The 137,233-nt window shown below is 49.6% G+C and overlaps 10 protein-coding genes across 11 annotated transcripts in view; 6 read left to right on the top strand and 4 right to left on the bottom strand.

Moving 5' to 3' along the window:
- The window catches only part of KLHDC10 (kelch domain containing 10), a 20,119-nt gene extending 6,864 nt beyond the window's left edge, over positions 1–13,255 (top strand). The window contains exons 2-9 of the mRNA XM_009900223.2: positions 5,079–5,300; positions 5,950–6,104; positions 7,068–7,216; positions 8,103–8,187; positions 9,617–9,683; positions 10,774–10,821; positions 11,360–11,499; positions 12,840–13,255. Coding sequence (XP_009898525.1) covers positions 5,079–5,300; positions 5,950–6,104; positions 7,068–7,216; positions 8,103–8,187; positions 9,617–9,683; positions 10,774–10,821; positions 11,360–11,499; positions 12,840–13,049 — 1,076 coding nt within the window. The 3' untranslated portion in view covers positions 13,050–13,255. The remainder of the gene's footprint in view (positions 1–5,078; positions 5,301–5,949; positions 6,105–7,067; positions 7,217–8,102; positions 8,188–9,616; positions 9,684–10,773; positions 10,822–11,359; positions 11,500–12,839) is intronic.
- A 3,798-nt stretch (positions 13,256–17,053) lies between these two features.
- On the bottom strand, positions 17,054–23,250 carry LOC104300054 (uncharacterized). Its single transcript, XM_054178207.1, has 20 exons — positions 23,170–23,250; positions 22,449–22,595; positions 22,245–22,366; positions 22,026–22,134; positions 21,821–21,937; positions 21,593–21,660; positions 21,382–21,504; positions 21,053–21,238; positions 20,829–20,931; positions 20,598–20,739; positions 20,333–20,516; positions 20,062–20,161; positions 19,861–19,979; positions 19,682–19,719; positions 19,353–19,465; positions 19,116–19,264; positions 18,831–18,925; positions 18,470–18,548; positions 18,078–18,186; positions 17,054–17,720 (listed from the first exon to the last, which is right to left on the bottom strand). The coding sequence occupies exons 1-20, from the start codon at positions 23,228–23,230 to the stop codon at positions 17,647–17,649; spliced, it is 2,238 nt and encodes a 745-aa protein (XP_054034182.1). The 5' UTR covers positions 23,231–23,250; the 3' UTR covers positions 17,054–17,646.
- A 2,626-nt stretch (positions 23,251–25,876) lies between these two features.
- On the bottom strand, positions 25,877–42,019 carry TMEM209 (transmembrane protein 209). 2 transcript variants are annotated; one of them, XM_054178510.1, is made up of 16 exons: positions 41,894–42,019; positions 38,995–39,134; positions 38,821–38,879; positions 37,723–37,854; positions 36,266–36,501; positions 35,871–36,075; positions 34,008–34,183; positions 33,746–33,817; positions 31,528–31,624; positions 30,760–30,885; positions 30,221–30,318; positions 28,370–28,484; positions 28,190–28,287; positions 26,789–26,862; positions 26,588–26,662; positions 25,877–26,425 (listed from the first exon to the last, which is right to left on the bottom strand). In XM_054178510.1, exons 2-15 carry the CDS (start codon positions 39,129–39,131, stop codon positions 26,608–26,610), a joined length of 1,680 nt encoding a protein of 559 aa, XP_054034485.1. In that variant the 5' UTR covers positions 39,132–39,134; positions 41,894–42,019; the 3' UTR covers positions 25,877–26,425; positions 26,588–26,607. The 2 variants fall into 2 exon arrangements, with proteins under 2 accessions (XP_054034485.1, XP_054034484.1); XM_054178509.1 differs by having other exon boundaries at positions 25,877–26,662.
- Positions 42,020–47,353: 5,334 nt separating this feature from the next.
- Positions 47,354–56,458, top strand: LOC104300055 (carboxypeptidase A2). Its single transcript, XM_054178078.1, has 11 exons — positions 47,354–47,433; positions 49,473–49,554; positions 49,934–50,068; positions 50,545–50,643; positions 51,222–51,323; positions 51,837–51,938; positions 53,364–53,474; positions 54,116–54,206; positions 54,935–55,134; positions 55,468–55,552; positions 56,235–56,458. Exons 1-11 carry the CDS (start codon positions 47,369–47,371, stop codon positions 56,420–56,422), a joined length of 1,260 nt encoding a protein of 419 aa, XP_054034053.1. The 5' UTR covers positions 47,354–47,368; the 3' UTR covers positions 56,423–56,458.
- Positions 56,459–60,982: 4,524 nt separating this feature from the next.
- LOC104299999 (carboxypeptidase A1) lies at positions 60,983–66,918 on the top strand. Its single transcript, XM_009900225.2, has 11 exons — positions 60,983–61,077; positions 61,762–61,843; positions 63,800–63,934; positions 64,090–64,188; positions 65,039–65,140; positions 65,216–65,317; positions 65,452–65,562; positions 65,743–65,833; positions 65,983–66,182; positions 66,503–66,587; positions 66,674–66,918. Exons 1-11 carry the CDS (start codon positions 60,983–60,985, stop codon positions 66,859–66,861), a joined length of 1,290 nt encoding a protein of 429 aa, XP_009898527.2. The 3' UTR covers positions 66,862–66,918.
- Positions 66,919–67,236: 318 nt separating this feature from the next.
- Positions 67,237–71,439, top strand: LOC104300056 (carboxypeptidase A1). The gene is made up of 11 exons (XM_009900294.2): positions 67,237–67,442; positions 67,617–67,698; positions 68,082–68,216; positions 68,297–68,398; positions 68,494–68,595; positions 68,708–68,809; positions 68,937–69,047; positions 69,287–69,377; positions 69,763–69,962; positions 70,246–70,330; positions 71,238–71,439. The coding sequence occupies exons 1-11, from the start codon at positions 67,315–67,317 to the stop codon at positions 71,423–71,425; spliced, it is 1,326 nt and encodes a 441-aa protein (XP_009898596.2). The 5' UTR covers positions 67,237–67,314; the 3' UTR covers positions 71,426–71,439.
- Positions 71,440–76,973: 5,534 nt separating this feature from the next.
- On the top strand, positions 76,974–81,585 carry LOC104300000 (carboxypeptidase A1). Its single transcript, XM_054178487.1, has 11 exons — positions 76,974–77,126; positions 77,301–77,382; positions 77,683–77,817; positions 77,898–77,999; positions 78,095–78,196; positions 78,309–78,410; positions 78,553–78,663; positions 78,883–78,973; positions 79,345–79,544; positions 79,781–79,865; positions 81,398–81,585. Exons 1-11 carry the CDS (start codon positions 76,999–77,001, stop codon positions 81,583–81,585), a joined length of 1,326 nt encoding a protein of 441 aa, XP_054034462.1. The 5' UTR covers positions 76,974–76,998.
- Positions 81,586–82,758: 1,173 nt separating this feature from the next.
- On the bottom strand, positions 82,759–99,413 carry CEP41 (centrosomal protein 41). The gene is made up of 11 exons (XM_054178900.1): positions 99,331–99,413; positions 98,705–98,768; positions 96,504–96,551; positions 90,748–90,809; positions 89,326–89,395; positions 88,722–88,857; positions 87,250–87,404; positions 86,374–86,441; positions 84,875–84,989; positions 84,482–84,697; positions 82,759–83,180 (listed from the first exon to the last, which is right to left on the bottom strand). Exons 1-11 carry the CDS (start codon positions 99,361–99,363, stop codon positions 83,041–83,043), a joined length of 1,107 nt encoding a protein of 368 aa, XP_054034875.1. The 5' UTR covers positions 99,364–99,413; the 3' UTR covers positions 82,759–83,040.
- A 233-nt stretch (positions 99,414–99,646) lies between these two features.
- Positions 99,647–107,115, top strand: MEST (mesoderm specific transcript). The gene is made up of 12 exons (XM_009900228.2): positions 99,647–99,698; positions 100,474–100,628; positions 100,957–101,036; positions 101,431–101,508; positions 101,791–101,927; positions 102,784–102,842; positions 103,098–103,138; positions 103,487–103,557; positions 104,744–104,845; positions 105,599–105,675; positions 106,225–106,288; positions 106,837–107,115. Exons 2-12 carry the CDS (start codon positions 100,475–100,477, stop codon positions 106,952–106,954), a joined length of 981 nt encoding a protein of 326 aa, XP_009898530.1. The 5' UTR covers positions 99,647–99,698; position 100,474; the 3' UTR covers positions 106,955–107,115.
- Positions 107,116–108,504: 1,389 nt separating this feature from the next.
- COPG2 (COPI coat complex subunit gamma 2) lies at positions 108,505–135,278 on the bottom strand. The gene is made up of 24 exons (XM_054177938.1): positions 135,172–135,278; positions 133,676–133,728; positions 132,326–132,406; positions 130,939–131,010; positions 128,015–128,094; positions 126,849–126,924; positions 125,543–125,635; positions 124,767–124,853; positions 124,021–124,178; positions 122,279–122,412; positions 121,608–121,675; positions 120,715–120,903; positions 119,216–119,311; positions 117,852–118,095; positions 116,790–116,865; positions 115,976–116,079; positions 115,145–115,270; positions 114,399–114,461; positions 113,621–113,760; positions 112,768–112,939; positions 112,322–112,419; positions 111,480–111,618; positions 109,553–109,651; positions 108,505–108,964 (listed from the first exon to the last, which is right to left on the bottom strand). Exons 1-24 carry the CDS (start codon positions 135,206–135,208, stop codon positions 108,834–108,836), a joined length of 2,616 nt encoding a protein of 871 aa, XP_054033913.1. The 5' UTR covers positions 135,209–135,278; the 3' UTR covers positions 108,505–108,833.
- Positions 135,279–137,233: the final 1,955 nt, after the last annotated feature.

Below are 137,233 nucleotides of genomic sequence, written 5' to 3'. Positions count from 1 at the left end.
TGGGCAGGGACATCATCCACGCCTTCCACTTAGACCAGAATGCTCAAAGCCTCATCCAAGCTGGCCTTGAACACTTCAAAGGAGGGGGCATGCACAGCCTCTCTGGACATCCTGTTCCAGTGTCTCAGCACCCTCACTGTAAAGGATCTCTTGCTAATTTAATGTCTTCTGGCAGCATGTTCATGGCAAGAAAAGGAATGGTTTCAGGTGGGCTCTCAAACCAGCTTCATATTCAACTCCTGAATTGCTCTTCTGTGGAATTAATTCATCTAATTTGACCATTTTTCCTCCTGTTTAACAAAAAGAAAGGCCATCTGGGCTGGCTTACCAACTCCCTAGCAGGTGCTCCCCTCTTGATGAAGCTCACCAGTAAGATCATGACTGGTTTTATTTTTTCCCTTGCAATCATGAAAGGCTGGGGAAAAGGAAGCAAAGAACCCACCTCTGTTCTTCAGAACTTGTCTTTGAAGCACCTCTCACCTTACCTTTGTGCTGCCTGTCATTCACTGCAAACAGCTGATGCTTGGTAGTTGAATTTTCTTCTTCTGTGTCTTCATCACAGAGCTGTTGAAGAAGAGCAGAGAAGTCTGAGAGACTTGAGTGGAGCTGTTGATCTATGCTGTGGGTCTGGGCATGCTGGTACCATTTTATCTGCTCTATAACTTCAAGTATCCTCTGATTCTGAGGGACTTGTGTGTTGTTTTTTGTTCTTCAGGCCCTCAGTAATCTTCTGTAGCTATCAAAGGACCAGAGGAAGAATTTAATAAACTTTTAAGCTTATGTCAGTCAGAAAAGGAACAGCCTTTGTGGACCAGCAGGTGCAGTTCAGCTCTGTCCTTCCCATAAGATGGACGTTTTGAATGGTAGTTTTGATGGGCACCCTTCGAGATGCTTTCTCCTCCAAAATAAAGAGATTTGTCTCCTTTTTCTTTTTTTTTGCACAAACATCTCTGAGGCAGCAATGTGCCCTTGTGGCCAAGAAGGCAAATGGTCTCCTGGGCTGTGAGAAGAAGAGGGAGGCTAGCAGGTTGAGAGAGGCTCTCCTCCCCCTCTACTTTCCCTTAATGAGGCCAGACCTGGAGGAGCTCGGTTCAATTCTGAGTTCCCCGGTTAAAGAGAGACAGGAAACTACTGGAGAGAGTCCAGTGGAGGCTATGAAGAAGCTGAAGAAACTGGAACTGAGGAAAGGCTGAGAGCCCTGGGGCTGTTGAGCCTGGAGAAGAGCAGCCTGAGAGGGGATCTGATCAATGCTCAGCAAGAGCTAAAGGAGGGGGGCAAGAGGATAGAGCCAGACTTGTCACTGGTGCCCAGTGACAGAAGAGGCAATGGACACAAACTGGAACCCAGGAAGTTCCCTCTGAACATGAGGAGAAAATTCTTTGGATTCTTTGGTGTGAGGGTGGTGGAGTGCTGGAGCAGACTGCTCAGAGAGAGCTTCCAACCCCACCTGGCCATTGTGGTCCTGGGCAAGCTTCTGTGGGTGACCCTCCTTTAGCAGAGGGGTTGTTCTGGGTGATCTCCAAAGGTCCCTTCCAACCCCCACCATGCTGGGATTCTGTTTTCTTCTTCTTGCCCCAGCCCTGTTTTCTATTCAGTTTTTGGTGAGGTAGAATACAAATGTCTTGTACATTGGTTGCTGTGCTGGGTCACATGAGGAGAATCAGCAGCAGATATTCATGCCACCTCTTTGGTTACTCTGCAGTTCTAGTAACACCTCTTGCAGGAGATGTGTTCTATGAGGTATCCACCTTAACAAAGTCAGTCTGGGCCAACTGAGCAGCTCCCTCTGAAGTGACTCAGTCACCAGGGAAGGATGAATTTAACAGGGTGCTAGCAGGTCAGTGCAGAGTCAGCAGGGGAGATTCTATCAGGTAGCCCAGTCCTAAAGTAGGACTTAATTATGGCCCTTTCACAATGTTCCAACTTCATTTTCTTTGTGGAGCAGGTGCAGGGAGGAGATTCTGCCCCTCTGCTCTGCTGAGACCCCACCTGCAGTGCTCTGGAGTGCTCAGCACAGCAGAGACATGGATCTGTTGGAGCAGGGCCTGAGGAGGCCACAGTAATAATGGGAGGGCTGGAAGCCCTCTGCTGTGAGGCCCGGCTGAGAGAGTTGGGGTTGTTCATGCGGGAGAAGAGAAGGCTCCAGGGAGACCTTCTGGGGGCATTGCAGGACTTCAAGGAGCCAAGAGGAAAGCTGGGGACAGACATTGTAGCAGGGCCTGTTGTGACAGGACAGGAGGTGATGGTTTGAAACAGAAAGGGGGAAATTTAGACTGGAGAGAAGGAAGGTGGTGAGACCTTGACCCAGGTTGCCCAGAGAGGTGGTAGATGCCCCCATCCCTGGAACCATTGCAGGTCAGGTTGTCTGGGGCTCTGAGCGACCTGCTCCGATTGCAGATGTTTCTGCTGACTGCAGAGGGGTTGGACCAGATGACCTTGAAAGATCCCTTCCAACCCAATTGGTTCTGTGATTCAATGACCTCTCTCCCACCAGTCTGCCTTGGCTCCCTACAGCGTGCTGCTATTTTCCGTGCCCAGCATCACCGAGTTCATAGTGGAGCATGGAGATGGTACCTTGCTGTGCCTCACTTGCTGTTGGGTGCTTCTTTAGTAGTCTGGGATAGGTCCACCTCTTGGGCAGGTGGGCTTTGCTAATGAGTGGAAGAAGTTAGCAAACCCATGGGTGTTTCCATCTTCCTGCACCTTCTGAAGCTTGCAATAGGCTTGCTGTGGGTCACTGGCAACTGGAACAAAACCAGATCCAAAGCTTGCCTGAAGAATGTCAGGAGGAGATGTGAATCATCTCCTAACACATAATGAAATGGAAATGCAGCTTTTTATTGGAGGTGCAACTCCTAGAGTTTGTCTGCTGAAGGAACTCATCTGAATGAACTCTTCAACAGGTTCAGCTTTTACAGGTCTCTTCTTCAGAAGGATAGACCTTGGGGAATCTTTCTCTAAGGCTTTCTTCTGAAATGACTGAACATCACTTCAAGTCTGAATAGAAGAGTTTGGTGACAACTGAGTTTGACATGGTCCAGTCCATTAGTACATGGTCATAGGTGACTCGGAAGGTGCAGTAGATCATTTTCTTTCCCTCTTCTGTGGGTAGATATCACAGAATCATAGAATGGTTTGGGTTGGAAGGGACCTTTAAAGGTCATTTAGTTGAACCACCAAGATAGCACAGAATCATCATGGTTGTAAAAGACCTCCAAGTTCATCAGGTCCAACCATTATCTAATTATACCAGGTCCACCATTCCACCATATCACTGAGCACCATGTCTAGATGGCTTTTAACTGCATCCAGGGGTGGGGATTCAACCACTTCCCTGGGCAGCCTGCTCCAGTTTTTAAGAGCCCTCTTCTCTGAGCCTCTGTGGGCATGATACAGTCCATTGAAATGAAGGTGTTAGTGAAGAGCAGAGATTAAAATCAGCAGGCTGGAAGTGTGGAGCTCTTCAGGAATCCTCTGCTGATGGTTTCTTGGGTTAGCTCTTTAGTTCCAACTGGCTTGTCTTGAGGCAGGAATGGTTACAAATTGAAATGACACGTCACAGTCTCCTAAACTGGATCCTGCTTCTGAAGATGAAGCTTAGAGGTACTCTCACCAAAACAATGTTCTGCTACATAGACAAAATTATTTTTGGACCCTTCCAGGTGTAGTCAGCTTGAAATGTTCTAAAGGCATCCACAATCAGCTCCTTTTTGCATGGACCTCAGCAAATCATCTCTTCCTTTCATGTTTCTCGTCAATTACATGGTCCTGTGTCTCACTGGAGAACATCCACCTCTGGCACTGCACTTGGCTCTTGCTCTGCATCAAATCTGAGCAAGCTCAGAATCACTTCTTGGGCACCTCTGACCAACAAGAGCATTGCTGTTTAGAAGATCAGTCTTGTCTGTTCCATTTGAGGTTTGAGCTTGGATTGTCCTCCTTGCTTCTAGGGAAGAGGGTGGGTAGGCAGAGAGCTTACTCTTGGGAAGGGCTGCTTCTGCCAGTTGTCAAGCTGAAGCTGTTGCATCTCAGATGGGTTCCATGCTGTGCTCCCTCCCAGTGCAAATGCCTCTATCTATGATGAGTTCTTCCTTGCTGTACCAGACCTGCCTGGGTGCATGTTTAGGAAGGCATGGGATGTCCAAGGTGGAAAGAGTCTTCTTGAGATACAAGGTGCCAGGAGGAAAACAGAATCATAAAACCACAGAACCATTTTGGTTGGAAAAGAGCTTTTAAGATCACTGAGTCCAACCATTAACTCAGCACTGTCAGGTCACTGCTAAACCGTGCCCTCACCACTGCATCTGCAAGGCTTTGAGAGCCCTCCAGAGCCAAGGACTCCACCACAATCCTTTGCAGCCTGTTCCAGGCCTTGGCAAACCTTTGGGTTAAAAAACTGTTCCTAATGTCCAACCTAATCCTCCCCTGGTGCAACTTGAGGCCATTTCTCCTTGTCCTGTCACTTGTTCCTTGGGAGAAGAGACCAAGCCCCACCTGATTCAAGCCTCCTTTCAGGGAGTTGGAGAGAGCCAGAAGGTCTCCCTTCAGCCTCCTCTTCTCCAGACTAAGCAACCCCACTTCCCTCAGCTGTTCTTCACCAGACCTGTTCTCCAGACCCTTCACCAGCTTCATTGCCCTTCTCTGCATATGCTCCAGCCCCTCAATGTCCTTTCTTGGAGTGAGGGGCCCAAAACTGACCCCAGTACTCAAGGTGTGACCTCACCAGTGCACAGTACAGGGGAATAATCCCTGCCCTGGTCCTGCTGGCCACACTCCTGCTGATGCAAGCCAAGATGCTGGTGGTCTTCTTGGCTGCCTGGGCACACTCAATGGCTCATATTCAGCCACTGTTGACCAGCTCTCCCAGGCCCTTTTCCACCAGGCAGTTTTCCTCCACTTTCCCCAGCCTGAGGCCTTCTTGGGGTTGTTGTGAGCCAAGCGCAGACATGCTTCCCTAGGGCTAAACACCAGCAGCTCTCACTGGAGGAGCACCACAGCACATGTAGTCCCAACCCTTTGACACAAGCTCCTCAGCTGCCACTTAACTGAGGTACTTTTACCTTCTCCTTTTGCTGTAGGCCACAGATCTCCACCAGCAAGAAGTGGCCATCGTTGTGTGGCAGATAATGCCAACCTGTATGTGTTTGGAGGCTACAATCCTGACTACGATGAGTCTGGTGGGCCAGAGAATGAAGACTACCCGCTTTTCAGAGAACTCTGGAGGTACAACTTTGCTACAGGCACCTGGCATCAAATGGGCACTGAAGGCTACATGCCCAGGGAGCTAGCCTCCATGTCACGTACGTATGGAAATTCCCTCCCCATGTGCCTCCTCCTGCAGCAGTGTGCCTGGTGGAATCCAAAACTGGGCAAGAACTGGGAAATCTGCATCCTCTTCCCAGCTCTTCTGCAAGCAGCCTTGAGTTTGGGTTGGGTTTGTGTTTTTCTTTCCCTTTTTTGCTTAGGTTGAGGCAGAGGGGAAAGAAAAATGTCAAGTGCAAGAGACGGTCTTCAGGTCTTTAGCTTGATGGCTGTAGGGCACCTGCTCTTAGAGCAGCTCAGTGCAATCAGACAGCTCAAAGCATCCCAAAATAGCGCTCTCTGTTCAGGAGCCATTTTTCAAAGCAGGCCTGTGGTTGCCATGGTTTTTAGCTTGAATTCTTGTAGTGTGCGTCAGAGAATAGATTCATGGAATGGTTTGGGTTGGAAGGGACCTTAAAGATCATCTAGTTCCATGCCCCTCTGCCCTGGGCAGGAACACCTTCCACTAGCCCACATTGCTCAAGGCCTCATCCAGCCTGGCCTTGAACACTGGAGGTGCGATTCCCAAGCCATAAACACGTGGTGTGAGCTGTAGGGTGTTTGAATAACACTGAGTTCTCTCTGCCTGTTGGCTTCTTCTGCACCTCTCAGCAGCAAGCTGTCTGTGCTCTGTCTCTTCCCTCCTAGTTGTGTTGCATGGGAACAACCTCCTAGTCTTCGGGGGCACCGGGATCCCTTTTGGGGAGAGCAATGGCAATGACGTCCACGTCTGCAACGTCAAGTACAAGAGGTGGGCTCTGCTCAGCTGCAGGGGGAAGAAACCCAACCGCATCTACGGCCAGGTATGGAACACAGGCACTTGGCCCTTCTCCAGGCGCTTGAGGCACGTGCCGGGTGGCAGAGAGAAGAGGACAGACCATGGAGGATCACAGAATCGTTAGGCTTGGAAGAGACCTCAAGGATCATTCAGTTCTAACCCTGCTGCCATGGGCAGGGACTCCTCACACTAGATCAGGTTGCTCAGAGCCACATCCAGCCTGGCCTTACAAACCTCCAGGGATGAGGCTTCCCCCACCTCCCTGCCAACCTGTGCCAGTGTCTCACCACCCTCATGGGGAAGAATTTCTTCCTAACATCCAATCTGAATCTACACATTTCTCTTTTTTTTTTTTGTTCCATTCCCCCTAGTCCTATCACTCCCTGACACCCTAAACAGTCCCTCCCCAGCTTTCTTGTAGGCCTCCTTCAAATACTGGAAGGCCACAATAAGGTCTTCTCAGAGCCTTCTCTTCTCCAGACTGAACAGCCCCAACTCTCTCAGTCTGTCTCCATAGAAGAGATCTGGAGAAGGGAGGGCTCCTGGGAGACCTTATAGCAGCCTCCCTGTCCAAGAAGGAGACCTACAAGACCCCAGTGGTGAGACACTGGAACAGGCTGACCAGGGAGGTTGTGGATGCCTCCCTCCTGGAGGTGTTGAAGGCCACGTTGGATGAGGCTTTGAGCAACCTGGTCTGTTGGAAGATTTCTCTGTCTATGGCAGGGAGGCTAGAACTAGATGATCTTTAGGATCCCTTCCAACCCAAACCATTGTATGATTCTATGACTTGATGATGTTAAAGGTCTTTTCCAACCCAAACGATTCTATGATCCTTTCTGTCTTCATACCTCTTCCTGACACATCATCTTCCAAGTTGTAAGCAGAACCTTGCAAGCAGTGTCTTGGTTTGGGAGGGCAGGAACTTTCTCTCTTGCAGACACTGATGCCACACATCCTTTCCAGCTGGTTTCTCTCTGTTACCTCCTAGGCCATGGCCATCATCAATGGTTGTCTCTACGTCTTTGGAGGAACAACTGGTTACATTTACAGCACCGACCTACACAAGCTGGACCTCAACACCAGAGAGTGGATCCAGCTGAAACCCAACAACATGTCCTGTGACATGCCAGAGGAGAGGTGAGAAGCTGGGCAGTCCCAGAGAGCTTTTGCACTGGCGAGTCACCACCTTTCCTAGGATTGAGAAGCTGAGAGAACACACATAGGACACTGTTAGAGCAGTGGTTTTGGCTGTGAAGCATACCCAGCTGGTGCTCCACCAGTCTGGCACACAAGGGGATGTAGGAGTGGGATGTGAGGCCTTTGCCAGGACATTCATCTGGACTGCATTGTGCCAGAACAGCTGGCGGCTTGCTCTGGTCAGTGTTGAGGTGAGGTCCTGATTGATGGCAAGGTGTGGAGAAAGGAAGGCTGGTAGATCACCCAGGGATCATCTTAGTGAGAGGAAGGGTTTGAAGGCCATCATCATGCTCCACTGTATGTATCTCACTGGGGCCTCCCAACAGGACAAGAAGAAACAACCTCAAGTTGCCCCAGGGGAAGTTTAGGTTGGACATGAGGAACAATTTCATCCCCTTGAGGGTTGTCAAGGCCTGGGCTAGGTTGCCTAGGGCAGTGGTGGTGTCTGCATCCCTGGAGGTTTTCAGAGCTGTGCAGATGTGCTGACGGACATGGTTTAGTGGTGACCTGGGAGTGCTGGGTTAATGGTTGGACTTGATGATATTAAAGGTCTCTTCCAACCAAAACAATTCTGTGATTCTACTGAAGTTGTGTGGTGCTCTGCTCTCAGAAAATGCCTTGCAAGGTTCCAGAGTGCTGCTTAGGTTGCTCATGAAAGCCTCCACATCTTCTGAGAGCTCCCGGCCTGGGGGACTGATGCCACACAGCCAGGCTTGGGCTGTCATTGTAAGCCATGGGAATTGGATAGTGTTTTCCAAAAGAGTTGTGTTGATGCTCCCTTGAACCAATTTCTTGTGCTGCTAAATGTCCTTCTTGGCACTTTCAGGTACAGACATGAAATTGCTCATGATGGTCAACGGATTTATATCTTGGGAGGTGGAACTTCCTGGACAGCTTATTCCTTAGATAAGGTGAAGTGATCTGAAACCTTGAGTGCTTGCTTGGGCAGGGGGTTTTCTGCAGTGAGGCATAACCAGCATGGTCTCTTCATCTGGCCTGGAGAGCTTAGTAGAGAAATAGACAACTAGAAGCAAAGTGTTCTCCTCTTTCTGTGAAACCTGGGGTTGCCACAAACACATCCTGTTGACTTAAAGATGATGATGAATCTGCTACACAGTGACCAGTGATCTGTTGGAGAGGACTTTGGATCTGTTGGAGAGGGTCCAGAGGAGGCCACAAAGATGGTCAGAGGGCTGGAGGACCACTCCTTCGAGGACAGGCTGAGGAACTTGGGTCTGTTCAGCCTGGAGAAGAGAAGGCTCTGTGTGTTGCATTTGTGCCAAACCAGGAAAGTCCCAAAGATGCATCAAGTCCCTTGATGCTAAATTCAGATGTCCATATGGTTACCCTATTCTTCTCCCTTAACCCTGCACTTCAATTTCTTGTGAGGAGAGAAAAGTGGATTCATTTCAAACACCAAAATGATAAATGAGGAGACTTTAAATAGAGCTCTGCTTCCAAAGAAAGTTGAAACTGCAGCAGTTACCATGATTTTTTAGCACCATGAGTTGGGTGTTTCTCAGTACTTTGGAGAACTGGAGGGTGTGTCAGTGATTGTTAAAAGCAATATTGGCTTCTTCTTCAGCTGTGCAGCTGAAAGGGCAAAACCTGAGGTGAAAGTTTAGTAATCTCCAGGGAAGCGATTGCCTTGAGCACTGAGTTCAATTTGAGCCCCTCACTCTGAGAAGGACATTGAGGGGCTGGAACTTGTCCAGAGGAGGGCAGCAAAGCTGGTGAAGGGTCTGGAGAATAGGTCTGGTAAGGAACAGCTGAGGGAAGTGGGGTTGCTTAGTCTGGAGAAGAGGAGGCTGATTGGAGAGCTTCTGGCTCTTTCCATCTCCCTGAAAGGAGGTTGGAGCCAGGTGGGGAGTTGGTCTAATCTCCCAAGGAACAATTGACAGGATATGAGGAAATGGCCTCAAGTTACCCCAGGGGAGGTTTAGGTTGGACATTAGAAGAAACTTCTTCCCTAAAAGGGTTCTGAAACACTGGGACAAGGTCCCCAGGGCTGTGGTTGAATCTCTGTCTCTGGAGTGGTTTAAAAATGGCAGAGTTGTTGTGCTGAAGGACATAGCTTAGGACCAGACTTGGTAGATAGCGTTGGAGTGGATGATCTTAAAGATCTTTTCCAGCATAAATGATTCTGTGATTGTAAGCTCATACACTCTGAAGGTGGTGTCATACTTGCTTAGTCACTGGCTGAGAGGAGCTATTTTTGTTTTCAGACTCCATGGATAAAGGTTGTTTTTTCTCTTGGCTCCCTTGGTCAGAGCCTGTAACTGTGTCATGGTGGTAATGGCAGAAGCAGGAGGAATTAATGGCTCCTCTTTCTCCCTTCAGATCCATGCCTACAACCTGGAAACCAACACCTGGGAGGAAATTGCTACAAAACCTCATGAAAAAGTTGGTGAGTCTGGAATTCCCTCTCTCTTCCCTTCTCAACCAGAGGGTGGCCAAATGCTTGAAGATGGCACTTTCCTGCCAAGCTGAGTCATAACCAGCAGAAGGCTCTGTGGAAACCTTACAGTGGCCTTCCAGTATCTGAAGGGGGCTATACAGGAGAGCTGGGAAGGGACTTTTCACAAGTGCTTCAAATGTTAGGACAAGATGGGATGGATTGAAGCTTGAGAATTGTAGATGTAGACTGGAGATTAGGAAGAAATTCTTTACAGGAAGATGGTGAGACACTGGCACAGGTTGCCCAGGGAGGCTGTGGATGCCCCCTCCCTGGAGGTATTCAGAGCCAGGCTGGATGAGGCCTTGAGCAGCCTGGTCTAGTGAAAAGTGTGTTTGCTCATGGCAGTGGGGTTGGAACTAGATGATCTTTAAGGTCCCTTCCAACCCAAACCACTCTATGAACCTATGAGCCTTGTTGTACCATGCATGACTTGATACTGGCATCTGGGTCTGCTCGTTCAGAGCCTTCACAGCAAGGTCTAACCCATCTGAAACATGTTTAGCAGTCTGGCTTCTCACACTCCTTAGGTGGGAAAGGCAAGAGTGGCTGCTTCTCCTCCCAGGAGAAGATAGATTGCATCTTGGTGAGGCTCTGGAACAGGTTGCCCAGAGAGGTGGATGCTCCCTCCTTGGAAGTGTTCAGGGCCAGTTTAGATGAGGTCTTGAGCAACCAAGCCTAGCTGAGAGGCTTCCCTGCCCATGGCAGGGAGGTTGGAGTAGATGTTAAGCCACTCTCTGACTCTATGATCTCTGCTCCCTCTGAAGGATCTGGTTAGCAGCAGGGGTTTTCCTGAAACCTTGTAGGTCCTTGGCTGCTGGTTTTCACTAAAGGTGAGAGGTGGAGTCTGTGGGGAATGAGGTTCCAGCACGTTTCTTCCTTTCGTGGAGTCAAACCTGAGGCTGGATGGTTGCTAAGTCAGAAGCCTCTTAGAAGTGAAACGAGTGACTCCTGTCCTTGATGATACGTTGAGATACAACCACCAATTGCCCAAGCACTTCAAAGCAACTCCAGTTGATAACTTGTTGTTCCTTCTCCTCAGGCTTCCCAGCAGCCAGAAGATGCCACAGCTGCGTCCAGATCAAAAATGGTAAGATCTGCCTCCTGAAAACAGGTGTGGCCCACACAACCTAGCAGTGCCAAGCCCATCCTTCTAGCCTGAGACCAGCTGGCCTTCCACACCTCTGAGAGAACTGCAGGGCACACGTGTCTTCTGGAGAAGGATTTTGTTCCCTTTAGCAGGCCTTAAGCTGCCCAGTTGGCACCACTCTGGGGGGGGGGCCGGGATTCTGCTGTGGGCAAATGAAGAAGGGAGTGCACAGGACTGTTCCTTGCTGGAATTCTGCAGGATTTAGGTCACACACAAACCTCCTTTGCAATTGTGGCCACTTCAGTGTTAGATACCATGAGTTCTAACCATAACTGTCCATGACAGACTGCAACTTCTGTGAGTCTCTGAGTGTCCTCCACAAGTATGACCCCTGTGCTGTGACCAATTTGGGAGGTGCTGAGAGCTTGTGTTGAGGTGCATTGAGGTGCCTGTGTTGATCCTGAAGCTGTCCTGCAGAGGTGATTGTTGACTCCAGTCACTGCTGGTCCCATAAGCACTGTTGTTTCTTCTCTTGCAGATGTCTTTGTTTGTGGAGGCTATAACGGAGAAGTGATTCTGGGAGACATTTGGAAGCTAAGCCTCCAAACCTTCCAGTGGGTCAAGCTCCCAGCTCTCATGCCAGAACCAGCCTATTTCCACTGTGCTGCTGTCACACCAGTAAGTGACTCATTTCTTTCCTATCTAGCTGAAGCTCAAACCCTTTGTCCAAGCACTCTGACATTTGTGTGGGCTGTAAATAGAACTGAACCTACCTTACCAAGCAGGTCCTCCTACTGGAGGCAGCATCTTTAGAGGGGAGACTAAGGGCTAGCATGAGGTCACTGCATTGTCTCCTTTTATTCTTGCTGCTGTGGAGAGTGGCGACACTCAGGATGTTCTGCTCTCTGAAAGCAACAAAGCTAAGTTTAGCTTTTAAACTGCATCATCTCTCCAAGGAGTGACTCCATGAGTGATGAGCAGTTCCTCTTTGGAAAGCACTTCTCATGGGAAGGTTGCTAGTGCTGGAGCTTCTTACCATAGCTGGAAGCTGTGGTTGATGAGCAGCAAGCATCAAGAAAAGCATTTCTCTGTGGCTTCAACCTCCTTCACCTGATGGTGGCCTTAGGGCAGCATGTGAGGGCTCAGATGATGTGGTTTGAAGAGCAGGTGTCACCAGGTAATCATCAGACCAGGCTGGATGAGGCTTTGAGCAACCTGTTCTAGTGGAAGCTGTCCCTGCTCATGGCAGGGGGTTGGAACCAGATGACCTTTAAGGTCCCTTCCAACCCAAACCATTCTAGGATTTTAGAGGTTGTTATGAATTCAGCTCTTTCTGGGAAACCTTAGACTTGATAAAGGTGTTTCCCAAGCAGCTCAGGGCTTGCTGGCAGTGCCTGGACAGCAGAAATGCCACCCCCCTTTTTTTCCTCAATCCTGTATATAAAAAAAAATAAATAAATGACAAACGAAGCCAGCAGCTGAGCTTGTCATAGAATCCTAGAATTGTTTTGGTTGGAAAAGATCTCTGAGCTCATTGAGCCCCAGCCGTTGTCTCACCTCTCTTCCTTCGTGTCATTCCTGGAGCTGGGCTTGCTGAGCCAGCAGAGCAGATGTTTTTGTATGGTGTGGGGGGTTACTGTTAAAAAAAGACCTTATTGGAGCTGAAGCCTAAGTGTGGTTATAGATTAGCTTAGCAACACATTGCCCCCTCCTGGAATTGATTTTTTTGGGGTAGAATTCACCTAAAATACAAAGCAAAGCACTCTGAGCTGTGGCTGTGAGCTTTAGGGTGTCTTTCCCCTGGCTACGAGAGGAGCTGAGGGTGACCGACTTTGTAACACATGTAGCAGGACCTAAAGGTGTGTGAGATGGATCTCACTGTGACGAACCAGCTGGGAAGCTGCAGAGTCCAATGCAGCTTTTCCTGCGGAGCTGTAGTTGCTCCTCAGCAGTGCCTGCTGGGGCAGTTTGGGCTGTACTCCCTCCTAGCTCCCCTCTCCCACTTTGTCCCCACCTAGGCTGGCTGCATGTATGTTCACGGAGGGGTGGTCAACATCCACGAAAACAAACGGACTGGCTCGCTCTTCAAAATGTGGCTGGTGGTCCCCAGCCTACTGGAACTGTCGTGGGAGAAGCTTCTGGAGTATTTCCCTCACCTAGCAACCCTCTCCAGATCTCAGCTTTTGCACCTTGGACTGACGCAGGGACTGGTGGAGCGACTAAAATGAGCCCGTCTTCAGCTCGCCGCTTCTGTCCGAGACGTGCTGCATTCACGAAGCCCCCTTCCTGCCCCCCTGCCCTTATTTATGGATACCAGAGCTGGTCCTGCTAAGGAAGATCACAGGAGATGGAGGAGCCTGCTCCACGCCTTACTCAGCAAATACATCGATGCCTTTCTAGGAGTTTTTGATTTCAGTTGTTCGGGAGAAGTTCCACGTTGCACTCTCGGCTCTGGAAACGCCCCCGTCACTCAGCACCACGCCGGGGGGCCTCACCCAGCGAAGTGTCGGCAGCACCCTGCTCGTGCCCCGACGGGGGGTGGTGGGGAGCTTCCCGAATGGCCAAGCCCGTGCTTCCACGCCATCTTCGACTCCGTGTCTTCGCGAGCTGTACCTAACAGAGGGCGGTGCAGACCAACAACCAACCTCTCCTGCTCCTCTTAAATGACACCCAGCCTGCTAACTCCCAGCTGAGCTCTCCCTCTCTAAAAATCCAGCACCTCCTTTTGCTTTGAAGGCTTTGCATGTGTTCCATGGGCATGTTCCCACCTCTTTGAGCTTCACAAGACAGCTGGAACATCGTTGGGGGGGAGGGGAGGGGGTGGGCAAGGAGCCAAGCTTTGCCTGCTCAGCTTCTCCTGGTGCCCAGTGTTCAGAGGTTTGAAACATCCCCTTGTCTGTGCTCCTTCACCTTTTCATATTGAAAGGTTTGCTTGGAAGACTGGTTAGAAGTTGCCCACTTTAATGGACTACTGTGTAGTTTACTGAGGGTGGCTGTGGGGAGGGAAGAAGTTTTGCTGACTCTTTTCTTAACCCTTTCTGCTCATCTGAGCTAACAGAAAAAAAAGCAAAAAAATAACCACACAAAAAACCAACCCTCAGCCTGTAGCTTTCAGAGCTGTCTCTTAACCTGCAGCTTCTCCTGCCCAGCTCAAGTCCTGCTTGCCACCAGCTGACTTCTAGCATGACCCTGGAAAGCTTTTTGGGTTGTTTGTGCATTTCCTGCCTTGTTTGTTTCTTTGTTTCTTCATTTCCCCCCCCACTTTGTTTCTTGTATGTTTCCATCCTCCCTTCCTTGGTTGGTTGGTTCCTTCCTTGCCTGTTTCCTTCTACCCCTTGGCCTTTTTTCCCTTACCTTTCCTCCTGGGCATTAAAGGATGTTACTGGTGCCTGTGGTTTTCACCTGGATCCTTGGAAGCCTCATGGAGCACTCAACCCAGGAAGCACAGAAAAAAGGGGAGAGGGAGCAGTGAGGGAGAAGAGGAAGGGATCTCTGATCTTCCTGTGCTTCAGATACTGTGAAATCTCCTCTAGAGACCATGGCTAAGTGGCCACCAAACTCTGAGCAGCTGCTCTGGGCTGGCATCAGGTTCATGCAAAACCCTTTTTAGTTGAAGACCATTTTTAAAGTGCCTTTTGTTTGGTTGGTGGTTTGGTGGTGTTTTTCGTTTGTTTGGTTTTGCTTTTAAATCAGCTTTTCCTAGAACCTTCCAGCAGCAAAGGTGAGGCTTAGACACCAGGGTTTTAATTATTTTTAAATGATTGCATTTCTGTTGAAATAAAATAGAGCATTGTCCTTGTGTCCTTCAGCTGAACAGTACTGGCTGGTCACAGAGAATGGGGGGGGAGGTGGGAAGGGACCCCTGCAGATCATCCAATCCAACCCCTGCTGCTAAAAGCAGGGGCACCCACAGCAGGCTGCACAGGATCACAAGGGCCAGGCAGGTTTGGAATCTCCAGAGGAGGAGACTGCACAACCTCTCTAGGCAGCCTGCTCCAGGGTTCCACCACCCCCAGAGCCAAGTTTCTCCTCAAATTCAACTGAAACCTCATGGATGCCTCTTCGTACCCATTTCCCCTTTGTCCTATCACTGACCACCACTGAGAAGAGCTCATCCCCATCCTCATGGCCTCCACCATATTCATCAGCATTGAGATCCCCTCTCAGGCTGCTCAGCTCCAGGCTCAACAGCCCCAGGGTTCTCAGCCTTTCCTCTTCACAGATATGTTACAGGCCCCTCAGCATCTCTGGAGCCTCTCCTGGACTCTCTCCAGTAGTTCCCCGTCTCTCCTGAACTGCAGAGCCCAGGACTGGACACAGGTCTTGAGCTATGGTCTCACTAGGGCAGATGAGAGGTGGAGGACCACCTCCCTAGACCTGCTGGCCACACTCTTCTCAATTTAGATTGGAAGACACCTTTCAGATGGAGTCCAACCATTAACCCATCACCTCCAGGTCACCACTAAACCATGGCACCACATCTCCACTGCTCTGAAACCCCTCCAGGGATGAGGACTCCACCACTTCCCTAGGCAGCCTGGGCCAGGCCTTGACAGCCCTTCTGGGGAAAAAATTGTTCCTCATGTCCAACCTAAACCTCTCTTAGTACAACTTGAGCCTATTTGCTCTTGCCCTGTCACTTGTTCATGAGAGAAGAGACCAACCCCCCACCCATCTCCAAGCTCCTTTCAGGGAGTTGTAGAGAGCCAGAAGGTTTTCCTTCAGCCTCCTTTTCTCCAGGCTGAACAACCCTGGGTTCCTCATCCCCACCAGACTCATGGGGCTTTTACTGCCTCTCTGGGCAACCCAGGACAGAGTCTCACCACCCTCAGTATCAAAAATTTCTCCCTTTAGATCAAGTCTATCTGAGTTTCAAACCATCACCCCTTGTCCTATCCCTGCTAAGCTTTCTCCTAGACTCCCTTTAGACACTGAAAGGCCACCAGAATGTCTCCCTGGAGTCATGTCCAGCTTTTCACCCACCTAAACCAAGGTTGAATCAGGCTCCAGAGACCCCAAGCATCCCTCACCCTAGGGTAGATGTTTTCTGTGTAGCTTCAGGTGAATTACAGAACCTGCTTGGTGCCATCATCTGCTCTTCCTTCCCTTCTGTCTCTTACTACCTCATGCTGTTGAGCCCCATCTGCTGCCACCACCTCTGGATACTTGCCCAGGGATCTTCTCAAACACCTCTAACATCAGGATATCATCTACACTAGGAAAACAAACCAGCCTGATGAAGCAGCATCAAAAGTTGCCAAGGAGGAGCTGCCCTCCTTTGGGAAGGGGATCCCAGGCTGCTTCCTGCCTTACTCCAGGGCTCTTCAAAGCCTTGTTCCATTTCTCCGTTGACTATGGGACCTTCTGGAGCCCAAAGTCCATGTTGCAGGCAATGAGTTCCCCTCCCTAATTTTCATGCTGCTGTGGGGCTGGGGAGGGAGAAGGTGCCCATGGATTTTGGTATCTGTTGGTGTCTTGCTTTTGGATTTCTGTAGAACTCCAATGAGGCCTTTGAGCAACCAAGTCTAGCTGAGAGGCCTTCCTGCCTATGACAGGGAGGTTGGAGTAGATGATCTCCCAAGTCCTTTCCAACCTAAGCCATTTACAAGTCTATGAATAATAAATCACTCCAAGTCACCCAACTCTGTCCTCTCACCTGACCCACTGGTGTTCAGCTTCAACAGGAGATGAGTCAGTCCCCAACATGTCACACTTTGCATCGTGCCAACAGCACCAGGAGCATCCCTCACTCAGAGCCTGTTAAAGACCTCTGGGCAAAGATGAGCCAAGATAATTAATCCCTGCATAGTGGAGGTTGGAAAGGATCCTCTGAAATCATCCACTCCAATCCCCCTGCTAAAGCAGGGGCACCCACAGCAGGTTGCCCAGGATCACAATGGCCAGGTGGGGTTGGACCCTCTCCAGTGAAGGACATGTCACAATATCCCTGGCCAGCTGGGTCCAGATGGGCAAGACCAAGCTGAAAAGAAGAGCTGGAGCCTAGGGAAGGTCATGGAGTCCACAGCCACCCCTCTGCTGGCTCTGCCACCATGGCGTGGTGGTGGATCTCCCTTACACCCTGCTCTGGTGCTGTGACACAGGACATCAATTGCTGTCCCGCTCCTCTCCCAGAGATGCTGTCTCCAAATGAGCCATCACTGGTACCCAACAAGCACTACATTGAGACACAGCCTTGGTGGACACCAAGAGGCCATCACATCAACACCATCACTAACTTGGGTGGTAGGCACAGAGGGGCCTGGAGAGGTGCCCAAAGGTTTGTTTAAGGAGAAACCAAGCTCGTTCCTGGTTTCTACAAAACTGCTTTAATGACAAAATGGCTGGAAAATACCTTTTGGTGCATTTCTGGTACCGTCAAGAAGCCCTGTGTGATCCCCAGGCTCAAGTCCCTTCCAGGTCAGGGATCACCCACTGCCTGGAAGGACAAAAGGCTCTTCTCAGGCACCTTCTCCCAGTGCAAAACATCCCAAGGGAAGGGTCTGTGCTCAAGACCACACAAACCTCCTTCAAGACCCTCCACTGCAGACAATGTTCCTTCCAACCACACAAGCGTGGGCTGGAAATAACCTCTGTGAAGTGGCACCGAGGTTCCTTCTTGGTTCAGGAGCGCTTCTGTGGCCACCACCCTTCTTCCCATCACTGAAGCCAAAGCCCTGTTGGCACCCTACTGGGGGAGCCAGGCAGCAGGAGCGTCAAATGTGCTTCCAGACCGGAGCCAGCCCAGCTAAGTCCCTCAGACACCGAGTTAACACCTTGACAGGTGTTGAACACAACAAGAGGGTTGGAGACAGTAGAGTCCAAACCTCAGCAACCACTGGGCGATGGGGCGAAGAAATACACAGCCAGGAGAATGAAGTAGACCATCACCAACACTGTGCCTAGGGCAGACAAAGCAGGTTGGAGGAGGTTACTGTAGGGAGCAAGGAAGAAAGTTGGGGTTTAAGACCTTTTGGTATGGTCTGGTCTAACTCACTAGAGAGGGCTTTCATGGGCCTCTGCAAAATCTCAAGAGGGGCTTAAAATACCCTCTCAAAAGGTGAGAAGGGAGTGATCCCTCTTGGACCTAGCACCTCCAAGGTGGTTAACCAAGACCCTAGATTTGCTCAAGCCACCACATTCCAAGAGCTGCTGCAAGCAGATGACCCCAGGGCTGTCTCCAAGGAGCCTCCCACCCCATCAGCATGTGAAAGGTGGGCACAGCAAGTCCCACAGCAGCCTTACAGGCAATAAGTCACCTTGGAAATAGTCACATTTGCCATCCATGAAGATGTAGTTCATCAGCACCACACTGAACATGCTGGCATAGACATGGAGGTCGCTGAAGACAAGCATGAAGTTGGTTGGCTGTAAAGCAGAGATGCTGGGTTCATGGCCAGTCAGGACAAACCTGCATCAGCTACAGAGGGAGACTTGCACAACACCCCTTGAGCCCCCTCTGCCACATTTTCCTAGGGCTGGGAACATCATCAGACAGGGTAGGAGACATCTGACTCCACTTTCCCTTGCAGTGAGCAGAGGAGAGGAGACACTGGGACAGCAGCCATGGTGTTGCCATGTCTCTTAGAGCTCTGCATGTCCCCAGCCCTGCTGAGGGAGGTCACCAAGGGGCTGTCCTGGGGTTACTTACATAGAAGATGGTGAAAAGCACCAGGATGGGGATCTGGAGCATGCAGACCTGGACAGCAATGCAGTTCCCAATCTCAATGCTGGGGAGGACAGAGAGGTTAGGAGCAAGCAAGAGCCAGGTCTCCAGCAATCCTTGAATCATTCAGTTTGGAGTCAGAACAAACCCATCTTGAGGAACAAAATCATGGACCTCGAAGTGGCTCTGGTCCCATTTTTTGGGGTGGCTTTAAGTCCTCTTGAGGGCAAATACTGACAGATGTGACCCACCAATGCTATTAAACTGGGCAGCCCATCACAGCTACTGCCTATGAGGGCCATGCTGGAAGAGAGCACCCCAAAACCCATCCTTTGAGCCTTCTCACCTCAAGCTCAGGTTGTTCTGCAGGGCAAACTGGATGCCATTGACAATCTCTGGCAGCTCAGGCACCATTGCCAGCACGGTGACACCAATGAAGTACTGTGGGAAGAGATGACATCAGCACACGCATATGGCCTGATCTGGACCACAACCAAGCTCCTCAGGGCATGGAACATCTCAGCATCTTTCCCCTAGCATTTGTAGCCAGGGCAGGTTCTCAACCCTGGAGGGCATACCTTGGCCCTCAGAGCCACCCAGACCTGGCTCACTACCATCCCTCCATGCTGACCTGTGAGATAGTGGAGTTAGTGAGGATGGGACTGATGTGCTCTGTGGCCAGGTCAGCACAGGCTGACATACAAAGGGTGGAGAGCAGAAGGATGACCAGGGCCTGCCAACGAGACCAGTGGACCACAGCACTGTGGTGGTGTCCAGGCACTAGGGGAAGAGCAGAAACATGATGGGACATGGTGGGGTGGTGAGAAGCAGCGGTCCTGCAGCTGGGGCATGCCAGGGGGACACTCACTGTGACAGTCACTGATGTGGATGTCGTAGATGTGCGAGTGAGTTTTCAGGGTGAAGAAGAGACCGATGAGGTAGGCAGCTGGGAGCAGCAGGGACACTGTGTACACCAAGGGTCTGTGGGACACAGGTAACACGTTCAGTGACACTAGCTGGGGTGTGTCATGAAGACCCCAGGGCAGGTCCCCTGGGGGTAAAGGAGATGGGGTGCTGGGTGGGAGCCCTTCACTGGGGCAGACAGAGGACCTGGGAGGGATATGGGACCATGACTAAACCCAGGAGGTGCCACCCCAATGTGGGGACAACCCTGTCCCCATCCCAACAGACACTCACTGGACATGACTGTAGTAGAGGGTGCCATTGTTATCCATCTGCAGAGAGAAGACACCTGTCAGCAGGGATGCAGGAGACAAGGGACAGCCCCACAGCCACTGGTGAGAGCAGGAGCCAGGTGAGCTCCATGTATCCCTAGCTCCAAACTCCAACAGCTGAGGGTTCGTGTCCTCACTCACCAGGTCAAAGTGACAGTTGTGGCAGAGGTAGTGGCCCAATGGGTTCTGGGTGATGTTGTGGCACTCACCACACACCAGCTTCCCATAGACCTTGGAGAAGAGCGTCGGGGCAAAGACACCTGCAAGGATGGAGGGACATGGGGTAGATGCCCATGCTGGTGGGACATCCCAAACTTGGAGACACCCCGGTCCCCAACTCACCTCCCACAGAGAGGAAGAGCAGGGCCGAGCTGACACCCGCCGAGCGGCTGTTGAACCGTTGCTCCTGGTGCCTGATGCCCCCAATCACCATGCAAAGACCCTTGGGGATGGAGAAGACCCCCCAAAAAAAACCCACACCACAAAAAAACCAAACAACCAAAACCAACCAACCAAAAAAAACCAAACCAAAATGAAACAAACAAACAAAGTCAGTACTTTGCTCCCAGCATGCTCCCAGCTCTCACGGCATGGGGGCGTGCCCTCATCTCACCGGGACGAAGAGGACACAGCCCACCAGCGTCCCCGTCAGCGCCGACTTGACGACCTCGGCATAGCAGCGGTTGCCCTCTCGCGAGCCCTTGATGAGGGCTGTGATGTAGAAGGTGAGCTCCGTGATGGAGCCGAAGGTGGCGTTCACCACTGCTCCCACCGCAAAGTTGCTCTGGGCCGAGATGCTGGAGGAGAACAACATCAGGAGCAGTGTGCTGCCACCCATCCCTGCCTCGCCACCAAGCGTCCTCCCCCTTGCCGCTCACCTGGCAATGGCCATCCCGATGTAGTAGGAGAGAGGCATGATGGAAAGCAAGGCCAGCGTGAACTTGATGGAGGAACTGGTCAGGCGGTTGTGGCTGTCCACGTAGCCCAGCACCAGCGTCAGCAGCACCAGGAGCAAGAGGTCTGGGGTGGCCAGTCAAGGAGATGACCCAGGTGGGGTTGGATCTGGAGTCAGCTCACCACCCTTCCAACTCCAGCCTACCAAAGGATACTGACAGCAAAGACGTTGATGCCATCCACGGCATATTTGTAGTAGTAGGGGTTGACAGCATGGTAGCAGCAGAGGATCACCTCCCCCTCCAGAGGGGCCTCTGTCTGTGGAGGTACAAGTGGGTGACAATGCTCCAAGCACCACACCCCACCCCACAAGCTGCCCTGGAACAAGACGGGCGAAGGAGGGAAGAGAGAGGGCTGGGGATCCATCACAGTCACCCACCATCTTCAGGCGCCGGATGAGGACCTGGTCTGGGGGCTGGAGCAGGACACTGGTGACGGTGCGAGCACTCAGCTTGGCCACAGGGATGAGGATGATGAGGAGCCACGCGGTAACACACACCAGCCCATGGGCCAGCACCAGTAGTGGGTAGCCCAGGCACAGCCATGCCACGGTGCCAGCACGTTGCTGCAGATGAGTGCCCACCTTAAGGGTTTGCCCCACAAAACACCCACCCCAGAGGAGGAGGCACCCATGGATGCCATCCCCACCATGATGAGGGGCTACTGGGTGTCCACACCCAGAAGAGGGTGTCACCATGTCCAACTTACCCAGTGCTTGGTATCTGCCCAGCACTGTGGGCGCCAGCGGCGTGGCACGGGGCCACTGAGCAGAGGTGAAGTCTCCCCTGCGCTGGCCTCGCATGCACCCAGTGCCTGGCGGGATTTGGGGACCTGGGTGGGGAGATGGGGGTGGCAGGGTGCGACATGGGACACCCCAACCACCCCTTCATGGAGCCCTCAATTTAGGGCACATCGTTACCTCCACTTTCTGAATCACTTTGCCGAAGGGCCAGAGAAAATACCCAGCCAGGTCCCAGCAGAGCTGCCCTGTGAGGACACAAGCATCAGCTCTGTTGGGGATACACAGGCCCCCCCAGGAAAAAGGAACTCAGGAGACCCCAGCACTTATGGGTGCTGTTCTGGGCTCAGCCAAGAGACCCACAGCTCACCCAGCTCCTCATATGGGGATCCCACACCTAGGACTCACCATAAGGAGCTCCCACAATGGTGATGAGCATAACAGCAGCCAGGAGGACATAGAGCAATGAGAGCCACCAGCCAAAGAGCAGCAGGTAGAGGACATTCCCACACGTCACTGAGGACCCTGTGGGAGACACAGGATGAGGCTGTTGTCACCGGCACCATCCCAAATCCAGGCTGCCAGCACAGAGGGTGTCCCCAAGACCATCCACCTCCAGAGCTTCGGATGACGTTGAGGTCAGAGTAGAGCTCCTTGACGATCTCCGATCGGTCCTCCCAGGGCCGCGCTGTCACGTGGCTCTTCCATTTCTTGAAGCCAAACTGCAGAGGTGATTTTAGGGTTAAGGGGGAGTGTGGAGAGAAAAAGAAAACCCATGACAGCCACCCAGGAGCACCCACAGGTGGCTCCCATCTATGCCACAAGCTCTCACCTTGTAGTTGTTGGAGAGCTTGTTGGCCTCCACAGCATTTTCTGCCGTCAGGGTGGTCTTCATCATGCAGCTCTCACAGACATCATCCGAGTGCTGCTGGCAGCAGGACGGGGAGCACATGGCTGTCGGGGCGACAGAAGGCGAGAGAGGATGTGGGACCTCCTCCCAGCACCCTGTAACAAGCTCATCCAGTGGCCGACCTACCTGGGGGGAAACGAGGGTGGTGGAGGTGGCAGCCCAGGTCACTCAGGTCACCCTGCACGTTGTTGATGATGGCACAGTGACGATCACAGAGGGAGCCCCGGCGGAGGCCACTGCTGTCACTTCGGGGCTCAGCAGCCTTAGGGCCATCTGCAGGAGGGTATGGGGGACCATGACAGCTGGAGTCACACTACAGCCATATCCTGCCTGAGCTCAGCACCACAGGAAACCCAGGTGCTGCTGCACTGGGGTATCACCTCGGTCCACAAACCTCACAGGGGACCCACAGAGCTCCCAGGCAGTAGTACCCAGGGTGATGGGTCAGGACTGGGGAGACCCCTTTGGTGCCAAGTTTGATTCTTGGAAGAGGGAACCCCAAGGCAGGGAGCATTCCCCTCCAGTGCTCAATGAATCTTCCTGGTGCTCAGTGCCATGCTGGGCGGAGGACGGGACACCCTCCGGGCCCCCAAAATGAGTCGCGGGGATGTCTCCCGGTGCCCGACGTGGTGCTCGGGAGGAGAAAACCTCCCAGGGCCCGGCATGGAGAAACACCTGGGTGGCTGGTGTGATGCTCGGGATGGCAGAGCCCGGTAACCAGGATAAAGACCCTCCTGGTGTGATACTCAGGAGAGGGAACGCTCCCAGGGCCCAGGACAGTGGGGGAAGCCCCTCGGTGCCCAGTGTAATGATGGGGAAGCAGGGGGAACCCTCCCTCCCCGCTCACCGAGCGTATCCTGTGCGCAGCAGCAGCGGTAACGGCGGCCGGATTCGCTCTCGGTGGCCATGGCAAGAGCAGCGGCGGCGGCCCCGGGGGAGCAGCAGTGACGGTGTCGGTGGGCCCCCTCCCGCCGGGATTTAACGGGAGGGGCCGGGCATGCGCGGGGCGGGGCGCGCCCTCGGGAGCCGCCTCCGCTTCGTACCGGGAGGGGCTGGGGTCCAGCCGCCGCTGTTGGTAAATGGGTTGTGGTGGGGTGCCGGGGGGGCACAGCGACAGGGAAAGAGGGAGTATGGGGGTATTGGGGATGCACAGAGACAGGAGGACACGAGGACTGGGGCCTCTTGGGTTGCACAAGAGTGGGAGGACGAGGGTGGGAGGTATTGGGGTGCACAAGGACAGGGGGACAGGTGGAGTGAGGGGTATTGGGTTGCACAAGGATGGGGACAGGTGAGGGGTATTGGGGTGCACGGGGACATGGAGAATGGGGGGTATTGGTGGACAGGAACAGAGGCACATGGGGACTGGGGTGTGGGGGTATTGGCATGCACAAGGATATGGGGACAGGGGTGGATGGTATTGGGGTGCACAGGGACGGGGACATGGGGACTGGGAGGTACTGAGGTTCACAGGGACAGAGGTTCATGGGGACCAGGGTGTGGTGGGTACTGGGGTGCACAAGGATAGGGGGCAGGGGTGTAGGGTATTGGGGTGCACAAGGATGGTGAGACAGGGTGAGGAATACTGGGGTGCAACAGGGACAGGGGAACATGGGGACCATGGTGTGGTGGGTATTGGGGTGCTCAAGGACAGGGGGACAAGAGTGTGGAGGTACTGGGGTACACAGGGACAGGAGAACATGGGTGTGGGAGATATTTGGGTGCACAGGGACACAGGACTGGCGTGTGGGGGCTGTTGGAGTGCACAGGGACAGGGGTGTGAGGGGATATTGGGGGGCACAAGGACAGGGGAACATTGTGTATTGGGGCTCACAGGGGCTGGAGTCCATGGGGACTGGGGACACTGGTGTTATTGAAGTGCACAGTTTATTGGGCTGCAGAGGGACCTGGGCCACATGGAGAAGGGGACACAGTCTCAAGTTGTGTCAGGGGAGGTTTAGACTCGAGGTGAGGAAGAAGTTCTTCACTGAGCGAGTCATTCGTCATTGGAATGGGCTGCCCAGGGAGGTGGTGGAGTCGCCGTCCCTGGAGGTGTTCAAGGGGAGATTGGACGTGGCGCTTGGTGCTATGATCTAGTTGTGAGGTCTGTTGGAACAGGTTGGACTTGATGATCCTTGGGGTCTCTTCCAACCTTAGTTACTGTGATACTGTGATACTGTGAGAAGAGTTTGTGCAGGATCCTGCTGCCCCTGAAGGTGCCCTGTGGGACAAAGTTTCTTGAGAAACACTCATTTACTTATTTTGGGGTAAAACAAAAAGATTTTTTGCACCTTAAGAGGCTTTAGCACATGAAAGGATGATGAGGCAAAGGCAATGGGTCAGCCCTGTGCTGACCTCAGGGTGTGAAAACTGGGGTGAAGCCTAGTGAAACCTGGCTCTTGATTCTTTCTTGGTACATGGATGGATTGAGCAGTACTAAATGGGCATAAAAGGACCTGGGGATGTTGGGCAACAACCAGCTGAAGATGAACCACTGTGGGCCTAGTTGGCCGAGAAGGCCACCAGCATCCTGGCTTGGATCAGCAAGAATGCAGCCAGCAGGACCGGGCCAGGGATTGTGCCCCTAGGCTGGGCGCTGCTGAGGCCACACCTCAAATCCTGGGGTCAGTTTTGAGCCCCTCACTCCAAGAAGGACATTGAGGGCCTGGAATGGGTCCAGAAAAGGGCAGCAAAGCTGGTGAAGGGTCTGGAGAACAGCTCTTGTGAGAAGCAGCTGAGGCATCTGGGATTGTGCACCCTGGAGAAAAGGAGGCTGTAGAGACCTGGGTCTCTGTAACTCCTTGAAGGAAGGCTGGAGCCGGATGGGGGTTGGTCTCTTCTCCCAAAGAACAAGTGATAGGACAAGAGGAAATGGCTTCACCTGCACTATGGGAGGTTTAGGTTGGACATGAGGAACAATTTATTCTTGGAAAGGGTTGTCAAAGATTGGACCAGGCTGCCCAGGGCAGTGGTGGAGCCCCCATCCCCAGGGGGCTTTCAAAGCTGTGTGGATGTGGTGCTGAGGGACACGGTTTAGTGGTGACCTGGCAGTGCTGAGTTAATGGTTGGACTTGATCATCTTAAAGGTCTCTTCCAACACAAACCATTCCCCAGTTTTATGCTGAACCAGGAGGAGAAAAGTCCAAACCACATTTGGTGGAACCAGCTCATTTAATCCAGGAACCCAATGAGCCATTTTGTTATCAGAACCCTGGGAAAACCCTTCAGCTCCTTGAAGGAGCCAGAGTCCCCAGAAACAGTTGTTTCACACCAAAAAAAGAGACAAAAAGTGAAAATGTCTGTTCCACCATACAAACCCTACTAAAAAAAAAAATGACAGCTCTAAAATGCTCCTTTCTCAGAATTTCAAACACATTCTTCCCCCTCCCCTTGCCCTTATAGAAAAAGTTTTTTGGCAACTTGATCCAAATCCAAATGTGGGGAGTTTTTTTTTGCCAAAAGGAGGGATTTCAGAAGCTCCAGTCATGCTGAAGCCATTTTGTCAGTCCCTGGCTCCCCCAAAAGAAGGAATTAATGGCCAAAAAAACCCAAACAGGTTTGATGGGAGTTAAAAAACAAATAGAAATCACTTGAAAAACAGAGATGGAGGTCAAGTTGTGATTGTGCTGGAGGCAGGTGGCGTTTTGGTGCTCCTCAGACCACCGAAGGGTGGTGGCAGCCCAAGAATGTGTTTTTAAAAAATGACAAAGAATAAAACTAGAATTAAAACTCCAAAGTGGTTTTCCTTTTCCTTCACACCTGCAGCACTGACCCCCAGCACAACTATTACAATAACCACAGATAAAAAAATAATGCTCTTCTTCTCAGAGATATATATAAAAATGAACTAATATGGATCCAATTTGTTTTGGTTTGGCTTTTCTGGTGCCTAGTTGGAACTTTGTGGGTCCTGAAGTTGGTCAGCTTGGTGTTTTCTTCCATGTGATGACTTGCTGGTGGCTGTGCACAACCTCAGGAGGTTGTTTTAGAACCCGAAGCAGTTGGGGTTTAGTCCTGAGAACAGTTATGGAAGAAAAACAGCTAAAAGGGCTTTTTTTGGCCCCCCAATCAGGATTCCTTCAGGTGAGGAGGTGGAAGGAGAAAACCTGTGTGCAGTAAATTAAGTGTTTTAAATAACATCATCACAAAACCCATGGGGGGATGACAAATGCCCCTCTCAGCCCACAAAGATGAGATGAAAAGATCTCATTTCAGGCTAAGTTCATGTTTAAGTCAGGAACTCAACAATGCTGCTTGGTTCTTCTGACCTGGAATCCCAGTGGTGGCGTTACTCTCCGAAGATCCACAGAACATTGACTCCTGATAGCCCAAGGTTGACACGTCTGCAAGAACCAGAAGTTGTCAAAATAAATCACAAAGCCTTGGTTGAAAACACTAAACCAAAACCCTCCCAGCTCCACCCTTTGAGATGTGAAGTGTCTCCAGGCAAGGCCTCCCTTGGTGCTCACCCCAGCATCCCAGATTCTTTGGTCTTGATGATGTACAGGAACATAAGCAGGGTGTGGAACATGTTGTTTCTGCCCTGAATTCAGAGAAAAAGAATGCAGAAATGACATCACTGAGGAGATACGTGCCCACAGAGAATGACATCATGAAATGCCTTCCTGAGGGGGGCTGTTGGCCTGAATGCTTTCCTTCTGTCAGCTAGGTAAACATCAGAGAAAGATCAAATGTGGGGTTTGGGTGGATTATCATCTCCAAATATTTCAAATTCTGGAGCTTTTTGGGAAGCAGAGATCAATATACAATAAGCATTTCACATGACCTGTAGACCAAGATGAGGTGTAAGTGGTCTGCTGCCATCCAGGCAGACCTGGCCAGGCTGGAGAGTTGGGGGAAAAGGAACCTGATGAAGTTCAACCAGGGCAAGTGTAGGGTCCTGTGTCTGGGGAGGAACAGCCCCCTGCACCAGTACAGCTGAGGGGTGACCTACTCAGAAACATCTCTGTGGAGAAGGACCTGGAAGTGCTGGTGGACAACAGGTTCACCATGAGCCAGCAATGTGCCCTCAGGGCGCCAAGAATGTCCTGGGGGGCATGGAGAAGGGTATGACCAGCAGGTTGAGAGGTTCTCCCCCTCTACTCTCCCCTAGGGAGACCACAGCTGGAGTTCTGGGTCCAGTTCTGGGCTCCCCAGTTCAAGAGAGACAGCGAACTACTGGAGCCTCCAGTGGAGGCTTCAAAGATGTTGAGGGCCCTGGAGCATCTTTGTGAGGAGGAAAGGCTGAGAGCTCTGGGGCTGTTGAGAGTGGAGAAGAGCAGCCAGAGAGGGGATCTGCTCAATGCTCAACAAGAGCTAAAAGGTGGGGGACAAGAGGACAGAGTCAGCCCTTTGTCAGTGGTGTCTAGTGATAGGACAAGGGGCAATGTGCAGAAACTGGAACCCAGGAGGTTCCATCTGAACATGAAGAGAAAGCTCTTTGCTGTGAGGGTGGTGGAGCCCTGGAGCAGGCTGCCCAGAGAAGTTGTGGAGTCTCCTTCTCTGAAGAGCTTCCAATGTCACCTGGCCATTGTGATCCCCAGCAACCTGCCGTGGGTGTCCCTGCTTCAGCATGAAGGTTGGACTGGATGATCTGCAGAGGTCCCTTCCCACCCCCACCATGCTGAAACTCTGTAATTTTGCTATTACTTAGCAGCAGACTACGTTCTTTGTTGTGGTCAAAGACCAAGCTAGAGCAGCCAAATCGCAGAACCACAGGGGGTTGGAAGGGATCTCTGAAGATCATCAAGTCCAATCTGTAAGTGCAAATAGTCAATAAAGGTAGCTGAGACTCCAAAAAACCCAACCCCAAAACCAGATCTGCCCATGATTTTCCTTCCAGGAGGAGAAGCCCACTGAGACCATCATACCTTGGGCAGGTTGTAGACGTGGCGCTGGTAGATCAGCTCATAGTGGGGTGGGTTGATGCTGCTCTGGTAGATGCAAAACACATTTTCATTTGAAGTGTCTGTGAATAAAAAGTTCAAACAGTGAGGAGTTGGAAGGAGCTGAGGTGATCTGAGAGGGGATGAGGAGGTCATCACCAGTACCTGGTTTATCAGGTGTCTGCAGGAAGTGCTGTGAAGTGAAGGTTTTGCCGTCGGGGTACTTGGGGTGAGGCGGCAGCCGGGAGTCGAGGTAGGTGCAGAACACATGCATGATGATCTGGACAGAGATACCAAACCTCCACTGAGTGTCCTCAAACACACAGCCACTCTCTGGCTCTCATCTCAGCAGCTGCTGACAGGTTTTGATAATTTCATTGATGGGTCTGCAATAGTTGTGAGGGTTTGGCCAAGAAATCAGATGAGAGCTTCAGAGACACTGCACCCAGACAGGACATTTCTCCTTTTTCCTCGTGAAAAGCAAACCAAAAATGCCCAAGTTGTGAAATAAAGGCTCAAAACAAGCAAGCAGCAAACATGCTTTATGTGTTTTAACCCTTCCTGGAGAGTTCTCAACGTTTTATGTGGGCAAAGTCACTAAATTATCTGTGGGCTTTGTGCTTATTAGAGATAACAGGGTCCGTTTCTGTAGAGGGAACAGTTTCTCCGGGCTGAACATGCAAAGGTTCATGAAATGTGGGAGATGCACCTTGGAAATCTCAGCTCTGTATTAGCTGTGATTAACAAAAACGTGGAGTTCTGTCTTTATTTCTTATTTGTAGTCAGTGCCTTGAGTAAGTTCAAGTCAAAACTTCATGACAACTGGTTAGTTTCATCTCTCCTATTGAAACTTCTTGCCTAGAATTCTTCTTTCCCAGAAATTCCCAGTTCTATCCTGTCCCAAACACCACCTCTCCTAGCTGGTTTTAACAGAAGACTGAATTCCAGGGTGGGCTGCTCTGCTTCATGATCTTCAAACCTTTCTGAGCTGCTCATGCTGCCACCTGCTTAGAAACCAAGAGCTGCTTCCTGACCAGACACTAACAAATATTTAATCATCTTGACAAGGAGAAAATCAAATCCTATTTCAAGACTGATTTTGTACAGCTTCAGCTTCCAGAATCCCATCCTATCTTGTGAAGTTCTGACACGTTGATCTCCTCATTTTTATTCTCCCAAGTAACAGAAAATCTATTTACAGTGCAAAAAAACCCAAAATATAAACTACCTCAACCCCATTTTTAATACAGATTTCAAAGGAACACTCACACCACACTCTTTATTCTGTGGTCTTCCTTTTAATTAGTTTCATTACCTCAGCTGAATTTTCAAGTCCCTGTCTAAACTGAGGTGCTGCTCCTGCTGACCTGTTTCTCCTGACCTGTCAGATTCCCTGGGAAGAATGGCTGACATCCCATCAGGCTGTGCTGCCATTCATTCCTCCATCAGAGTTGGAGGAACCTGATGAAGTTCAACCAGGGCAAGTGTAGAGTCCTGCATCTGGAAAGTAACAATCCCCTCCAGCAGTACAGGTAAGGGGTGAGGTGCTGGGAAGCAGCTCTGTAGAGAGGGACCTGGAAGTGCCAGTGGACAACAAGGTCACCATGAGCCAGCAATGCGCACTTGTGGCCAAGAAGGCCAAGGGTGTCCTGGGATGCATAAGAAGTATGGCCAGCAGGTTGAGAGCAGTTCTCCTCCCCCTCTGCTCTTCCCTGCTGAGGGAGTATTTTGTCCAGTTCTGGGCTCTCTAGTTTAAGAGAGACAAGGAACTACCGGAGAGTCCAGTGGAGGCTCCAAAGATGCTGAGGGGCCTGGAGCATCTCTGCGAGGAGGAAAGGTTGAGAAACCTGAGGCTTTTGAGCCTGGAGAAGAGCAGCCTGAGAGAGGATCTTCTCAAAGCTCAGCAAGAGGACAGAGTCAGATTCTTGTCAGTCGTGCCCACTGACAGGACAAGGGGCAACAATCACAAACTATCTCAGGAGGTTCCATGAGGAGATCTTTGCTTTGAACACTTACTGAGGAGTCAGTGGGCAAGTCAGTGTCCCATTTGCGGCCTTTGAAATCCCCTCCTCTGTTCCAGCGGAATGAGCTCATGCATCCTCCCTGAGAAAGCTCTGAAACAAGGATTTCTTCAGTTACTGGGGGTTGAAAGTGGTATTTTATGCTAATTGCTGGGGCTTCATGCATGTTTACGGTGTACAAAATCAAAAAGCTCATCTAATGAGACTCTTGTAAAGATAGTAACAAGGGGAGGTGAATTTACAGGTTGATTTTTATTTGTAGGTAATGAAGGGGTTAAACCCAATACTTTCCACCTTGAGCACGCAGGAGGAAAATGGGAAATGAGGCTTTAAAAACCATTCCCAAATTTACATCCAACACCCACATCATCCCATCCCTACATAACATTATGAAGAAACATCTCTCCTGTGTAAAAGCTGCTCTTGCCCCTGCTGTGACTCTGCAAACAGGTCCACCAAGGCAATGTCTGACACCATTGACCCCTGAGTGTGATGAAGGAAATGTCTGAAGGTCACAAGGGTGATAGCACCTACCTTTGATCCTCTCAACCAAGTACTCCTGGTTTGGTGTCAGATCCAAATACTGCACAAGAGCGTTCAGGGTTGGGATGAGTGGGGCTTTAACAAGCGCTGCCTGCTTCAGGCTGCTGATGCTGGCTTCTGCAACACAAGAGCCAGCCCAGGTCAGCTGTGGCCACCACTGAGCTCCACAGAGCCTCAGGACAAAGAGTTCTCCTTGTGTGAGGCACCATTTGGAGTCCTAGAAATACTGACCATGTGCTACCACCCCAAACACTAGGCTCTATTCCCATGGAGCAGTTGATTTCTTCTCTATATCAGCAAATGTGAAAGCTACAAGGAGTCAACATCCACTTTGAAGAGTAAAGGGAGAGTAATGAAGTGGGGATGAGGCCAGCATTGGAAAGGGGAAAAGTAAAAGGAAAAATAAAAAAGGCAGGAAAGAAGGGGGAAATGGAAAGAAGGGGAAAATGAAAGAAACAAAGGGAAGAAGAAACAAAGGAAAGAAGGAAAAAGGAAAGAAGAAAAAGGAAATAAGGGGAGGGGGAAGGGAAAAAGGAAAAAAAATGTTTGTGAGTTTTATAGAAGCCAGGTATCAGTGTGACTTCATCACTATTTCCAGATGTCTTATGCAGAACCTTTCCAGCAGGACCAGTACCAAAGACCCCACTGGAGTAGTGACAACAGTCCCAACTGACCCAAAACCCATCCAGTACTCAGCTATGGAGCTGCTGGCTCTCCACCTACCCCACCAGGCACCCCAAAGCCTCTCCCTTCTCCCACCTCCAATCTGCAGCTCTGGACAGCCCATTCTTCTTAGCTGGGTGCTCACAGACTCGATCTCTTGGACAAGAGGCACCAGAATAGTCTCATTAATCCACTAGGAAAAAAAAAGATGAAAATTCAGCTCAGAAGCAACAAAAATGTCTCAACACCCCTGCAACCCTTAATTTACATCCCACTAATCATCACCCCATCGATCACAAAGAAGCCTGACAACAGAAACAATGAGGTCAACCAAGGAGGAAAGGCATTAAATGACCCTTTACTACCTTCTAAAAGGCCACAAAATTTGCTGTGGAGGAGTCAGGACAAGACCTCAGGTGAAGATCAGGGTGAGGATGGTGGCATTGTGAAGCAGAATCATCCAGAACCATCAAACCATAAAGAGAATTCATCCCTCCCACAATCGTTTCAAGAAATCAAGGAGCTATCTGATAAGGAGTGGGATTTGACATGGGATTTGGGGACTGAAGCAAAATGGTTCTGGATTGAGGAAGAGAAGCTCAGGAATTTGGGGTGGATCTTGTGATAATCTTTGGTTTTCAGTAATCTCATTACTTACTATAACCCAAAAACACAAGGAGAACAACACACTTGATAGATGGCATGAGGAAAGGAGAATTCAGAGCTATCTGAACTAACTATGGACAATTAAGTCCCCTCTGTGGGGGCAGTTCCTACTGATAAGATCAAGGTTTTGCTTTTTGGTCTTTATTAGCTCCTCAAGACTGTGAGAAGAAAAAAGTCATCCTTTGGATTGGAATTGTCCATGCCTGGAGCCCAAGAGAATGAGTTAGAAATGCTGCAGAGACATCAGTTGAATGCTCTGAGTTAGTGTGAGGAAAACCAAATCATGTCACATTTGAGGTCACAGAATTGTTTTGGTTGGAAAAGACCTTTAAGATCATCAAGTCCAACCCTGAACCCAGCACTGCCAGGTCATCACTAAACCTCAGCACCACATCTACATGACTTTGAAACTCCTCCAGAGGTGGAGACTCCACCAATGCCCTGGGCAACCTGGGCCATGGCTTGAAAACCCTTTGGAGGAAGAAATTGTTCCTCATGTCCAACCCAAAACTTTCCCTGGTGCAACTTGAGGCCATTTCCTCTTGTCCTGTTACATGGGAGAAGAACTCCCCTTAGACTCCTTTTCTCCAGCCTCAGGACCACCAGTTCTCTCAGCCAATCCCCACAAGGCTTTTGCTCTAGACCCTTCACCAACTTTGTTGCCCTTCTGTGGACGCACTGCAGCACCTCAAGGTCCTTCTTGGAGTGAGGGACCCAAAACTGAACCCAGGATTCAAGGTGTGGCCTCACCAGTGCCCAGTCGAGGCATGATCCCCGCCCTGCTCCTGCTGCCCACACTCTTGCTGATCCAAGCCAAGATGATGGTGGCCTCTTGGGCACATGCTGGCTTATCTTCAGCCACTGCTGCCCAGCACCCCCAGGTCCTTTTCCACCAGGCAGTTTCCAGCCACTCTACCCTCCAAGCCTGGAGCATTCATGGGGTTGTTGTGACCCAAGTGCAGGACACAGGACTTGGCCTTGTTGAAGCTCATCCCATTGGCCTCAGCCTATTGGTGCAGCCTGGGCAGATCCTTCTGCAGAGCCTCCCTACCCTCTAGCAGATCAATGCTCCCACCCAACTTGGTGTCATCTGCAAAGTGATTGAAAGTGCCCTGAGATGTTTTTTGTCATTCCAAGGTGGATGACCTTCACAATTCTCAAGTTTACAGAATAGAAAACACTGAGGTCAGGTGCAAAAGACATCTCAGCACCCCACTCTCACATGCTGTGTTTTCATGTCCTCATGCACATAGGAAACGTTGAGATCCAACCTGCTGTGCTTGTTCTCAAAATCCAGACAGCCCTCTGAGATAGGACTTTGAGGGGAGACCTCATTGCTTTCTACAGCTCTCTGAAAGGACATTGCAATGAGGTGGAGGTTGGTCTCTTCTCCCTAGCATCAGGTGATAGAACGAGGGGAAATGGCTCAAGCTGTGCCAGGGGAGGTTTAGATTGGATATTAGGAAAAACTTCTTTCCTGCAAGAGTGGTCAGGGAGGTAGTGGAGTCACCACACCTGGAGGTGTTCAAGAAACATGTGAACATGTGAGACATGGTTTAATAGCCATGGTGGGCTTAAGTTGATGGTTGGACTTGATCATCTCAGAGGTCTTTCCCAACTGAAACAATTCCACGATTCTATGACTTACATTTCTGAACTTGGCAGTCCAAGAATCCATGTGGTCAAGGAGCTGTCGGTTCATTGTCACCCGTGCCCACACCTAGAGAAAGGTTTATTAAACATATATAAGAACTTCAGAGAATATCATGAGTTTTTAGGGTCTGGGACAACTTCTGCTACAGCACATAATTCAAATCACATTTTTCTCAGCTCAAATACAAACTCCTGTATGAAGCTGAACATTTTAGAGGCCTGTTCCTCCATCTGGACCACCTTCCTCCTGGATATACCTCTTCTGCAGCCTGTTTTGAGCTCAGATCAGCTTCATCCTTGTGAGCTGAGGGAGCCTGGGACCTGCAAGCCAGTTGATACTGGAACTTTCTCAACATCTGTGCGTGGTCTGCCATGGAACGGCTGTAGTTCCAAAAAGTCGGGCTGGTGGAAGGAGAGCTGGAATCTGAACTTCCTGAAATGATTAAACAAGGATAATTATTGCCAAGGATTCTACAAGCAGCAGCAGAGGCAAGAGGTCAGTGTATTGAGGCTCTGACAAGGGACATGGACAACAACTGCCAAGAGTATGTCCAGTCAGTCCTCACAAACACTGATATCTCATCCCTTATCTTGATTGTCCACACCCAGGACAAAAACTGCCTGTGGGTAATTGACCCTCTTTATCTGAAGTGTCTTCTCCACAAGGTGATAAAGCCTCTTTATCATGGTCCACTACAGCCAATAAACCCTCTACAGACAATCTATCTGCACACATTTCATGGTATCCCATCCAAAGGAAAACTCCAGGGGAAAATTTTCTGAAGCTCTTAAGCCCTGGAGACGTGTAGGAATGATGGTGTCCTACCCCACGGCCTAGGGCTCCATGAAAGACATTTGCTACCTTTATCATAGAATCAATGAGGTTGGAAAAGACCTTTAAGATCATCAAGTGCAATCATTAACCCAGCACGGCCAGGTCACCACTAAACCACATCCATCAGCACTACATGTAGAGGGATGCGAGTCCACCACTGCCCTGGGCAGCCTGAGTCAGGCCTTGGCAACACTATTGGGGAAGAAATTGTTCCTAATGCCCCCTAAACCTCCCCTGGTGCAACCTGAGACCATTTCCTCTTGTCCTGTCACTTGTTCCTTGGGAAAAGAGATCAACCCCCCATCTGATTACAACCTCCTTTCAGGCTGTTGTAGAGAGACAGAAGGTCTCCCCTCACCCTTCTTTTCTCCAGGCTGGCATGGGGAGATCAATCAAAGCCTAACAATCAATAGGCATTCAAGCAGGGATTGCCTTTATTAATGGTGCTGGGTGCGAAGGGATAGCCCTCCCAGATTGCATAACCAAAGATGGTCTCCACATACTTTACACACACAATACATATTCAGTACATTTCTGGGAAATTGTTTATATATGCATGGAATCATGTACACAGATAAAGTCCTTTTACTTCTCAGTTGATGTTCTGGATGACTTCTCAGTGTGTGAATCTTTGTCATAGCTTTAGCCCCCCTCAAAGCTTTAGCCATTGCTCTGCAGCTGTGTCTTCTTCACTCTAGCCAGCTCAAGACCTCACCATTATTTATGTCCAGAAGTCTAGAGGCTAATCTCTCTCAACTACTGGGAAGGTTTCTAACTGTAAGAAGAAAAATTAGTAACTCTCCTTGCCTCAAGGCTGAACAACCCCATTTGCCTTAGCTGCTCCTCACAAGTTCTCCAAATCTTTCTCTTTGTTCTTCACACCCTTCACCAGCTTTGTTGCCCTTCTTTGGACCTGCTCCAGCCCCTCAATGTCCTTCTTGGAGTGAGGGTCCCAAAAGTGAACCCAGGTTTCAAGGTGTGGCCTCACCAGTGCCCAGTTGAGGGACACGATCCCTGCCCTGCTCCTGCTGGCCACACTATGCCGATCCAAGCCAGGAAGCCAGGCACACACTGGCTCATCTTTAGCTGCTGTAGACCAACACCCCCAGGTCCTTTTCATCTGGGCAATTTCCACCCACCCTTACCAAGGTCACAGGCGATCACCACAATCAAGGTAGATCTTTACCAGTACTAGACTGGAATCCTTCTCAACTATCATCCAAAAAGCCAATCAGGAACAAAACCATTGGCAGGCATTTCCCATCAAGCTGATGTGTTTCTTTACCTAGCTGTACTCTCTGCTGCTTCTCCTCTTCGTTCCGAAGGAAGGTGTCCAGTAACTTCAGGTCTGTCATGTAATCCTCTTTCCCAGTAGGAGAGGTGTACAGAACAGGTGAGGAGCGGTAGCGAGACCTTATCCCACTGCTCTCCACTGGTCCGATACTGGTGGGGTATGGGGATCCACCAGGAGAGGGGCTGAAGCTGGGAACCTTGGATGTACAAAAATAAATAGAAATAGGGTCATTTCTGCCCTGCTTTGTAGGGAGAAAGGAGAAATGATGATACAACAAACTTACATCTGATTTACAAAACCCACACCACGCTGCCTGCTGCTCCCCTTTGATGGCATCTGGCACAACATAAGGACCAAACGACTCTGGGAGCTGTCCTGGTCATTACCTTATTGTAGCTGCTGTTTGGTGAATAGGTGACAGTGCTGCCATAAGAAGGGCTGTTGGACAGGGCTTGTAGTTGAGGGCTATAGCCTGTGATACAACCAGTAGTAAACTTTGGACTGGCACTGGGGGAGCGGGATGGGCTGTAGCTCAGCACACTCTGACCCTGGATTGGAGGAGAAGGAGTTGAAGATGGGACTTTCTTGGCTGTCAGCTCACGTGGAGGAGTTGTCTGTATGGCTGGAAGAAGGAAAAGCAGAATCAGCATTGAGGAAGTAGCCATAAACTGTCCTCCCTGCTTTAAACACACAACACATACACACAAGGCTCATGTCAGGCAAGATGCTGGAAGGGACACTGGAAAAATCTGGCCCCTACAGAATGTCAGCATGGTGGGAACTGGAAAGGACCTCTGGATATCATCCAGTCCAACCCCACAGCCGGGTGCCCAGGATCACAATGTCCAGGTGGGGTTGGAATCTCATGAGAGAAGAATACTCCACAACCTCTCTGGGCAGGCTGCTCCAGGGCTCCACCATCCTCACAGAAAAGAAATTTCTCCTGATGGTTGCTTGAATACCAAGAAAAGGGAGCAGTGAAGAAGACTGAGAGAAACCATTAATGCAATGAAGCTTCCACATGTTTACACATTTGTTGACCACCACCAGGGGTGGGGACTCCAGCACCTCCCTGGGCAGCCTGTTCCAATGCCTGACCATTCTTGCAGGAAATAGTTTTTATAATCTCCAATCTAAACCTCTCCTCCTATCACCTGATAGGAGAAGAGACCAACCCCCACCTCACTGCAACCTCCTTTCAGGGAGTTGGAGACAGCCAGAAGGTCTCCCCTCATCCTCTTCTCCAGGCTGAACAGCCCCAGGTCCCTCAGATGCTCCTCACTACACCCTGTTATCCAGACCCTTCGCCAGTTTGTTGCCCTTCTCTGGACACACTCCAGCACCTCAGTGTCCTTCCTGCAGTGAGGGACCTAAAACTGAACCCAGGATTTGAGGTGTACCCTCACCAGGAGAACAATCTCTGCCCTGGTCCTGCTGGCCACATTATTGCTGATCCAAACCAGGATGCTGGTAGCCTTCTTGGCCACCTGGGCACACTGTCTCATCTTCAGCTGCTGTTCATCAACACCCCCAAGTCCTTTTCCACCGGGCAGTTTCCAGCCACCCTGCCCTCCTCCTGGAACATTCATGGGGTGGAGGTTAAAAGTTCCTTGTCCAACCTCAGAGCATCTAAGTCCCTCACTATTTCTCAGCAGCCTCTGGCCTGCCCCTTCTCACCGTGCCCTTCCAGTTGTCCCCACAAACGCTCATCCAACCACCACTCGATGCAGTGAATTTTAATGTGCTGCAGGTAATTCAGATTCCTGCTCATGTCAGATGAGGTAATTCAGAACTCACTTCACTAAAAAGAATTAAAAACAAGAGAGAGACTCCTTACACTCACCTGCATTCCGTAACCCCAGCAGGGTCTGCTGGCCAGGACTCATGACCAAGCTGGTTGGTGCCACTGTGTATTTGAAGTACATCCAGAAATCAAACAAGGCATTGAGACTGAACACAACTGCAAGGGCAAGTTCTAGAAGAAACAGAAAATGCTTTATCACAGCTGAAAGATGGGGAAGAGAATCAGAGCATGGTTTGACTGGGAAGGGACCTTTAAAGGTCATCTAGTCCAATCCCCCTGCAGTCAGCAGGGACGTCAACAACTACAGGAGGTTGCTCAAGAGCCTCCTCCAACCTGATCTGGAAGCCCCAGGGATGGGGCTTCTACCAGCTCCCTGGGCAACCTGGGACAGGGTCTCACCACCCTCACAGTGAAGAACATCTTCCTTCTCTCTTTTAGTTTCAACCCATCACCCCTTGCCCTGTCACAACAAGCCATTCTAGCATGTCTGTTCCCAGCTTTCTTCTCATCCTCTTAAATCCTTAAAGGCCACCAGAATGTCTCCCTGGAGCTTTCTCTTCTCTAGGCTGAAAAGATCCAATTTGTGCAGCCTGTCCCCATAGTGGAAATGCTCTAGCCCTCCCATTATCTTTGTGGCCCTCCTCTGGACCTGCTCCAACAGTTCACTGTCCTTCTTGTGTTGGAGGCACCAGAACTGGACACAGTACTCCAGGTGGGTTCTCAACTGGGGCTATTTAGCCTCGAGAAGAGAAGACCAAGATAAATATCTGAATGGCAGGAGGCATGAAGGGGAGTCTCTTTTCAGTGGTGTCCTGTGATAGAACAAGGAGCAATGGACACCAACTGGAACACAGGAGGTTCCACCTCAGCATAAGGAAAAACTTCTTTACTGTAACAGTGATCGAGCCCTGGAGCAGGCTGCCCAGAGAGGTTGTGGAGTATCCTCCAGTGACTTTCAAGACCTTTCTGGATGCCTTCCTGTGTGACCTGTCCTAGGTGACTCTGCTTTGGCAGAGGGGTTTCACTCAACAATCTTCAGAAATCCCTCCCAACCCCTACCCCTATGATTCTATGATTCAGGAGAGCAGGAGGGGAGAAAATGATTCAGTGAAGCTATGAAAAGCTGCATCAACTCACCAATATACCAGACCAGCCAGTAAGTGATGTTGTAATAGGAGCCCAGAAGCTTCCCAGTCCTGAAAAGAGAAACGAGGAGTTAAAATTTATCACCAGTTCAGTGCCAGGAAATATTTTAGTGATGTCCAAAGTAGATGCTTTGGGTTTTTGAAGCAGATGTAGCAAGGAACATACATTTCAGTGTATATCATGCCTGCAATTGAGACATTAAGGAGTGCCCAGGCCAAGATCACCTTCCGGGCTTCAGTCTCCTTCCTCATCTTGATGGTCCTGTCGATGAGGGAAGTTGTTGGACTCTGTTCTGATGTCATTATCTGGAACCACAGAGAAAAGACAAAAATCTGTCAATTTATACAGTAAAATTCTCAGTCAGCACAAGATGAAAGAAGAACATCCCTCAGGTGAGAGAGAAGCTCCTGAGGAAGGAAAGGGCAACTGTAGGGTCCTGCACATGGTGAGGAACAACCCCCTGCAGCAGTACAGGTGAGGGGTGACTTCCTGGGAAGCAACTCTGTGGGGGACAACAGGTTTGCTATGAGACACCAGCATGAACTTGTGGCCAAGATGGCCAATGGTGCCCTGAGGGGCACAAAGAAGAGTGGCCAGCAGGTTGAGAGGTTCTCCTGCTCCTCTGCCCTCGCCAAACGAGGCCACAGATGGAGTCCTGGGCCCAGTTCTGGGCTTACCAGTTCAAGAGAGGCAGGGAACTACTTGCAAGAGTCCAATGGAGGCTCCAAAGATGCTGAGGGGCCTGGAGCATCTCTGTGAGGAAGAAAGGCTGAGAGCCCTGGGACTGCTGAGCCTGGAGAAGAGCAGCCTGAGAGGGGATCTGATCAATGCTCAGCAAGAGCTAAAGGGTGAGGGGCGAGAAGATGGAGCCAGACTCTAATCAGTTGTGTCCAGCAAGAGAAGAAGGGGCAACAGGCACAAACTGGAACCCAAGAGGTTCCATGAGGAAAATCTTGATTTTGAGAGTGGTGGATGAGCCTTGCAGAGTCTCCTTCTCTGGAGAGACTCCAACCCCACCTAAACATTGCAGCCCTAGTCAACCTGCTGTGGATAACCCTGCTTTAGCATGGAGGTTGGACAAGATGACTTCCAGAGGCCCCTTCCAGCCCCCACCATGATGGGATTCTGGATGATTCAGTCATTTTCACACAGGGCCACCTCCTGTGGGTTTACTACATTCAGTAACACCTTATGTAAAAGAAATAACCCTGGTGAGTTTTTATGCTTATCTTATCTGTAAAATATGCTATCATTCCTTCCTGCTACCCACTTCAGACCTTGTCACATAATTCCTTACTAGATGGGGACAGAAATAATTTGGGGTTTGGTAATAAATAGTTCAACTACACTACTGCCTAAAAAAAAGAAAAAGGAGAAAACAATAAAATGCAACTCCCAAATAACATTACCAGCAGGATTCCTGGAAGAATTATACAAGAACAAGCTGCCTGGTCATTTTTGGAAAGGGTTTTCATCCACTTTGCACCCCAGGTCTTCCCTTCCCACACTGACAAATGTAACAGCCCTAAACAGACCTCTTCAACCCCATCCTCACATTCCCAACCTCTCTCCCTTAACCATGTCCTCCTGCAGCAACAGTTTTATTGTTAGGACACAAATCAAAGCAAGATTTGGTCCTGTTCTTGTTACTTAGGAGGGTTGGATGCCTGCTTTTCACTTCCAGATTCTAATCAGTCTTCTTGTATGCCCTGCTCTCTTCTAAGGCACGGTGAAATGAGAGAAGGCATCTTACAGCCCTTGAGATCGGATTCTCTACATCTGGTGAGACCCCACCTGGAGTACTGCATCCAGTTCTGGAGCCCCTATTACAAGAGGGATATGGACATGCTGGAGCACGTCCAGAGAAGGGCCACGAGGATGATCAGAGGGCTGGAGCACCTCTCCTGTGAGGACAGACTGAAGGAGTTGGGGCTGTTCAGTCTGGAGATGAGAAGGCTCCGAGGTGACCTAATTGTGGCCTTCCAGTATCTGAAGGGGGCTACAAGAAGGCTGGGGAGGGACTTCTCAGGATATCAGGTAGTGATAGGACTAGGGAGAATGGAATAAAGCTGGAGGTGGGGAGATTCAGGCTGGATGTGAGGAGGAAGTTCTTCACCATGAGAGTGGTGAAGCCCTGGAATGGGTTGTCCAGGAAGGTGGTTGAGGCCCTGTCCCTGGAGGTGTTTAAGACCAGGCTGGATGAGGCTCTGGCCTCATCTAGTGTGGGGTGTCCCTGCCCATGGCAAGGGGGGTGGAACTAAATGATCCTTGTGGTCCCTTCCAACCCTGACTGATACTATGATCTCCCCTTGCCCCAAACCCCTCATTTCCCCCTTGCATGACTGGAACCCCATATAGCCCCAGCTCCATTTAGCCCATGACCCCACAGCACCCTCCTCCCAGATCTGTCACAATGAAAGAACCCCCACAGCTTCTTCTGCAGCATACACAGGGACCCTCAGAGCTCCTCCCACACAGACCCCACTGGCACATGCAAGTAGCCATCACATCTCCCCTCAACCAGCACCTCCATGGCACCTCAGGGGTGCCTCTACAGCTCCCCCAACCCAGACCACACTGTCGGAGAAGCTGCCTCGCCACTCCCCCCATCCACACCTCGTGTTACACACAGGCACCCTACAGCTCACACTGCCCTGACACACAAAAGAGGCCCAACATTTCCCCCATCTTGACCCATGCGACGTGGTGGTGGCCCCACATCTCCCCCTGGTCCCGACCCATCACATAGCTGTGGCCCCACTTCTCCCCCTGTCCCGATCCACCACACAGAAGTGGCCCCGTATCTCTCTCCCGTCATGACCCGTTGCACACGGCTGGCCCCAGATCTTCCCCCGTCCTGATTTGCCCCACATCTCCTTCCTGCCCTGACCCATCACACAGAGGTGGCCCCACATCTTCCCAGTCCTAACCCACCAGAGGCAGTCCCACAGATCCACCCGCCCACAGCCCTGTCACACAGGGCTGGCCTCACGCCTCCCAGGAGCCTCCCCTCCCAGCCTTTCCATGCAGACCCGAGGAGCCCAGGCGGCGCAGGGGGACCCACCACAGTACGTTCCGCAGGGCTGAGGGCCGGTGGAGGTGCAGGGACACCCAATTCCCCTCAGGAAGGGCCGGGGAAGCTGCTTTACCCTCACCCAGCGCGGCGGCACCGGCCGCTCCTCACGGGCCACGCGCTCGGCGCCTGCGCGAGCGCCGCGACGTCACCGCCCGCGCCGCCACTTCCTGCAGGACGCTGGCAGCGCGAGCGAGCGTTGCGCCGGGGGGGCGGCGCGCGCCGGGCTTGGGCGGGAATCAGAGGCTCGCGGGAGGGTTTGAGGGGGAAGGGACTCTGCGAGGTCGTCATGTCCGACCCCCTGCAGGCAGCAGGGACACCTCCAATTGGATCAGCTGTCTGACCTGGAGTATCTCCATTCACGGGGCCTCCGCCACATCTCTGGGCAACCTGTTCCAGTGTTCCACCACCGTCACTGTGACCAACTTCCTCCTAATGTCCAAACTAAATCTGCCTTGCTCCAGTTTCAAACCATTGTGCCTGTCATTACAAAGCCTTCTAAACAGTCCATCTCCACCCTTTCAGTAGCTCCCCTTCAGATACTGAAATGTACTTAGAGGGCCTCCCCAGAGCCTTCTCTACATGCTGAATAATCCCAACTCTTTCATCCTGTCTTGCAGGGGAGGAATTGCAGCCTCCTCTGGACCAGCTCCAGCAGGTCCATGTCCTTCTTGTGTTGGGGACCCCATAGCCGGACACAGTACACCAGGTGAAGTCTCACCAGAGCAGAGCAGAACGGCAGAGTCACCTTTCTCCATCTGCTGGTCACACTTGTTTTGAGCAGCCCAGGATGTGATTGACCTGGGCTGCAGGTGCACATTATCAGCTTATGTCCAGCTTCTCATCCACCAGCATGTCTAAGTCCTTTCCTGCAGGGATGCTCCCAATCATCCCCCAGCCTGGGCTGATACCAAGGGTTGCCCCAACCCATGTGCAGGATCTTGCACTTTGCCTTATTGAACCTCATAATGTTCTCCTCAGCCCACCGCCAGGCTGTCCAAATCTCTCTGGATGGCATCACAGCCTTCAGTCTTATCAACCACACCACTCAGCTTGGTGTCATCTGCAAACTTGCTGAGGGTGCACTGAGTCCTGCTGTCTGTATCATTGATGAAGATATTGAACAGCACTTGTCCCAACGCAGAGCTCTGAGGGACACAACTTGTCACACATCTCCATGTGGACACTGAGCCATCGACCACTGCCCTTTGTATGCAATCATCCAACCAGTTTCTTACCCACTGGACAGTCCACCCATCAAATCCAGTTCAGAGAGAAGGGTTCTGTGGGGGACCGTGTCACAGGGCTCGCAGCAGTCCAGATAGGTGACATCTGTCGGTCTTCCCATGTCCACTGATGTAGTCACACCACTGTAGAAATCCACTAGGATGGCCAGGTAGGACTTGCCCTTGGTGAAACCATACTGGCTGTCTCAAACCACCTCCCGGTCCTCCAGGTGCTTTAGCATCGCTTTTAGGAGGATCTGTTCCATGATCTTCCTGGGCACAGAGGTGAGGCTGACGGGTTGGTAATTTCCCCTCTCTTTGGTGGTATTACTGGCAGAGAGAGAATATGATGCGGACGGCTTTGGAGGGATCAGAGGGGAAATCCTGCTCTCACACTGTCTCCTGTGCTGGAGCAAGGTATGATCTAATCCTGTGTTTTCTGCTGACACCTGCTGGCAGAAGGTCATTGTGGGTCTTAGGCAAAACTTTCCTGCCTAAAAGGCTTTCACAACCTCGGAGGATGTTGTAACCATCTCAAGGGATGATGTCACTGTTGGAACAGGTCTTTCATCTCCTCGTATTTCTCCTACTTCCCTTCCCGTCCCCTTCTTGGTATTGCCAGTTACAATTCGTCCCTGTGCTTGCTGCTACAATATGATCTGATGGAGTGTGTGGTGCATCAGAAGCTTCTTTGTGGCTCAAACACATGGAATCTGCGGACAGCCCTGGAAAGTTGAAGGTTTTAATTTCCTAACTGAAGGAAATTTGAGTTGGAAATAAGTAGGTCCACTGACAAATAGCTGTAAATACGCCAGGGACATCAAAATGAGGGTTCTGCTCCTGAAATGGTGCCAGTCATGTTTACAAATATACTGAAATCCCTACTCATTCTTTATCCAGGCCATTCCCAAGGTGCCTAGCAGATTAGGAATGTGGAAATAATCCATTACTTGCAGAAATAATTGTTCTATCACCAACAATTCAAAAATAATTGCATTACAGCCAATTAACTTTGATCATTCAGGAGATGAGTAGCTGACAGAGCTCTTCACCATGTCAGTGTTCCCCTCCCCTTTTCTTCCCTCCCCTTCTCTCCCCTCCTCTTCCCTCCCCTCCCCTCCCCTCCTGCCAAGCACTTACTCTGAGAAGATGGGAGATAAGGAGGACCACAAACCGTGGGCTTGCTCACCTTTCCCATGTGATGGGAGAGACTACTACACTGTATCTCAGCTGCAAGAGCCTTTCTTAGACAGGGACAACAGTGTCCAGATGTTACAGAAAAGGAGTGACTCCTGATGAGTTTTGAGGCCTTTCTTGGTGGTAGGCTGGGTCATGTCTGTCTTGGCCCTAGACAAACTCTCTCTATATTGGCCCAGCAATTTTAAGCAACAAGCCAGTTTGGTTACATGACATTAATTTAACTTTTCACTGCTTACCACGTCACCAAGATGTTTGTGGTTCACAACATGACACCACATCCTCCTTAGGTCTGTGCAGGGCTTATGTCCCAATCTGCCCACGTTAGAATGCCAGGGCCCTAAAAGGACTTAATTGCCAAGTTCATATTGGGCCCCCACCCACACATTCTCCTCCCTTTGGCACAGGAGCTGCATTTAAGCTGAGGTTGTTTGGTCTGGTCATTGTTTGAGCCAGGGACTTGGCCTTGTAGCTCTTGACATCCTTCCTGTGGACCTGCTGTGTGACTTCCCTGAGGATTTGGATTGTGGTTGTGGCTGGTCAGTGCCACCAGACTTGCTCTGCTCCTCTCATTTGGATCCTGTGGGGCCAGGCTGCTTGTGGTGAGCTCTCTACCCCTTGCCTTTCCTTGCTGTCAACTTTGGCTTCTGGCTTGTTGTGGTGGTGCAACCCTGCTCTCGCTACTCCCTAATTAGCATTCAGCCTGTGCAGGACTCAACCATGGGACTTTTAGGTTGGATATTAGAAGAAACTTCTTCACTGAAAGGGTTCCCAAACACTGGAACAGCCTCCCCAGGGAGGTGGTTGAATCCCCATCCCTGAAGGTGTTTCAAAGACTCAGAGATGTGGTGCTGAGGAACATGGTTTAGCATCAGCCTTGGTAGAGTTAGATAATAATTGAATTGGATGACCTTAAAGGGCATTCCCAACTGATTCAAAGATTCCATGACTTACTCTGTGGTTCAAGACCTCCAAACCTTGCAGGACCTTATGGCTGTGGTGGGAGATCACATTGGTGCAAGCTTTTGTAGCCCCTTCACTGAGGATTAGGAATGGGTACAGAGGTTTGGGCTTAAAGTCAGCTCCTGAAATGTAATGGGTGGAGGCCCCAGACGAGGCTGGTCAGGGCACTTGGAGCTTGTTGATGTACTTCAGACTGTGACATCATATTTGGTGGGATCTCCTGGCATCTTTTTAAATCCATACAGGAGGTAGCATGACTAATGAAGCAAGCTATAATTTTGCCCTAAATTGAGTCTCTCCTTCCTGTTTTCAAGGAGTGAATCCACAGAAGGTACCAAGGACAGTCTGTAGGTTCTTTAGGAAATGTTGAAGGCCATCAGCTACAGGTGGCCTTTGACTTCCACCAGAATTACTGCAGTGCAGCAGGAAAGGCTGTCCCTTAGGATAAACTTGTCTTACCTGACATACATTGAGGGAAGTGGATTTGCTTGTTTCTGCTTGGGTTGGGTTAAACCTCAGAGACCAGGGCAAAGGAACATACCTGACCTCCCTGCAGAGCGTATATTCTCCAGCATGTCCCCAAGGTACAACCCTTGCAGAATGACTAGTTCCTGTATGTCAGAAGAGGCAGAATCCCTGCCTGAGGCTCCCTTTGTTCCCAACCCATGAAGCTTGGCCTTACAAAAGACATAGAATGAGAGAATGTTTTCAGTTGGAAGTGACCTTTAAAGGTCATCTAATCCAACCCCTCAGGCAGTGAGCAGACATTTTCAACTAAAGCAGGCTGAGCAGAGCCCCATCCCTGTTTGGGGATCTGAGCAACCTCCTCCAGCTGCAGATGTCCCTGCTGACTCCAGAGGTGTTGAATTAGATGATCTTTAGAGGTCCCTATCAACACAAACCGTTCTATGATTCTTTATGTGAGATGTAGAGGAGCACAAGAGCAAAGGGACCCAGAAGAGTAACCCCAAAGGGATCCAGTGAACCTGGAACAGCCCTGTTGACCCTGTAAAACTGAGAGGATGTGGCAGTGGCTATTCCAGCACTTCTTCAAACTTATGTCACCTTTTCCTGAGAAGGATACTTCACTGGGAGAGGGTGTCTAGAAACCCTATCCAAAAGCAAACTCCTGCCCTAGAGCAACCACAGCTGGAGCATTTGGTCCAGTTCTGGGATGCCCAGGCCAAGAGACAGGGAACTACTGAAGAGAGTCCAGTGGATGCTGAGAAGCTCTGAGAGGCCTGGAGCATCTCAGTGAGGAGGAAAGGCTGAGAGCCCTGGGGCTGTTGAGCCTGGAGAAGAGCAGCCTGAGAGGGGATCTGATCAAGGCACAGCAACCCCACCTGGCTATTGTGGTCCTGGGCAACCTGATGTGGGTGCCCCTGCCCCCTGCAGGGGGGTTGGACTGAATGATCTGCAGAATACCCTTCCAAGCCCCACCATACTGGGATTCTGTGAGTAGGCTCTACCTGCAGAGCTGAGCTCCTCTGTGTTTCTGTTCACCCAAGGCTTTTTTTTCTGCTCCTATTCTCCAACTTGCTTTCATGCAAATCTTTCTGCAACCTTTCAGTGCTTGAAGCTCTGCTGGATCTGTATGAAACCATCATGAAGAACTCAGTCTTTACCCTTCAAAATATTCACTCCAATTGAGGTTTTTGGTGGAGCGAGCTCTTTTCTGCTAGCTGCCTCTTTGCAACAACAGTAGGCTACTAGAAACCTGTTGGAGGAAAACCCATGACCAAGGGTCAACTGGTAGAGCTCATCACCCCCAGAGAGAGCTGGAGTAATGTCCAGTTTGACTTTGTTATCCTCTGTCTAGAAAAATGTGTGGAAGGGCAGCGAGGAGCTATGAAATCAAAGCTTTGAAAACAATTCCTCCATTCCAGGTTTGCATTTCTCAGTGGAAAATTTTATTTGGAAGTGAAATCAACCTCCTATCCTGTTGGTTGCCTTGAAAGCTCTGATAAAGGTGAGAACTTATTCAGATGGAACACAGATGTTTAATCTGGATAAAAAAGACTTCTAAACAAGCCCTCTATAAATTCCCCTTTGCTAAGCTGAGCTGGCCATCGTCTCAACCATGAAGCTGATTTTGATCTTCAGTGCCCTCCTCGGGGCTTCCTTGTGCCTGAAAACTTTTGTTGGGTGAGTTATCTTTTCATGGGATACCTTTCATTTAAGGCCCTGCTATCCATGTGTTGATTTTCATGATCTTAACTTCAAGAAGTCTGCTTGAGGCACATTCCTTGCTTTTTATGGCTGACTTACCCTGTTGCATTGGTACTCCAGTGTTTGAAGAAACCTCCCTCTACTTTTATTTGGGTTTCTAAGAAGAATGAGTTGAGCTCCTAAATCCAGGTTTACCCAAGCCTTCGTTTTGGTTTTGACTGTACCTAGGGAGCAGTCTCAAGCTTTGATCTATGGATCTATGGATCTATGAATCATAGCATGCTTTGAGTTGGAAGGGACCTTTCAAGGTCATCTAGTCCAAGCCCCCTGCAGGCAGCAAGACAACTACTTTATCACTCTACAACTACCTAAAGGGAGGTTGGATCAAGGAGGGGCCTGGCCCAGCCTCTTCTCCTTGATGACAAGTGACAGGACCAGAGGAAATGGTTTCAAGCTGCACCAGGGGAGGTTCAGGCTAGATGTTAGGAAACATTTATTCACTGAAAGGGTTATCAAACATTGGAACGGGCTGCCCAGGGCAGTAGTGGAGTCACCGTCCCTGGGGGTGTTCCAGTGGCATGTGGACCTGGTGCTTAGGGACATGAGTTAGTGTTGACCCTTCAGTGCTGGGTGGAGGGTTGGACTGGATGTTCTTGAAGGTCTCTTCCAACCAGATATATTTTGTGATTCTGTGACATCTTCAACTAGAGCAGGTTCAGACTCAATGTGTTCCTGGGCAGCCTGTTCTAGTTGGAGGTGTCCCTGCTCACTGCATGGAGGTTGGACAAGATGACCTTTGAGGGTCCCTTCCAACCCAGTGCAATCTGTGAATCTTTGTTCAGAGCCCCAGCAACCTGACCCGGAATGTTTCCAGGGATGGGGCATCTACCACCTCTCTGGGCAACCTATTGCAGTTCCTTTTGTCATTTCATGAAAGCATCGAGTGTAATGCACCTCCAGAAGATTTTAGCCCACCCCCCTCCTCAGCTCTGGGCATGAAGCTGTTTCCTCCTCTTGTCATCATCTACCTCTACCAAGAAGAGTTGGCAATTCTTTCGCAACTCACCTTCAAATAGTTGTAGGCTGAGATTAGATCATCCTGAACAATCCTGAGTTCTGCACCCTCTCCTCTTGGTACTGTTTGCTTGTACCTGTTTTCCCAGGCAGCCTGGAGCATCTGGTGTTCCAGTGGGATTTATGTTCCTAGTGATCCAAACCCCACTTTGTGATCCCCATACCTTGTACAATGCATAGTCCAAGTTAATTGCTGAAGTACCAGTGGAGTGAGGTACTTCCAGAAGGTGATTCATTCCACCTGGAATGGCACAGGACACCCCCTGATGGTATCACCTTCTGACAACACCAGGAAGTTTGTCATCGTCCTTTGACGAGATTGAGGAAAGGAGAAACGATTCCCATATTTGATGCCCCTCAAACATCTGATCATTGGCAAGATCAGCCAGAATGTTTTTCTTCTGCAAGTTGTTGACAAAAAATAACTTCTTGATGCAAGAGTGGATTTAGAAAGAAGTTCTTTACAGTGAGGGTGGCAAGACACTGCAACAGGTTGTCCAGGGAGGTCACGATGCCACCTCCCTGGAAGTGTTCAGGTTGGATGAGGCCTTGAGCAACATGCTTTAGTGGAAGGTGTCCTTGCCCAAGGCAGAGGAGTTGGAACTAGAGGATCATTAAGGTCCCTTCCAACCCAAACCATTCTATGAAACTGTGAAAGACTGATCCTTGTAGGCAGGTAAATACTCATCCACTTGATGTCTTCTTTATGATGAAAGCTTCTGATGAGTAAAAATTGCCATTTAACTCACTCCTATCCTGGTGCCTGTACAACAGATTGTTGGTTGAACTCTTGGGTGACACTAAGTCAACTGCATTGAAGAAGTCCATACCAGCTGGTAGCATGCATGTAACTACCCACCAAATTCATAATCTCAATAACAAGGTCATTCAACCCAACTTCTTTTTGAGACTGTTTCTGAAGACTCACTGATTTTTTGCAGGCACCAGGTTCTCCGAATCCAGGCAAGAAATGAGGAGGAGGTTGAGCAGTTGAGGCTGTTGGAATCACTGGAACACCTTGAGGTATGTTGTCACCTCAGGGCAAGAGAATGGTGCCCAGTGATGAGACAAGGAGCAATGGGCACAAACTGGATCTTAGGAGGTTCCATCAGGAGAAGCTTATTGCCTTTGAGGGTGGTGGAGCCCTGGAGCAGGCTGCCCAGAGAGATTGTGGAGTCTCCTTCTCTGGAGAGATTCCAACCACACCTGGACATTGTGATCCTGGGCAACCTGCTGTGGTGACCTTGCATTAGCAGGGGGCTTGGCCTTTATGAACCTCAGAGTTTCCTTCCAACATTGGGATTCTGGGTTTCTGTAACACAGAGCTTTTATTGAAAATATTTCTGTTAAGAAGGAGAATATTCAAATAACCCTCATGGAAGACCAATGTTTCTTTTTGCAGCTTGACTTCTGGATCAGTCCCTCCACCCCTGGCCGACCTGTGGATGTGCGAATCCCTGCTAACAATGTCCAAGCAGTCAAAGCCTTCCTGGAATCCAATGGAATTGAGTACTCCATCCTGATAGAAGACCTGCAGGTAGGTGCCACTGGCACATATTTTCTGGGAGAACTTACTGTGGTCTTCAAGTACTTAAAGGGGGCCTACATGAAAGTTGGGGAGGGGCTTTTCACAAGGGCTTGTTGCGATAGGACGAGAGGCAGTGGCTTTGATCTGTAAGAGGGGAGATTGAGACTGGACATTAGGAAGAAGTTCTTTACAACTAGGGAACAGGTTGCCCAGGGAGGCTGTAGATACCCTCTCCCTGGAAGTGTTCAAGGCCGGGTTGGATGAGGCCTTGAGCTATCTGGTCTAGTGGAAGGTGTCCCTGCCTATGGTGGGGGAGGGTTGGAACTAGATGATCTTTAAGGTCCTTTCCAACCCACGATTCTATGATTCTTTACGAAAGATGGGGACAATCCTTTTCAGCGGGCCAGCACATTTGTTTGAGATCAACATTGGGTCAGAAGTTGGCAAACTGAGGCTTTTCTCAACACTTCCATCAATTCTTTTAGGCTATTCTGGATAAAGAAAAGGAAGATATGGCCTACAGCAAACAATTGGAGCGCAGCAGTGACAGCTTCAGCTATGCAATATACCACACTTTGGAAGAAGTGAGTACCTCAGCTTTGAGGGGAGAGGATTTCTCTTTTTCTGGCCTTTTTTTCCCACCTTTTTTTTTTTTTTTTCCTTCATTCCTTTTTTTTCAATCACTGAAACATCCTATATTAGGATCCAAAATGTCTTTCCAGCTTCTTTTGGTGTGCAATTTGGTTTCTAAACATATTAATTTTCTAGTCAGCAACCTGACAGAGTTTTGGAACAGGCAGGCATTGGTTGTAATTTTTCATCAACTCTGCAGGGTTCTGTCAAAATCTTTCCTTCTGACCCTCAAATGAGATTGAGAAATAAATTAATCTTAAAATAGGGAAATATAGGAAGATATTTTATTGCCTGAAGTTCTTGAAGAGGGTTTTGAACTCATTCAAGTAGACTTCGATTTCACTTCCTTCTACTCTAAGTGATCTTGATTTGAATCCCTTCTATTTTGTAATGTTAGGAACAGCACTGACTACCCCAATGTAGGGTGAGGTGGGCTTTGAGGAGGTCATAGTAATGAAGGCAAAAGGAATGAAAGATTTCCTCAGGTCCTACAGTAAAATGTCAGTCTCATCATAGCTTTTAATTTCAGCTTTATGAAGAGCTGGATCACATTGCCTATGAGTTCAGCAAAATTGTCAAGAAGATCAAGATTGGGGAATCCTATGAAAAGAGGCCATTGTATGTGCTCCAGGTATGACACATAGCAGAGAATCATTGAATTGTTTGGGTGGGAAAAGACCTTTAAGATTATCAAGCCCAACCATGAACCCAGCACTGCCAGGTCACCATCAGACTATGTCCCACAGCACCACATCCACATGGCTTTCAAGTGCCTCCAAGGACAGTGATCCACCACTGCACAGGGAAACCTGTTCTAGGCCTTCCTTGACAACCCTTTTGGGGAAGAAATTGTTCCTCATGACCAACCTAAACTTCTCCTGACACAACTTGAAGCCATTTCCTCTTCTGTTACTTAGGAGAAGAGATTGACCCCCACCTGGCTCCAACCTACTTTCAGAAAGTTGCCAAGAGCCAGAAAGTCTCCGCTCATCCTTCTTCCCTTCAGGAAGAACAGCACAAATACTCATACATATATTCATTGTAGATACAGCACAATTGAGTCCAAAGCACCCTGGTCTACAGGAGATGTCCTTGATTACAAGGTGTCAACAAGAGTTTTAAATCTTTCTGTTTTCTTTGACAGTTCAGCACTGGAGGAAGCAACCGTCCTGCAATCTGGCTGGATGCTGGTATCCATTCCCGGGAGTGGGTTACTCAAGCATCTGCCATATGGATAGCTAGAAAGGTCATTTCAGGGTTCTTCTCCTATCTTGGGAATGTCTCTGACTATAGAAAAGTGTATTACACCTCGACAGAGCCATGGAATCATGGTATCACTTTGGTTGGAAGAGATCTTTGAGTTCATTAACCCAGCACTACCAGGTCACCGCTAAACCTCAGCACCACATCTCCTTGGCTTTGAAATCCCTCCTGGGGTGGAGACTCCACCATTGTCCTGGGCAGTCTGGTCTATATCTTGACAACCCTTTTCATGAAGAAATTCTTCCTCATATCCCGTCTAGGCCTCCCCTGGTCCAATTTGAGGGCATTTTCTCCTGTCCTTTAACTTTTTCCTTGAGAGAAGAGAACAACCCCCAGCTGGCTCCAGCCTCCTTTCAGGGAGTTGTAGAGAGCCAGAAGGTCTCCCCTCAGCCTTCTTTTCTCCCGGCTGAACAACCCCAGGTTCCTCAGCTACTCCTCACTAGACTTTTGCCCCATACCCTTCACCAGCTTCATTGCCCTTCTTTGGATCCACTGCAGCACCTCAATGCCCTTGGAGTGAGGAGCCAAAAACAGTACCCAGGATTTGAGGTGTGGCTTCACCCACACCAAATACAGGGGGACAATCCCTGCCCTGCTCCTGCTGGCCACACTTGTGCTGATCCAAGCCAGGATGCTGGGCACACACTGGCTTATCTTGCTGTCAACCAACACCCCCAGGTCCTTTTCCACTGGTCAGTTTTCAGCCACACTGCCCCAAGCCTGGAGCATCCATGGGGTGGTTGTTTCCCAAGTGCAAGTGTGTAGCAGCTCTGCTCAGTCTCCTTCACCCTCCCAAAGCCCAACCAACTCCAGAGAGAAGGTGGGAGCTGCCCAGACAAAGAACTGAAGAATGCTGTGTCATGCTAGAGCAGCTGGGAGAAGTTCAGGTAGATGAAATGTAATCTCTCAGATGATGTTGGTGAGGTCTGCAGGGCTTGGAGTTGTAGAAATAACCAAGGACTGATGAAAGATTAGTTTGCTGCTTCGATCTGCAGAGTAACACCAGGTGGTTGGTTATCTTCCACAAGAGTGCCAGAACTTCCACCTCTATAGAAACAAATATTTAGATTCTGCTGACCATGATGAGGCCACCAGAGAAGGTGGTGCCAACATTTGTATGTTGGCAATGTGCCTAACACATCTCAATTCCTCCAGCTTTGGCCCATTCTCCAGGAGAAAATGCTGTTGCTATTTTTCCATTAACTTCATTCTGTCTTCAGGGTGAAATAAGTAGAATACATTCATTGCTCTGTCTCCAAGCTCCAAGCCTAACAAGAAACACTCATGGCCAGCAGCTAATTGCTATTTCTTCTTGTCCTGCCCTAAAAGCCAGGCTTGGAGCCTCTGCTTGAACCTAAGAAAGGAGGGAATGAAATAGGCTGATGGTCACCATGTTGTCTCTGCTTAGATCGCCTCTGACTATGGGAAGGATCCATCCATCACCTCTCTGCTGGACAAAATGGACATTTTCCTGCTGACAGTCACAAACCCTGATGGATATGTGTTCACTCACACCTCGGTGAGTAAGCATGCTGGGTGTCTCAGCTGATCTAAAGAGCTGTCATCCTCTTCCAAGTCAACCATATGTGTAAGGTAGGCTCTGAAAATCTATTTTTTAAAGCTGTAAGAAGGAGCTACAAAAGAGTTGTGCAGCCAAGGACACTAATTCTTTGTCTAACCCATCTTAACCCACTGTGAAGTCACCAGCACTTCAGTTTTTAGAATCATTGAATCATAGAATTGTGTCAGTTGGAAAATATCTCTAAGATCATCAAGTCCAACCATCAAACTAACACCACCACGGCCATTAAACCATGTCCCAAAGTGCCATGTCCACATGTTTCTTGAGCACCTCCAGCTGGCCCACCAGAAATAATCTTAGGCTCATGCCTAGGATCACAGAATATATTTGGTTGCGATGAGACCTTCAAGATCATCCAGTCCAACCATCAACCCAGCACTGCCCAGTCAACACTGAAACATGTCCCTGAGCACCAGGTCCACTCACTTCCTGGTGAACAGCAATGATTCCTGGGTAACAATTTTAATGCGAGGAGCAACATTTGCTCCTTCTTGAAGCCATCAAGTCATGGAAGGTGTTGTTGGGTTCTAAGGGACCTTTAAAGGTGGTCTCATCCAACTAGTGGCTCTTTGGTTTAGGATCGCATGTGGCGGAAGACTCGCTCCAAGATTCCAGGCAGTTTGTGTTACGGAGTTGATCCAAACAGGAACTGGGATGCAGGTTTTGGAGGTAGGAAAAAAATTTCTGGCTTCTGGCTGTCACTAAGAAGAAAGATCCCTTCCATGTGTCCAGATCCTGTCACATAGGACCAGAAATTGCCATCATATATGGGATTGAGGAAAAAAGTGGTCAAATAGGGTGGTAGGTGTTATAGAGTGAGCGAATGCTTTAAGGTTGGAAGAGACCTTCCAAGGTCATCTAGTCCATCCCTTCAGTAAGAACCATCTTCAACTAGAGCACGTTGCTCATAGCCCCAAACAACCTGACCTGCATTGGTTCTAGGGAAGGGGCTTTTGCCACCTCCCTGGGCACCCTGGGACAGGGTCGCACCACCCCCTCTTTTGGTTTGAACCCATCACCCCTTGTCCTGTCACAACAGGCCCTGCTCTAAAGTCTGTCCCTATGTTTCTTATTTACCCCTTTAAGTCCTGAAAGGCCACCAGGAAATCCTGATGGAGCTTTCTTTTCTCCAGGCTCAACCCAACTCTCTCAGCCTGGCCTCACAGCAGAAGAGTTGCATCCCTCAGATCATTGTTGTGGCCTTCTCTGGTGGCAATGACCTGTATCATCTAGAAGTGCATTCCTTGAGTAGTCACATTCTCTGTTGGAGTACCTAAGACCTGACTTTAGGCTCAAGATCTGTTCCTAGGGAAGCCCAGCTCTGTGTTGCTCTGCTTTGACCTTTCATGAATACCATTTTTTACTGGTTTCCCTTTATGCCCTCTTTGCACCAACAGGTCCTGGAGCCAGCAGTTACCCCTGTTCTGAATCTTACCACGGGCCCAGTGCCAACTCAGAGGTGGAAGTTAAATCTGTTGTCAACTTCATCAAGAACCATGGAAACATCCGGGCCTTCCTCACCCTCCACAGCTACTCACAGCTCCTGATGTACCCCTATGGCTACAAATGCACGGAGCCAGCAGACCACGCCGAGCTGGTGAGACCCAGGGACTCGGCTTTAGCTCCTTCTGTCTGGCCAGATCTCTATACTCAAAATCCCAGCATGGTAGGGCAGGAAGGGACCTCTGGACATCATCTAGGCCAACCCCCTTGCTAAAGCAGTGTCACCCAACACCCAGATGCAGCTTGAGGCCCTTTCCTCTTGTCCTGTCACTTGTTTCATGGGAGAAGAGACCCACCCACATCTCTCTCCAACCTCCTTTCGTGGAGTTGTAGAGAGGCAGTATGGTTCAGACTGACTAAATCTAAACAATGAGTCACATTAAAAGTGGCTACTATTTTGACTTCTCCTTCATCTTCTTCGCTCCAGGATGCCTTGGGAAGAGCTGCTGCCGATTCCATCCGCTCCCTGTATGGCACCAGCTTCCAAGTTGGGAGCATCTGCAAAGTTATCTGTGAGTGTTCTGCTGGTCTGGGCTTTTATGGCTCTGTCCCCTCTACCAAGGTCTCTCCCTCCTGCAAGCAGTGATGCTTCTGTAGAGTGACATCACCATCCAAACATAGAATCATAGAATTGTTTGGTTGGAAAAGACCTCATGGAGTCCAACAATACTTCTACTCTACCAAGTCTGGTCCTAAACCATGTCCCTTGGCTCCACATCTCTGAGGCTTATAAACACTTCCAGGGACGGCGATTCAACCACCTCAATGGGCAGCCTGTTCCCGTGGTTGAGAACCCTTTTAGTGAAGCAGTTTCTTCCAATGTCCAACCTAAACCTCCCCTAATCCAGCTTGAGGTCATCAAACATAGAATGCATCAGGTTGGAAAAGGCCCTTATTCTGTCCAACCCCCCTGCAATAAGCAAGTTGCTCAGGGCCCCATCAAGTTTGACCTTGAATGTCTTCAGAGGTGGGACCTCCTCCACCTCTCTGGGCAATCCCTTCCATTGCATTTGACCACTCTCACAGTAAAGAACTTCCTCCTGATGTCCAACCTGTATCTACCCTGCTGTAGTTTAAGGCATCAGAGCTGAGTGTTCACAAAAAACGTAACAGCTGTCCCTCAAGGAGGAGAAAAGGTGAGACAGCAGAACCCAGATCCCTTCATGCTTCTGACTCTTCTCACTCCCCTTTCAGACCGTGCCAGTGGAGGCAGCATAGACTGGAGCTATGATTATGGTATCAAATACTCTTTTGCCTTGGAGCTGAGAGACACAGGGCGCTATGGGTTCCTCCTGCCAGCCAACCAGATTATCCCCACCGCCAACGAGACCTGGCTGGGGCTGAAGACCATCATGGAGCACGTGCGAGACAACACAGACTAAAAGCTGGGGTGGGCATCAGCAAGCTCACAAATCCTCTTCTCTTGGTGGCATCTGTAATGACACAACACTTGGTTGAATAAAACCCTGTGTGCATCCACCTGCTGTGGTTCAAAAGTTTTCAATGGTGGGGCTTATTCACTGCAGCTCTGCATGGAGCATGGCCAGGGAAGGGCAACCAAGCTGGTGAAGGTTCTAGAGCACAAGTCTTGTGAGGAGCAGCTGTGGGAACTGGGGTTGTTCAGCCTGGAGGAAAGGAGGCTGAGGGGAGACCCTCTGGCTCTTTACAGCTCCCTGAAAGGAGGTTGAAGCCAGGTGGGGGTTGATCTTTTCTCCCAAGGCACATGTAACAGGACAAGAGGAAATGACATCAAGTTGTACCAGAAATTTAGGTTAGACATGAACAATTTCTTCATGAAAAGGGTGTGAAGCCCTGGACCATCCAGCCTGACCTTAAACACTTCTGGGGGTGGAGGGGTATTCACAACTTTCTTGGGCAACCTGTTCCAGTGTCTCACCACTCTCACTGTAAAGAATTTCTTCCTAATCTCCAGTCTACATCTACCCTCCTCAAGCTTCAATCCATTCCCTCTTGTCCTAACACTTGAAGCACTTGTGAAAAGTCACTCCCCACCATTCTTGTAGGCCCCCTTCAGGTACTGGAATGCTGCTATAAGTCCTCTACATCCATGGTACGCTTCTTAGAAGATTTTAGGACACAAATGGGGTCCACTTCAATGAGACAAAGCAGGAATAGTGACAAGAGGAGGATGGAGCACTTTCATGGCTATTGAGATGTCTGTGTCCTCTCACAAAGAGAACATTTCCCACACAGTTAAACAAGAAGTTAGCTGAAGGACTTGCATTGGCATGGAGGATGAGGGAACATTAAATATAAGAGCAGAAAGTTGCACTGGGAGAGGAGATGATGCTCATCCTCTAGCCCATATCTCTTACAAACTGTCCTGCCTGGTGCCCTCAGGAGCTCCACCTCCATTAGTAGCCAGGATTGTTCAGTCTGGAGAAGAGAAGGCTCCAGGAAGACCTTCTGGTGGCTTTTCAGGACTTCAAGGGGCTGAGAAGAAAGCTGGGAACAGACTTTTGAGCAGGGTCTGTTGTGACAGGACAAAGGGTGATGGTTTGAAACTAAAAGAGGGTGATTCAGTCTGGAGAAAAGGAAGATGTTCTTCACTGTGAAGGTAGTAAGACCCTGTGCCACATTGCCCAGAGAGGTAGTAGATGCCCCATCCCTGGAACCATTGCAGGTCAGGTTGTTTGGGGCTCTGAGCAACCTGCTCTAGCTGCAGATATCCCTGCTCCCAGCAGGGGTGTTGGAACTTGATGACCTTTAAAGGTCTCTCAGCCCAAACCAGTCTGTGACTCCATGATTCTCTGATCCTGTGAAAGTCATGTGAGCTCTTCAAAGCTGCTGAACCACTTGAGTGATCAGCTGGATCATCTAGAGAGTGAATTGCTCCTCTAGCATGGTGTGGCTACAGGTGGGGGGATTACCAGAGGGGCACCTAATGTGCACCCATACCTCAGTAGCATCCAGTGCCTGTTCAGAGGGAATATGGCTTAGCTCCACACTTGGTAGAGTTAGGTAATGGCTGGAGTTGATGATCTTAAAGGTCTTTTCCAACCAAAGTGATTCTGTGATTCTATGACAGGAAGAATTTGGTTTCAGTTCCATGCTGGTCTTCTTGTGAACCTGAAGGCCCCAGTGGTGCCAATTTCTGGGTGCTGCTGTGGAGGACCTGATGTCAAGCAGGACAATCCAGGCTTTGAGACTGACTAAAGGAATTTAATTTCCTTTAATGAGCCTCAGGACACTGCCAGACCACCAGGGAGGGGGTGGTCCTCTGCCCTGATGTCCCCATATATTTGTTCTGTCCCTTTTCTCCCTCCTAGATTTAGTTAGAGGGAGGATGGAGGTGGAAGGACCTGCTCTCACCCAGCCTGGCTAGTCTGGGGTCACTCACGAACTCACCTCCCTCATTCTGTTCTCCAGCCTGCCAATTTCTTGGGGATTAGGAGCAAGTATCTCAGGGACACACTTGGGAGCCACCAAAGGCTTGGAGATCAGCAGTGCTTGCTGCTGTTGGAAGGGTTATTGAGGCTAACAGGTTTATCTCCATGACCTGTGACCCTCCAGCAGCTGGTGAGTTACTCACTGGTCCATGAACTCATGGTAGAGCAAACACACCTGATCCAGCAGCTAAAATGTCCATTTAGGCTCAGAGGACACAGGGCTTTTGGAAGGGGAGGCATCAGAAAGCACCATGTGGGTTTGTTTTGTGGGGGCCAGACTTTTCTCAGTGGTGCCCAGTGACAGGACAAGGATACAAACGGGAGCCCAGGAGGTTCTGTTTGAACATGAGGAGAAACTTGTTGCTTTTGAGGGTGATGGAGCCCTGGAGTAGGCTGCCCAGAGAGATTGTGAAGTCTCCTTCTCTGGAGAGATTCCAGACCTACCTGGTCATTGTAATTCTGGGCAAGCTGCTGTGGGTGACCCTGCTTTAGCAGGGGTTTGGATGAGATGACCTCCAGACTATCATCAGTGGTCCCTTCCAACCTCTGTCCCCCCCGCTGGGATGTTGTGATTCTGGTTTTGGGTTAAGTGTGACTATTTTGGAAAGGAGCACTCCCACAAGTGTCTCAGACATCTCTATTCACAGCCTCATCTGGTGTCAGCTGCTTCCCAAAGTGACCTACTCTTCCAAAGTCCCATCCTCCAGCTGATAATAGGAACCGCCCTGGTAAAACCCTACTGCTGAGGAAGGCTCAAGGCACATATTTGGCTCTTGGACCTGGCCAATGTATTGCCACCAACGCATGGACCTGGTGACAGGTCTGTGAGCAGGAGGTGCAGAGCATGAGGAACCTTGGATGGGATTGTAGACCTGTCCTGAGGCCTGTAGGCCAAAGCTTTGCCCTAGCTTTGAAACTCCATCCCACCATCCAGGTCTTGAGGCTACCCAGGCCCTCTTCTTGTAGGTAAGGTCCAGTTTTTGGACCCCTGGCACTAAAAAGAACTGGATCAAGACAAATGGAAGCCATTAAAAGGGACAGGATGATACATCCCATGGTGGGATGCTGAGGGACATGGACTGGTTTGGCCTGGAGATGGAACAGCTTTCAAGGGGAAACTTAACAGAGGCTCTAGTGTCCCTATGGGGTTGAGAAAATGCAGCCAAGCTCTTTACCACAAAGCATAAGGGGATACACAATGACAGCAGCTGACAGAAGAGGAAGCCAGGCTGGACACGTTTTTCCACAAGATAGACAGTCCAGCAGTAGGACACATCGCCCAGAGCGTGATGGGCAGCCTCCATCCTTGGAAGACCCCAAGACACAGTGGGGAGGAACCTGATCCAGCCCAGAGCTGACCTTGTTTCATCCAGGAAGTTGGACATAGGCCTCCTGCAGTTTCTTCCACCTCAGCTACCCCATGAAAGACGTCTACCCGAGCGAGGACCTCTACCCTGCCACCACTGCCCAGCATCAGCTCAGCAGCACCACTGGTTCTGCATCATGAAGCCATAAGGGGCCCTCAACCATGGCACCTTCCTCGTGGCACACCCTGCTGGTGGTGCAACCAAACCGACCTGGCTAAATGGGGCGAAAAACCACAGAGAGAAGAGGTCTGCTAAAACCCCAACCCAGATAACACCTGCCAGCCTGGGAACCCAGCCCAGCAACCTGGAGCATCCTTGACAAGCAGGAGCACAGAGCCATCATCGATAAGAGGACAACAAAGAGGCTGCTATAACCGGTGAACAAAGAGGCTGCTGTAACCTGTGCAACAAAGAAACCACTATGAGGAGGTGACCTCCCGAGACAGCAGCAACCAGCAACGGCTGCTCCAGGAGCTGCTGTCCTGCTAGAGACATAAAAATAACTCATTTTGGACCCAAAACTGAGCCACTCTCTCTCTTTCCATGAGCATTACCAGCAGGTGAACATCCCTGGGGCCACCTGGCTCTGTGACACCCAACGCCTGGGAAGAGTGACTTCATCCCTGGTCAGCTGCCCCACTTCTGGAAGAGGTTTGAACGGCACCGGCAATCATTTGAGTGTTTGGTAGAGTTTGAGTTTTGGGTGTAGACATAGATATGGATAGAAGCAATCACCCCTAACGACTTAGATAAGTCTAGACACTTACCTGCTAGTAACTCTGTAGTAACTTCTGGCATACTCTTCTTTACTCATCATAACTGACTTGCTAACAGTCACCTGTGACAAAGCGCCGTTGTCCCTGTGAGCTCTGAGGTCCTACGACACCACAGTCACCACCATGGTGACCCATGCCCATGGGTGGGGTGGTGAATGTGACCATGACACCTCTGTGAGCACAGAGGCTTGTCCTCCCTAGCAGGACCCAGGGATGTTATCAGATCCTCCTTCTTTTGGCTGCTCTTTTCTGGACCGTGCCAAATAAAGCAAACATTTGGGCTCCTGGGAGCTGGTCCTGGCCAATCTCTTTGCTTGCCAGCTCTGCTGGGGACAGTAGATGTAGCCTTGGTGAGAAGGTCCACTAGTGCTCTCCAAGAGGGACTGTATATGTCCTTGGGGGCTGAGACTTGTCTGCCCATGAAGTTCCTCCTGGTCTTCAGCATCCTTGTGTCAGCTACCTGCAGTGAGAAGCTTTTCGTGGGGTGAGTCCTGGAATGGGGCAAGCTGGGTGGGGATGGAGATCAGCGTGAGAGATGCCCTGCCCTGTCTGCTCTCCTTTGGGGTCAGAACCAAAGGTAACATCCTGAAGGAGGGAAAATCCAGCATCCAATTTAGCTGTGTGGACATGGGGAAAGATGTGGTTTCATCCCAGCTTCGGAGGGAGGTTTCAGATTAGAGGGTGCCATATCCTGAGGGCATCACCTTGAGCTTTGCCAGGGGAAGGAATGACTCAGGATGGGGAAATCTTGCTGTTGGAGAAGGAGAGTGATTCCTTCTCTGCTGGTGGCTGCAGCCATCCCTGGGGGAGTCCAGCCAAAGTGAAGTAGAGGCTACTTTAGGAAGTATCCAATGTGTAGATAGATATGGACAGAGCACAGCGATACCTAAGGTATCACCTAACATTTTGGGAGTTCTCATGATGAAAGGAAGGATGGAGACCACCTTGGGCTCTCCAGCCCTTGCTCTTTGTCCCATCATGTCCATTCTGAACCTACATTTTTCACCCTTCACACCAAATTTCCAACAACTGATGCACTTTCCAACCCATTGTGCTGGTACAGACCTTTCATAGCTTCTACCCAGCCCATGATGGGATCATGTCAGTGCTGGAGGCTAAGCTCCTTTCCCCCCTTCCTATGGTCCATGATGGCTCTGCCTCCCTGCAGGGACCAGGTCCTCCACATCATGGCCAGCAACGAAGAGCATATCACCCTGCTCAGGGTGCTGGGTGAGCAGGAAGAGCTGCAGGTGAGCTGTGATGGGACCCTGAGCATCTCCTGGTGTTAAACAGAGCCTGGGGACATTCAAAGTTTTCTCCTTTGTTTGTTCTCCCATCCAATTTTGCTACCCATTTGGGAGAGGTGTAAAATAAAAACATCTTGGGGGTGCTGGTAGGTGAAAAGCTGGACATGGGCTGGCACCATGTGCTCCAAGCCCAGAGACAACCTGTCCTGGGCTGATTCCTAGCAGTGTGGGCAGCAGGAGGAGGAAGGGGACTCTGCTGAGACTCCACCTGCAATGCTGGGGCAAGCTCTGGCGTTCTCAGCACAGGACAGACATGGACCTGTTGGAGTGGGGCCAGAGGAGGCCACAGCAATGATGGGAGGGCTGGAAGCCATCTGCTGTGAGGCCAGGCTGAGACAGTTGTGGTTGTTCAGCCTGGAGAAAAAAAAGCTCCAGCAAGACTTTCTGGTGGTCTTACAGGACTTAAAGGGACTCCAGAAGAAAGCTGGGAACAGACTTTAGAGCAGGGCCTGTTGTGAGAGGACAAGGGGTGATGGTTTGAAACTAAAAGAGGGAGATTTAGACTGGAGAGAAGGTCTTCATGATGAGGATGTCCCAGGTTGCCCAAAGAGGTGGTAGAAGCCCCATCCCTGGAAACACTGCAGGTCAGGTTGCCTGGAGCTCTGAGCAACCTGCTCTAGTTTCAGATGTCCCTGCTGACTGCAGAGGGGTTGGACTAGATGACCTTGAAAGATCTCTTCCAACCCAACTCATTCTGTGATTCAACGAGCAGCCTTCTCACTTCAGGTGAATCAGGAACAATCTGGTCACTGCAAGGTTGTCACATCTGGGATGAGTGTTCAGGTCTAGAACAGCATTGCATTGCTTTGGGTTTCAAATTGTTATAGAAACACAGAATGGCTTGAGTTGGAAGGGACTATAAAGATCATTAGTTGCAGCCTTGCTGCCATGGGCAGGGACACCTCCCATTAGACCAGGTCACTCAAAGAGTCATCCAGCCTGATCTTCCAGGGATGAGGCATCCACAACTTCTCTGGGCAACCTGTTCCAGTGCCTCACCACCTTTGTGGTGAAGAACTTCTTCCTAATGCCCAGTCTACATCTCCCTTGCTCTAGTTTCAAACCATTGCCCCTTGTCCTATCACCACAGGCCTGTATCAAAAATCCCTCCCCAGCTTTCTTGTAGATGTTGGAAGGTCACCCAGGACCCTGCTCTTCTTCAGGCTGAACAGACCTAAGTCCTTCAGCCTGTCCTCATAGGAGAGGTACTCCAGCCCCTTCATAATCTTTGTGGCCTCCTCTGCACCCTCTCCAACAGGTATGGCTCAGCTCCTGCTGCCTTTTCCTTTCTGGTTTGGGTGCTGGGGGTGAACCCCAGTGTACAATTTAAACAGTGGGAGTAGAAAGAGAAGTTTGGGTGGTGAAGAGCAGCATCTGCACCACAAAAGCTGATGTAAGGAGCTATGTCTATCTAGTTAAGGAGTTATGTCTATCAAGTTAAAGAACAAAACCATCACACAACAACCCTGGTAGCTCATCATGTCTGCTCAGATCACAAAACCTCACCATTCAAAGGGACATTTGTATCCAAAAAGTGACATGGCTGAAACATGGTTCTCAAGAGAGGTTGCAGATCTTCCTTCTCCTGGGGAGATTCCAACCCCACCTGGATGTTGTGATCCTGGGCAACCTGCTCTGGGTGACCCTGCTTTAGCAGAGGGGTTGGACTGGATGATCTCCAGAGGTCCCAACCACGCTGGGATTCTGTGGAAGATTCACTGAGTAAGGTGAAGGGACCCTGACCCATTTTGGTAGCCATGTGTGTCACCAAAATTTCTCCAAAGACTTCCTGAAGTCACTCAATGGAAACTCTTATGAGACCCCTTTTGGTGCTGGGGAGCTCAGCAGAGGAGCACCAGCACTGAATGGGGCCAAGCTCTCTCTTCTTCTGCACACCAGCTTGACTTCTGGCGTCACCCCACCAGCCCTGGCCACCCAGTTGACTTGCAAGTGCCCTTCCCAAGTCTCCAAGCAGTCAAAATCTTCCTGGAGGTCAATAACATCTCCTACAGCATCATGATCGAGGACGTGCAGGTAAGAGCTGTGGTGGGAAGCAGGATGAGCTCCTGCACTTCAGTCCCAAGAGCAGGTCCCAAAAGTTGGAAACCATGGGAGGATGGAAGAGAAACCCAAACACCTCCTCCTTCCAGTTTGTTTGGTGTTTTTTTTTTTTCCCCTCTCCTCAACAGGAATTATTAAATGAGGAAAAGAAAACCATGAAGAAGTCCAGGAGAGTAGAGAGGAGCACCAGCACATTTGATTTTGCCTCCTACCACACTCTAGATGAGGTACTTTGCTCTTCAGAACACTGGTTTTGTCTGGCTGAGGTCGCACTCAACTTATGCCATGGTTGCATCCAGGTGGTGATGTTCACAGTGCAGCAAAACCCCTGCCTGGGACATGTCTCTCCTCCTTGGCTGGAGGTCTTAGCTGAGCCAGGAGACCAGGCAACCTTCTGCATGCAGCATGACCTCTTCTGTCACCTCCCCAACTTACTGCAAGTCATCTTCAACTTCATTTTGGAGGTCAGACCCTGTGCATGGAGCTCAGTGGTGGCTCACGGATGCTCTGATGGCACTGGGAGATCTCAGAGCTTTTTCCCCCCCTCACCATTTGTTTTGCTTTTGCAAAAGCCTTTGTGATGCACACCTCTCTGCCTGCACAGAGGTCCAAGCACCTGATCTTCCCCAGGGAAGCACCAGGTCTTCTCTGGCAAAAGCCCTCAGCGTAAGAAAGAGATGGAACTGCCCAAACAAGGGCAGAGGAGGCCCAAAGGATGACTGCAGGGCTGGAACACCTCCACTGAGGCAGTTGGGGTTGGACTAGATGATCTTTAAGGTCCCTTCCAACCTAGTGGAAGGTGTCTCTGCCTCCATGGGTTAGACTAGATGATCTTTAAGGTCCCTTCCAACCCAAACCATTCTGTGATGATGATGATTGAGATAGAATCATAGAACTGTTATGGTTGGAGGAGATCTCCAAGATCATCGAGTCCAACCTTCAATCTAAGGCCACCATGGCCATTAAACCATGTCCTGAAGTGCCACAATGATGATGATGTTGCCTCTGCTGCTGGATAACCTAAAAACCAGAAGCAAAGCCAGAGTAAGCCCATGCCCCAACAGCAGCTCCTTTCAGATCTATGACTGGATGGACATCCTGGTGGACAATCATCCCAGCCTTGTTAGCAAGATCCAGATTGGGCAGAGCTATGAGAACAGACCCCTGTATGTGCTGAAGGTGGGTATGAGGGACACCTTTGCCTTGCCCAGCCCTGGGTGGCAGTGGGGCTGAAGTCCCCTGCTCTCCGTACAGTTCAGCACTGGTGGGCCCAACCGGCCAGCCATCTGGTTGGACACCGGCATCCATGCACGGGAATGGATCACCCCAGCCACCGGCATCTGGACGGCCAACAAGGTAGCCACGTGCCATGGGACCTGGCACCTCGCTGCTTGCCCTCAGCCCTTTCTAACACCTCCCACCATGCTGCTGGGTCACATCCTTCATCCCTAAGGAACACCAAGGCAGCTTTCACTCCTCTTCCCACACAGATTGCTGAGGAGTACGGCCGGGACCCCTCTGTCACTGCCATCCTGGACAGCATGGACATCTTCTTTGAGATTGTCACCAACCCCGATGGCTTCGCCTTCACCCACAGCAATGTGAGTGCAGGGACGCTGCGAGGTGGAGCTTGGTTCAGGGCTGGTCACCAGCATCCATGGCTGCCCGAGCGGTTTGGGATGCTCCTTCCCATGCAGGACAGTGGTGGAGGCAGCTTCCATCTGTCCCTCGAGGGGTGGGATTCACAACCCTGTGATGGTCTCGCTCCCATCTGCTCCTAGAACCGCTTGTGGCGCAAGACAAGGTCCACCAATACCGGCTCCCACTGCATCGGTGTCGACCCTAACCGAAACTGGGATGCAGGCTTCGGAGGTGAGAGCTGGGCCATCAGGTCCCCATCAGCTGCCTCTTGCTTGTGCCTCAAAGCATCCAAACCTTCTGCTAGGAAGGGAAAACCTGGGGGCTAGGAACCCCTCCTTGGGGCAACCTCTTTGCATTGTGCCTCTTCCACTGTGCCCCAGGCTCTGGCTCCAGCAGCAATCCCTGCTCTGAGACCTACCGTGGTCCTTACGCCCACTCTGAGAGGGAAGTGAAAGCCATTGTGGACTTCATCCATGGCCACAGAAAGGTGAAATTGGTCATCTCCATCCACAGCTACTCCCAGATGCTGCTTTTCCCCTACGGCTACAAGACGGCGCCCGTGCCTGACCACCAGGAACTGGTGAGATGACCCCAGAATGTCGACACGGGGCTGTGAGCACCAGAGTTGATGGAAAAGTCAGGTCAGATCACTCCGAGAGCATTCATGCTCCTTTTGTTAAGTGCAACCTGCACTTTGAAGCCCATCAGCTGGTTCCTGGAGGGTGGGTGGTTGCAAGGTCTGCTTCTCATCCACCAAGAATGAAGGGTGTTTTGGGGAAAAGCCAGGGCAGAGGGGTTGGGTTCTATAATGCTGGACCTTAGACCTTGCTGCCCTGGGGCTTCCGCTGTCCCAAGATCTGGGTCCACCATGTCTCACCACTGTTGGCCTCTCCCTTGCAGAATGAACTGGCTAAAAAGGCGGTGAGTGACTTGGCCGCCTTGTATGGCACAAAATACACCTATGGCAGCATGGTGGACACCATCTGTAAGTGTTCCTTCCTCATCCTCCACACTCTGTGTCCACCAAGAACACTCCACTTTGAGGTCACATCTCCCCTTCTCTCTTTGCAGACATGGCTGATGGGACCAGCATTGACTGGGCCTACGACAACGGGGTGAAATATGCCTTCAGCTTCGAGCTGAGGGACACAGGGCGTTATGGCTTCCTCCTGCCCAGCACCCAGATCATTCCCACCGCTACTGAGACCTGGCCAGCGCTTCTGGACATCATGGTCCATGTCCTGGAGCACCCATACTGAACCCAGCTCCTCCTGTATTGTCCCCTCAATAAATAATCCTGGAGATCTTATGGATTAAGGCTGCAACCTCTGACCTCTGCATTGACTTCTGTCCCATGACACACTTAAAACCAATTTTGCCACCCCCATGGTTATATTTTAGGTACCAAGCTCACCAAGTTCCTGGTGCAAACATTGGCACCTCACACTTTTTCAGTCCAAACTGATCCTTTTCCTCCCTGCAGCTGGCACCGTGGGTGGTGGGATTTTGGTCACCTCCTCCACCTCTTGCCCCACCACCAGGTGACTCACCAACGGCCCTGGCTGGTTCCTGGAACAGGTTTGGCCAGGCCAGGGAGTGCCGTGGAAGGGTAGACAGCAGTACCCAACCTTGGCTGGTGCCAGCTGGAGCATTCACACAGCCCTGGGAAAGGGAACAGGTGGTGGTGGGGTGGGGTAGAAGCCACCAGCCTGATGGGATTTAAGAGGCCCCTGAGTGCTGTGGGGACACAGGACAGACTCTTTTGGCTGACGATGATGAGGGCACTCATGCTGCTGGCTGCCCTGGTGGCAGCGGTCGCTGGCACTGAGACCTTTGTTGGGTAGGGGTCTGGCTGGTGGGGGACGGCTGGGATGGGGATGGTGGCACAACCTTGGGCCAAAGACACCCCTGAGAAGAGGCTCAGTGGTGGGGGGATGGTTGGGCTGGGAGTTTGAGTGGAGCCACAGGGGTTGGAGCTTGGCCCCACATCGCTCAGCACCCTCTGACCCCACAGGCAGCAGGTGCTGCGCATCCTCCCCACCAACGAGGAGGAGCTGCAGAAGGTACAGGAGCTGCAGAACCTCGAGGAGCTGCAGGTAACAGGGGATGACGGGGGTGGAGGAGACTGATGGGACTGGAGAGACAGATGGATGTGGGGCAATGGGGCTGAAGAAGGCTGATGGGACTGGAGAGGCAGATTGATGTGGAACAATGGGGCTGGAGAAGGCTGACAGGGCCGAAGAGGCAGAGAGATGTGGGGCAATGGGGCTGGAGGAGGATGATGGGACTGGAGAGGCAGATGGATGTGGGGCAATGGGGCTGGAGAAGGCTAGTAGGGCTAGAGAAAGATGATGGGATTGGAAGGGGGATGGGTGAAGGAAGGTGGGCACCAGCTGGTTAAAAGCAAGGCGAAAGCAGGTGCAGACAGGACAGCCAAGGTGGGATCTGACCTCCCCCCTCTCACTTTCTGCCCCTCCAGCTGGATTTCTGGCTGGAACCCCGTGCCCCTGGCTACCCGATCGATGTCCGCGTGCCCTTCCCCAGCCTGCAGCCCCTCAAAGCACATCTGGAGGCCAATGACATCTCCTACTCCATCATGATTGAGGATGTGCAGGTCAGTGGCGGGGAGGTGGGTGAGATACAGGGTCTCAGGGTGGTGAGGGATGAGGTCTCATCCTGCCCCATGAACCCCAGGCACTGGTGGACCACGAGCAGATGGAGATGCGTCGCAGCCGCGGTGGGATGCCCACGTCCACCAGCACCTTTGACTACTCTGCCTACCATACTCTGGATGAGGTGACAACATGCAAGAGTTGGGGCATTTTGGGGAGGGGTGGAATTTCACTCTGGAATTGCTCCTGCAAACTCCTTCCTCCACCTTTCTGCCCCAGATCTATGCCTTCATGGACCTGCTGGTGGCTGAAAATCCCAACCTGGTCAGCAAGCTGGAGATTGGGAGGTCAACGGAGGACCGTCCCCTCTACGTGCTCAAGGTGAGGATTTGGGGTTCATGGGGCTGAACAGAGCAGGGAGCAGAGACAGCAGGTGACCAGAGCAGGGAGCAGAGCCAGGGACAAACCAACCCCACCCTCTCTGCTCTTGCAGTTCAGCAAGGGGGGTACAAACCGCCCGGCCATCTGGATCGACACCGGCATCCACTCCCGGGAGTGGGTGACGCAGGCCAGCGGTGTCTGGTTTGCCAAGAAGGTAGGAGCAGCTCCTGCACGTGGCTTATGGCCCCCAGAGGCCACAAGGTCCTGCAGCCACCACGGATGCCAGGTGGCTGAAACCCACGGAGCAGCACCAAGGAGAACCAAACTGCCATCTTCTGTAGATTGTTCTGGATCATGAGAATGATGAAGGCCTGGCCTCCATCCTGAACACCATGGACATCTTCCTGGAGATTGTCACCAACCCAGATGGCTTTGCCTTCACACATACCAAGGTACCACCCTGGTTTTCCAGGCCCCAGATCTTAGAGGGATGCTGGATGGGGCTGGTGAGCAGGACTGGAGTGCTGCACACAAAGCCCCTGAAAGGTCAAAGCCTCCTGGCCCATCTTCTATGGGATGACAAGGAGAGCACCCTGACCTGGCAGACCCCTTAGATGATAGCTCCACTTCTCACACAAGGCTAGTGGGGGCCCTGCCCTGGACACCAGCTGAGAGCATTCTGCCTTTCCAGAATCGCATGTGGCGCAAGACCAGGTCCAAGCACTCAGGCTCCATCTGCGTCGGTGTGGACCCCAACCGCAACTGGGATGCAGGTTTTGGAGGTCAGAGTTCTCCCACTCACCCTGCTGTGGGGTTCCCACCCTCCAGTTGGAGGTTCTAAGACTACTGCTGGATCAGAAAGATGCATGGATATGCCCCAGGGAGGGAATGGGATATGCTCTCCATGGCAGAAACAAGGAGTTGGGCTCCACCAGGGCTTTGATGTCCCCTAGTGACCAGCATGGTGGAGATCACAGATGAAAGCCATTGTACAAACATCTAGGAGGAACCTCCAGAGCATTCTCTGCTGCCCAATAAGCAGCTAAAGGCTTGGAAAAGCTCTTAGGCTTGGAAATGGAAAAGGCCCTTTGCCCTTGTGGCTGTCTGAGCCACCCAACTGTCACCAAAGCCACCAAACACCCACACTGTGTTTTCACATCTCCACAGGGTCAGGAGCCAGCGGAAACCCCTGCTCAGAGACGTACCATGGACCCTATGCCAACTCAGAGCCTGAGGTGAAGGCCATTGTGGACTTTGTGAAGAGCCATGGGAACATCAAGGCTTTCATCTCCATCCACAGCTACTCCCAGCTCCTGCTCTACCCCTACGGCTACACCAACACCCCAGCGCCTGACCAGGAGGAGCTGGTAGGGCTGACATAGGGCTTCAAAGCGGGGCAGTGGGATGATGTAAGGCTGCTCTCCTCTGACAAGGAGGAAGAACCTGCATCATGCACTGCAAAGGTGGCATTGGCAAGGAAGGAAGAAGCCCTGGCTTCTCTGAAAGTCCATGGCAACTCCTCCAGAGCAAAGCTTTTGAGCTCTAGAATCATTCTACCTCACAGCATGAGCAAAGATGCTCTCCTGAAGGTTCTATCTGCCAGGCTTCACCCTTCTCCCACTCATGTTTCTCCCTCCTGTGTATTCCCAGCATGAGGTCTCTGAAAAGGCAGTGGCAGCTCTGTCCTCTCTTTATGGCACCAAGTACAAGTATGGCAGCATCATCACCACCATCTGTAAGTAACACTGGGCAGCACTGTTTCCCTCAAAGTGAACCTAAACCCCACAGTCCCAGCATGAGGGGGTGGTGGGGGTGGGTTTGCAATGGAGTTCTGGAGATCATCCAGTCCAACCCCCCTGATAAAGGAGGGTCACACACAGCAGCTTATCCAGAAGGATCTGGAATCTCTCCAGAGACAGACTCCACCACCTCTCTGTGCAGCCTGCTCCAGGGCTCCACCACCCTCACAGCAAAAAAGATTCTCCTGATGGAACCTCCTGGTTTCCAGCTGTTGCCCATTGCCCCTTGTCCTGTCACTAAGCACCACTGACAAGAGTCTGGCCACATCCTGTGGCCACCACCCTTTAGTTCTGAGCATTGAGAGGAATCCTTCTCAGGCTGCTCTTCTCCAGGCTCAACAGCCCCAGGGCTCTCAGCCTTTGCTCCTCACAGAGATGCTCCAGGCCCCTACAGCACCTTCATCTCCAGCACATCCCAGTCTCTTTTGAACTGGGGAGCCCAGAACTGGTCCCAGAACTCCAGATTTGGCCTCACTGGGCCACAGTAGGGAGGGAAGAGAACTTCCCTCGGTCTGTTTGCCACACACTGTTTCATGTCCCCCAGGAGACCACTCTTAGCCACAAGGGCACATTGCTGGCTCACTCCACCAGCACTCCCAGGGCCTTTCCCACAGAGCTGCTTCCCAGCAGGCCAACCCCTCCCCTCTACTGCTTCAGGGGCTTATTGCTTCCCACCTGCAGGACCCTACACTTACCTTGGTTGAACTTCATAAGTTAACTCTCCAGTCTGTGCAGCTCTCACTCAACAGCAGCAGATCCCTCACACAGCTTAGACAAACAGTTCCATTTGACACCTGTATCACACAGAGCCACCAACATTTCACACCCATCCTGTTCTTCCAGACAAAGCCAGTGGAGGAACCATTGACTGGACCTACAACCAGGGCATTAAGTACTCCTTCACCTTCGAGCTGAGGGACACAGGGCGCTACGGCTTCCTCCTCCCTGCCAAGCAGATCGTCCCAACTGCTGAGGAGACCTGGTTGGCTCTGAACGTCATCATGCAGCACACACTGGATCATCTCTACTAACCAGGATGGGTGCTGGAAATGGCTGGAGAAGGGAAGAGAAGAAAATAAAACACCTCTAGAGAAGGATGACGACAGTTTCTTGTGACTTCTTTTTTTCCTAGTCACCACAAAAATCCTTTTTGAAGGGATTCTGATGGAGCATGTGGTGGCCACCAGCAAAACCAGCAGGTGCTGGCCCAGTGGCCTCAAAAAAGGCATGGAAATGGGTGGGACTAAAAAGGAAGGATGGTGCTTAATCTCCTTTTGCTCTGGCAGAGGGTGGAAGAGAAAGAGGCTGGGTTTGTTGATACTGAGCTGGGAGGAGTACTTGACATCCTGTCAGGCTCAGCTAGCATCCAGTGAGACCCAGACAGGCTGTAGAGTTGGGGGAGAGTAACCTCATGAAGTTCAACCAGGGCAAGTGTAAAGTTCTACCCCTAGGGAGGGAAAACCCTCTGCACCAGTATAGGTGATGAGTGACCTGCTGGGAAGCAGCTCTGTGGAGAAGGACCTGGGACTGCTGGTGGACAGCAAGTTCTCCATAAGCTGTGCCCTCGTGGCCAAGAAGGCCAAGGGTATCCTGGGGGACATGGAGAAAGGTGTGGCCAGCAGGTTGAAAGAGGTTCTCTTCTCTCTCTTCTCTGCTTTTGAGAAGCCACAGCTGTAATGCTGGGTCCAGTTCTGGGGTCCCCAGTTCAGGAGAGACAGGAAACTACTGGAGAGAGTCCAGACAAGGCTACTGAGGGGCCTGGAGCATCTCTGCGAGGATGAGAGCTCTGGGGCTGTTGAGCCTGGAGAAGAGCAGCTTGAGAGGGGATCTGATCAATGTTCAGCAAATCCTGAGGGACCTGTGGGGCCAAAAGGATGTGGCTAGACTCATCTCAGTGGTGCCCCTTGACAAGACAAGGGGCACAAACTGGACCCCAGAAGCCTCCATCAGCAGCAAGCAGAGCAGGCTGCCCAGAGGGGTTATGGAGTCTCCTTCTCTGGAGAGATTCCAACCCCTCCTGGCCATTGTGGTCCTCGGCAACCTGCTGGGGTGCCCCTGCTTTAGCAGAGTCGTTGGACTGGATGATCTCCAGAGGTTCCTTCCAACCCCTACCATGCTGGGATTCTGTGAAAAAGCCAAAGGGAGACCCCAGCTGACACTGGGCTGCTGTGGGGTTCTGGCCTCCTCACCTCCAACAATGTGACATTGGTCATACTCGTCTCGGTCTCGTACATCCAGGAGCAGGAAGGGGCAGTCAGGATAGGGCAGGTCTTTAGCCTGAGTGTCCACTTTCTTTGGAGTGTCTTCTTTTTCTATATCCATTTCACCAACACCACTTATCACGCTGCAAGAGAAGGGAGAGGTCCATGTTCTCTCTGACCACTTCCATACCTCTTGGACAGGTCAGAGTGGTTTTCCATCAACCATCCCAATAGCCCAGTTACTTTCCAGTACAGCCAGACACCACACAAACATGGAGAGAGCCTATTTTAGGCTTTAAAGGACATCAGAAGAAACTGATTTTATCTGTACCAACATAAAAACCCAAACAGAACACAGCTCTGCTATGTGAACACACCCTGCTCTTCTGGATCACCTAATTCATTGGATCATAGAATGGTTTGGGTTGCAAGAGACCTTATATAGTATCTATTTCCAACCCCCCTGCCATGGGCAGGGACACCTTCCACTAGGCCAGGTTGCTCAAGGCCTCATTCAACCTGGCCATGCACACCTACAGAGAGGGGGTATCTATGACTTCTCTGGACAACCTGTTCCAGTGTCTCACCATCCTTTCTGTAAAGAATCCAGGTGGTTTATGTCCTAAGTGACTTTGAGATGATGGAAAATAACTCTAAGAATCTGCCAATGTTGAGATCTCAGCAAGTTGGGCACTTCAAAATAACTGTCAGTCATCTGCAAGCAGAGGGTTCTCATTTCATCCCTAGACTGGATACAGGACATACAGAATACAGAATTACTGCTCTGGAGGGACAAGTCTGAACATGCCCAAACACAGCCCACCTCCCCCCCACCCCCTTCACCCTCCTCCCTGTGGGGCTGGAGTTTTCAGTGGGAAACTAGACAAAGGGCAAGGTGCTGGCAAAGTCTGCAAACCTGGACATGCCCAGGATTGTTTAGCGATGTCCTGTGGTTGAGGTAAACAAACTCACACCTTGCACGGGTCCCTGGCCCTCTGCCATGCTTTTCTGGACTGCCTCTGCTTCTTTCCATATTTAGGCAAACTTTATTCCATATGGGCAGTGGGTTGAAATCACCCCCAAAATAAAACTGCCAGACCAGCTCAGTTGGAAAGCAAATGAAGCTGGATTTACAAGCACACCAAAATCGAGACATATGAAGTGCAATGAATATGTGCAAAAGATACAACATTTACATATGTTTACAACTTATAAACAGCACAAGAACCCCCCCCTGGAAAAAAACAGGGGGTTACCAACAGCTTCCCCTTCCCTGATCCCTTCCCCCACCCTATACAAGGGAAAAGAGAAAGAGAGTGTGCAATTCTGGGCTACTCAATTTAGGAAGGACATTGAGATACTTGAATGTGTCCAGAGAAGGGCAACAAGGCTGGGGAGAGAAGAGCAGAGAGCAGCTTGTTAGTACTTAGCCACAAGAAGAACGCAGCCAAGGTCAGCAACAGCTAAGCAAAAGCTACCAGATAGTATCAGCTAGAGAGAAGAAGCCTCAGAGAGAAAAACTGAGTTGATACAACTAACTTTATGTTAGTTATCAGACCAATGGGGAGGTGGTGGAGTCGCCATCACTGGAGGTTTTTAGGAGAAGACTTGACGGGGTACTTGGTGCCATGGGTTAGTTGCTTGGGCGGTGTTGGATTGGTTGATGGGTTGGATGCGATGATCTTGAAGGTCTCTTCCAACCTGGTTTATTCTATGTATTCTATGTATTCTATTCTATGTATTTAGACATGATCATTATTTTCCTTTTTACATCCCATGGTAAGTTATTTACGTTCTACCACTTTTCTACTCAAAATCTGTGGGAAATGTCCTAGGTGTTGGCCTAAAACTACCACAATATGTAAGGAAAAATTAATCTGACCTAGAAGAGCCTGTTCACAAGGGAGACAGAGGAGTCCTGTAAAACTCTATCCAAATAAAGGGAGAGTCCACAGGACAGTTCCCTGGGGGGTCTTTCAAATTGCTGGAAGGGGCAGCTTCCCCTTTATCCTAAACTCCCCACAGCAAATTTCCCCTTTCCCTTTTCTCCACTGGCTGAGGTACTCAGGATTTACAGTCTTCCCAATACACCTACTACATGTCCCCCTTCACATGTAACCCCCCTGCACCATGCATTTTGTGTTCATTTAAATTAGATTCTTCACTTCTCTGGTGAAGAAATTAATACTCAGTAGTCTGCACTCTGTCCTAAAACTTCAGAAGTTGAGGCTGTGTTCAGTGCCTATTCTCTTCAGAGAACCCCCCACCGGTTTACACCAAGACCCCAGGTAAGGACCTTAGCAGCGGCTATTTGTGGTTGACACACACATAGATAAGGAGAACTGCCTGGTTCATTCTTTGTTATTTCAGCTCCCTCTTAGCCAATTCTTCATTTTGCAAAGAAATTGCCCTCCTTAATCCTAACATACAGATTGAACTACCTTGTTTCTCTTTTTTGCCTCTTCTGCCATTGGCCGTTGTTGTAACTGATTAATAGAAGCTGAGATGGTAAACAACCTGCTCTTCTTTACCAAGAAGCCCTGGGTTTCACCAAAGCCTATTTTCTACATGCAGAACTGGAACGTGGGAGGTGATTCTTCCCCTCTGCTCTGGCAAGATCCCACCTGGAGTACTGCATCCAGTTCTGGAGCCTCTATTATAAGAAGGTTATGGATGTGCCAGAACATGTCCAGAGAAGGGACACAAGGATGATTAGAGGGCTGGAGCACCTCTCCTATGAAGGCAGATTGAAAGAGTTGAGGCTGTTCAGCCTGGAGAAGGCTCTGAGAAGTCATTATTGTGGCCCCCCAGTATCTTAAGGGGGGCCTACAAGAAAGCTGGTGAGGGACTTTAGGATGGCAAGTAGTAATAGGACTAGGGGGAATGAGGCAAAAATAGAAACATGTAGATTCAGATTGGATGTAGGAAGAAATTTTTCACCATGAGGGTGGTGAGCCACTGGCACAGGTTGCCCAGGTGGTAGAAGCCTCATCCCTGGAGATTTTTAAGGCCAGGATGGATGAGGCTCTGAGCAACCTGATCTAGCCTGAGGTGTCCCTGCCCATGGCAGGGGGGTTGGAACTAGATGATCCTTGAGGTCCCTTCCGACCCTAACAGTTCTATGACTCTTAACGTGCGTTGTAGCCGAAGCCGGCAATGGCTGCTGTACTCGAAGGCAGCCTCCGCCCGCCCGCCGCCAGAGTCCACAGCCGAGATACCGCTTCGCACAACCGGCGAACCCTGCCGTACCCGTGAAAGCCAACCGCTCGTCCGCAGCCTAGCACCGGAGAACCGTGAACCGGTCGCCCAGCCGGCAAGCCGCCCGCGACCCCGCGAGAGAAGCTCAGCCGCAGCCGGCTGCTGGCAGCCCTGAGCCGGCAGCCCCTCGTTGGAGCGCCGAGAAGCCGCCGCAGCCCGAGCCGGCAGACGCTGCCTCTCCTCTCCGGGGGGAAATTGCTTCCCCCCGGCACCGCGCTCTGCAAAACTCTCCAGCTCCACGTGGTGAACGCCGTGTCGTTTGCTTTGTTTAAATTGTGCAAACCGCACCCTATTCTTTGGCATCCGAAAAGGTCCCGGCCGGCAACGCCGTGATGAAACTGAATAATTTGGAAGTTACAAAAAAATCATATTTACCAAACAAACAAGTAATACAAACTAAATATAAAAGTAAACTAAACAGTAAAAGATAATAAACATATACACATGTACAACCCAACAACAGCCCACACTTCCCTGGGTAAGCCCCTTGCACAAAGCCCAGAAGGCTGTTGCCAGCTAACAAAAAACCTCCCTTGCCGTGCCTGCCACTGTTCTTACGATAACCCAAACAAAACCAGCAGGACAAGCAAGCAAAGCCAGAGGAGAGACAGGAGGAAAAGAAGCAAGAAGAGGGAAGAAGCAGCTGTGCTTCAGATTATGCAGAAATTTTGCTGACCCACAGAAAGGAATAAAGATTTCTCCTAGGTTCTGTTCAGCCCCTTGGAGATGTCCATCCCACTGGACTCTCTCAAATTATCTGGAAAACTTTTGTTTACAACTAGGACATTAGTCTTAATCCTGTAACACAATAAAAAGAACAAACAGAGCACAGCCCCGCTGTGTGAGTGCACCCAGCGCTTCTGGATTACCTATGCCATAGAATGGTATGGTAGGAAGGAACCTTACATGTTACCTAGTTATAACACCCCTGCTGTGGGCAGAGACACCTTCCACTGGACCAGATTGCTGAAGGCCTCATCCAGCCTGGCCATGCATATGTTCCTGGGATAGGCTTGACCAGGCCAGGGAGTGCCGTGGTGGGGGCGACAGCAGTGCCCAACCTTGGCCAGTACCAGCTGGAGCATTCACACAGCCCTGGGAAAGGGAACAGGTGGTGGTGGGGTGGGGTAGAAGCCACCAGCCTGATGGGATTTAAGAGGCCCCTGAGTGCTGTGGGGACACAGGACAGACTCTTTTGGCTGACGATGATGAGGGCCCTCGTGCTCCTGGCTGCCCTGGTGGCAGCGGTCGCTGGCACTGAGACCTTTGTTGGGTAGGGGTCTGGCTGGTGGGGGACGGCTGGGATGGGGATGGTGGCACCACCTTGGGCCAAAGACACCCCTGAGAAGAGGCTCAGTGGTGGGGGGATGGTTGGGCTGGGGGTTTGAGTGGAGCCACAGGGGTTAGAGCTTGGCCCCACATCGCTCAGCACCCTCTGACCCCACAGGCAGCAGGTGCTGCGCATCCTCCCCACCAACGAGGAGGAGCTGCAGAAGGTACAGGAGCTGCAGAACCTCGAGGAGCTGCAGGTAACAGGGGATGACGGGGGTGGAGGGGGCTGATGGGACTGGAGAGACAGATGGATGTGGGGCAATGGGGCTGGAGAAGGCTGACAGGGCTGCAGAAGGTACAGGAGCTACAGAACCTTGAGGAGCGGCAGGTAACGGGATGACGGGGCTGGAGGGGGCTGACTGGGGCAGACAGGGCTGGAGGGGACATGGGACAATGGAGCTGGAGTGGCAGATGGTTAAAAGCAAGGCGAAAGCAGGTGCAGACAGGACAGCCAAGATGGGATCTGACCTCCCCCCTCTCACTTTCTGCCCCTCCAGCTGGATTTCTGGCTGGAACCCCGTGCCCCTGGCTACCCGATCGATGTCCGCGTGCCCTTCCCCAGCCTGCAGCCCCTCAAAGCACATCTGGAGGCCAATGACATCTCCTACTCCATCATGATTGAGGATGTGCAGGTCAGTGGCGGGGAGGTGGGTGAGATACAGGGTTTCAGGGTGGTGAGGGATGAGGTCTCATCCTGCCCCATGAACCCCAGGCACTGGTGGACCACGAGCAGATGGAGATGCGTCGCAGCCGCGGTGGGATGCCCACGTCCACCAGCACCTTTGACTACTCTGCCTACCATACTCTGGATGAGGTGACAACATGCAAGAGTTGGGGCATTTTGGGGAGGGGTGGAATTTCACTGTGGAATTGCTCCTGCAAACTCCTTCCTCCACCTTTCTGCCCCAGATCTATGCCTTCATGGACCTGCTGGTGGCTGAAAATCCCAACCTGGTCAGCAAGCTGGAGATTGGGAGGTCAACGGAGGACCGTCCCCTCTACGTGCTCAAGGTGAGGATTTGGGGTTCATGGGGCTGAACAGAGCAGGCAGCAGAGACAGCAGGTGACCAGAGCAGGGAGCAGAGCCAGGGACAAACCAACCCCACCCTCTCTGCTCTTGCAGTTCAGCAAGGGGGGTACGAACCGCCCGGCCATCTGGATCGACACCGGCATCCACTCCCGGGAGTGGGTGACGCAGGCCAGCGGTGTCTGGTTTGCCAAGAAGGTAGGAGCAGCTCCTGCACGTGGCTTATGGCCCCCAGAGGCCACAAGGTCCTGCAGCCACCATGGATGCCAGGTGGCTGAAACCCACGGAGGGGATGGTGCTCCAGCAGCACCAAGGAGAACCAAACTGCCATCTTCTGTAGATTGTTCTGGATCATGAGAATGATGAAGGCCTGGCCTCCATCCTGAACACCATGGACATCTTCCTGGAGATTGTCACCAACCCAGATGGCTTTGCCTTCACCCAAACTGAGGTACCAGGCCCTACAGGGATGCTGGATGGGGCTGGTGAGCAGGACTGGAGTGCTGCACACAAAGCCCCTGAAAGGTCAAAGCCTCCTTGCCCATCTTCTATGGGATGACAAGGAGAGCACCCTGACCTGGCAGTCCCCTTAAATGATAGCTCCACTGCTCACACAAGGCTAGTGGGGGCCCTGCCCTGGACACCAGCTGAGAGCGTTCTGCCTTTCCAGAATCGCATGTGGCGCAAGACCAGGTCCAAGCACTCAGGCTCCACCTGCGTCGGTGTGGATCCCAACCGCAACTGGGAGACAGGTTTTGGAGGTCAGAGCTCGCCCACTCACCCTGCTGGGGAGTTTCTGCCCTTCAAGTGATTTCTGGACCAGAAAGATGCATGGATATGCCCCAGGGAGGGAATGGGATATGCTCTCCATGGCAGAAACAAGGAGTTGGGCTCCACCAGGGCTTTGATGTCCCCTAGTGACCAGCATGGTGGAGATCACAGATGAAAGCCATTGTACAAACATCCAGGAGGAACCTCCAGAGCATTCTCTGCTGCCCAATAAGCAGCTAAAGGCTTGGAAAAGCTCTTAGGCTTGGAAATGGAAAAGGCCCTTTGCCCTTGTGGCTGTCTGAGCCACCCGACTGTCACCAAAGTCACCAAACACCCACACTGTGTTTTCACATCTCCACAGGGTCAGGAGCCAGCGGAAACCCCTGCTCAGAGACGTACCACGGACCCTATGCCAACTCAGAGCCTGAGGTGAAGGCCATTGTGGACTTTGTGAAGAGCCATGGGAACATCAAGGCTTTCATCTCCATCCACAGCTACTCCCAGCTCCTGCTCTACCCCTACGGCTACACCAACACCCCAGCACCTGACCAGGAGGAGCTGGTAGGGCTGACATAGGGCTTCAAAGCGGGGCATTGGGATGATGTAAGGCTGCTCTCCTCTGACAAGGAGGAAGAACCTGCATCATGCACTGCAAAGGTGGCATTGGCAAGGAAGGAAGAAGCCCTGGCTTCTCTGAAAGTCCACGGCAACTCCTCCAGACCAAAGCTTTTGAGCTCTGGAATCTCACTGGCCTTGCCCTTCTCCCACTCATGTTTCTCCCTCCTGTGTATTCCCAGCATGAGGTCTCTGAAAAGGCAGTGGCAGCTCTGTCCTCTCTTTATGGCACCAAGTATAAGTATGGCAGCATGTTCACCACCATCTGTAAGTAACACTGGGCAGCACTGTTTCCCTTAAAGTGAACCTAAACCCCACAGTCCCAGCATGGGGGGGGGGAGGGGGGCGGGTTGCAATGGAGTTCTGGAGATCATCCAGTCCAACCCCCCTGATAAAGGAGGGTCACACACAGCAGCTTGCCCCAGGAGGATTTGGAATCTCTCCAGAGACAAAGACTCCACCACCTCTCTGTGCAGCCTGCTCCAGGGCTCCACCACCCTCACAGCAAAAAAGATTCTCCTGATGGAACCTCCTGGTTTCCAGTTGTTGCCCATTGCCCCTTGTCCTGTCACTAAGCACCACTGACAAGAGTCTGGCCACATCCTGTGGCCACCACCCTTTAGTTCTGAGCATTGAGAGGAATCCCTCTCAGGCTGCTCTTCTCCAGGCTCAACAGCCCCAGGGCTCTCAGCCTTTGCTCCTCACAGAGATGCTCCAGGCTCCTCAGCACCTTCATCTCCAGCACATCCCAGTCTCTTTTGAACTGGGGAGCCCAGAACTGGTCCCAGAACTCCAGATTTGGCCTCACTGGGCCACAGTAGAGAGGGAAGAGAACTTCCCTCGGTCTGTTTGCCACACACTGCTTCATGTCCCCCAGGAGACCACTCTTGGCCACAAGGGCACATTGCTGGCTCACGGGCAACTTGCTGTCCACCAGCACTCCCAGGGCCTTCCCCACAGAGCTGCTTCCCAGCAGGCCAACCCCTCCCCTCTACTGCTTCAGGGGCTTATTGCTTCCCACCTGCAGGACCCTACACTTACCTTGGTTGAACTTCATAAGTTAACTCTCCAGTCTGTGCAGCTCTCACTCAACAGCAGATCTCTCACACAGCTTAGGCAAAAGGTCCTATGTCATAGTTCAGAGCATGGCAGATGCTCTTTTCCTCTTCTAAAGGAGTAAAAAAAAAAAAGACTCCACACACAGGACTGGAGGATTTGAAAGTGTAAAGGGAAAGGCTACTGCTAACTACACACAACAGTACAGAAGCATTTAAAATACACAAAATCCCTAGTACCTCTCAGCCACAGTTCTCAAACCAAACCTCCTTAGGCAAACCTTCACACCAGCCTCCCTCTTACCAAAGCCAACAAACCCAGGCCTTCACACCTGCCCTCCCTCTTCCATGCCTTGCTACTCTCCATACCACACCACTGTGACGCAGCTAAAATTGGCTTGGCAGCTCCAGGCCCCAGCTCAGCCACCCCAAGCCCAAGCAGTCACATTGCCAAGGCTGACACCAGGCCTCGCTCCCCCACAAGGGATAACAGCCTATGTGTCCTGATGCGGAGGAGAGATGGAAAGAAAGAAAGCAAACTGATTATGCAGCTAGTTTTGTAGGGATGCAGGACTGATGTGAATGCAATACTCTTCCTCATCCACCTTCTAGACACTCTAAACCTCCTGCAGGCTTGCAGCTTTGTGGTTTCTTAAAGCACCTCCCCTCAAAATCAGCAGAGTCCCATCTGACACCCATATGACACAGAGCCATCAACATTTCACACCCCTCCTGTTGTTCCAGATGAAGCCAGTGGAGTAACCACCGACTGGACCTACAACCAGGGCATTAAGTACTCCTTCACCTTCGAGCTGCGGGACACAGGGAGCTACGGCTTCCTCCTTCCTGCTGAGCAGATTGTCCCATCCGCTGAGGAGACCTGGTTGGCTCTGAAGGTCATCATGCAGCACACACTGAATCATCTCTACTAACCAGGATGCTGGAGCCCCAGAACAGGCTGCCCAGAGAGAGTGTGGAGTCTCCCTCTCTGGAGGGATTCCAACCCCACCTGGCCATTGTGATCCTGGGTAAGCTGCTGTTCTGAAAGTCCAGTGATCAGCCACCTGCTCTGGCAGGTCAGAAAAGGAGGAAACAGAATCACAGAATATTAGGGGTTGGAAGTGACCTCTGGAGATCAAGTTCAACCCCCTGCCAAGGCAGGTTCACCTAGAGAAGGTCACACAGGATCGTATCCAGGTGGGTTTTGAGTGTCTCCAGAGATGGAGACTCCACCACCTCTCTGGGCTACCTGCTCCAGGGCTCCCACCCTTGAATTAAAGAAGTTCCTCCTCATGCCTATACGTAGTTTCTTATGTTCAATTTGTGCCCATTGCCCCTTGTCCCATCACTGAGCACCACTGAAGAGACTGCTTCCATCCTCCTTTGAGTATTTAGAAGCATTTATGAGATCCCACCTCATTCTTCTCTTTTCCAGACTGAAAAGCCCCACTCCTCTCAGTCTGTCTTCATGAGAGGTGTTCCAGTCCCCTCAGCATCTTTGTAGCCCTTTACTGCACCTTTTCCAGGGGGTGCACTGGTTTACAGTGGAATTCTGGAGACACTGCCTGCTCCCCAAGAAGAGGAGCACCAGCAGGTGATTTTTGAAGGAAGATATAGGGGATAAAAACCCCCTTCTCAGCACATGTGGAGGCCTTACTCTTATTTAGGACAAAGCCCACCACACAACACCACAGCAAGGGATGAAGCAGAAGCAGCAGTAAGAAGCCAAACCTTCTAGACACTAAAGAGAGGGCAGAGTTATTTCTCCTCCAGCTCCCAAACACTGTCTCACAATCTGGCCAGGAGAAAAGGCAGCTGTCAGTTTGTGGTGCCATAGTGGACCTTACCTCCAAAACCATCTTTATTACAAATACTTCTCATTAACATAAATTAATTAAAAAAACAACCACCAAACGAACAAAAACCCAAACCCCACAACGTTATAGAATCTTCTCTCCCGTATTTTGGCAAGTTGCTGATTTGTCTGCTACAAAACACCAAGATTTTTGTTCCCAGATGTTTTCTGGCCCCATTTTTACCTTTGTGTGTCTTCTACTCACAGTCCGTGGTTTTGGACACAACACAGGAGTATGTGTGTATGTGTGAACTAGAAGCTTCACATTTTCTACTGGTCACAGGCTTTACTACCAGTTTCCTCCATCTCCTATAAAATGAGATTGTCCTGAGGTTGCCCCTCAAGGTCAGCCTTGCCAGAGAGACCATTCCTGGTTCTATGGAACAGCCACTCCAGCTCCCCCTGCCGCACCCCAGCTGCCATTTATAAACCACCACTGCCTGTCTCCATGGAGTCCCTGTAAAACCAGGCAGCCCTGCTTGCGGGTCCCAGAACCTCCCTGTTCACTTAGTAGAAGACATCACTGCACTGTTTATTTCCATGGCCTGTGCTGGAGGTTGCTCCTGCCGAGCGAGCGGGTGGTGAGGGATCCGGCAGAGCTGGGGAGACTGGAGCTGCTCCTCACGGTGGTCACCTTGGAGTCACGGCCTGAAGAGCCACGGCTCAGCCGGCCTGGGGGAAAGAAACCCAAAGGTTAGAAGCTGTGTGGGTGATGCAATACGAGGAGGCCACAAAGATGGTCACAAGGCTACAGCATTCCTGTTGCAAGGGCAGACTGAGGGAGTTTGGCCTGTTCAGCCCGGGGAAGAGAAGGCTCCAGGGAAACCTTACAGCAACCTTCCAGTATCTGAAGAGGGCTTGCAAGAAAGCTGGGGAGGGACTCTTGGTAAGGTCATGTGGTGACAGAACAAGGGGCAATGGTATGAAACTAGAGCAGGATGGATTTAGATTGGACATTAGGAAGAAGTCCTTCACCATGAGAGTGGTGAGACGCTGGAACAGGCCGCCCAGAGGACTTGTGGACAGCTCATCCCTGGAAGTGTTTCAGACCAGGCTGGATAAGGCTTTGAGCAACATGGTCTAGTGGGAGGTGCCCCTGCATATGGCAGGGGGGTTGAAACCACATGATCCTTAAGGTCTCTTCCAATCTAAGCCATTCTATGACTCTATGACACTTCCAGCACTGGTGAGGCCACACCTCAAATCCTGGGTTCAGTTTAGGGGGCTCTCACTCCAAGACATTGAAGTGCTGGAGCGTATCCAGAGAAGGGCAACAAAGCTAATGAAGGGTCTGAAGAACAGGTCTGGTGAGGAGCAGCTCACAGAATGGAGATTGTTCAGCCTGGAGAAAAGGAGGCTGAGGGGAGACCTTCTGGCTCTCTACAACTCCCTGAAAAGAGGCTAGAGCCAGGTGGGGGTTGGTGTCTTCTCCCAAGGAAGAAGTGATTGGACAAGAGGAAGTGGCCTTAGGCTGTCTAAGGGGAGGTTTAGGTTGAACACAAGGAATAATTTCTTCCCAAAATGGGTTGTCAAGGTCTGGGCCAGGCTGCCCAGGGCAGTGGTGGAGTCCCCACGTTGGAGGGCTTTCAAAACCATGTAGATGTGGTGCCCAGGGACATGGCTTAGTGGCAATTTGGCAGTGCTGGACTGGATGATCTTACAGGTCTCTTCCAACCAAACACTTCCATAGCACACAGATGAGCTGGTGGCCTTTGCTGGCTCTCCAGCTCTCATTGAAAGATTGGTCCTATCGATAACTCAGTGCAGGGCTCTGGGCTGTCTCTACCTAGCTGTGGAGGCCTCAGAATCTGAGGATCTTATCACCAGTAAAACCAGGATTGGGTACATTTTCTGAGTCAGGCTGGAGAAAAAGCCTTCTCCTAGCAATGTCAGAGTGCAAAGAACAAAACAGAGAAGTGCTTCAGGCTCAAGAGCTGCAGAAAGCAGCCACTGCATTTGTCCTGGAGTCTTACTGGCAGTGTCTGAAGGCATGTGCTCCTCTTCCAGGTAGTACTTGATCTTTTGGAGATCATCTGCAGAAAACCTCCATTTATTCTCAGCACGTGTGGGTGGCACTTTGAGAGAGGGCTTCCTTCGGGCAGAGCCAGTGAGAGTTGTCACCTGACAGGACACAGGGAGTGAGCCGGTGATGAGACCTTCAGGGATCTTCTGTGCAAGGACCTTCAGGCCTGCAGAGAGAGGTCACACGTGATCGGCGACCACCAGCTGACATGGGGTCACTGATGTGACCAGTCACAAATAAAACAGAGCTGAATATCCAGCTCTTTCCAACCTCCAGCTCACACAAGCCTTGCTCTTGACCCACCCAGCTGAGATCTCAGGAAACCCTGCCCATGCTCACTTACCTCCAGACAACATGAACAAGTTCTCAAAGCCCCTCTCACACATGGTTGTGGCAGCTTGACTGGCCAACCTCTCATCGTTGTCATATAAAATGATAATTTTTCCATGGGCATTTTTCTGAGAGAGGAGCTCAGGATTTATTTGTCAACTTAAGGTGACTTAAGGGAGTCATACAAGGTCGGGCTTGATGTGGCTCTGTGCAGCCTGATTAGTTGGGGATGTCCCTGCTTACTGTAAGGCCGTTGGAATGGATGACCTCTAGAGGTCCTGCCAACCCAAATCATTCTGTGACTCTATGATTCTAGGGTTAATATCTTCTAGAAAGAAAATGAGACCCAAGCAGGTAGGACTGGAGGCTTAGACACTCCCTAGCTGATTTGTGAGCATCAGGCAGGAAGATCTTCCCTTTTCTGGAGCTTTAAAGATGAAGGACACAGTCTAGTCTCCACTGGAGTGCAGGCCCTGCAGCAAGTGCTCACCATTTTGGAGGTTACTCAGATGAAGGTGCTTGTTACAACCTCCCCTCTCCCGTGCAGCAATCACAAGCTTAACAACCTGGGAAATTAAGAGCCTAATGCTAATAATCCTCTTTGTGTCCTCCAGAGAAAAGCCAATTCCCATCAAAGTGCTTAGAGGAAGTGAAAAGGATGTGGTCAAGGCATCCTTCAAGGAGCCCAGTGCTTCAGTAACAACAGAGAACAGGTGATCAGGTGTGACTTTGCCTTCCAGCAGCAAGAAGCCAAGAAATGCCAAATTCAGGAAGCTCCCAACAGTCAAGAGGTTTTACAGCCTTGAGAAATAGAATCTGGTGTCTGGGCTCCCCAGTTCAGAAGACAGGGAATTACTGGAGTCTAGTGAAGGGCCATGAAGATGCTGAGGAGCCTGGAGTATCTCTGTGAGGAGGAAAGGCCGAGAGCCCTGGGGCTGTTGAGCCTGTAAAAGAGCCGCCTGAGAGAGGATCTGCTCAATGCTTAGCAAGAGTTCAAGGGTGGGGGACAAGAGGATATGGCCAGACTCTTGTCAGTGGTGCCCAGTGACAGGACAAGGGGCAATGGCCACAAACTGGAACCCAGGAGGCTCCATCTGAACATGAGAAATTTCTTTGCTGCGAAAGTGGTGGAGCCCTGGAGCAGGCTGCCCAGAGAGGCTGTGCAGTCTCCTCTGGAGAGATTACAACCACACCTGGCCATTATGGCCCTGGGGAACCTGCTGTGGGTGACCCTGCTTCAGCAGAAGGGTTCAACTGGACGATCCCCTGAGGTTCCTGCCAAACCCCACCATGCTGAAATTTTGTGACTCTGTCATCTGATGGTGGCAAGTGGAGCCACACCAGGTAATCACAGGCAGCCTAAAGGACCTCCCCTCCTCTTTGAAATCTCCATTTCTGTTGGTTAGACATTATCCTGGACACAGTGATTTCTACAGCTCAAATTGCCTTTGGAAGTCCTCACCAACATCCCCCAATCATTTTTCCAGCCAGTACTCTGTAGGTCAAGGATACATATTCCAGAATACTATTTGTGTAGGGGTTCATGGTTCTAGACAGCGTTGCAATGGGGTACGAATGTGCTGCAGAGGACAAAAAACAAGAGTGAAAAATCAAACAGTGGATAAACAGCATCCAGGACACAGCTTCTTAAGAGTTCAACAGACTCAAACACCCACTCAATAAGGAACTAAAACCAGCCTGGATTCCCCCCATCCCTATCCAGGCAAGATGGTTTACTGGATTAGCACTGGGAGTGCTCTGTACCCAAGTGATGACCACCTTGGAAAAAAACAATTAAGCCAGCCAGAAACTGACTCAAATTCTCTGTCCTCTCTGCCCTAGTGAGGCCACAGCTGGGGTACTGGGTCCAGTTTTGGGCTCCCCAGTTCAAGAGAGACAGGAAACCACTAGAGAGAGTGAAGTGGAGGCTCCAAAGACATTGAGAGGCCTGGAGCATCTCTGTGAGGAGGAAAGGCTGAGAGCCCTGGGGCTGCTGAACCTGGAGAAGAGCAGCCTGAGAAGTGAATCTTCTCAGTGCTCCACAAGAGCTGAAGGAACAGTGGGGCCAAGAGGACGTGGCTAGACTCATCTCAGTGGTGCCCCTTGACAGGACAAGGGGCACAAACTGGATGCCAGGAGCCTCCACTGGCAGCAACCAGAGCAGGCTGCCCAGAGAGGTTACGGAGTCTCCTTCTCCGGAGAGATTCCAACCCCTCCTGGCCATTGTGGTCCTCGGCAACCTGCTGGGGTGCCCCTGCTTTAGCAGAGTCGTTGGACTGGATGATCTCCAGAGGTTCCTTCCAACCCCTACCATGCTGGGATTCTGTGAAAAAGCCAAAGGGAGACCCCAGCTGACACTGGGCTGCTGTGGGGTTCTGGCTTCCTCACCTCCAACAATGTGACATTGGTCATACTCGTCTCGGTCTCGTACATCCAGGAGCAGGAAGGGGCAGTCAGGATAGGGCAGGTCTTTAGCCTGAGTGTCCACTTTCTTTGGAGTGTCTTCTTTTTCTATATCCATTTCACCAACACCACTTATCACGCTGCAAGAGAAGAACAAGCCCACCTGATTCAGCACCTCCCTCCCTCTGGTGAAAGCACTTCTGCTGCAGCAGGTTTCCCCCCACACCACACCAGCCTCTCGGGAGAGTAAGAACTGTCTTGGGGCAGGGGGGGGGACGTGCTGCGCTGCATGGCGGGCTGCCCTGGTCCTGCCTCGGTGAGCTGCAGTTCTAGATCATGACATGAACAGAAAAATCCAGATACTTTGTGGTCACTGAATTGATGATTTTGATGGTGATGGCCAACCTTTCTGTTAACATTTAGAATCATAAAATTGTTTCAGTGGGAAGAAACCTCTAAGATCATCAAGTCCAACCTTCAACCTAGCACCACCACGGCCATTACACTGTGTCCCAAAGTGCCACGTCCACACGTTTCTTGAACACCTCCATGGGTGGGGACTCCACCACCTCCCTAGGCAGCCTGTTCCAATGCCTGACCACTAATTCAGTGAAGAAATTTTTCCTAATATCCAACCTAAACCTCTCCTGGCACAATTCCAGGCCATTTCCTCTCATTCTATCATCTGTTACCAGGGAGAAGAGACCAACCCCCACCACACCCCAGCCTCCTTTCAGGTAGCTGTAGGGAACAGTAAGGTCTCCCATTTGCTCAGGTACAGCAAGAGAAGGGCTGAGACAAAGCTTCCTCTTACAGTATCTCTGACCTTGACTAGTCAAGTGGTGGGTTTGGGAATTGGACTCTTGTTCTGAATCATGGGACAATCTGTCCAGGTCAGCAGGAAGGCACACTTCTGAGTTTACCAGAGAAGTTAATAACATGGATTCTTTTATCCAAGGGCATGGATTGAATCCCACCAACATCTTTCCTTCAAGTTTAGGTAGGACAGGAGATACAATTTCTTCCCCAGAAGGGTTGTCAAGCCCAGGAACAGGCTTCCCAGGTGAGTGGTGAATTCCCATCCCTGAAGGGATCGAAAAGCCATGTAGACGTGATGCTGAGGGCCATGGTTTAATGGGGACCTGTCAGTGCTGGGTTAATGATTACTACTCAGAGGATCTAAAAGGTCTTTGCCAACCAAAGCAATTCTATAATCCTATGATTTTCTTGTCAGCCATTTAGACACTCATCAAGTAGCAACAGTGTTTGGTTGCAAACCAAACTCATTAAGAAAGCAAAACCTGCCAAAACTCTCTCTCACTGACATCTCCAGACCCGCAAATCAGGCTTTAATGAGAAGGGCAACATAAAGCCACTTCTTCCCAATTCAAAAGAAGTAGCTGGATAAGACTAATTGTGTGCTAGGAGAGGAAGAAAATGGTGTTACTGTGAGGCACCTTTGCAGCGTGGACCTATGGGAGTCCCCAGTTCCTGTGCTGTTTAGGAACAGGACTGGACTAGGTGACCCATCAGGGCTTCCTTTCCCATTTGTCCCTCCTGTGACTTCTGCATCTGGAGAGGCAGAATCAGCATCTGGGGAGAGAACAGGGTGCAGAGAGTTCAAGTGCTACAGGAAATCAACAAGCAGGTTTTGAGGGCAGTTTCTATCCTTAGAAGATAGTGCCTCTCAAAGACAGCCTTATCTTCATCCTCTTACAAGGGGGACTTACCCTGGGCCTCATATTGAAATAATAAAGGGACATAGGATTTTTTAAGGGCTCAAGAACCCATCTGAAGAATTCAATAAAGATTTAATTCTTGATGCACGGTATCTACTGAGTTACTACAATAAACCTGGCAGCACAAGGCCTATCTTACTTGCCAGCCTTCGTTTAAGGAGTGTTTCTGTTCCCAAAGTGGCTGCAGGCCACAGGTCAAGTTATTTTTCCCCTCCTGATTAAAAGGCTCACAGAATACTCAGCTATGTCTGTCAGGATACAGTTCATCATGAGACAGCAATCTACAGCTTTTTCTCTTTGTGCTTACAATAAATCTTGTTACCTTCCAGCTTCTGTATCTCCTCATTTGTCACTTCTAGGGTTTCATCAGATAAAGAGGCAACCTGGATGACCTGCAGGGAACAAAAGCAAGCAGAGATACTGTGATAGGCATGTACTGGTGTCAGCAGGGATCAGCTTTAGCAAAAACAACCCTCAAGCCAAACCCAGCTTTAACTCACAAGAATTTATACTGCAAGTTTTATTATTGTAGAAGAAAAACAAACAAACACACACCCCAAAACAAAACCAAACAAACAGACAAACAAAAACAAGCACACAAAAAACCAAACCACAAAAGAAAGAAGACTCATCCTTAGAATGAAGAAAAGCAGATGTGTGGTGCTGGCAAATTCAAGCACCAGGGTGCTTTTGGACCTCTTAGAAAGATGGGGATAATCTTTTAGCAGGGCCTGTTGTGGACAAGGGGTGATGGCTTCAAACTCTCTAGGCTAGAGAGAAGGAAGACTTTTTTACACTGAGGGTGGCGAGACCTTAGCCCTGGTTCCCCAGAGAGGTGGTAGATGTCCCATTCCTGGAACCACTCCAGGTCAGGTTTCTTGGGGCTGAGCAACCTGCTCTAGTTGCAGGTGTCCCTGATAAGTGCAGGGGGGTTGGACTGGATGCCCTTGAAAGGTCCCTTCCAACGCAACCCACTCTGATTCTAGATTTATGTAGCTGAAACATTTCAGAGTGTACACCACCCTGGCTAAATATCACACAGGTTAACTGGTTTGTGAGAGCAGACTGGAGATATTCAGGTACTGCATCAGTTCACCACACCACTGAGTCACCCTGTTCTTAACCTGGGGGAAGTCAAGATATGAGCCTGAAGAATCCCACTCCTTCAACACCTCCAAGTTGAATCTTCCTTTTCCTTCCCTTAGAAAGTAGCTTGTCTTTTTCTAGCTTTTCCATTTTTCTAGCTTTTTCCATTTTTTAACATTTTGATTCATTACTTTTAAATTAAAAGACAAGCAGAAAGCCTTCAAGTTACAGCCTTCCCACCCTCTGCTGTTAAACTCACTGTCAGGGAGGAGTTTGGCCTCTGTCTACCTGACACACAGCTTGATGAGAGCAGATTTGAGTGCTACTTGATGTAGCCTTGTTTTAAGAAGCTTGAAAATCCTCTTAAGTTAATGGACCAAAAAAAAAAAAAAAAAGCACAAATTTCAGAGTCATCACAAACTTCAGTTTGACAACTCAGTGCATTTGACTGCTCTGAAAAATGGTTTGATTTTATTGAGAGAAACCTGGGGGCAAGAAGTTGATACAAAGGAATTAAGTATTAAGGCTACATAACTATAGAGAAAGCTTTGGACAAAGCCAAAATGCTGATGTGATGATGATGAAACTTATTGATAACAGTTTAAAAAAATATTGATAAAAGATAACTTTGAGAGGCCAGAGAGGGATCTATACATACCAACTGGGCAAAAGTTGTCACTTTCAGCCTTTTAAACAGCTCATCCTTTTTGTACCTGTAATCTTCAAGAAGAAAACAGAAGAGGACAACGTGAATTTTCAGTTAATTCCCAGCTTTTGCAAATACCAGGTAATGGGCTTAGTTTCAGCTATTCTCATCAAGTCTCCTCCCCAGCAAGGCAGGATTTCAGGGTGCTAAGACAGTGCTGAAGGATGGGAGCAGGAAACCTGAGGGCATTATGAAAAGTAATACCAGTTTTAAAGAGATTTTGTCCAGTAGAGGAAGCAGATTTAGTTGCCTTTAGGTTTAAAGATGCTTTACTTTGTGTTTTCTGCTCTGGCTGGGGGCAAGAAGCAGTTTCATGAATTTATCATCTTGCCTGGTGTAATTTGAAGGCTGCTATGGATGCAAAACCTCTTCAAAGATTTAATTCGGGTCAGTCACAGCAGAATCAGAGCATAGGGGCACTGCATCCTTCAAATACTAAGCTAAATATGGATGTTTAAACCTACTAATTAAAAAACTTCATGTTTACTTGCTTTATATTTTGATTCCTACAATCTGCTGATGTCTAAAGGAATGAATAATTGACAGAAGTTGTTTAAGGCAGAAAATTGAACAGCAGACCAGCGTGGACACCAGCTCAAAGCACATGTAATTGCTGTGGAGAAACTGGCCTAATTGGATCTTAATCCTGAAGACAAAGCTTAGGTAGTAAGAAAAACAAGGGGGATGACTGGCAAAGAAGTAAAGCAGAGATTAAGAGCCCTAAGTAAGTGCTGACAAGGATGGAAGCCTGATGGTATCCAGATACTTGAGATGTATAAACACAGGAGAAAGAGAGAAGCCTTCTAACATGCAACAAAAGGGTGTATGGAGCAGGAGAGAAAAGATGAGTATCGGAAGGAACATCTTGATATGAAATAGCCTCCCATGGGGAGTAACAGAAGCCTTGTCCTTTGGGAAATACACAGCTAGAGAGAGCAGAGGAGGGGAAAAAAATACACAAAAGAACAACCCTGAACTGTCAGGGGAAGCCAAAGGCGACGAAAATTCCTTCCATCTCGGGCCCTGCAGCTGCAACATGAGTTCTGCACCCAACCCTTGAAGCCCTGCTCTAACAAATCTAAGCTCTCTCAGAAAATAAAAGCGCTCCTCAATTTTCCTCCTCCTTTGCCAGGCTCCACCTCTGAAGTCACAGATTCTTATTTTTTAAAACAAAATTGAAAAAAAACCCCAAAGTTTCTATTTTCCTAACATTTTCAGTAACTACTGGAGAGCTTGCTCAGCCTGCACAACAGAAGGTGCTGGAAAGACCTTCTGGTGGCTTTTCATAGAATCCTAGAATGGTTTGGGTTGGAAGGGACCTTGAAGTTCATCTAGTTCCAACTCCCCTTCCATAAGCAGGGACACTTCCTACTAGACCAAGTTTCTCAAGGCTCCTTCCAGCCTGGCCTTGAACACTGCCAGGCTTGGAGCCTTCTCAACTTCTCTGGGCAACCTGTTCCAATACTCCACCACCCTCATGAGGAAAAATTTCTTTCAGTACTTAAAGGGCCAAATAAGGTATGGACAAACTTTCAGCAGGGCCTGTTGTGACAAGACAAGGGGTGATGAACTAAAAGAGGGAGATCTAGACTAGAAGGAAGACATTTTTACACTGAGAATGGTGAGACCCTGGCCTAGGTTGCCCAGAGAGATGGTAGATGCCCCATCCCCCAGAGCTGTTCTAGGTCTGGTTGTTTGTGTCGGGAAGAGAAGTCCATCGGCGAGGAGGGTGAGGGAAAGACTCGCAGCAATCAATATGATTGATAAGCAAGCTTCAACTTTATTGTTCCACACTTCCTTATTTATAGTGTTATCTTATACATAGTTAATTCTATTCTAATTTAACACACACTATTGGTTACTTTCTAAAAGGTTACATCATTATTTTCACTACTCTGTGGAATTTCCTAATTGCCCTTTTTCCCAGATCTTCACCTACTTCTTATCTTGTTTGCCTTCCTTCTCAAGGGCAGCTTGACTTCATCATACCAAGCATCAAAACTTTTCCACAACTCCTACTCCATTGCTATATTAATAACAGAAAATCCTTCAAGGCCTAACTTGCACAGATGTTCAAACCATTTCCCAACAGTTTGGAGCTCTGAACAACATGCACTAGTTGCAGATGTGCCTGCCCACTGCAGGGGGGTGTTGGACTTGATGACCTTGAAAGGTCCCTTCCAACCCAACCTATTCTGTGATTCCATGATTCTATATTCAAAACCAGTGTCTCTCCAGCTGTTCAGCTAAGAGGGCTCACAACAGAGAACAGGACCTTTAGCAAATCCAGCCAGTTAAGCAATTCTAAATCCTCTAAAACCATCTGCTGAACCAGCTGCAGGAAGGGAAAGATGGGGGAGAAGGGGGAAGGGCTTCAATCCCTAGTCCTGTAACCACCACATTAAAAAAAGTAATAAATCCCACCAAATTAGCTTATGGCAACTCTCTGTCTGATGTGTCTTAGGGAAGGAACCATGTGATGCAGGTTGAGATTCCTTCCCAAAATATGCACTGACCCAACAGACTTTCTGCTCAGATAAGATTCTCCCCTTCTCCCCATGGTACCAGGACAGACAGGAGAGAATTTGTGACTCTTCACTTCTCTTTTCATTCCCATCCCTTCCCTCTTCCTAAGGAGGTGGATCAATTCATTTTCAGCATGCAGAGCAAGCAGAGCTCCCAGATTCAACACCTTACCCTACATACTTTTTTATTAGGCTGCAAAGCATCTACTTGCTGCACACACACCCCAAAATACCCCAGTGTGCATCTCAGACCATGGGTCCAGAGCGTAATCCGTGCATAAACCAGATTTCAGCACATCCATTAACTTAAAAATGACCCTCATGGTTCCTGCAAACCCAGCTGGTTTCAAGCCTCAAACTCAGGTTGACAAAGCTTTCCTTCAACTCAAAAACAACAGCAATAATTATCTTCATGCAGCCCATTTAATCAGCCTGACACAAACCCTATTGTGTAGCCTGCATCCAAGTGATTGAAAGCCCTCAGCCACAGACAAAAAGAGCCTTTTAGGTATGTCAAAAACCAAAAAGAAACAGAAATAGAACTTAATTTAGAAGGAAAACCACAAGCAGCAAAGCTTAGGGAATGCTGGATGTAGATAAACACTGACAAAGCAGAACCTTTGTCACAGTGCTCATACTGCTGGGTGGGTTCTTCCCACTTCAAGCAGTGATGATTTATCCCAGAACAAACCTTTATGACATAGAATTTGCCTTTACCACCCAAAATTATTTCTATAAACAACAAAAATCAACCCAAAACTTGATATTACAAAGCCCAACTTGGAGCTGACCAATCTGAATGCCTGCAGGAGTCCCCCAGCAGTTACCAGAAACCTCAGACGTTCTGCTTGTGACTATGAAAGCAACACAACCTACCTGGTCCTGTCCTGGAAGGTCCATTGGGATTTTCAGACATTTTTTGCTTCAGGGAACCAGTCTGAAAATGGAATTATTGTGGATTCAAGGAGGTGTTCCTCAGGGCTTCAAGAATGAGTGAAGCAACACCAGAGAAAGTGAAGAGACTTGGTGTCTCTCCTCAAATCAAGCCTCCAAAGGATAAATGATTGTGGTTCCAGCTCTCTTATCATTTAGATTCCACAGCAGTATTGGGTCCCACCCTCTCACCTTACACAAGAGACAGAGAGTTGCCTGTGCTGGGTATTTAAAGTGGTGTCCAAATGGTGTCATCTATCCATGAGAAATCAAGGGGGAGAAGTTTCAGAACTGCCTGGAAACACAAGGTGTCTATTCAGCCCAATGAGAATGAGAAAGCTTCAATTGAGCTCCAGAACCACAATTAAACAAAAGGACTTCACCGGGGCACACAATCAGATTCACAGCAGAGATTGGAAACCAACGAGACCCACACAACAAGATTTTCAGCCCTGATAAAAAGTGTTCAGTACCAAAATCCCACTCAGTCAATGAAAGGATTTTGGAAAGCAAGGTCAATTCTCTGTGGTTTTCCCCAAAGATTTGTGGTGTTGAAATAAAAACAGCAAATAAAGTAGCAACAATTTCTGCACAAAGCTGAGCAGAAATATATTCATGTGACAGATTAGTGACCTCCCCTTATCATCTGAATGGTGCCACTGCAGAAAGTGGAGCTAAGAACTGAAATTGGACAGTCACAATCCTAATTAATCCTCATTAATGGGGACAATCTTTTGTTCAGGTCAGTAAGCACAGCTTTGGGGTTTAATAGCTTTCCTGGTTCTGTGTGTGAAAATAATCTTGAGAGTAGAAAACAAAGTGGGAAACATCAGCTTCATTAGGAAGAAATCTTTTAAAGCCTATTTGCAGGGGAAAAAGGTAAAGTGAATTAAGAATCATTAAGGGTTCTGTTAGTCTCAACAACTTCAAGTCTTTAAAACATCAGTATTTAGATGAAATGAAAATCATCAAGTGTTTTGTCAGGCTGAACAACCTCAAGTCTTGAAATTATCAATGTTTAAGTGAACTCAATGACTTTCACAGGAATCAGCTTCTCCTTTTTCCTATCTTGGAGTATTCTGACAGAAATCTGACTACACAAAACTGTTACAAAGGAAGGAGAGTTCAAGTCTTTATCTATAAATGAAATAAAGTCTCAGAAGTACAGTCTGAGTCTTTCCAGATGACTCTAGTGCAGTTTTCTTAGTCCACAGAACTTTTTCCTGCCTGGTTTTCATTTAGCAACAAAAATTGGACAAAGAAGGATCTGAGTACATGAAGAGAGTGGCCAGCAGGTTGAGGGAGATTCTCCTCCTCCTCAATTGAACTTCCCCTGGGTCCAGTTCTGGGCTCCTCAATTCAAGAAACAGGGAACTACTGGAGAGAGTCCAGAGGAAGGTACAAAGATGCAGAAAGGCCTGGAGCACTTCTGTGAAGAGGAAAGGCTGACAGACCCTGGGCTGTTGAGCCTGGCAAAGATCAATGCTCAGCAAGAGCTAAATGGTGGGGGGCAAAAGTCTGAACTCTTGTCTGAACCCAGTGACAGGACAAGGGGCAGTGGGCACTAACTGGGACACAGGAGATTCAATCAGGAGAAACTTCTTTGCTCTGAGTGGGGGGAGCCCCAGAGCAGGCTGCCCAGAGAAGTTGTGGAGTCTCCTTTTCTGGAGAGATTCCAAAGCCATCTGGCCATTGTGATCTTGGGCAGCCTGTAATAGGTGACCCTGCTGAATCCCATGGTGGGAGTCTGTGAAAGACTCCTAGAGCTGTCTGCTTGGTTTAAAAGTTAAATCTGTAAAGCACTGCAAGAGACAGAGAAGGGGCAGGATAAAGTGGAAGGTGCTGAGCAAAGACTCAAGGGAGAAGCATCTCTGTATCCTACTGTTACATGTTTCTGCTGTTTGTTCCTGTCAATGGCTGTAGGAGTAAGAATGAAGACTTCCAAGCAATCTGAGAGCTTGGGATTCACTCCAGCTCCTTGAGGGTCTCTCAGTTTTGAACAAAAGTTCTTTACTATGAGGGTAGTGGACAGGTTAACCAGAGAAGCTGCTGAGACCTCATCCCTGGAACCATTTTAAGACCAAGATGGATGAGGCTTTGAGCCTTATGAGGTCTACTGGGAGGTGCTCTTGCCCATGGCAGGGGGGTTGGAACTAGATGACCTTTAAGATCCCTTCCAACTCAAGCCATTCTGTGATTCTATGAACTGACCCACCATGAGTTGCAGTCTGCTGCACTCCAGATACTCACTTCTTTTGATCTCTTCCAACTTCTCAGTGTATTTTGTTAAACTGCTCCCTGCAATGAAAAACAAACAAAAATAAATCAAATGGTTCATAGCAATTGTCTTTTTAATTAGTGATTTTCTTCAGCACTATTAAGGCTTAATTCTTTTTCTAAGGAAAAGAGAATGGTAGGATTGCAACTAGATGGTCTTTAAAATCTCTTCCAACCCAAACCATTCCATGATTCTATGATCAGACCATGATAATAAATGTTTGTTGTAGATCCTCTTTCACCAAGGCAGCCACAAATCAATATTTCTCTTCCCTTTTTTTTTTCCCTGCAAGGAAGGTGGAGTTCAGTGGCCAAGTCAGTCAAAGGATCCTTGCTATCAGCTCCCTCTGGAAATGAGCAGCGTTCAACACCTTAAAGCCTCCGCATCACATTAAGGAAGTGACTGCAAGCATTCAAGACCAGCAGGAGCTCAAAGCTTCTACAGTGCTGTTTGAGTTGTTGTGCTGAATACACACAAAGTCCATCTTACAAGGTTTTCAGTAAAGGGTGCAAAAGTGACCATATTCTGCTAGTCAAAAAGAAGACATTCCAAGAAAACCAGCATCATATTGTCCTCCCTATTGACAAGTTCCACCCCAAGGGCTCTCTCTACTCCAAAGTATTGGTTGTTGTGTAGAGAAGGGAGCTGGAGGGGTTTAAAAGCTGTATAGATGTGGTGCTGTGGGACATGGTTTAGTGGTGACCTGGTAGTGCTGGGTTTATGGTTGGACTTGACAAACTTAAAGGTGTTTTTCAAACTAAACAATTGTATGATTCTATGATTTGGAAACCAAAGTCATCACCTTCAGAAAGTCACTTAGTAAATCACAGGCATCTCTCCAAGGGAGTTAAAATCAGGAGCCTGGGATTCAAATCTTGTCTCTGACACTGCTTCACTGACAGCTGTGGCCATGCTGACCCTTCCCCATCAAACAGGTCCTGTTTAATGTCTTTCTTGGTGACACAGGGACAATGGGATTAACTACCTCCTCGGCAAGCTTGCCAACACCACCATGTTGAGTGGTGCCATTGACAACACACCTGAGGGATGAGATGCCATCCAGAGGAACCTGGATAAGAGGGCTTGTGTGAACCTCACCAGGTTCAACAAAGCCATGTGCAAGGTCCTGCAGCTGGGCCAGGGCAAGCCCTAGTATAAATCCAGACCGGGGATGAAGGACTGCAGAGCAGCCCTGTGAAGAAGGACTTGGGGGTACTGGTGGGTGAAAAGCTGCACATGATCTGGCACTGTGTGCTCACAGCCCAGAGCCAGCCTGCCCTGGGCTGATCTCCAGCAGCATGGGCAGGGAGGGGATTCTGCCCCTCTGCTGTGTTCTGCTGAGACCCCACCTGCATTGCTGGGGCCAGCTCTAGAGTCCTCAAGAGAGACATGGGCCTGTTGGAGTAGGGCCAGAGGAGGCCTCCCAGATGGGAGGGTTGGAAACCCTCTGCTGTGAGACCAGGCCGAGAGAGTTGGGGGTGTTCAGCCTGGAGAAGAGAGGGCTCCAGGGAGACCTTCTGGTGGCCTTTCAGGACTTAAAGGGACCAAACCCAAATCTGAGGACAGACTTCTTAGAAGGTCCTGTTGTGATAGAACAAGGGGTGATGGTTTGAAACTAAAAGAGGAATATTTGGACTCAAGAGAAGGAAGTATTTTTACACTGAGGGTAGGCAAACCCTATCCCAGCTTGCTCAGAGAGATGGTAGATGCCCCAATCCTGGAAGTATTCCATCAGGTTTCTTGGGGCTCTAGGCAACCTGCTCTAATTACAGATGTCCTTGCTGACTGCAGGGGAGTTTGACTAAGTGAGCTTTAAAGGTCCCTTCCAACCCAAATCATTCCATGATACTGTAGTCAGGTGTTACTGCATACAATTCAATCACTTTAAGAACACATAATCCCCAACAACATCCCTCAAATAATTACCTACATTTACACTCTTGTTAAGATATTGGTTTATAAAAGAAAAGCCTACAAAAGAAACTTCAAGACCAGCACCTTCTATGGACTCTGTCACTAGAGAGCCTGACATCCTCAGATGAGACAGACTAGAATCACAACACTGCTGCACAGGTAAAGCAGATCAGGACTGAGGAAGTTAAGACACTCAGTACATTCTTCTGTCTTTCTACATCCATGTTTGGGGGTTTTACCCAACAATACTTTTACTTACCAGTATCGAGGCGGGTCTTTATGTGTTGGTATCTGGGATTCTGAGGAATGCGCTTAGTTAAATACTGGTTGGAAAAGGAAGACATGACAGGAAGTCAAAATACAGCCATGAAATTGTTTAAAAGGAAAAAAAAAAAAAAAAAAAGCTCTATGAGATAGCAAAAAGAGCAGTGAGACCACAGGCATCCTCTCAGACATCCTCTGCTCTCAGGCAGAAGGACAAAGCTCCAAATCTCCAACTCGGTATTAAATCTCTGCCAAACCGCCACTTTAAAGCCTTAAAAGGCGAATTGCTCTCCCTTCTCTCCACCCACAACACACCCGGAGCAGGACCAGCTCTGGCAGCCCCAAGAAACCTCCCGTCCAACCCCGAGTTCTGCTTTTGGAAGCTGAACTAATCCAGTGAGGCCCCCAAAATCCCCTCCAATCCTTTGGGCATCCCAATCCTTCCGCTCCCCACATCCCACAGGGACACCGGGGCCGCTGAGGACCCTGACCCCTAGGCCCCTCTCAGGAGACAAGACCATCGTCACTCCCCGGCCCGGCCCGCCCCCCCCCCGAATTCCCTCAGCTCCCCAACACGCCGGCGAGAGGATGAGCGACGAAGAAAAGGGCCCCTCAACTCACCTCTGGGTTCCCAACACTTCTCCTGCTCGACATCTTTCCTGAACAGCCGTAATAGCCTCACTACCACTCCCCGCGCTCCCGCCTCCTCACCCGCCGCGAGGCTTCTGCCGGCCCACCCCGCAACTACCCCCGCCCTGATTGGCCTCACGTCGAGCCCGCAGCCAATCAGACGCCCGCTTAGAGAGCGAGAGAAGCTGACAGCGCTTAACTGTCGCCGAGCAACATTGAAGCGGAGCGGGAGAAGGTTGGGGAGGGGCGTGGTGGTGAGGACAGCGCATGCGCAGATCGGGGGAGGGGGGTGGGGTGGCAGGGTGGCCACGCCCCCGGAAGCTCCATGGAGGCGCGAGGCTAGAGCGCCTGAGGGGCAGGTAAGGCGCTCCCGCGCGCGTGTGCGGCGTCCTCGCGCCAGGCGCGGAGGCTACGCCCACCTGCACGAGAGGGGGGCGCGCAGCAGGGAAGGGGGCGGGGCTAGCTGGAGAGAGGCTTGGCACGCGGAGGGGCGTCTTAGTGGGGCGTGGCCTTGGTATGATAGGCAGGTTGCCGAGTGGCGGGGCTTCCCCCACCCCGACCTTGGGTTTCCCTTGGACCCGCAGCCTCACGCTGGGGCCAGGTCCCCCTTAGATCCTCAATGGAACTCATGTCCCACCCTGTGTCCCCCCTCAGATACCCAATGGAGTCCATGTCTCCCCCATATCCCACGTTAGCCCCTCAATGGAGCCCCCATGCCCCCTATTAACCCCATGTTCCTTCTCAGACACCCTATGGACCCCGTATCTTCCCTCAGACTCCTATGGAGCCCATGTCCCCCCACACTGTGTCCCTCCTCAGCCCTCCCCTGGTACCCATATCCCTTCTTTGACCTCCAGTGGGGCTCACATTCCCCTTCAGACCTCTTACGGGGTGCACATCCATCCCAAAGACCCCAAATGGGACCCACATCCCTCCTCAGGCCCCCTAACCTTTACTGCAGAGACCACTGTCATAGGCTTGCTACCCTAGGAACTTTATGGCAACTTGGGGGGCTTGAGGACATGATGGTAGGTGGTGTGGACATGGGGATTTTGGGGACATGGTGTGGGGTTAGAGGGACATTTGGGTTATGGGGCAAATTGCTGCAGACAAGCACCTTGCTCTCTTCTGCAGAATGAAGGAGTGGTGGGTGCAGGTGGGGCTACTGACTGTGCCCATCCTCGCTGTCTACCTGCATATTCCACCCCCCAGCCTCTCCCCAGCTCTCCTCTCCTGGAGGTCCTCTGGAGGCTACTTCACCTATAAGGACCAGAACATCTTCTACAGAGGTGAGTGAACTGTGAGAACACTTGAACAGGCCTGAGGGCTCTGAGCCCCTTGGTGGCCCCAGGGACATCACCAAGGTCAAGCAGGATGATGGTAAATCCCTTCCGAAACATAATGGCTTTAGGTGGCTATGGTGGCTCACCTGGCTGGGTTTCTGAAGCCAATCTGGCACTGGGAAGCTGTGGTATCAGTCAAACCCATGCTTGGTTTTGGAGGAGGTGCTGATGGTTGAGTTCTCAACAGGGTGAATGGCAACACTTGTCTTATAGAGGAGGAAATCTGGGGGGAAGAAGTTGACCCTGAGATGCCCCATTCCTCTTCTCTCCCCAGACTCAACCGGTGCTGTTGGCAGCTCTGACATTGTTGTCCTCCTGCATGGCTTCCCAACTTCCAGCTATGACTGGTACAAGGTGAGCACCAAACCCACATTTTTTCCCCTCCCATGGATGAGCAGATGGACATAGGTGGTGGGTCTGCAATGCTCTGGAGGAGTTTCTGCTGGGGGGGTACTGTCATGATGCAGGACATCTGCCCTGTTCCTCTTCACACACCTTGATGGGATACAAGCTCTTTTCATTTCGTTCTTTCCCTCGAAGTGGGAGAAGACCCACAACTATTTCTTGCCATATTCAGGGATTGCTCTTACTGGTTACTGGGAAATATCAACATCCTGAAGTTCTCTTGGGGCTGGAATGTGCTGTCTGGAGGAGTAGAGTGGAGCAGAGCATGGCCACCTGTGGCTTCACATCATCACAGATTTTTCCTCTCTCTGCTCCCATCAGACCTTTTGTCTCCTCTTTCCAGATCTGGGAAGGACTGACCCAGAGGTTCCACCGAGTGATTGCTCTAGATTTCGTAGGATTTGGTTTCAGCGACAAACCTGTAAGTTACCTGGGAAGAAGATGGGGAAGGTGGATGGTGGAGATGGGCTCTGTCACCATCTTCCCTTCACTTGGTTTTGATATGACTCCAAGCACATGTTGACACATTCGGTCCATGGGCAGTGCTCCCACGAACTTGTGGATGTAGCTGCTGGCCTAGGACTGCACTGAGGTCACAAACTGCAGGTCTCCATGCCATATTCCTCCATTTGGGTGATTATCCTGGAGTTCGTGGGCTTGTCATGGGTCATACTCTCACTGGAGCTCCTCTCCTGCTTTTCAGAGGCCCCACCACTACTCGATCTTCGAGCAAGCCAGCATCGTGGAAGGGCTGGTGCGTCACCTCGGCCTCCATCACCAGAGGATTAATCTCCTGTCCCATGATTACGGGGATACGGTCGCTCAGGAGCTGCTGTACAGGTCACTGCAGTCACTAATGTTCTGGCTGCTCTTTGTTCTCCCCATCAAGATGACTGACAGCAGATAAGTGGGAGGACATAGCACAGAACCCCCTTTCCCTGTACCTATAGCCGTAATGAAGGCTGGGAGGTCTCACAGCACATCTGTGGTGGGCCGATCTTAAGCTCCTATCCATCAGTCCCTAGGATGCTTAACTTCTCTCCTGAGCTCTTTCTTACCAAACTGGGGACAACAGGGGAGCAGAGATTATGTGACACTCTTAATTTGACCTGCTGGTCAGTCACTTCCTGGAGAAGCTCCAGTTGTGTTTCACAGAATTCCGGAATCCCAGCATGGTGTGGGTTGGAAGGAAACCCAGGGGATCTTGCAGTCCAACACCCCTGCAGGTTGTTCAGGTGGATTTCGAATCTCTCCAGAGAAGGAAACTCCACAGCATCTCTGGGCATCCTGCTCTAGGGTTCCAGCACCCTCACACCAAAGAAATTTCCTCTGATGGAACCTGCTGGGTTCCAGTTTGTTCCTGTTGTCCCTTCTCCTGTCACTGGGCACCACTGACAAGAGGCTGGCCCCATCCTCTTGGCCCTCACCTTTTAGCTCTTGCTGACCATTGATCAGATCCCGTCTCACACTGCTCTTCTCTAAGCTCAACAGTCTCTTAGCCTTTCCTCCTTAGAGAGATGCTCCAGGCCTCTCTGCACCTTTGTAGGACTCAGCTCACTTGAACCGGGGAACCCAGAAGTGGACCCAGGACTCAAGCTGTCTCCTCACCAGGGCAGAGCAGAGGGGGAGGAGAACCTCCTTTGACCTGCTGGCCACATGGTGAACTTGTTTCACCTTCTTCTCTTCTGCCCCCCAGGTATGAGCACAATAAAACCGGAAGCATCTCGATTAACAGCTTATGTTTATCCAATGGAGGTAAGGTTTGCCTGGTGTGATGGGATGGGGTGGGATGGGAGGGATGGAGATCCACAGGACCTGAACTCCGAGCAGACTGCAGTTAAAGTGCTGTAGTCAACCAGGAATGTCAGTTCTGGGGATGTGTTTGTGGTGCCCTTTGTGGCATCATGAAGAAGGGGTGAGGTCCCCTCCAACCCAATCCATTCTCTGACTCTTTGACTGGGACATGTGGAGCAAAGCACTTGCAGAGTTACAACTCTGATATCCTTGCAGGGATCTTCCCTGAAACGCACTACCCGCGGCTGATCCAGAAGGTGAGCTGCTGTCCCTTCTTCTCATACTACTCTCAAGCAGGAGACTTGATGACTCCATGAGTTTGGGTTTCAACATGGCTCAGACCCCTGCTGCTTTTCCTGCTTTCCTAATGGCACCTGAGCTGCTCATGGGCATCTTCAGAGGTGGTGGAGAGAAGCAAGGGATGTGAAGATGTGGTTTGTCATGTCCAGTTGTCCCAACTAACCACCTCTTGAAGCCCTCACACACACATTCAAGGTTGGGGCTAAGATGGGATACTGCTGTAGGAGAAGCCACCTGAGGTGGCAGGATTTACTCATCTCTATGATGCCAAGTGGTGCTGTCTCCTTTTATTTCTTCTGCCCAAGATCCTCAAGGATGGAGGTTTGCTGTCCCTCATCATCACACGCCTGATGAACTTCTTTTTCTTCTCTAGAGGGTGAGTTGGGTCTTTGTGCTGCTGGAGATAGTCTGTACAGGGAATGTGAGCCAAGCAGGGAGGGGGCTAACAGAGGACAAGAGTAAATGGCCTCAAGTTGCACCAGTGTAGGTTTAGGTTGGACATGAGGAAAAATTTCTTCCCTTTGCAGGTTGTCAAGGCCTGGGACAGGCTGCCCAGGGCAGTGGTGGAGCACCATTCCTGGAGGGATTGAAAAGCTATGTAGATGTGTTGTGAGGGCCATGGTTTGGTGGTGATGTGGCAGCACTGGGTTAGGGGTTGGACTCCACAATCTTACAGGTCTTTACAGTCAAACCCATTCTGTGATTCTATGAATTAGTGTAGCAAGTACTTGGCAGGTGAGCAGATGCCTAGCACGGGCCCAGGTGACATTTGCCCCTGGATTTGAATGACCTTGATCAGGTTCAGTGCTTCAGCTTAATCATAAACCACAGGGCTTTTAGCTGCAGGCCACAAGTACTGGAACTGTGTCACAAAACCACCAAAACCCCCAGCTACACTCTGCATACAAGGTACAATGTGCTGGTGAAGGGTCTGGAGGACAGGTCTTGAGGAGCAGGTAAGGAACTGGGATTGTTTAGTTTGGAGAAGAGGAGGCTGAGGGGAGACCTTCTGGCTTTCTACAGCTCCCTGAAAGGAGGGTACAATGAGGTGGGGGTTAGTGTCTTCTCCCATGAAACATGGTAAGACAAGAGGGAATGGCCTCAAGCTGCACCAGGGAAGGCTTAAGTTGGATGTGAGGAACAATTTCTTCATGGAAAGAGTTGTCAAGGCCTGGAACAGGCTGCCCAGGGAGGTGGTAGAGTCACCACCCCTGGAGGTGTTCAAGGAGCATATGGACATGGCACTGTGGGACATGGTTTAATGACCACAGTGGTGTTAGGTTGATGGTTGGACTGAATGATCTTAAGAGGTCTTTTCCAACCAAAACAATTCTATGATGCTGTATATTTTTATCAGATGTTCCAAACCTTCCTTATCTCCAAAAAGTCCTTTAGACTGGCCCCCAGGTCCAACACTGGGGCCTTTTGAGGGACAGCTTGCCATGATGTTGTTGCTCCCACATATTCACCAGTGGAAACTGGAGTGGCTTCTGCCCTCAGCTTTTTGGAGTTGTTCACCAGCGTGGCGTTTGCTCTGCTGCTCTCAAGTTTTTCTCTTCCAGGCTTGGGGCTGTCTTTGGGCCCTACACACAGCCTTCATCAGCAGAGTACTGGGACATGTGGACAGCAGTGCGCACCAACGATGGCAATCTTGTTGTTGACAGGTAGGTCAAGCATGCATTGCTGCACAAGCTTCATGTTGCCCTGGTGGAACCTCTGTTTGCAGGCAGAGCCACACCATGGCTTGGAGGTTACCAGGAGGTCAGCCAAGTCCACAGATGTTGGATCCCCAGAACTTCCATCTGTTCCAATGCCTGACCACCCTCCCAGTAAACAATTTTTTCCTAATATCCAGCATAAACCTCCCCTGGCACAATTTCAGGCCATTTCCTCTTGTTCTATCACCTGATGCTAGAGAGAAGAGACCAAAACCCACCTCACTGCAACCTCCTTTCAGGGAGTTAGAGAGAACAATGAGGTCTCCCCTCAGCTTCCTCTTCTCCAAACTGAATAACCCCAGCTCCCTCAGCTGCTCCTCACCAGACTTGCTCTCCAGATCCTTCATCAGCTTTGTTACCCTTCTCTACACAGACTCCAGCACCTCAATGTCTTTCTTGGAGGGGCCCAAAAGTGAACCTAGTACTTGAACAGTAGCAACCAGCCATCCAGCAAGTTCTTTGCCCAGTGAAGCCCCCATGTGTCCAAGCCATGAACAGCCAGTTATTTTCTGCTGGCTTCCTGCAACCTCATGCAGGCAACACCGGGCATAAGAGTTATGATGTTTCATCCCCTTTTACAACCCAGAAGCATTGGACTGGGAGCAGAGGACCCCGATTTGCTTCCATTTGAGAGCAGTTTCCAGGCTGTGCAGCACTTGGGGGCACCATCTGCTGTGTAGCAACAAGGTTTCTCCTCAGTCTTTTGCAGTACATCAACCAGAGAAAGAAGCACAGAGAGCGTTGGGTTGGGGCCTTGATGTCTACCTCTGTCCCACGTGAGTAGGAATCTCTTCTTTGATTTACTTGTTGGGATGTTGGGAATTACCTCCCTATGCCTGGAACATGGTGCTGGCTCCTTCTCATTGTTGGAGCCTCTCATTACTCTGAGGACAACATGGCTCAAATCTGATTTGAGTAGGGGGTAGCAAATGTCCCTGCTCCAGTTGACGGCTTGGATACAAGACATGGGAGCTCCTTGGGGTAAGAGGAAAGAGTTTGTTCCACTGGAGAGAGGTAATTTTCCTTTAGAGGCTGGTTCACAGCTTCCAGCTTCTCCAGCTGCTGCCTGAAGGAAGCCAAGGTGATTTTCAAACTCAAGAGAATTTGCAGATGCTCTGGAAAAGGTTTGGTGTTGCAGGAGGAGGGTTGGAGGCTGAACTTGACCCCAGGACAGAGAAGCAAGAGCCTATTTGGCAGCTCAGCGTGCTCCACTGGAAGCTTCCCAAGCCCTGTGTTGGAGGGCAACAAGCCTTCAGCAGGTCTCCTTGGCTTAGTTGTGGAGCATCCCTGGGTATAAAATCTCTGCCTGTGCTTCTTTCTTGCAGTGCACCTAATCTATGGGCCCCTGGACCCCGTGAATCCACACCCAGAGTTTCTTCAGCTTTACAAGTAAGACAACAGCCACCATGAAGTAGGAATAAGCACCTGGGGGCTCATTATGATGGAGATTTTCAGACCTTTCCTTCCATGGAAGTTGCTTTTAATTGCCACCTGCAATCTGCAGAGTCAGGTGTAGATGTGGTGCTGAGTGACACAGTTTAGTGGTGACCTGGCTGCACTGGGTTAATGGTTGGACTTGATGATCTTAAAGGTCTCTTCCAACCTAAATGATTCTATGATTGAGTTGGGAGTCTTGTGCAGTTTGGAAATTGCTTCCCCAGTTTAGGCACTGAAGTCCCAATTCTTGGTCAAATCAGTTATGTCATTTAAATCCTCATCAGACAGGGGTCATATTTATTGGCTGAAGTAGTCATCTTCAATCTATCACTTGAAAGAGTGGTCAACTGTAGCTGCTACAGCCTTTTTTGGTTCCAAAACTCACATTATGGGCAGAATCCCAGCTGTGCAATAGGGAAGTGTCCACCTCATTGGTGGCATTTGGCTGGCTGTGGGTGGAGCTGCAGTTCCTGTGCTTAATCCTTGCATTCTCCCAACAGGAAGGTGCTTCCCACATCAACAGTGACTGTGCTGGATGACCACATCAGCCACTATCCACAGCTGGAAGACCCAACAGGCTTCCTGAATGCCTATCTGAACTTCATCAACTCCTTCTGAGGGCCTGCAGCTTGGTTCACACTCTTGGTTTATGAATTAGGCTTTGAGGGCAGGATGAAACCTTAATTTTATCTCCAGATCCAACACTGTGCACTAACACCTTCATCTTTGGCTGTCAAAACTGGTGCATTTATGCAGTTAGATCCTTTGAGCACTGGGGGCGGGGGGGAAATCACAGAATGCCAGGCTCAAAGAGACCCCAAGGATCATCTGGTCCAACCTTTCTAGGTGATAAGGGTGTGCAAGGAAGCATGGACAAAACTGTCAGCTTAAGGAGAGTCAGAGGATGCTGACAGCTTTTCCAGCTCTCTGCTCACCTCACTTCTTGGCCAGCCTATCTCTAAAGATAGAGATGGGAGGGTTCAAAGAAGAACAGGGCCACCTAAGGGGAGGCAGACCACGTACATCAGCCCAAGAGTCCTTACTTGCCTTCCCTGCTGCGTGCTACAGATAGACAAAAAACCATCAGCAGCCAAAAGTTGGTGCAGATAACCCCAGGATGAATGTTGGTCTGATTTTTGATGTGCTGTGCAGGCAGTTTAAACTCCTACCCCTCTGCTCAGTGCTTGGCCAGCTTGGCAGGGCTGAAGAATGTGAAACTTCAGTTTGCCCACACTGAAGTACAGCAGGAGAGGTGGAGGTGCAATCCCTCAGTGTAGAGGAAGTGATGGTCTGCACCCATTGAACCACTGTAATTACATCTTCATTAATCTCTCTCTTTTTAATGGGCAATTACCCAAAAGCAAGCTCAAAACCTCATGGATTTTGTTTGTTTGGGTTTTTTTAAACACATCCTTTTTTGCTTTTGATTTTTAGTTCAACAAGCAGAGCTGCACCCTTGGGACTATCTCAGGAGCTTCATCAAAGCCTCATTGTAATTCTACCACGGCAGGTTAAAGGGAGCTGAAAATGCAATCCTGGCACTGACAAAAGCCAAAAAGATTCATCTTAACAGCCACAGGGATCTGGGACAAGTGTTTAAATTAGAATTAAAATAGTATTCCTTTTTCAATTAGCATGAAAATAGTTCTTAATTCCTTCCTCACCATGACTTGGTAGTGAAAAAGCCAGCAGTTCATCAGCACAGAGATGCAGAGCTTCCCTCACCAGGAAGTCACCACAAGGTCCCTCTTTTTCCCCTGGCTTCCCAGTTTTTGATACAGGGTGTTTCATATATTTGAGCCAAGGAAAAAAGCTGCTGTTTGGTATTAAAATGGAAAAAAGCCCAAACCCAACCAAACAGTTTATCATTACCTGCCCCAAGGCTCAGGGAGCTGAATCTGCCTTGAGCGGTGGTGCTTAATCTCTCTCTGTGCATTGGTTTTGGTGCGGAACAGAGTAGACAATCACCAAGCTGCTGGAAATTTGCAGGGTGTCAAAACCTTGCAGGTTTAGGGTGGGGGTTTTTTTAACTGCTTTTCATCTGAAATGTAGCAGCATCCCTGTTAAAAGGGGGCTTTTGCTGAATAAAACAGCCGTTCGGGGCTATTTTTTGTGTGTGCTGAGACACGGAAGAAGAAATTTCTATTGTATTAAATGAATTCCACCACTTGAACCAATGTTTATTTTTCTGTTAATAAAAATCAGTTTGGACAAAAATCTGCTCTCATTTTTCTTTACATCTTTGATCTTCCCTGCTCTACTGCAAGGAGCCAGAGATGCAATAAGTTAAGAGGGGAATGTGTTAAGTGACAATGAGGGAAGGGGACAAGGGGGAAAGGCTCAGAACCAGCCAGCCACTACTGGAACATCATACAAAATATTTCCCAAATTCAGGAATAAAAACTACATGCAGGAGGACAGACAGGCTGTTTGATACCCACTAAATACCCGACAGGTGCTTCCAGAGGTTTCCACCAGAGTCAAGGTGCTGTGACACTCAGCCTAGAGAAGCCAAGATGACATCTACAGCTGTTTCTTCTTTGCTTCTCACTGTCACCTGCATGGTCACACCCTCTCCAAGAGCAAGTCTGGACCTCAGCAGCACATCACAGCCACCTCTGTATACACCTGGGGAGAAAGCAAGATTGGAGAGGTTGAGGAAAGCTCATATTTCCATTCCATACAAGACACAGTCCAGCCTGAGGACAGATACAACAACAGACTCCATGTTACCACCAACTTCTGGTTCACTTCAGCTTTCTGCAGAGAAAAAGCTCTTGAGGTAAGAGCAGGACCTCCCAAACCATTTCCCTTCCTTTAGTAAAATGCTGTGGGACATGGAAGCATGGAGTTGGTCAGCAGGGCGGGAGGGAAGCCTGGAGGGCGGGAGGGAAGCCTGGAGGGCGGGAGGGAAGCCTGGAGGGCGGGAGGGAAGCCTGGAGGGCGGGAGGGAAGCCTGGAGGGAAGCCTGGAGGGCGGGAGGGAAGCCTGGAGGGAAGCCTGGAGGGCGGGAGGGAAGCCTGGAGGGAAGCCTGGAGGGCGGGAGGGAAGCCTGGAGGGAAGCCTGGAGGGCGGGAGGGAAGCCTGGAGGGCGGGAGGGAAGCCTGGAGGGAAGCCTGGAGGGCGGGAGGGAAGCCTGGAGGGAAGCCTGGAGGGCGGGAGGGAAGCCTGGAGGGCGGGAGGGAAGCCTGGAGGGCGGGAGGGAAAGTAACTTACCAGCTAAGTAGAGTGTGTGAGAATTTTTGTTCTCAGGCACTTTATCTGATCTCTCGCAGGGCTGCATGCCCAAGAACCTGATGATCTTATTGACAGCTTCTGCATGCAGAGATTGAAGAAAAAATAAATCACCTCCAGACTGGGGACAAGCTTTGTGAGAACTTGTTTGCAACACGTGTACTTTCATAGAACCTCCTGGTTGGAAAAGACCTGAAGATCATCGAGTCCAGCCATAACCTAACACCTCCCTGTACACACTTGTTAGACCATGTCCTTTAGTTCCTCATCCAAAAGTCTTTTCAACACTTCCAGGGATGGTAACTACATCGCTTCTCTGGGAAGCATCATGTCCCTTCTACTGTCTTAATAGCCAAGAATGCAGCCCTTTCCTCCACCAGCCCCAAGCAAAAGAGCACTGCCAACTCTTCAACACAAAATCTTGTTGCTGAGACATTACATTACATGGGAAGGTACCAAACTCCTACCATGCTAAAGATGTCCCCAGCATGGCAGATTTCAAGAATCACAGAATGGCTCAGATTGGAAGGGACCTTGAGATCATCTACTCCAACTACCCTGCCATGGGCAGGGATGCCTCTCAACTGGACTTGGTTGCTGAAGGACTCATCCAACCTGGCCTTGAACACCTCCAGGGAGGGGGCATCCACAGCCTCCCTGGGCAGCCTATTCCAGCCACTCTTGTACTGAAGAGCTTCTTCCTTTCTTCACTCTACAACTGCTCTCCCTCAGCTTAAAATCATTCTCCCTTGTCCTGTGCTAGACACCCTTATGGAAAGGCCCTCTCCAGCCTTCCTGTAGGTTCTCTTCAGCTACTGGAAGGTAGCTATGAGGTCTCCCTGGAGTCTTCTCCAGCCCAGCTGCCTTAGCCTATCCTCATAGCACAGGTGCTCCAACCCTTGGATCATCTTTGTGTCCCTCCTCTGGACCAATCCAAGAGTTGTGTCCTTCTTTTTACGGAGACACCAGAACTGGGCACAGTATTGGAAAGGGGGTCTCACAAGAGCAGAATACAGGGGCAGAATAACCTCTCTTGACCTGCTGGCTACACTCCTGATACAGCCCAGGACACTGTTGCCTTCCGGGCTGCATGAGGGTACTGCTGGCTTCTGTTGAGCCTCTTATCAATCAATACACCCCAGAGCTACTCTTTCTTCAGAGCTACTCTCAACCCAGTCTGCACCCAGCCTGTATTTGTGCCCGGGACTGGCCTGACCCAGATGCAGCACCTCTGGCCTGACCTTGCACGTCCACTTGTTGAACTTCATGCAGTTTTCACTGGCCCACTTCTCAAGCCTGGCCAGATCCTTCTGGATGGCATCCCTTCTCTCAGCTGAGTCCACCACACAGCTTGATGTTGTGGGAAAACTTGCTGAGAATGCACCTGATGCCACTGTCCATGTTGCTGATAAAGATGTTAAATAGCACTGGACCCAGGAGAGACCCCTGAGGAACTCCACTTGTCACCTGGACATGGAGCCATTGATCACAATTCTTTGGGTGCAACTATTTAGCCAGTTCCTTATCCACCGAGTGGTCCATCCATCAAGTCCATGTATCTCCATTTTAGAGACAAGGATGTCATGCAGGACAGTGTCAAGTGCTTTGTACAAGCCCAGGTAGATGATGTTGGTTGCTCTTCCTGTATCTATCAGAGCTGTAACTTTGCTGTAGAAGGCCACCAGATCCCTCAGGCACAATTTGCACTTTGTGAAGGTATGTTAGTTGTCACTGATCACCTCATTATTTTTTTTCCATTTTCCAAGAAATGTGTGGACAGGGCACTTCAGGACCTGTTTTAATGGCCATTTTAATGGTTGATGGTTGGACTCTATCTTAGGGATCTTTTCCAACTGAGACAATTCTACAATTCTGTGATTTACCAGTAAACAAGAAGAGATCATCTCACCTTCAATGGTCTTAATGGAACTAATTGTAAAGGTTTCTTCTTTCTCAAAGTCATCTCCCACTTCTTCCCAGGCAGCTGCGAAGTTGGGCTTTAAAACCTTCTGAATATGATCAGACACAGTCACCTCCAAGTCTTCCAGCTGAGAGAAAAGCAAGGGAGATGTTCAGCTGCCAGTTACAGATACAATCCTCATCTTAGAAAGGAAAAGAAAGACCAAGAGAGAGCAGCCAAGACAACTCTGGCTTTCATTTCAGGAGAAGCACGTAATAATAGCATCTAGAAAGCTCAGAGTATTTATGGTGCTTAGCAGGAAAGCCTAAAAACATCTGCCAAATCCATCTGTGAGACTAAAGGGGCAATCACTTTGAAAGGCAAAGCCCATTCTAGCCCTCAGTGGACCTTCTCAGACTTCAGAAGGAACCTTCCATTCCACCAAGCCCAGAAGACAGGCAGCTTCCCGAGATCAGATTTGTATTCCTATGGTTGATAACATCAGTGTAACAAAAGTGCAAATGCTTGAGGTGAAGAGGAAGATTGGGCCGCAGTTCTAAGAAACAACCGTGGAAGTTCTTCCTTCCTGTCTGTCCCCCACCACCATTAGCTCCTGGCTGAGGTTCAACTGCAATATGTCTCTGTAGGGCACTAGAATAACTTCTGGCAGAGGCAAGGTTTTGGGGAAGGATCTAAGTTACAACCTGCAGTATGTTGAAAACGGTGTTTCAAGCAGGTCTGTCCCTCTCTCCTCCTGGCTTCAGACCTGAAACTGTCGACCCAATGGCCACCACATGTAGTCAGAATTAGTGACAAGGTAAACAAGAAAAACCCCAAAGTTCTATACTTACCACATATTCATCATCATAACCATCTTCTTCTGGCACACCTGTGTTTGGATCGCAGTCTCGGACAGCGAATTTCATTGTGCAACTGAATGTACAAGCAGCTGGGGAGGAGAGAAAGAGTTTGTGTAGGTTAGTGGTGGGGTTTCTTCTGCTTGAGGTCAAGCTCTCCAAAAAGATACCAGAAGATACAGTGGCCATGGCACTTCCCAAATTAATATGAAATATCCCCCCCCATTCTTGAAGACCAAAAGAGGATCTCAGAGGAATATGCCAAGGAGAGATGATGGAGCCAGAGTTCATTCAGTGGTGCCTGGCACTTGGACAAGGGCAAACAGGCACAAACTTGAACCCTGCTTTACCAGGGCGGCTGGACTGTATGATCTCCAGAGGTCCCTTCCAACCCCTTCACTGTGCTGGGATTCCATGAACTGCTTCCTGCCAGTAGGTACCTGCAGTGGGGTCATCCTGAGGAATCTGGACAAGGGTGTAACAGATGCCTGGCTGGTTGTAAGCCAGGCTGGGCGCTGGGATGCGGCAGATGACATCATAAGCGTCTGACGGCTCCATCTGCACAGTGACTCTCTCCAGCAGCTGATCATTTAATGTGTTGGTGCAATCAAACTGCAGGAGAGTAAACAAAAAAACAAAGGACTTGAACATAGAAGAAAATATATTTCTAATCCAGAATTCTTCCCCAAAGAAGACAAAAAATGCTCTAAAGAGACCTTACAGTGGCTTTCCAGTACCCGAAAGCAGCCTACAAGAAAGCTGGGGAGGGACTTTTTACAAGGGCTTGTAGTGACAGGACGAGGGGGAATGGATTGAAGCTGGAAGAGGGGAGATTTAGACTGCAGATTGGGAAGAAATTCTCTACAGTACACGAGGTGAGACAGTGGCACAGCTTGCTCTAGGAGGTCATATACGCCCCCTCCCTGGAGGTGTTCAAGGCCAGGTTGGTGTCCTTGCCCATGGCGGGGGATTTGGAGCTAGGTGATCTTCAAGGTCCCTTCCAACCCAAACCATTCTGTGAACCTAGGAATTCTACAAATCAGCTACACTCCCCCATGGCATACCAGGGACATTCTGCATCTTTGATCAAGCTGCTCTCCTTGACAAACTTTTCTTTCCAATTTTACCAAGGTTCTTAACAGATGAGAGTCTTTTTTGATTCTTGAGGCAAGGATCTCTACCTTGTAACTCCCTCAAGAGGAAAACTGTCCTCTCCAGAGCACAAGGACAACATTGTTTACGTTACATACAGGAATCATTAGAAGTACTCTGTCAAAGTTTAGCTTCTCTCACCTGGAACACGATGTGGTTTGTGAACATGTGTTTAATACAACAAACAAAATACTCTGTTTCTGCTTCTGTGAGTTGCACTGGTTCTGAAGACTTGAAGAGTGGACCCAAGCCCTTAAACTCTGGAATGGCTGCCAGTTGTTCTGTGAAGGAAGGGAAAGAAGATGACAGATACTTAGTGACAGGATCCTTCTCTGCCCCTTCTTAACCTGTGGCCATGTTCTCAACAGTCCAACACTTGTGAAGATGAGATTCTTTAAGCTGAAGGTGGGTAAACCCTGTCCCAGATTGCCCAGAGAGGTGGTAGATGCTCCATCCCTGGAAACATTCCAGGTCAGGCTGTCTGGGGCTCTGAGCAACGTGTTGTAGTTGCAAATGTCCCTACTGACTGCAGGGGAGTTCGACTAGTTGACCTTGAAAGGTTCCTTCCAATCCACCCCATTCTGTGATTCTCTTCTCAGCAGTGCCCAGCCAACAGGACAAGGGGCAACAAGCACAAAGTGGAATACAAGAAGTTCGACCTAAATATAAACAAAAACTTTTTTTGCTGTGAGAGTGGTAGAGCCCTGGCCCACACTGCCCAGAGAGGTTGTAGAGTCTCCTTCTCTGGAGAAATTCCAAACCTGCCTGCCCATTGTGATCCTGGGCAACCTGCTGTGGGTGACCCTGCTTTAGCAGGGTGGGGTGGGAGAGATGATCCTCAGGGGTCCTTTCCAAACCCTACTATGTTTGGTTTGTGGGATTCAAGCGCTGGAGACCCACCACAGATGTTCTCTCGTACCTTGAAATATATCCTGACGTGATGGAGCAACTTTCTCAGGCTTGCTGGTCACTAGGGCAATCTCTGTCAAGAAGAGCAAAGATGTTGTGCTGTCAACCACACCATGGTGGAGCTTTACATGCCTCTACTTCCCCACTAAAAATCCCTCATCCTGCCATGTTTCACACATTCTGCTGCGAATCATTGCAAGCCTGGTTCCTCAAACACACTGAAATACCATCTCTGTGAAGCAATGGAACGTGAAAGGAGGAGAGATGTTTGAGTATCAATAAGGAAATGACATTTTGGCCCCAAATAGCCAGAAAAAAAGCTAGAGGAAGACTGGGGCTGGGGGAATCCCCAAACTTTTTCTCAAGGAGTTGTGCAAGAACATGGAAGAAAGCCAGTGAAGTGACTGAGCACTTCTGGAACGTGCTTTTGCCTTTTTTTTTTTCCTAACCATCTATGAACCAATACATTCTGATTATCTACATAGCTGATTATCTCCTCCCTGGTAAGAAGATGAGAAGAAGGAACAATGACATTCTTTCTACTTTCCGTTGGAAGAAGAGTTGTCTTCTTTTACCTGCAGATCAGGCAGGCTTATTTCTGCAAAGCTGATGACTCTGTAACCTGTGTGGCATTCAGCTGAGCTACCTCCAGTCCCTGAAGCCCTGACCCTACCAGGATGGCAACCAGCTTATAGATGTCAAGTATCATGATGGCAACCTGGATGCTTGTATCTTTGGCTATAGGCTGAGTGTTACCTGGTTTCTGTTCAATGATGGGTGCAGTAGCCAGTGGAACTGTTTTCATATCAAAAGGTTTGTCAGAAGGTTCCAGTGTATATTGGTGAAGGGCTTTTTCCATCCCAGGAACAGAGACTGTCAACCCTGTGAAGAAGGACAGGCAGGAAAAAAAATACTAGTTTTAATAGCAGAAATTGTCAGAGACATGCAGAAACTGTGGCATCCTGGCCTGTATCAGCAATAGTGTGACCAGCAGGACCAGGCAAGTGATTGTCCACTGGGCACTGGAGAGGCCACACCTCAAATCCTGGGTTCAGTTTTGGGCTCCTCACTCCAACAACATCGAGGGGCTGGAGTGTATTCAGAAAAGGGCAACAAACCTGAAGAACAGGTCTGGTGAGGAGCATCTGAAGGAACTCCCTTCCAACCCCATCACTCTGTGATAACCTGCCAAATCTGCCATTCTCAGAATCATAGAATCAATAAGGTTGGAAGAGACCTCAAAGATCATCAAGTCCAATCTGTCACCCAACACATCATGACTACTAAACCATGGCACCAAGTGCCACATCCGATCTCCTCTTGAACACCTCCAGGGATGGTGACTCCACCACCTCCCTGGGCAGCCCATCCCAATGGCTAACAACTCTCTCTGTGAAGAACTTTCTCCTCAGAAAGTTACTTAGTACAAGTACTTTGCTTGGGCCAGAACACCCATACAGTTCTCTTCTTTCTAGTTCTTCTGACCCAAGTTCCACGACAGAAAACAACTTTTCTAGCAGCAAAAGTTCACCCCATCATAAACAATATGAAAGAACAGCCTGGACCTCTTTCCTTGCCATCACTGACCATTAAAGATGTAGGCAGCATTCAGTGCTATCTGTCTCTGTTGCAGGACATTCAAGTAGAATGTTGCTCTGTCCCGAACTTCATCATCACTGTCCATCATGCACCTGTTTTGGAGAACAAGAGGACAGCTGTCAGCCAGCTCAGGACATCTTGAGAACTAAAAATGGCACTGCCAAGACTGGACTCAGCACAATGAGAGTCTGAGCTCCCTCAGTGGCTTTTTATGCCAAAAAGTGTTCACAGGACACAGCAGCTGAAGTTTCACTTGAGGTTTATGTGGAAGACACTTCCTGCAGCTGTACTGAGGCTGTCTTCTGCCTGAAGATCTGAATGATCCCTCTCACCACATGGTGGGGATTTACACTACGGTGCTACTCGAGTGTTAAGAACATGGCATTTCTGGGTCCAGCCAGTTTAAGGAGGCTGAAGGGTCTTAATAAGACCTGTGAAATGGGAACACCTTAAATCACAACTCAACCCTACACACAAGTTACTCAGCAGTTACACAGAACTAGATTTGCTTGTTTCAGGGGATGTAGGAAATATAGTAAACCATTGTTACCCCCTGAGGAATGTTCTCAGGCCAGACAGCTATCAGGTGTTTTCACCACCAATCACATCTTTCATTTGCTTATCTCCAGCAGCACTAAGCCAAGAAGGAATGGTAGAAGACAGCTATCTCCTGACTCCATAACTGGGGTCTTGTGACAACCACAATGGCCTGGTCTGACCTTGTGCCTTCTGTGGAGCCAGACAGTCCAGTGTCACCAAGAAGCTCAGCACACACAGAGCCAGACTGTGCACAGCCACTCACCTCTGCAGAAGCACCAAGATGCTTGGAAGAAGATTCTCATTCTGGGCACCAAACTTGGCCAGTGCACTGACAGCAGCTGGAGAAGAAAAAAGGGAGATGTCAGAGGTGCTCAAGCTGCAGGAGGCTTCACAGGGAGTTTGTGGAGTCTCCTTCTCTGGAGACATTCCACATCTGCCTGGTCATTTCAATCCTGGGCAACATGTTCTGGGTTACCCTGCTTCAGCAAGGGGGTTGGACTGGATGAGCTCCAGAGGTCCCTTTCAACCCCCACCATGCTGGCATTCTGTGATTCTAATAAGGTCATGTAGTTCAATCCTGCAGTCAGTAGGGACATCTTCAACTAGAGCAGGTTGCTCAGAGTCCCAGAAAACCTAACTTGAAATGTTTCCAGAGATGGGGCAACTACCACCTCTCTTGACAACCTGGGCCAGTGTCTCACCAAAATATTTCTTCCTTTTATCTAGTCTAAATCTAAATCCAAATCCATGTTACCCCCCAAAATGCACATTCCCCTCCAAATCCAAATGCTCCTCTCCAAAATCCATGTGTTCCCTTCCAAAATCAAAATGTTCCCCTCCAAAAACGCAAATATTCCCCTCTCTTCTTCCCCCAGCTCTTCATAAAATCCCTGGAACCACCATTGCTTCCCACCCCCAAACTGTTTCGGCCTCAAGATCTCCAGCAGAGCTCAGACATGAAACCATTCAGCATGGAGAACTGAAGGCTCCTTGGTGACCTTCTAGTGGTCTTCCAGAACCTGAAGGGGTCTACAAAGGCTTGTAGTGATAGGAGGAGAAGCAATGGCTTTGAGCTGGAAGAGGGCAAGTTTAGACTGGATATTATGAAGAGATTCTTTATAGTGAGAGTGGTGAGACACTGGAAAAGGGTGCCCAGGGAGGTTGTGGACACCACCTCTCTGGAGGTGTTTGAGGCCAGGTTGAATGAGGCCTTGAGGCTTAATGGGAGGTGTCCTTGCTCATGTCAGGGGGCTTGGAACTAGATGATCTAAGGCCCCTTCCAACTCAACCAATTCTGTGATTTTCTGATTCAGGCTGAACTTACCAGCCCTCACAGCCTCGTTCTCCAGCACCACCCTGTTGAAGATGAAGCGAATGTACTTGGAGGGGGATGGAGTCCTGGGCCCCTCTTTCCCCAGCAGGTGCAGGATCTTGGTGGCCAGAACAGTGTGTTCACAGTCTTCAATGAACTCGCAGAGGTGAGCCAAGCCTGACTCCTTACTCTCAGGATTCTCCTCAATGATGCTGATTATGCAGTCCACAATGGCTCGCTTGTACTCAAAGCCACCCTGGGAAAGGACAATCAAGGACACTGACCCAGCAGGCAGAGCTCAGACTGTGGGTCTACTTAATTTCCCTCATGCTTCAATTATTTCTTTCCACTGAGAAAAACAAGCATTTGGACATAAAGAGGAAAGAGAAAGCAAGAGGGATGATCTAACAGGGCCTTCCCAGACACTTCTGACACACAAATGCACCACCATCTGAGCACCTCTTCAGATCAGTTTATGATGTTACTGCTCCTGGCTCAGAACAACCCCATAAATGCTTCAGATTTGGGGAGGAGTGGTTGGGAAGCTTCCCAGCAGAGAAATACCTGGAGGTGTTGGTCAACAGCCAGCTGAAGATGAGCCAGATGTGCCCAAGTGGCCTAGAAGGCCAGGAGTATCCTGGCCTAGATCATGAATAGTGAGTGGGAGAAGACGACCAGGGAAGCGACTGTCCTGCTGTACTCAGCACTGGTGAGGCCACACTTTAAACCCTGAGTTCAGTTTTGAGGCCTTCACACCAAGGACATTGTAGTGCTGGAGCATGTCCAGAGAAGAGCAAAGAGCTGGTGAAGGATCTAGAGTACTGGTCTGGTGAGGTGCAGCTGAGGGAGCTGGGATTGTTCAGCCTGGAGAAAAGGAGGCTGCGGGGAGACCTCATTGCTCTCTACAACTGCCTGAAAGGAGGCTGGAGCCAGGTGGGGGTTGGTTTCTTTTGCCTAGTAACAAGTTACAGGACAAGAGGAAAGGGCCTCAAGTTGCACAAAGGGAGGATTAGGTTGGATATTGGAAGAAACTTCTTCCCCAAAAGGGTTCTCAAACACTGGAACAGGCTCCCCAGAGAGGTGGTCAAATCCCCATCCCTGGGGGTGATCAAAGGGACATGGTTTAGCACCAGCCTTGGTAGAGTTAGAGAATGGTTGGACTCAATGACCTTAAAGGTCTTTTCCAACCAAAACCATCCTGTGACCCTAATCTATTTCATCAGCACATTTCAGACAGGTTTGCCCCACAAGATAAACAAGGTCTTGCTCATCAGTCAGGCCCCCATCACTGCTCTGCACCCACGGACTGAAGAGACCCTCCAAACTGTCTACCAGAGCTAGCTGCCAACAACTAACAGAGCAAGTTTCACACATACATCATCCCTGAGCATATTGGAGAGGAAGGTCATCATCACGCTGTGTTTCCGAGGGTACTTCTGGCACAAAGCACTGATAGCTTGGACTACCACCACCTGCAGAAGAGAAGGACATTAGTCACCTGCATTTATTGTCCTATACCAAACACAGGCTTCTCACTATCTCCAGCTGTCACCTGGGTAGATTAAATCGATGTACAAGGACAAAACCAAGTGGTGGACTCTCAGGAGGGGTGTTAAGAACCCTCTCTTGGCATGCTGCAAGGGCTGGCTCTGCTAGGTGGGACTTTGTTTAGGATTGACAGTGCTAATCCTAAAGCTTCCTCACCTTCCTTCTACCTGATCTTGACCTAATTCTGACTTAACTGGTTCAATCTTGTCATTAAAACTCGCTGCTATTTTCAACTCAACTGGTACTTCCTTTTCTCATCACAACAAGAACTTAAGGCCACTGTACACTCATGGACACTGACTTTGAGGAGCAGGGAATGTCTCTATAAGGCAACTCCACAGTGCAAAAGATGGGTGCAAGTGAACTACCATCCTTAACCACGTTATTACCTGAGTTCAGTGACCAAACTTGACAAGTTAGGTAGAAATTCAGAGTTCACACAATTTTTTCACTGTGTGAGGGGATGTTCCCTCCCTGGAGGTGCTCAAGGTCAGGTTGCATGAGGCCTTGAGTGAGCTGGTCTAGTGGAAGGTGTCACTGTCAATGCCAGGGGGGTTGGAGCTAAGCAATCTTGAAGGTCCCTTCCAACTCAAACCATTCTATGAATCAGACTGGAGTGGTATCAACTTGTGGGGCACTGGAACAGGCTGCCCAGGGAGGTGGTAGAGTCACCACACCTGGAGGTGTTAAAAAAACCAAGTAGATGCAGAACTCTGGGACATGGCCTAGTGATCATGGAGATGTCAGGTTGAAGGTTGGACATGAAGATCTTAGAAGTCTTTCCCAACCCTGGAAGTGTTGAAAGCCAGGCTGGGTGGAACCTTGATCAACCTGATCGAGTTGAAGATACACCTGCACATGGTAGGGGGCTTGGAAATAGATGACTTCTAAGGTTCCTTCCAACCCAAACCATTCTATGACTCTGACTTTTTCTTCTGGTCCTAGACTTGAGTCAGTTGTTGAAGCAACTGGATATACTTCCAAGGGAATAAGAGCATGTAGTCAGATGCATCCCACGGATTTATACATGAGGAACATCAGAAACTTCACGATATGCTTCAACACATACAGATTTATCCTGTGTAAGAGCAGGATACTGCACAGCAGCCAGAAATCCAGCAAACAACATTCATCCTTTCTTGGCGTGGTGGTGGGGAATGACACAGCATATTTAAATTGGAAGGCAGAGGACTACACCAGAATTTCAAGCTGGCTTTGCTCTATCAAAGCCATTAAAAGATTAACAAAAGGGGAAAAAAAACTTCATAAAAACAAGAATGGGAGAAAAACCTGCAGCTGGAAAGAGCAGAGGCCTCCAATGCCACACCTTAAACTCATCTGATATTTCTGACACGAAGGAAGAGATCTGTTTCATGAGCCTGTCTACACTGCTCTCACTGCCTGTCTTCAGCAGGGTGGTGATGGCCAGGGTAGCGATGCTGCGGTTGGAGTCGGTGATGAGGTTTTCCAGGTCCAGGTTGCAGGCGGTGACTGCAGAAGGATGTTTCATGGCCACCTGTAGGGCAAGCAAGTAAAAAACGATATGAAGGCAAAACCATCCTACAACTCAAAGCTTTTGATCATGTAACTGGTTAGGTTGGAAAAGACCTTAAAGGTCAAGTCCAATCCTTAAGCTGTCACTGCCAGGTCACCATTAAACTATGTCCCTCAGCACCACATCTCCATGGCTTTGAAAGCTCTCCTGAGATGGGGACTCCACCACTGCCCTGGGCAGCCTGTTCCAGGCCTTGGCAACCCTTTTAGGTAAGAAATTGTTCATTGTGTCCAACCTAAACCTCCCCTGGTGCAAGCTGACACCATTTCCTCTTGTTCTATTACTTGTTCCTTGGGAGAAGACCACAGACTCCTAGGTTGGAAGGGACCCTGAGCAGGGAGGGGGAGAAGAGGAGAGCAGGGAAGACACTTCCTAGTCATATTTTCTAAGGTTTTTAGTATCTGGGATTCTGCTTCCTTACAGCTGAGAGCTTATGAGTTATCAAACTACAGCTTGTGGTTCAGAAATGCATAGCTTGAGTGGAGAAAAGATGTGTCCCACCGGAGATCTGGCAGGGAAGAAGCCAGCTCTCCAGCATGGAGCATTTCCAAACACAGTGATCACAAGAGCAGCTGCTCTGCTTTAGGGAAACACACCATTAGGAACTGAACTCTGGCTTGCTTTGATGCTCAGATTGACGTTCAGAAGGTCTGGGAAGCACTCACTTTATTAAGGGTCCGTACGGCCGCGTATCTCAAGACAGGCTTGGGAGAACTACAGAAAAGCTGCAGCACTGAAAATGGAAAAGAAATAATCAAAAGAAGCAAATCACAACAAACTGTTACTGAGTAGGGACTGCTTAATAAAAACTGGCTCCCAGTTCTGCAACTCTCAGTGCCTGCAATGTCTGGGGAGCAGAAGGTGAGAGCCCTCATGACCTTACCAGGTGAAGAAAGGGACAATTGTCTTGTGCCAGCACTTTGGCATGGAGAGGTGCAAATAGCTTAGGCAGAATTCACAGTAGAAAACCAGGTATGGCCTCCTTCAAAGAAAGGGAATGGAGAGGAAGGTCTCACGCATCCACACTCAGCTGCCTGCTGTTCACAAGTGAGTTAAAAATAACCTCCTGGGTTTCATCTGCTATCCATAAAATGGGGTTTCTATAGTTGCCTGTGGCACATTAAGTTCTCCTCTACCTTCCCTCCCACCCCAACTTCCTGCAGCAGGACAAAGACAAGTATCACCCTGTGCTACCTCTCATCTCCATTCTGGATGAAATGGGAAAAGGGATTAATGTGCTTGGGATCCAAAAGTCCCCTAACCCGGGGACAATCAGGATTTCTTTACCACTCTTTCTCTCAGCTGCAGCAGTGGCAGAAAGGAGTCTCTGACCAACCTGAGACAGCTGGTGCCAGCTCCCTGGCAGTGCAGTTTGGGAGGTGGATGATGGCAGAAGCAGCTTCGTAAATAACCATCTCGTGTTTATTCCGCAGGCAGCTCTCAATGAAGTCAAAGAGTGGACTTTCATGGCTGCAAGGAGAAGACATTTCACACTGTGAGGCTGACTTACCTATGAACTACTGAGAACTTGGCAGAAAGCTCGCGCCTCAGCTTTCGTGGTTCCTACACCATCACATTGCTCAACTCCTAACTAAGCTCTGAAGTTGCTACTGACAATCTTTCATCTTTATGTTATCCTCTTCCAGCTAGAACTGCTGCATTCTACACAGAAAATACTTTACTATTAATCATGGATTCATTTAATATAAATTACAGGCATGGACCTGTGGGAGTGGGGCCAGAGGAGACCACAGCAATGAGGGGAGGGCTGGCAGCCCTCTGCTGTGAGGCCATGCTGAGAGACTTGGGGCTGTTCAGGCTGGAGAAGGCTCAGGGGAGACCTTCTGGTGGCCTTTCAGGATTTAAAGGGGCTGAGAAGAAAACTGGGGACAAAATTACAAAATCTTGAGCAGGGCCTGTTGTGAGAGCACAGGGGCTGATGGGCTTAAACTTATAAACTGGAGAGAAGGAAGATATTTTTGATGCTGAGAGTGGTAAGACCCTGTCCCAGGTTGCCCAGAGAGGTGGTAGATGTCCCATGAGTGCAACCATTCAGGTCAGGCTGTCTGGGGCTCTGAGCAACCTGTTCTAGTCGCAGATGTCCCTGTTTAGTGCAGGGATGTTGGACTAGATGACCTTGAAAGGTCCCTTCCAACCCAAACCACTTTGTGATTCTATGACTGAAAACATTTGCACTGATATGAAAATTTCATCAGGAGGTTTCTCAAGTAACTTCACCACCCTTGGCTAGCATGAGAGATCATAGAATCATTTGGTTTGGAAAAGACCTTCAAGCTCATCAGGTCCAATCGTTCTGCAACTCTGCCAAGTCTGGTGCTAAACCATGTCTCCTGGCACCACATCTCTGCCTCATTTAAACACCTCCAGGGACGGGGAATCAACCACCTCCCTGGGGAGCCTGTTTAAGTGTTTGAGAACCCTTTCAGTGAAGAAGTTTCTTCTATTGGCCAACCTAAACCTCCCCTGCTGCAATTTGAAGCCATTTCCTTTTGTCCAATCACTTCTTCCCTGGGAGAAGAAACCAATCCACATCTGGCTCCAACCTCCATTCAGGGAGTAACAGAAGGTCTCCCCTCAATGTCCAACATAAAGATACATAGAAGATCCTTTACTTTATATCCTCTCCATATGAGCAGATCCTTGTTGCATTTCAGATGCATCTAACTAAAGTACAAAACCTCCCCAGAGACTATTCTTGCAGTTTTATAGGTGGTGTGGTGCCAAAACCCAAGAATCTAAACACCACCACACAACTGCCCCAGGTACCACCCCTCAGTATAATGTTCTGTTTCTACCTCTGTTCTGGTTTTAACACAACAGTTGTGTGTGTAGATTTCCACAGCCTTTACAAAATGCACACTTCCCTGAAGGTGTTCAAGGCCAGGCTGGATGAGGCCTTGAACCATCTCATCTAGTGGAGGGTGTCCCTGTCAATGTCAGGAGGGTTGGAACTAGATGATCTTCAAGGTCCCTCCCAACCCAAACCATTCCATGAATCTATGAATCTCCTCAAAGTATGCTTAGTGTTTGTAACGCAGGTGCTTGCCTCTTACTCACCCCTCATCAGATTCCTTCAGGAGCTTGCTGGCAATCCTGATCAGCATGCAGTAGGCAAACTGGGATTTCAGGCCAGATTTGGTGAACTTGTTCAGCATCTTGGAGACAGCAAGGCGATCGTTTTTCCTCAAGTGATAGAGCAGCCCCAAGGCATGATACTAGGAGGTAAGAAATGTGCAGGTTGTGGACACACACTGCAGCTCTAAAAGCCACTGTCTGAAAACTGAGATCCAAAGCTCTTCTCCAACAATGACTGACGAATGGTCAGTGGCATCTCAGCTTCTAGAAGGTTAACAGGGAAAAGGGGGAAGGACTGCACTGAAAACTCAGCTCCTGAGAATCTTTAACTGGGCTCACAGAGAAACTCGTCATTTTTTGACACTCTTGCTTCCCAAGTCCCAATTCTTGGTTTTAAAAGAGTAAGAGGAAAAGAAAAGCCAGTCACTTGTTGTGACTCCTCAACATGAGGAGGAACTTCTTCACTGTGAGGGTCACAGAGCACTGGAGCAGGCTCCCCTATAGGGGCTGAGGAGTCTCCTTCTCTGGAGACTTTCAAGACCCATCTGGATGTGATCCTGTGCAACCTGCACTAGATTCTATGGTCCTGCTCTGGTGGGGGGGTTGGACTTGAAGATCTTTGGAGGTGCCTTCCAACCCCCAAAATCCTGTGATCCTGTAAGGTTATCTGAAGAACTCACAGATAACATTAGGACCCTGGAAGGTGTTTCGAGGTTCCTCAAACATACCTGCACCATGATGTTGTCACTAGAAGCTGCTTCTTGAGCTTCATTGATCCACCGCTTGACCACATCGTAACTGATCTTCATCATGTGCTGGAAGAAGCCACAAATTGAGACCCCAGAGAACAACTAACTGCAGAAGCACAGTGAAGTACCATGAGCCTTGCTGAAAGACTTTTGAGACAATGTAGGGCTTTGCCCCATGTTACAGGTAACAAGTAACTCCCAAATACAAAGTTTGTGTGGAGAAAACTCAGTCAGAGTGGTTTTGGTTATGCTCATAGTAGGAAAATCCACCTGCCTGTGCCCAGTCCAGCAGTCAGCTGTCAGCATTGGTACAGCTTTGTTTGCACCCTCAGAGTCCTAACAGGGTCTACTCCATCTCATCAGCTGGATTTCCCACCTCCTGCTCTGCCCTTTTGACGTACCAATGCAGTCTCTTGATCCTACACACCTATAAACCACTGTTCTTCCTACATCTCAGTCTCAAATTACCAGGTTTTCACTCTTATTCTTCCTTTGAATAAAAATATTAACCTAACAACAAGTTTTCCAGCTTTTTTCTCCTAAATAAGGAGAAATGCAATGAACTTCCTTCTTGTGTTTGAGAAGACAGAGTCTGCTTGAGACACTGTTTTTTTATTTATTTTCCAGTGAGGTGACGAAGAGGAATCACCTCAAAGGACAAAGAGCTGAAGAAAGAACAAAAACAAAGGCTGGGTAGAGCTGCAAATGCAATAGCTGAACTTCCCAAGCACAACACAATGCACAGCTTTACTTACCAAGGAGGACACCAGGGCAGAACTAGACACACTGGGGACTTTGTCCACAATGGCTTGCTTCATGTATCTCTCAATGCCTTGTAACATCGTACTCTGTGAAAGGGAAAAAGGAAAGGGGTGATCCGCTGGAGCTTAAAAGCAGTGAGAGGCAAAAATAACCACACAGAGCATTCAAAATGGTCTCAGAAAAAGTCTTGAGCTAATTCTGAGAATGCAGAGCTCTGCAGGGAGACCTGAGTATCATCTGTCCAGTCCTGAAGGCCCAGTGACATGAGGTAAACTGGAGTTAAATCCAGTTCATGACTGGCCTCAAGCAGTGTTCCCCAAGGCTTGGTATTTGGGCCAGTTCTCTTTAATGTCTCTATGAATCACTTGGATGAGGGGATTGAGGCACCCTCAGCAAGTTTGCAGGTGACATTAAGCTGACTGGAAATGCTGTTCTGCTGGAGGGTCAAGAGGCTCTACAGAGGGATCTGGCCAGGCTGTATCACAACAACCCTGGGAATGCTCCAGGCTTGGGGCAGAGTGGCTGGAAACTGCCTGGTGCAAAATGAGGGAGGGGGAGGTCGGTTAACAGCTAGCTGAAGATTAGCCAGTGTCTGCCCAGGCAGCAAAAAAAACCCAACATCATCCTGGCTTGGATCAGACATACTGTGGCCAGCAGGATCAGGGGAGGGATTGTCCCCCTGTATTTGACACTGGTGAGGCCATACCTCAAGTCCTCGGTTCAGTTTCGGGCCTCTCACTCCAATGTCCAAGGAGGACATAAAGTTGTTATAGCATGTCCAGAGAAAGGCAACGAGGATGGTGAAGCATCTGGATAACCTCTGAGGAGCAGCTGAGGGAACTGGGGTTGTTTAGTCTGGACAAAAGTAGGCTTAGGGGAGACCTTCTGACTCTACAACTCCCTGGAGCCAGACAGGCTCTTCTCCCAAGGCACAAGTGACAGGCCAAGAGGAAATGGCCTCAAGTTGCTCAAAGGGAGGTTTATGTTGGACACAAGGAACTATTCTCTCCCCAGAAGGGTTGTCAAGACCTGGAACAAGGTGCCCAGAGAAGTGAAAGAATCGGCATCTCTGGAGGGACCTAGAAGCCGCGTAGATGTGGTTTGGTGGGACACGGTTTAGTGGCTGTTACTGTGCTACAGCTTCACAGAACTCCTCACACCTGCAGGGGGCTTCAGAGTAGCCCTCCCTAAAGCAGCAGCTCCATCACTACTACAGGAAGCACACTCTGCTTCTAATTCTCCATTCCAGACAGCCTCATCGATCATCTCTCCCCCCACAGGGACGTGGCCTGTACTTACATCAGTGATCCTGCACAGTGCTCTGATGGCTGGCCCTCGGTACACATCTTCCTTCCCTGTCATGTCTTTGGTCAAACTAAAAGGGTCAAAGACCACCTTGTTAATGCTTCTTGAACATCTCAAAGACTTGGGTCTTTTTTTGTGACATTCACCTTATCTCATTTAGTTGCTCTTCCAGCTGTCATCTCATCACTGCTGATGTATTAGCAGTTAATAATATTGGACAGAAGTAACTTCTTAATTTGCAACACATTCTGTGGAAATCATAGAATCATGGAATGGTTTGGGTTGGAAGGGATCTTACTGATCCAACCCCGCTGCCATGGGCAGGGACACCTCCCACTAGACCAGACTGCTCAAGGCCTCATCTAACCTAGTCCTTAACACCTCCAGGGAGGGGACACCCACAACATCTCTGGGCAACTTATTAAATGAGGCTGCCCAAGGAGCTGGTGGAGTCACCAAACCTGGAGGTGTTCAAGAAACATGAGGACATGGCACTTTGGGACATGGTTTCGTGGTCATGGTGGTGTTACATCTATGGTTGGACTCAATTCTGGAGGTCTTTTCCAACCAAAAGAATTCTATGAAATTAAGAACACTACAACAAGCACAGTCTTGCCATAGGCTTGGTTTATTTAGCTCAGCCATTTTCCTTCTTTGCTCTTCTAATTTGTTGTTCTCCTTTCCATCACATAAATTTTGGGTTAGATAGCAAAATTCAGTCAGCTAAACAGCTTTAAAAAGATATAAAATAAAACTGTGGCTTAGCACATGACATAGATCCTTTTGTTTTTTGCTCCCTCAACAACTGTAATGTCTATTAAGTAGTCAGAAAAATTGATAGTTTGGCAGGCAGACAGACCTCAGCTTTGCTCTGCTTTTCCCTAGCTGCTCTGACAGCAAAGTGAAACACCAGTCACAGCCTGAGTTGCCACAAAAATCATCAAACACCAATAATGTAAAGAAAAATGAGCAAGAAAAAGTATTGATGAGCTGTGAACACCACAGTGGGAAGAAATGAACATCTCACAAAGTGGGACAGGCTCTATGTCAGGAAAGAATTTGTGTTCCTTTGTTTCATAGAGGATAATGAGAGGAAACCACAGCAGTTGAAACAAAAAACATTAAGATCCAGCTACTCCTGCTGCTGTGTTTTCTCCTACCTGCTGGTGACAATGATGACATCCTCAGAAATATTGGCCATCTCCTTGATGGTGAGGTAACACATTCTCCGAAGGGTTTGCTGTGAAGGTGCATTACAGAAAACCATTAAGCTCAAGGGTAATTGTAACCAAATATTTTGTAGACATTTAAGAAGTTAAACTTTAAATAATCACAGAATACCAGCATGGTAGGGTTGGAAAAGACCTCTGGAGATTATCCAGTTCAACCTCCCTGCTAAGGCACGGGCACATACAGCAGGCTGCCCAGGATTGCAATGGCCAGGTGGGGATGGAATTTCTCCAGTGAGGGAGACTCCACAACCTCTCCAGATGGCCTGCTCCAGGGATCCACCACCTCACAGCAAACAAGTTTCTCCCGATGGAAATTCCTGGGTTCTAATTTGCCCCTTGTCCTGTCACTGGGCACCACTGACAAGAGTCTGGCCACATCCTCCTGCCGCCAGTCCTTGAGCTCTGGCTGAGCATTGATCAGATCCCCTCTCAGGCTGCTCTTGTCCAGGCTCAACAGCCCCAGGGCTCTCAGCCTTTCCGCCTCACACAGATGCTCCTGTCCCTCAGATTCTTTGCAGCCTCTGCTGGACTCTTCAGTAGTTCCCTGTCTGTCCTTAACTGAGCAGCCCAGAACTGGATCCAGGACTCCAGCTGTGGCCTCACTGGGGCAGAGCAGAGGAAAACCTCCCTCAACCTGCTGGCCACATTCTTCTTCATATACCCACCTATGTTTTGGTGGAATTCTGTGTTCTAGATTGTGCCTAATGCTCCTTGTCCTGCCCCCGGGCACCAATCTTAATTCTTTATTTAACAGTTCAAAAAAATTGTACATCATCTGCCCAACTTCTGTAGTCATAAGCACACAATTAAAGCCATGTGTGATAACTGGGTAACAGCTTTATCCTCTCTTATCAAATCAACCAGGAGAAGAGAGACAGATCTAGACTAAAAAAATTAAACCACATGATCATTATGAATGAAGTGATGAATCATGTTTGTATGCAGAAGCCTCACAATTGCCAGTTAACAATGACAGACATCAGGGAGAAATCATTCACCGCGAAGGAGGTGAGGCACAGGAAGAGGTTGCTCAGAGAAGCTGCGCAGGCTCCAACCTTGGAAGCGTTCAAGGTCAGGTTGCATGGGACCTGGTCTAGTATGAGGTGTCCCTGCCTGTGGTTGGAACTGGGTAACCTTTAAGGTTCCTTCCAACCCAAACCATTCTGATTTGATATGGTAAAAAATACAGAAGCTCACAAAGAGCATAATTTGCATTTTGAAAGCAAGCAGAACTTTACATTAAAAACAACCCCAATTTATTTTCTAAAGCAAGGCTATGAGAAAGGTCCCAACTGCTCTGTACTCCCCAAATTGTCATGCTGTCTTTATATAGTGATACATTCAACCCTCCTGAGGTCTAAAAGCCTGAAGTGCCAGTTCACATTTTCAAAAATTATCATGAGGTATGAGCCCCTCTGAGCTCTTTGCCTCTCTGCAAAGGAGATTTACACTGGGTAAAATCCAAAGTTTCATCTGGCTTTTGGGAGGTGCCATGGTCTAACCATGAAGTCTGTGGTGACAGGTTGGACTCGATGATCTCTGAGGTCTCTTCCAACCTTAGTGACACTGATACTGTGATACTGTTTAGAATTTAGGATGTCTGAACCCTTGATTCCATGCCGATGTATGAAGTTGTTCGAGGGAAAAAGCAAGATATGATCTACAAGCAACTTTTAAATTGTGTCTTCACTAGATGTGCATTATTTGAAGGGAGGTTGTAGCCAGGTGGGGGTTGGTCTCTTCTCCCAGGCAACAAGTGCCACAACAAGAGGACACAGTCTCAAACTGCACCAGGGGAAGTTTAGGCTTGAGGTGAGAAGAAAGTTCTTCCCAGAGAGAGTTGTTAACCATTGGAATGAGCTGCCCAGGGAGGTGGAGTCACTGTCCCAGGAGGTGTTCAAAAGGGATTGGATGTGGCACTTGAAGCCGTGGTCTAGTAGTCATGAGGTATTGGGTGACAGGTTGATGATCTTTGAGGTCTTTTCCAACCTTATTGATTCTATGATTTGCAAATGAAAATAATCTATTCTGCCCTGGTGAGGCCACAGCTGGAGTTCTGGGTCCAGTTCTGGGCTCCCCAGTTCAAGAGACTGGGAACTACTGGAGAGAATTCAGTAGAGGCTGGGAAGCTGCTGGTAAGATGCAGAGAGGCCTGGAGCCACTGTGAGGAGGAAAGGCTGAGAGACCTGGGGCTGTTGAGCCTGGAGAAGAACAGCCTGAGAGGGGATCTGCTCAATGCTCAGCAAGAGCTCAAGGGTGAGGGGAAAGAGGATTGGGCCAGACTCTTCTCAGTGGTGCCCAGTAACAGGACAAGGGGCAAGAAGCACAAACTGGAATTTGGGATCAGGAGCAACTTCTTGACTTTGAGAGCGCTGGATCCCTGTAGCATGCTCCCAATGAGGTTGCAGAGTCTCCTTCTCTGAAGATATTTCAAACCCACATGGAAACTGTGATCCTGAGCAACCTGCTGTTGGTATCCCTGTTTTAGCAGGGAGGTTGGACTGGATTACCTTCAGCAGTCCCTTCCAACCCCTACCATGTTGGAATTTCTGTGAAGGGTAGGAAACAGTCACAAAATTACACTGATTCATATATTAAGGCTTCCTGTCATTATTCACCTTCTTCACCACAGTAATTCAACTCAGGAAAAAACCCAAACCCTGCAGAAGTAGCTGTATGGTATTGACTCATTTGTTTACAAACCATGAATTGCCTCCAGTGAGTTCTTTGCCTGTGGAGCTGAAGATCTTGCCACACCCACCTCCCACATCCCAGACTCCAACTGTTTTGTAATTACTGCAAAGCCAGACTGCAGCAGGGAAGCAGCAGAGTTGTAAACACCAGGTACTTACATCATTAGACTGAAATAATCTGGTCATTGCAAAAAAAGCTTCTGTGGCTTCAGTGGTTCCAAAGTGCTCACCCTGAAAATAGCCAGAGAAAAAACACCACCATTATCTAGCTGTCTCCGCCTTCCAGCCCCATCTTCTAACACATACTCATACATGAAGAATCTTCTCTTTGAAGATCTTTCCCAGTATGAGAAAGCCTTTCCCTCATCTAGTTTCTTCTGGGCACTACAGGTCCAGTATTCTCTACTTGGTTTCAGTATCAATAGCATCCACATTGGGACAGTGAGGGAATAGCATGAGGAGCAGCTTCTGTTCCCTATATCCCTGCAATCAATCCAGGTTGGAGAATGAAGACATGGAAAGCAGCTCCGCTGAGAAGGACTTGGGGGTGCTGGTGGATGAAAAGCTCAACATGAGCCAGGACCATGTGCTCACAGCCCATAGACAACCTGTCCTGGGCTGAGAATCAGCAGCATGGGCAGGGAGGGGATTTTGCCCCTCTTCTCTGCTGAGGCTCCACCTGCAGTGCTGGAGCCAGCTCTGGAGTCCTCAGCACAGGACAGACATGGCCCTCTTGGAGTGGGACCAGAGGTGGCCACAGCAATGGTGGGAGGGCTGGAAGCCTTCTGCTTTGAGGGGCCAGGCTGAGAGAGTTGGGGTGGTTCAACCTAGAGAAGGCTCTGTGGAGACCTTCTGGTGGCCTTCCAGTATTTAAAGGGGCTGAGAGGAAAGCTGGGGACAGAATTCTCAGCAGGGCCTGTTATGACAGGACAAGGGGTGATGATTTGAAACTAAGAGGGAGATTTAAGCTAGAGAGAAGGAAAAAATTCTGTACTTTGAGCGTGGTGAAACACTGGCCCAGGCTGCCTATAGAGGTGGTAAGGGACCCTTGATGGAAACATTATAAGATGTTAGGGAGTCTCAAGCAAACTGTTCTAGTTTAAGATGTTCCTACTGCAGAGGGGTTGGACTAGATGACCTCAATAGGTCCTTTCCAACCTAAACCAGTCTGATGATCATGCTTCCAGTTTCTCTTCAAACAATACGCCACGTTCCACTCTGTCAATTCCTGGCCTGTGCCCTTAGCCCACCACTTCAGCTGGGCACACAAGTGGCCCTTAAACTGCACAATGCTGCTGAACATGGTTCAACCAGCAACTCTCATGTGACATGCAGAAGTCTCACAAGCTAGAGTGATACATTCCCCAGTCAATTTAGTGGAAAAGTTGGAAGGGAGGACACAATGCTACAGCCTGAAAACTCCCATTTCTGATCTCTGCAAAAGCTACTCTCCATATCTGACAGAAAGAGGCATCAGAAACTGAAAGCGATCCAAAATTAGCCTCAGGAATATTCACTCTGGCTGGGAAGAAATGACAAGAGTTACCTGGTTCAGCAAGTAAAGGATCTTGGTAAGGATGTGCAGGCATCTCCGTGGGTTTATAGGGGTCTCATTAAAGATACGTGCCTACAAACAGCAAAAGCACTGCATTCAGGTGGTATCTAACAACAAGGAATCCTCCTTCATCAGAAACAGTAAAGCAGTTTGTTTTTACCAAGCAGCTTGTAACGTTTTTACATCATAAAACTGTGTCCAACGAGCATTTTCCTGTCAGTCAACTCATGGACATTTAGTTTACTGGACAGGCAGCATCTGAACAGAGGATAATAACTCAGTTTACCACATATGACTAGGAAAAATTACTCAAAAGTAATAACAACTTCACTCTTTCCATAGCATCTGTAGCCAAAGACTACTTAGACTGAAGGAACAGAAAGTTGAAATTATTCTGTTGGCACTTATAGCTCTCTGAAACCACCAAAACTCCCCATTATTTAACCACAAGGTCACCTCACTTGTAACTGCTCCTAGAGCATGCAGAGAAGCCTATTTCCAGAGGGTCACGTTTCAAACCGCCTCACATGTTGCTAACACTGATGAAAACATAGAATTAAATGATGTCAGACAGGCTGGATCAATGGGCTGAGGTACAACAAGGCCAAGTGCTGGGTCACAACTACCCCAGGAACACTCCAGGCTTGGGGCAGAGTGGCTGAGAAGGTTGTGACTACAGAAAGCCCCAGGGGTATTGGTTGACAGCAGGCTGAAGATGAGCCAGCAGTGTACCCAGATGGCCAAGAAGGCCACCAGCATCCTGGCTTGGATCAGCAATAGTGTGGCTAGCAGGACTGGGGCAGGGATTGTCCCCCTGGATGGGGCACGCCTCAAATCCTGGGCTCAGTTTTGGGACCCTCATTCCAAGGAGGACATTGAGGTGATGAAGGGTGCCCAGAAAAGGGCAACAAGGATGCTGAAGGGTCTAGAGAATAGGTCCTGTGAAGAGCAGCTGAGGGAACTTGGGTTGTTAAGGCTCTACAAAAGCAGGCTGAGTGAAGACCTTCTGTCTCTCTACAGCTCCCTGAAAAGAGGCTGGAGTAGGTGAGGATTGATTTCTTCCAAGGCACAAGTGATAGGACAAGAAGAACTGTCCTCAGCTTGCACCAAGGGAGGTTTAGGTTGGGCATGAGGAAAAATTTCTTCACTGAAAGGTTTGTCAAGGCCTAGAACAGGCTGCCCAGGGCAATGGTGGAGTCCCCATTCCTGGAGAGCTTTCAAAGCCGTGGAGATGTGGTGCTGAGGAACACGGTTCAGTGGTGACCTAGCAACACTGGGTTAACAGTTGGACTCAATGATAAAGGTCTTTTCAAACAGAAACAATTCTGTGATTGCTCCTACCTCCTGAAGCACAGCACTCTTCTCCAAATGCTGGAAAGGATTAGAGCCACTACCTGAGAAAGAAAAGAGACAGTTAAAGAAATGTGACCTTCACAAAAAACAACAGAGCTCAACACCCAGGAACACCCCCGAAATTTACAAATACACCTCAATGCTACAGTGACATCCCTCTTGAAAGAAAAGATGTTCTCCATCAACAGCTTTGAATCCATTTGAAGTTGTATATTCAGAGCTACAGAAAAACAAGGATTGGGGCATTTTCAGCATAGCTGGAATGTGAGGAAGAAAGCTGTTTACTCATCAATTTGCCTTAATACTCCCTTTACATAGCACTATTTACTCCTTTTATTTTTTTTTCTCCTATTCCCCATGTTTTTGTTCCTGCAGTCAAAGACAGCACTGACAGCACCAGGATAGAGCTGTTGATGAGACGTGAAGTAGGAATATATTGATCAATGCGGGGCAGAGCAGCTGATGGGATCTGAAATGAGGACTATATTGATCAATGCACCACTAAAATGGGCTACTCCGCAAACTCCAAAACCACATCACAAAATAACCATGTCCATACTGTCACTTCTCAGCCTTTTAACAGCCCAAATCCAGCCGCTGAGAGGAATTAATGTCTTGGAGACCACATTTCATGCAGAGACCAACCTCGTAAGCCACCCCCACCTCTCAAAGCTACCCTCAGACATGTAAATCCCTCCAAACCCTCGTTAACTGCTTCTCGCCCTTTTCCTCCTGATTTTTTTCATTTTTGGTTCTTTTATTCTTCAGTTTTCCCCATCCCAAGCAGAAAGAAAATGAGAATGAAACCAAACTCAACCTATCTGGTTGAGTTTCACATTCTGTGACTCAGATCTCCAAGCAGCAGCGACAGAAAACTCAAGACGGCATCAGTTCTACAGGCAACCTTATTTCCAGACGATATTGTGGAGCAAAAACGTGCAGGTGAGGGCTTCGTTCATTGTGTATATACCCAGTATGCCAGGGTTTATCGCTCCCGCCGGCTACCTGAACACAACCGCTCCCGCCACAGTCCAAACCCAAGGCACTTGACAGCTGCTGCTGCCCCACTGCCGAGTTGAGGTGCAGACCTCGATCAAGCCCTGCAAGCACAGTTCCTCGTCACCACAGCAAGTGCGGGCAGCGACGGTCAGCTTCAGCCCGCAGGACGGCGGGGAACTGCTTTCCTATGAGCTCGGCCTCCGGGGATCGGGGCGGGCCCTGCAGCCCGCCGACCATCCGGAAAGGCCGGGGGAGGCTTCAAGAAAGACCAGGACACAGGAAAGCAGGCAAGACCTCCTTCCTCAGCGATCGTTATCCCCCTCACGTCAGAAGCCCTCCCTTCCTCCGTCCCTCCCTCCCCTCGGTGGCCCTTGCAGGCCGCGGCGCACACTGAGCGCTTACCGACCGGTCGTCTCAGGGCCCTTCCGCCATGCCCGCCCCTGGGCCCGCCCCCGGCTCCCTCCCGGCCGCCGCCAGCCCCGTACCGGACTCCTCATCCTTCTTGTCAAACTTCTTTATCATGTTGCCGACGGCCGCTCCCCTCCCTTAGAGCAGCACCGCCGCAGGAGCTGCCTCCGGAAATCCCACCTCGCCACTCAGACTCTGCCCTCTGACTGGTTTGCGGCGCTGTCAATCAATCTGTCGGCGCAATGGATGCGCTGGGTGTCTTCCGTCTTCCAAGCCACACCCTCTCCCCGCTGCTGGGGAGGGGCACGGGGGGAAGGGACGGGGTCGGGGGGGTGGGGTGGGAAAGGGCCTCTTAAAGGGGCCGCGCCGTTATTTTGTGAGCCCTAGCTTAGCCAGCCGGCCAAGCCATCTCAGCCCCTTCCCAAAAAAACCCCCAAAACACACATTTCAGCCACCAACTCCCCTCAGAAAGGGAAGGCGTTGCTCCATTGCCCAATGATTTTGGTAACAAAGGAAGCAGCTCACTGCTGTGCCCTGTTTCCCTCCCTGCTGTTTCCCTCCTCCTTCTCCTTCAAAAAATAATAAAGGTAAAAAACATTCTAAAAATACTAAAGGTAAAATCCAAGCTGTCACGAGTTATTAAGGTCTCAGCATGGTCTTTCTCAAAGATGGGGTGCAACAGCTGCCTTCACGGTGATGACACCCTCAAAAAACCCATAGATGATGTGAACAGTGTCTGTGAGAGATGTCTGACACAGAAAGGGTTATTGGTCAACAGATGGCTGAAGATGAGCCAGCAGTGTGCCCAGGTGGCCAGGAAGGCCATCAGCATCCTGGCTTAGATCAGCAAGAACATGGAATGCAGGATTGAGGCAGGGATTGTCCCCCTGGACTGGGCACTGATGAGATCACACCTGAAATCCTGGGTTCAGTTTTGGCCCTGGTAGAAGCTACATTTGATATTAATACCTACTAACTATCTATTGTTCCATTACTTTCTTTTATTCTATTGTTACTTTCTTTTATTTTGTGCAGGGGTCTTCCAGCTAGGAGGTGTGGTCTCCAGGATCTTTGATGGTCTTTCAAGCTTGAACTTTGGTTGAACTTTTGAGTTCCTTTTCCTTATATGATCACAAGTTGGATCATCATCTAATTTGTGAGGTCCTGGACCATATTAATTTGTTTTCTCTGGTTTTGAAGGACACTTCATTAGTTAAGTAAAGATACATGTGGAGGTTTCAGTGATAAGGATGCAAACATTCTTTGTCAGATACAGTGGTCCTGTGTCCAGTTCTGGGCCCCTCAGTTTAAGAAGGACATTGAGACTCTTGAATGTATCCAGAGAAGGGCAATGAGGCTGGGGAGAGGCCTAGAATACAAGCCCTGTGAGGAGAGGCTAAGGAAGCTGGGGTTGCTCAGCCTGGAGAAGAGGAGGCTCAGGGCAGACCTTATTGCTCTCTACAACTACCTGAAGGGAGGTAGTAGCCAGGTGGAGGTTGGTCTCTTCTCCCGGGCAACCACCAACAGAACAAGAGGACACAGTCTCAAACTATGCCAGGGGAAGTTTAGGCTTGAGGTGAGGATAAAGTTCTTCAGAGAGAGGTTTTGGGTAACAGGTTGGACTTAATGATCTTTGAGGTCTTTTCCAACCTTATTGACTCTATGATTCTATGATTTGGAGTGAGCCACAAGGAGCCATTTATGGAATGTTCTCCTCAAATAGAAACAGGGACAAAAAATCCCCCAGAGAAAATCAACCACAGTTGTGTTCCAATTAAAAACAAACAAAAGAAGACAGAGAGACTGGAGTGATGGCTGAGGGAACTGAGTGGATTTTCCCTAGAATTGCAACATTCATGAGAAGAAAACAGTCTAGGAAATGGCACAAGTCTCATGGAGATACCTCAAGCAGCTGTTTTCCTTTCTCCCAGTTTCAGATTTTTTGCCTGTCCTAGATATCTCCTGTTTAGAAAACGGTCTCTTGTGACATTTCTAAATTGTGGAAAATGATGAAAAAATAAACAGTTCTAAGAATCTCCAGCCCAGTTCTATACAACTACCCAAGTGATTTAGAAACTTCCTGCTCACCCACAGCTGCAGAACATTTAACACTTCTTCTGCCAAAAGGGAGATGTTTGC

This window comes from Dryobates pubescens, chromosome Z, assembly GCF_014839835.1.
Source record: "Dryobates pubescens isolate bDryPub1 chromosome Z, bDryPub1.pri, whole genome shotgun sequence".
NCBI classification, from domain to species: Eukaryota; Metazoa; Chordata; class Aves; order Piciformes; family Picidae; genus Dryobates; species Dryobates pubescens.
This window is presented reverse-complemented; position numbering and strand designations above follow the sequence as displayed.

Coding starts and splice junctions, on each gene's coding strand:
- LOC104300054 (XM_054178207.1), bottom strand. CDS start 23,230: ATGGCCACCGAGAGCGAATCCGGCCGCCGTTACCGCTGCTGCTGCGCA. Junction 22,596..23,169: donor CTGCGCACAGGATACGCTCG/GTGAGCGGGGAG, acceptor ACCCTCCTGCAG/ATGGCCCTAAGGCTGCTGAG. Junction 21,505..21,592: donor AAGTGATTCAGAAAGTGGAG/GTAACGATGTGC, acceptor CTCCCCACCCAG/GTCCCCAAATCCCGCCAGGC.
- TMEM209 (XM_054178509.1), bottom strand. CDS start 39,131: ATGACATCAGAACAGAGTCCAACAACTTCCCTCATCGACAGGACCATC. Junction 33,818..34,007: donor CAAAACAGGCTGCAGAAGAG/GTATATCCAGGA, acceptor ACCTTTCTCTAG/GTGTGGGCACGGGTGACAAT. Junction 28,485..30,220: donor ACTTGCCCACTGACTCCTCA/GTAAGTGTTCAA, acceptor ATCTCTGTCCAG/ATCATCATGCATGTGTTCTG.
- LOC104300055 (XM_054178078.1), top strand. CDS start 47,369: ATGAAGCTGATTTTGATCTTCAGTGCCCTCCTCGGGGCTTCCTTGTGC. Junction 49,555..49,933: donor AATCACTGGAACACCTTGAG/GTATGTTGTCAC, acceptor TTCTTTTTGCAG/CTTGACTTCTGGATCAGTCC. Junction 54,207..54,934: donor CTGGGATGCAGGTTTTGGAG/GTAGGAAAAAAA, acceptor TTGCACCAACAG/GTCCTGGAGCCAGCAGTTAC.
- LOC104299999 (XM_009900225.2), top strand. CDS start 60,983: ATGTCCTTGGGGGCTGAGACTTGTCTGCCCATGAAGTTCCTCCTGGTC. Junction 61,078..61,761: donor AGTGAGAAGCTTTTCGTGGG/GTGAGTCCTGGA, acceptor GCCTCCCTGCAG/GGACCAGGTCCTCCACATCA. Junction 63,935..64,089: donor TCATGATCGAGGACGTGCAG/GTAAGAGCTGTG, acceptor TCTCCTCAACAG/GAATTATTAAATGAGGAAAA.
- LOC104300056 (XM_009900294.2), top strand. CDS start 67,315: ATGGGATTTAAGAGGCCCCTGAGTGCTGTGGGGACACAGGACAGACTC. Junction 69,048..69,286: donor TTGCCTTCACACATACCAAG/GTACCACCCTGG, acceptor CTGCCTTTCCAG/AATCGCATGTGGCGCAAGAC. Junction 69,378..69,762: donor CTGGGATGCAGGTTTTGGAG/GTCAGAGTTCTC, acceptor ACATCTCCACAG/GGTCAGGAGCCAGCGGAAAC.
- LOC104300000 (XM_054178487.1), top strand. CDS start 76,999: ATGGGATTTAAGAGGCCCCTGAGTGCTGTGGGGACACAGGACAGACTC. Junction 77,127..77,300: donor GGCACTGAGACCTTTGTTGG/GTAGGGGTCTGG, acceptor CTGACCCCACAG/GCAGCAGGTGCTGCGCATCC. Junction 78,664..78,882: donor TTGCCTTCACCCAAACTGAG/GTACCAGGCCCT, acceptor CTGCCTTTCCAG/AATCGCATGTGGCGCAAGAC.
- CEP41 (XM_054178900.1), bottom strand. CDS start 99,363: ATGTCGAGCAGGAGAAGTGTTGGGAACCCAGAG. Junction 96,552..98,704: donor AAAGACCCGCCTCGATACTG/GTAAGTAAAAGT, acceptor TTTTCATTGCAG/GGAGCAGTTTAACAAAATAC. Junction 87,405..88,721: donor CATAGGTCCACGCTGCAAAG/GTGCCTCACAGT, acceptor CTTCTCTTGCAG/CGTGATAAGTGGTGTTGGTG.
- MEST (XM_009900228.2), top strand. CDS start 100,475: ATGAAGGAGTGGTGGGTGCAGGTGGGGCTACTGACTGTGCCCATCCTC. Junction 105,676..106,224: donor GATGTCTACCTCTGTCCCAC/GTGAGTAGGAAT, acceptor TCTTTCTTGCAG/TGCACCTAATCTATGGGCCC. Junction 106,289..106,836: donor GAGTTTCTTCAGCTTTACAA/GTAAGACAACAG, acceptor TTCTCCCAACAG/GAAGGTGCTTCCCACATCAA.
- COPG2 (XM_054177938.1), bottom strand. CDS start 135,208: ATGATAAAGAAGTTTGACAAGAAGGATGAGGAGTCCG. Junction 126,925..128,014: donor GTCATCATTGTCACCAGCAG/GTAGGAGAAAAC, acceptor TGACCCTTTTAG/TTTGACCAAAGACATGACAG. Junction 124,854..125,542: donor CTGCCCTGGTGTCCTCCTTG/GTAAGTAAAGCT, acceptor GGCTTCTTCCAG/CACATGATGAAGATCAGTTA.